At 40.7% G+C, this 140,186-nt stretch overlaps 3 protein-coding genes and 1 long non-coding RNA gene across 6 annotated transcripts; 2 read left to right on the forward strand and 2 right to left on the reverse strand.

Annotated features, from left to right (window-relative positions):
* Positions 1-1,643: 1,643 nt before the first annotated feature.
* Positions 1,644-102,394, reverse strand: LOC135434923 (uncharacterized). Its single transcript, XR_010437312.1, has 3 exons — positions 102,291-102,394; positions 57,360-57,463; positions 1,644-1,827 (listed from the first exon to the last, which is right to left on the reverse strand). It is a non-coding gene; the product is annotated as an uncharacterized LOC135434923 (long non-coding RNA).
* Positions 48,706-61,368, forward strand: dpr12 (defective proboscis extension response 12). 3 transcript variants are annotated; one of them, XM_064691735.1, is made up of 8 exons: positions 48,706-49,090; positions 55,803-55,927; positions 56,629-56,703; positions 57,973-58,140; positions 59,504-59,638; positions 60,354-60,567; positions 60,987-61,098; positions 61,190-61,368. In XM_064691735.1, exons 1-8 carry the CDS (start codon positions 48,973-48,975, stop codon positions 61,206-61,208), a joined length of 966 nt encoding a protein of 321 aa, XP_064547805.1. In that variant the 5' UTR covers positions 48,706-48,972; the 3' UTR covers positions 61,209-61,368. The 3 variants fall into 3 exon arrangements, with proteins under 3 accessions (XP_064547805.1, XP_064547804.1, XP_064547806.1); XM_064691734.1 differs by having other exon boundaries at positions 56,629-56,718; positions 61,190-61,366; XM_064691736.1 differs by lacking the exon at positions 56,629-56,703 and having other exon boundaries at positions 61,190-61,366.
* LOC135434924 (uncharacterized) lies at positions 85,956-86,183 on the reverse strand. Its single transcript, XM_064691737.1, is given in 3 exon segments — positions 85,956-86,012; positions 86,066-86,102; positions 86,104-86,183. Coding segments are annotated over 3 exon segments (174 nt in total).
* Positions 102,395-130,474: 28,080 nt separating the features above from the next.
* On the forward strand, positions 130,475-131,538 carry eIF3f2 (eukaryotic translation initiation factor 3 subunit f2). The gene has a single exon (XM_064691745.1). It carries the CDS (start codon positions 130,559-130,561, stop codon positions 131,429-131,431), a length of 873 nt encoding a protein of 290 aa, XP_064547815.1. The 5' UTR covers positions 130,475-130,558; the 3' UTR covers positions 131,432-131,538.
* Positions 131,539-140,186: the final 8,648 nt, after the last annotated feature.

Below are 140,186 nucleotides of genomic sequence, written 5' to 3' on the forward strand. Positions count from 1 at the left end.
TGAATATAGTCCTGGTAAACCTAAAGTTCAGAAAGCAGTGCTCCAAAAAATATGTATGCTTTTTTTTTGCAGCCCCTTCTTCTTTAATGGTTGCTAGTTGACCCATATATTCTTGGTTTTACCATACCATGGATATAGTCCTGGTGAACCTAAAGTTCAGAAAGAAATGGTCCAGAAACATGTATGCTTTTTCTTTCAGCCTGACCCTAGCTCCCCGCTTAAACGACCTATAAAAGCGACAATGAAAGTATGCAATAGAAATTAGGGAACATTGAGTTAACAGCCAACCTAACTAACAGTCCGTTTAGTTAACAGTGGCTGTCAAGTTGCTAACAGCGACAATGAAAGTATGCAATAGAAATTTGTCCTGTTAGTCAACAGGGGCTTAACATTTTTGCACCTTCCGCGTATTCTGTTCGCCTGGTATTTCAGCTGAACTTTTGTTGAAATGTCGTGACCAATTATCGAAAAACAAAACTAGGTAAATACAAGGCCGATTTTGATGTCCTTTGGTCAGTTGGTAGCCCTGGTCAAAACAAATTATTTGGCACAGGACTCGCCCGGATCCGCAAGGATACGGCTGAGCAATAGACTATTTTATGTGCTTGGCTCGTTGAAGGATTTTCGTCCTTTTCATTGCATATTCTGAATTTGCAGGACAAGGACTGTCTGTTGGCTAAAGGACATCAGGATTGTCCTTGAAATCAGCCAAGGAAAATTGTTTGTTTTACTTCTAACTGCACAACCACACGAATCTTTTTGGGAAACTTTAAATGGCCATATCTCGGCCAAATAAAGCCCGATATCGGGCAGATTGGCCGCGATAAACTCGTGGAGGCCCAAAGAACAGAATGGCATCAACGTTTTTTGATTTCAGAAAAATGTCATTTTTCGAAAAAAACGTGATGGTTACACTGTATTTTTGATGATTTTGGGTGATCTCTTGGAATGCGGATTTTTGGGTGGCAATCGATAGTCGGCAACCGTACGAGTAGAAAGAGGTGTACCACTTCGAAATCGGACTGTATTTAGCCGAGATATTTCCAAAAAACACTAAATAAAATGTTGGAGTGATGCGTATATTGTGAATGGTAATTTTTATGCGCCTACCAAAAGTATGCAATGCTTTGTTTGCTTTACTTCCAAGTGCACAACCACACGAATCTTTTTGGGAAACTTTAAATGGCCATATCTCGGCCAAATAAAGCCCGATATCGGGCAGATTGGCCGCGATAAACTCGTGGAGGCCCAAAGAATAGAATGGCATCAACGTTTTTTGATTTCAGAAAAATGTCATTTTTCGAAAAAAACGTGATGGTTACACTGTATTTTTGATGATTTTGGGTGATCTCTTGGAATGCGGATTTTTGGGTGGCAATCGATAGTCGGCAACCGTACGAGTAGAAAGAGGTGTACCACTTCGAAATCGGACTGTATTTAGCCGAGATATTTCAATATGAAATGTGGTCTATTGTGAATGCGTTGTTTTCATGCGCGGCCCAAAAGTATGCAGTAAGGTGCAAGCATATTATTTGAACAGGACAAAAGTATGCAATTGTTTTGTTTCCCAAATGATAAAAAAAATTCAGGAATTTTTTTTGTTTTTTTATTTTTTCAAAGCGATATTTTTTTTTACAGCTTGTTTTAGACACTAAACAGATTATTTTTACAAATCTACAGATACTTTGTAAGCCTATTTTGAATTTAAATGCTGATTTCATTATTCTAAAACTACTTTATCTAAACTGTTTTTCATCGCTTCCGCTACGGCCACAGGATGACCGAGATGTTCTTTGTGATCCAGTCGTACCAGGGTTCTCTGAAAATCTGCAAGATATAAAATTAGCTTTTAATATTAAGTGCGGCGCAAGAGTATGCAATAGTTAAATGAATAATCATTTGTCAAATGTTTTAAATTACAGCTGTAAGATTGGTTGGTTTTTTGGTTTTGGGAGCCGCGTAGAAGAAGGCAGCGTTATACATTATTGACAGTGAGAAGAAGAAGAGAATGAAATGCAATTTGGAATTTAAATGGGAACCGATTCTTTAAAGGCGTGCTGTCGACTTGGAGATGCCCTGTAGGCAGATGTAAAACTCTACAATATTTACCTTTGCTGCGCTGTGCAAAAGTTTGTTTCTTGAATAACTTTTGTGCTTACTTTTCGATCATTTCCGTTTCCTTTTACCTTTTACCTGTTACATGCGCATGCACAACCTGTCCGCCCAATTGCAGCCTAAGAACAGGCGGCACGTACTCTCTGGCAGCTGGACAAAGTTTTCGCTTTTCAAGCTGACATTTCAGCTGGCAAGGCCTGCATAGATTGATTCAATTCGAAAGCATTTTCGCAAACGCTTTGCCAGCTCGCTAAGGCGCAGCAACTGCGGGCAGGTGGCGCGCTCGTGTGTGTCTGACTGTGTGTGTGTGTTGGTGACAATCGAGCGACATAAGTAAGCCCCGCAGCCGGAGTCCTTTGCTCAGTTGTTCGTCCTTTGTCTGCTTAAAGGCATTTTGGCAGGGCCCAAAAACTTCTTTGCGCACAAAATGCAAATACGAAACTTAAATGAAATGCAGTTGCACATGCCACAAAATGTAAACTTTTTGATTATCAAGTTTTTCGGCGTGTGTATGTGTGTGTGTTTTAATGTGTCTATGTGTGTGTGCCAAATAAATTTCATGCACAATATTAAGTGCAAATTGTTTTGTCGCAATTGTTGTTGATATTCGTACAGCTCTCTATTACGCTCGCTTCCTCTTGCTCTTTCTGTCTCCCCCTCTGCCTCTATGTGTGTGCGCGTGTGCGTGTGTTCTGGCGTCTTTTATATATTTTATGCACGCCACGGCGACGACAACAGCTTAGTACTCGAGCCTGGCAGGCGCGGCAGCTGGGGCAGGCGTGCGGCAAGTGGCAAGCGGCAACACGAGCGTGCGACAACAACAACGACAACAACAATCAGCTGGGACGACAATTTTGGCAACCAAAGCGCTTTTCTATTAAAATTTTCATTAAATTGAAAGCAATTAGTATGAGACGCCGTGCTATGTGGGCGAGAACAAGCTGACAGGGCTTCCAGTTCCAGGCAACAGTTTTCACTTTGCCACGCTAGACCAGACCCTAGAAACCCCCTCCACGCCCTACACGCTCGAATGTCAAAGTTGTTGTTGCTTGCCGTTTGTATTTTGATTATTGTCAAAACCCGAGGCAGCAGCTGCAATTTGCGGACACATAAAGGAGCAGAAACAGGAGTGGGTGGTGCGGGGGGGCTGCTCGGGTGGCAGAGGCGAGTCGTGCGTTGCGTAGCTGCTGCCATTCAATTCCTATGAGGCGCAAATTGCGTTGGCGATAATACAAAAGTCCTGGCAGCCCATCAAGATCTTGGTCAGAGCTGGAGCCGGCGCCGGACCCGGAGGCGGAGGCGGAGCAACCAAAAATTAATTTGCTGCCTGCCTGCAGCAGAAATAAATTCGTTTCACCTTGATTTTTGGTCATTTTAAGTGGTGCCGCGTCTGGTTGCCGTTGGCCACACAGCTGCGCTTTATTTTCATATATAAAAAAGTATATATATATATATGTTTGGTCCATTTTCATTGTTGATGGCATTTGAGCACTTCGGCTGCTTAGATCACTCAACTAGAAATTGATAGCGCTCCATGAGAGTCGGACCATTACTTTTGATGGCCGCGATTTTGGTGGCCATTTTGCTTGTCGCTCACATTTTTTTTTTTTTTTGACAGCTGCGCTGCTTATTAAGCAATTTCCGCTGTGCCGTGGTTTTTTTTTTTTTTTATTATTTGGTTGCGTCGTATATACTTTTTTTTTACTGTTACAGGTTGCTGTCATTGCAGAAATAAAAGAAGAAGAAGACCAGCCGCACATCAAGTGTTATTTATTGATATTCCGCAACGAGATTTTATGCTCTGTGAGCATTAAATGTGAAAATGTCCTTTGATTTAATAGCAATTGTTGGGCATTTGAGTGCGTCCATTATATTGAATCCGATTTTAATTCTTAATGCAAGCGCACACATACAAACACACGCGCACACACACACACACACACATACACGCACTTAAATAACAGTTTGTGGTGTGCGCTGGAACAGCTCGTCCTTTGAAAGTCCTTTGGCACGGAAATATTCTCAACTTTCATTGCGAAATGTGCAATGCGTGGAATAAAAGCTTGCCGAGACCATAATATATACATTTATATTTTTAGTGATATATATATATAACTATATATATACAGTACGACCTCGCTCAACGTAACCCTCGTTACACGCAACTCCTCGATAATTGCAACACCCGATTTCTTAACATTGTAGAAACAGCTACAGACCACAATTTCTCAATTTTTCCAAAAATAAATCAAGTAAAATGAAATCCTTGCTTTGAACACAGAACTATTCGATTTACTTTAATTTTAATGGTTAGCAAGGCATCTCTTTTTGGAAATAGATCTCAATGGCCAACAGAAAGTTTTCCCTCGATTTTAGCAACCACCTCAGGTCGTACTGTATATACATATATATATATATCCCTGATCAGTACGAGTCGTCTGTATATTAGTTAGTCTTTTAGTATTCCAACTAGCTTCAGATGTTTGTAAGATTTTGGCAAAACTCTTTTTATATCAGACTAACGAGCCCTTGAATATATAATATAGGATATATTTTGATTTTATGGTTATTTAAATTCATGGTTAATAGTTAAAACCACATCGCAAAACCACTTTGCCCTAAGGCTGTCATAGAAATGTTTCTTTTTATATTCCATGCATTTGCCGATTTAGTTCAATCGGATTCAAGTTAAATTCAGCTAACTGTGCGGCCCACTCAGTCGCTTCTCAATTACTTTTGCACACGTATTTAATTTTCGTCTTGCCTGATGCGTCTCTCTGCCACCTTTTTGCTTATTTGCTTGCTTGACTTTGACAGCTAAAATATTGAAAATGTGCCAAGGCGAGCGTCTCAGATATTTCGCAAAAATATTTTCAGCTAAAATTGAATTCCAGGCGGCAGCAGCAGCTGCTTTGTTCTGCTTCTTCTTTATATAAAGTCTAAAAATTTTTCAATAAAATAAAAAATAGCCGCAGGCGCACATAAAGCACAAGAAGAAACAAGTAAAAGTGCTTCAGATGGGCGTTGCCAGACTAGGAGATACCCTGAGCTATGGCTTAAAACATTTCTGCTTTCCTTATACATAGATTAACTGAGCTTCTTGGTTCTTCTCTTAGCTCGACTCTCTAGATTGACTCAGCTCGACGTCCTGATCAAGAATATATATGTTTAATAGGAGTTGGAGATGCTTTCTTCTGTCTGTTACGTGCATTTCCACATAAGCATTATACCCGTTTGACCCAACGGCCTTAGGGTATAAAAAACTCTTTGCGGTTTCGCATGAAGCGAGCATTTTCTTTGAGTTTGCGCTACGTGTTTGTTTTGATTTGAAAATTTTGCTGAACTGGCTGGGAAATAATTTGTGTGGCATTGATTATGCGAGTGGCAGAGCCCAAGGCTGTGCTACCTATACATATACACCCCTATATATATATATATATAATGTATATGTACATTTATCGAACATGGCCGTCAGCATGGGGCAGGTGGCACGTGTGTGGCTGCGGCTGCCGCTGCGGCTGAGCAGAGAGTTTTAAAGTCAGCTTTAAGCTTTATTTCCGTCCAATACACAGCGGCCACAGCACAGCGGCCACAGGATAGCTGAGAGTATGCCACATGGTTGCTGCAGCAGCAAGCAGCAAGACGGCAGAGCCGTGCCCCGCATGCCACACGCATTCCTTTGATCAATTTCGGTGCGGCCCCGAGCCGGGGCAATGTGTCTGCGTAGGCACAGCCTGGTGCCGACTTATTTTCTTTACATATAAATTTATATATATATATATATTTCTGGAATTTTGGCACGCACACGCACCTTGCCGCCGCTAGATGGCGTGCGCGTGCTGCCGCTTGTCGCATGTCAACGTTTTTTTTTCGTTCGTTTCTGGTTTTGGTTGTGTGTTATTTTTATGATGCTTAATTTCTGTCACCAGCCCCTCCCCCCCCTGCCCTGTGCCATTTGCATATTTGATAAACTTCTCGTTTTTCTTTTATTTCTGTCTTTCCGTTTCCATTTTCTTTGTGCGGCATAAATAAATAAATTGGGCGTTTAGCAAGCGCAGAAATTCAAAGTTTTGTTTCGTCAAATGTTAACAACAAATATTTGTCTGGGGGCCGCTCACATGATTGTTGTCATTATATTTATTGTTTTGATGTGGCAGCAAGGACATGCCCACACATGCCCCATTTAAGCGCCAACTCCTGCTGCTACTCATTTGTTTGCGGCAGGCAATTATTTTGCTGCTTCTAGTTGCCTAGCTTATATTTGGGAAAAGCCAAAAAAATAAATAACTGAGGCACACACACGCACACACACACACACGGGTAGGGACACACAGCAGGTGTCGCTGACAAGGCAACTGCGCCGGCATGGGCCAAACTTTTGTAGCCTACGGCTAAGGCCTTCGGCTTGGCTAATGGCCTGCCTTGCAGCGCACTTAATTTATCAACATCTTTTGCGGTTGACACTGACATGCAACAACAACAACAAGAGGAGCAACAACAACAACAGCAGCTGGTACCGCAGCTTTAATTGAATTTGCGTTTTGCCATTTGCCAGTTGAAGCGGGTTAAACAGTGGGAAGCACACTTTCCGCAAATGATGCGATTAATGCCATGCAAATGGCAATAAGATACATCCGGCTGCCAGTGGCAAGCAGCGCCAGGAGACAAACTCCATGGGGAGGGGGAGGGGGAGGGGAGGTATCCTCATCTCTATTACGTGGCCCGGACGCATACATCAAGTGCAAAATAGACAGCAACTGCGCTGCGTAGTGAGCCTCGGTTCGGAGGCTTGAGTTTGACATTGGCATCAATTATGCTGTTCGCTGTTCGCGTCCCGCTGGCTCGCTTCTCGCTTCTCCCTTCACGCTTCACGCTGCTCGTTGCTCGCTGATGGCCCTGGCAACGTCGAGCATTTTGTTGCCACTCAAAATGATGGCGAACGACACTCAGGGCCAACGTGAAGACGTGCTGCAATAAATTAAAGCGCTGCGGCCGTTAAACTGCAAACAAAGTTGGCATCAAGCTTCAGAGGCACAGAGTCGCGCAGCGCATAAAATATGATAAATAAAATACTTAAAATACAAGCGACCATTTCGAGCATTTACTTATTGAAATTTATTCATGACTTTCTACACTTACATTTGGTCAAGCAGAGCAGTTAATATTATATGGCATTTGCCTTGAGTGCGCCATCTTGTACTTTGTTTCATTGCAAAATCCATGAGCATTAAAGCAAAGGTTGCCGCAAGAAGCACAACCAAGCGAGAAGCAAGAAGACTTAATATGCAGACGAGCAGCAAAGTGAAGCGAGCAGCTGACCAAAAAGCGAGAAGTTGAACGAACAAATTGAAAAGAAGATGAGTGAAAAGATAAGCTAGAGGATAAGCCCCTGACGATACTGAGTTAAGAGATAAGCAAATGTTATAGAGAACAGCAAAGGAAGAAACCTTTCGAAAAACTATGCGAGAAGTCGATTTTGAAGCTCACAGATGCTGAGGAAGAAGCTGACAGAGAAAAGTAGGAGAGAAACTTAAAGAGATTGAACTAAAGGCTTAGAATAGAAATCTCGTCGAAAAGCTGACTAAAAACTGGGAGAGTGAGAGGGAAGCTGGCTGTCGGCGAGAAGCGTGCCATTTAAGCTGCCATGAGAGAAGTCAGAACTAAGTCAGAAATCAAGCGGAGAGCGATTGCTTGTATTTGACTTTACTTTGCTACGCTTATCAGTCGCTTCTCGCTTCGCAATCCTTCAGACATACAAAGATTACAAGCACTTGCCGCCTAATGCTTTTCTAATTGCTGTTAGCTTTGCTTTCACTCAGACACAGAGAGAGGGAGAGGGAGGGAGAGGGAGAGAGAGAGGGAGAGAGATGTTGAGATTAACACAGTCTGCTGCTTCTCTAATTGTGTTCTCGCTTCGCTTTAACTGCGATTCGCTTCTGGTGGCCATATAAGTGAGAAGCGTACACACACACACACACACACACACACACGCACATATTTAAGTTATTTTGTTGCTGAGCTAAGTGCAAATTAATGAAGCAATCTCTGGCATAAACAATTTGCCATAAATTTGTGCGTTCTGCTGCTGCTGCTGGTTCGCTGGCGAGCCATAAAATTGCATTAGCGCCCGTTTGGGCCATCATAACAATAATGCAGAAGATTGCGAATACCGAACAAAATGCAGCGCAAATTGCAGCGCAACACTACACTACACTACACTACACTGCACAACATAGCACACCGCACACAACACTGTACAACGACAGAAACGGGGCCAAAGCGAAAGTTCAAAATGTCGACAAACGAACAAACAAAATTTCATTTGCAGCGCATCGTAAATTGAATGCACATATGAGCGCAAGAGTGTGTGTGTGCGAGTGTGTGCGTGTGTGTGTAAGTGCTCGGTGTGTGTGCGTTTGAGTGTAACACAAATGTTGGCATTTGTGTTTGTTTGTTTGTTTGTATGTGTGTCAATGCCGTTGACGTCGAGTGAGCGTGAAACAAATGCAAGCTATAAAATCTCAACAGCTACAAAGCGCACTGCCACAGGGCCAAAAGGAATGAAGTGAGTACGGCAGGGCGACGGCTCAGAGGGGCCTCGCAAGGAGTGGGGAGTGGGGGGGGGGGTGACAACTTGGCATTGGCAACGACTGCTGCGAGTGCTGCTTATTATACCCTGCAGCCATAAGAGCTGCATAACAAAGCAAGCCGGGTTTTAGATAGCCCGAAGCAGCTTTCTTGCGAGCCTATACTCAATTCTATATATCTATATATTCTTGATCAGATATGACAACATGTATCCAGATCCTTAATGAACTGGACTAACGGCAGCTCAGCTGCTGTCATAGGATATCTGCTCGTTGCGTCGTTTGCCGCATTCTCTGCTTATTTGTATTTGTAGCATAAGCAGCGAGCGCAATGGCTGCCAAGGCAAATGGCACAAACACTCTCACACACACACACACTCGCACACACAATGGCACACACGCATTTAAGCCGTGCAAACAATTTGATGGCGCAGGACGGAAACAGTTCTAAAAGCAGCGCTTGAAAGATTTTAAATTAGAAATTAGTAGTTGCTTCTAAAGGCAAAGGAAAACTTTGCTAAATCAATTGAATGTAATTAAAATGAGTGCTTAAAACAATAATAATAAAAATAATATTAATTATCACAATAATAACAACAACAATTACAATAATATAAATAATAATAGTAATATATTTGCTATTTAACAATAATAATAATTTAAATGCAAGAAAAATAGTAATAATAATAATATAATAATACTAATAATAATAACAATCACAATAATAATAATAATAATATCAATAATAATAATAATAATAATAATAATAATAATAATATTAATAATAATTAAAAAAATTACAATAATATAAATATCAATATTAATATATTTATTATTTAGCAATATTAAAATTTAAATGCTTTTAGTTGCCATTTTTGTGAAAGAGAATATTTTTAATTCCATCCCATTTCACATAAAGCAGAAGGATATCAAATTCAAGCCTAAAAATTGTGGGAATTACACATTATTCATATTTATAAGCTCCTTAAAAGGCGTGGTCAAAACTCTGACGTGATCTGTTGCAAGCATACGCGATATAAAACATTATAGTCAAGAATGAATTCTCTGATGATGTGTTTAGGGAGAGTCAAACTAACTTCTAACCCAAAACCAATATAGCCTTTTCCAGTTTGTGTACAGGGCATTAATAATAATAAACATAATATTAAAAAGCGTTTAAGAGAGTTTATTAAGTGTTAACCCTTTTGCAATTATATGAAAACTTCGTGGCGTAAACCCAACTTTAATTCTAACTTTTGTTCAGCCTTCAGGCTTAATTTTGTGACATTTCACAAATTTGTTCTCGTAGTTTGTCGTGTTTATAAGTTGGCTTTGTTTTGTTTGTCAGCCCAATCTGTAAACAGTTTGATAATTGCTTAGCAAGTCGGAACGCACAGCGCGCCATTTGATTTTATTTATATTCATTTTCCCACAGTTAATAAATAAGTGTATTTCAAATAACTTTGCGCTGGGCCGTTGCCCATCCAAAAATATATATCCAACATGTTGTTGTCCCAGTTGCTCTGTCGCTTATCTTGACGTCTCCTGTCAGGCAAGAGGCACCACAGCAACAGCAACAGCAACAACAACAACAACTATTGTGGAGCTATGGGGCAGCTCTCGAGTAGCTGTTCTTGGTATTCGTGGAGTAACTTTGCCTGCGGTCGTCCTGGCTACCCCAGGAGCTGAGCGGCAATCGTGTAATCACTTGTCAGCCAGCTAAGCTCTGACCAGCCGCTGTCTGCTAACCCCCGCCCCCGCCCCCCGCCTCCTCTGCGCACTCTTGTGCTCAGCGAGTTTTGCTTATTTGTAAACACTCGTCAGCTATTGCTTTGTGGCATAAACACACTCACACAGACACAGACATATGTGTGTGCGTCCTTTCCGCTCAAGTGCTTCAGCTTTTTGGGGCCAAGCTGACAGTTTTCGGCAAATATTTTGGAATCGCAAGTTGCGCAATTTATTGGAACTGATAAATTTTGTTTGCCACATCTCGAGCTGCTGCTTCTTCTTCAAGCTGCCTGTCGCTCAAGCAAACGAAATTTATATGAAAACTTATTTGCCTGCCGGAACAGGAACAGGAGCAGTTGGAGCAGGGGGAGGGGGGAGGCAGGATCAAAGTCGCAAAATAAATTAACTTGAAATGTTGCAAGCGATAAGCGCGGCCGCTTCTCGTGGGCAACTTACGTGCCGCTTATCGGGGCAACAGCTGCGGCAGCTTAAATGCGTGTCGTAGTTGCCACTGTTATTGCTCCTGTTGTTGTTGTTGTTGTTGTTGTTGCTGTTGTTGTTGCTGGTGTGTCGCATGTCCTTGGCGTGTTCTAATTGTGCAGCCTGGCAAATACTCGCACTGTTGGCCAGCCTGCAATTGAGTTATCGCATGCCTTTGGCCCGTCTGCAATTAGCGACGCGCTCATTAATTGAAGTGACTATCAGAGTAGTTACACACATAAACACACACACACACACACACACGTGTGTGTGCTACCAGCTACTTAATATTTAAATCAATGCGCGCACACGCTCTATATGCACGACAATTGGCTTTAATAAGGCTTAAATGGCTTTGAACAAAGCGTTGTGAAGCTAATTAAAGTGCTCGACTAGGAGATACCCTATAGCCAGCGACGAGCTGCCTTTTTAAATTTTTTAGCTTTCTTCTTCATTCTAGGTCTGTGTGTACAATACGAGAGTCTACATAATTTGGCGGGTCTAACTCTTATAATTCTCTAGATATGTTCAAAAACAAGATATCCATATAGTCTCTGAGATCGATGCATTCAAACACACGGACAGATAGCCAGACAGATGGAGGGACGAAGAGACAGAAGGCTTCTGCCTGTTGCGGACGCACATTATACCCTTTGGTTTTTAAACTTCAATGGGTATATGGCATTTATAGCAAACGTAGTTTTAATTGACTTATTAAGTGGGCTTTGACCATATGCAAACTATTGCCAAGCCATTACGATAAGTCAAAGCTAAAGGCAACATTTTGTCTGCAGTTCTTAATCGGGTTTTTGCTGCGAATTACTCAAATGTTTCGTTGGCTCCAGAAACTAAAGCGCTGTCAACATTTAAGAGTTCCCAGAATTGGCTTTGCCCTAAGAATCAATAAAACGAGCCCAATAATATTTGACGATTAAAAACAAAAAATAAAAGAGCTTTCCGTAATTCAATTTTACATAATATAAAAAGGGTCTCGAATAGTAATGCGTGGCAGATTATTATGCTCTTGGGATCAATTTAATAACTGGCTTAAGGCAAAGTTAACAATTGGCAACACTTAAAAAAATGCAGTGTGACCAATGCGCTGGTAGATGGGCTTAAGAATCCACTTCAAAGTACAATGTAGGCTTAACGTAAGCCCACGTACATATAATAAAGTAACATAGTTAAGGATTGCAATTGTCTTAAGTTTCCACAGTTGCATCCGCCTCTGTTCTTATTAAAGTGTGACCAGAGCAACAAAAGTCCATATGCAACACTGCAGATTACCGTTAGTTTATGATTTCGCCACCAATGTTAATTGACACTATTTGGCAACTGATTCAATAACTGAAAGGCAGCACATGCATGTAGTTCGGTTAATTAGAGTGAATTAATAGCGTTATGACGGTTCAGCGGATCGGACGGAAATTGTAATCCGCTTTTAGTGGATTTGTTGACCGTTAATTAGGGCTCGCACATTCGATTTGGCAGGGGGCGGGGTCAACTGGCTGGGTATGGGACGTCATTACAATTCTGTTTTGCTGTCGGGCTGCGTAATAAGCGCAAATATTTGCACGTAATCATAATCATAATGATCCCTTTTTTTTTTTTGCTAGATGTACGTATATTTGCTGTATGCCGAAAGGCGGCGCAGGAAAAGGTTTAAATATTTATGAAATTATGCCAAAGTTTCAACAAGTCATAAATCTCTGTTGATGTTTGACTTTTTATGCAAAATTTATTTCATTTGCATAAAAATGGCTGACAAAATATTTTGACAGGCGCGGCCGGCAGCAAATGATTGAGGATGCGGCCAGCGGGGCACATTGTGCGGGCGGGGGCGGCAGCCACAATAGCCGGCGCAGGCAAAAAAAAAATAAAGGAGAAAATAAAGGTAAAAATATAAAAGAGATACACGAAATTCAAACAATAAACGTTAACGAAAAAAAAAAACAGCCCACCTGGCGGCTGCCTAGAAATTGTATGCTGGCCAAGCTCTTTGGGGCCGTGTTGTTGCTGTCGCTGTCATAAACATGGCCTGGAATTTGCCCAGAAAACTTTGCCACGTAATCAATCACGCTTCATTTATTGACACGCACAAAGGATGATGGGCCTCTAGCCAAAGGACAATACACACACACACACATACGCACACACACAGAGATACACACTTTTGCTTCTGTCTCGCTTCATTTTTGGTCAAAATGGTTGCCAAAAGTTTTGCATGCGCATAAATCCGACACAGACACGACTGTTAGCACTGACAGCTCATTTGCGGTGCTGCCAGCCCTTCGCCCACTCCTCCCCCAGCTAGCTTACCTGCCCAGCCCTCTTACCTGCTGAGCCGCGCTCGGTGGCAGCCAAAAAGTGTGAAGGATTTATGACAAAAATTTATGAGCGCCTGGCGACGGGCAACACTCATACGCCATGTGAGCCGCCTAGGCGACGCGCGAATGAGCTTGACAAATATTTACGAGCTCAAGGACACACCTTATCAACGGACACACACAGAGACACACACACTCTCCGTTTCTTTAGCCGTGAAATTAATAGAGGTGTGCGCCGCAAACTTTGGCAATTTGGCAATAAATAGAGCATAAAGCTTATGCGCCCGGGCTGGCCCAGCTAATTTGTGGCCAGATCGAGCCAGCGAGCGAGAGAGAGAGTTGCTTAGTGGTTGGTTGCCCGGTTTATGATGTGCGGCTCATTGTTTACAACACTTTGCGGTTATCAATGTCTGCAGCAGATACTTGGAGCTCGTTTCAAGCATCCATTTGATTGGCATTGAAAGCCATGCTGCAAATGCAAGCGCAATAAATTTGCAGCAAGTGCGGATTTCGCCTAGGGGCGCGCTTGTCAGGGTCATGCATTCTTTCATTTTTTTAAATGTGAAATTACAAAGCTGCAATTTAAACTGGAGCAAAGGCAGCTGTCACAATGTCAGGCCAACGGGCTAGCTGTCAGCAGCGGCAAGCAACATTGCAACATTGTTGCGCAAAGGGCGCGCAATTAAATGCATACGCACACTGCTCCACGCATAGTTGCCATAGTAATCAAAATGTGCCCCCTACCTCTACCTCTCGCCCTCCCTATCCCCCTCTCTTGATAATAGAGCAGCAGATGTTTTAGCCAGTGTCTGGTTTGGAATGCTCATGCATTTGCTGTCAATTCCAAAACGAATTGTTGTTTAAACGGATTATGGAATGGCTGTATTCTAGCAGAGCGTTGCCTCGGCCCAGGTGTCACACGCACACACACACACACGCACGCACAGCAACTGTCACGCGTGACAGTTGACAGTTGGTCGGGTAGGGGGGCGGGGGCAGCCTCTGGCCCCTGCTGCTGGCATTCGAGAATTCGATTAATTTTTGATGAATCAATGTCAACTACTGCTGCAAATCTGTGAACTGTCAGCGCGCAGCGAGCTCGCGTCTCGCTTGTTGGCCAAACAAAAGCCACTGTCGCCGCCAGCTGACATTGATGTGATGCGGCCTGTGACTCTGCCTGTGCGTGTGCCTGTAAGTTCCAGTTGAGAGCGAACCCTTTATTTTGGGCATACATTGGGCGCACGTAATTTCACACACGCACACACCCGCACATATCGATGACATTTGTTAATACAAGGACAAAAGGTGTGTCCTGAAATATGACATAACACGACAACAGCAGCAGCAGCAGCGCAGCAGCAGCTCCTCTCTACTCTCTGGCTATACGTGACTGATGGCATCCTTTGGCTTTGCCGGCAGGCTTTGGCTTTGAGAGAAATTGCCATATCGCAGCGCGTTTTCTTTTACGCATCAAATGAAAATGTTGTGTGCGGAACAAAACAGTGAGCAAGTGGCGCAAAAGTATTTTCGATATTTTTCAATCAAATTTTCGTAAATGTCACGTATACGCAACGTTGTACTTATTAATAATGCCACCGACTCGTTGCCCGAAAGGAACAGCCCAAAAGGAACAGGCGTGTGGCACACTATGTGTGAGCGCCAAAAGATGAAGCCGCCAATGTGCGAGCACATGGCAGCTGTTCGGCTTACTACACTCAGAGAAATTGTGGGCGGGGTTCGATGACAGGTGTTGTTTTCTATCCTATTATTATGGCACCAGATCCTAGCCTAAGCCTTTGCTAAATGGCGTTACGTGAGCGCAAAGGATTCTCATGTCATGCCTGGCTGAAATTTCGTCTAGAATTTAGGCTGGTTGAAAGGAAATATCTAGCTGTCACAGGAGATTTATATGGGCTTTTATTGATTTTCCCATTTTGTTTTTTAGCAATGTATATTTTATATGCTTTTCCTTTGAAATAGATTTATATACATATTATATATATATATTTGTTTATTTAAATATTCCTTTAACTGCTTTCAACTGATCTAACTAGGATATATACTATACTATTTTATTGTATATTTAATTAAATATTTATTCAACTTTTAGCTGCTTGCAATAAATCTTAAAAAATCTTAGTCGATTATTCAAATCAGAATCGAGAGACAGATTTCTGTATTTTTCTCAAAGTGCACTAAGTTTCGGCAAACACGCACAGGTCCTTAGCGCACACATGTACTTAAATATGTGTGTGTGTGTGTGCGTGTGTGTGTGTGCGTGAGTGGTAAGGACCTCTCGCATGCTGTGCGCACACTTAACTTCATTCGGTTGTCGTTTGCCAGCGCCTGTTGCCACATTTATGCCCATTAACGGAATTCGGCGTACCGAAATTGTTGGCATCTTTTGGCGTTGCGTCTGACGCTAAATTTTTGATGAACTCAAAATTGCCGATGACATTGAACCGTGTGAATTTCAGAAGAGCCAGCCAAGCAGACGGCTGTCGCCTGTCTGTAGTTTCTTTCGTTCGGGCATAATGAAAATTAGGAGCACATATTTTGGACTTGTTACGCAACGGCCGCCTAAATATTTAACAGCTGCCAGCAATTTCATTAATAAATATTTCGACCAGCGTGAATGCATAATTCATGTTAAGACAGAAATATGTGTATATACATATATATGTGGGGATATATATTTGGCGGATTTAAGTTGGGCTTAGCTCGGCTGCATTATTTAAGCGGGCCACAAATTGTGCGCATTCGCAAATTAGTCTATATTTTATGCGTGTTGTTTTATTATGCATGCGCCCCCCAAGTATGCAACATATTTCAATTGCTGCTTTACGGGCATTAAAATGAGCCCCAAATAAATTGTACTGTGTGTGTGTATGTGCGGATGTGTGTGTGTGTTTGTTTGTGTGTGTGTGTGCGTAGATAAATAAAGCTTTGGCCGAAAAGGTGCCACAAAAAAATGCCAGTCCCTTCAGTTGGAGGCGTGTCAGCACCTTTGTCATTTATTTATAGTTGTGGGCGTGGCATTGGGAGTGTGTGTGTGTGTGTGTGCGGCATTTGTTTGCCATGCTGGCTCGTAAATAACAACTGCGAAGACACATGCCACTTTACGTCAATTATTTTGACAGCTAACAAGCACAAATATGCCGCCAGGTCGAAGTTATATCGCACTCAGTGCGCCCATTAGGGGCATGTGGCATGCCTCATGCGGCACCAGTGATGCGGCAAGACAATCTGCAACTGTTTTGGGGCATCTCAGCAATAGAACGAGCCAATTAATTTTCATTTTCTTTTGATCGATTCTCGGAATCAAAGCGCGAAAAATTAATGTTTGCTCAGGCAACTTCTGCGAAATGTAAATATTTGAATACTAGCGGGTATTACCCGGCGTTGAGTGGGTGAACCGTGTTTTCTATTTAAAATTAGACAACTCTTTTTAACTATTCTAAGCGGGTATATGAAATATATATTTAAGCACACGTTTGAGGCAGGCGAACTTAACATTTCGCCCATTTAACGTTTCAGCTCGAAGGGAAAGGTGGAAAAGATGCTTTCAATAAAAGTGTACAGAAATTCTAAAAAATATGTTCACAATGTATTGAATGGTAAACAAATAAAGGTACAACTCCATTTGGGGTTAGCGTTTATTACCAAACAGACAGTAAGTTAGTCAATCAGTAAGTCTGCCTTGTTGGTAGTCAGATAGACAGTCAGTCAATCAGTAAGTCAGTTGGTCAGTCATTCAGTCAGTCAGTCAGTCAGTCAGTCACTCAGTCAGTCAGTCACCCACCTAGTCAGTTAGTCAATCAATCAGTCAGTCAGTCAGTCAGTAAGTAAGTAAGTAAGTTAGTCAGTCAGTCAGTCAGTCAGTCAGTCAGTCAGTCAGTCAGTCATTTAATCAGTCAGTAATTAAATCAGACAGTAAGTCAATCAGTCAGTCAGTTAGTCAATCAATCAGTCAGTCAGTTAGTCCGTCAGTCAGTCAGTCATTTAATCAGTCAGTAATTCAATCAGTCAGTTAGTCAATCAGTCAGTCTGTCTTCTTGGTAGTCAGATAGACAGTCAGTCAATCAGTAAGTCAGTTGGTCAGTCATTCAGTTAATCAGTCAGTTAGATAGTCAGTAACTAAGTAAGTCAGTCAGTCAGTCACTCAGTCACCCACCTAGTCAGTTAGTCAATCAATCAGCCAGTCAGTCAGTCAGTAAGTAAGCAAGTCTGTCAGTCAGTCAGTCAGTCAGTCATTTAATCAGTCAGTAATTAAATCAGTCAGTTAGTCAATCAGTCAGTCAGTTAGTCAATCAATCAGTCAGTTAGTCAGTCGGTCAGTCAGTCAGTCAGTAAGCCAGTCAGTCAATCAGTCTGGATTGCCATTTCTATCTACAATATCTTTACATTTTTAAGGAAAATATTTAAGACATGCGATTTAATTTCGGCTTTCAAGGGCCACGCCCATTTTCAGCAATTAAGCCGCCTCATTAATAAAGATTTAAAGGCCAACAAAGAGCGCTCAATTGAGCAGAATTAATGTTGACCACAGGCCAAAAGCCGAAGTGGTTTTTAACCAAAGTAACTGCCATATATCTCCATGGCGGGCACACATGCGCGCATTTAACTACCCCACAAAAAAGGGGGTCAGAAAAAAAAACACACAGAGAGCGGCCCAAAATTGTAACGAAATTATGTCATGTCGCCCAGGGGGGGCGTGGTCCAGCCCAGAGGCCGACAACTGAACTGTGCTGTGCTGTGCTGGTCATATCAAAAGGCGATTTAATGAAATTACAGTCAATATTAATCACTGTCAAGGCTAATTGAGTATGAAAACAAGCAGAAGACTGCACAGCAGAGACGCCCCAGACAGATGTGGCGACACTTTTCTGTGTGTGTGCGTGCGTGTGTGTGTGTGTGGCTGCATGCAACTGCTCCAGTGTGAATCAGTGTCATCGTTCATTAGACGCGGCTGGTAACAAAAACGCCACTTGACAGCTTAAAAGGGTTTCTTTGCCTTTCACAAACCTGCCCCAATCCAGCCCCAATCTCCCGCCTCGTGTTCACGTGTGTCAAAGCGATTTACGTGTGGCATAGCTGCTGATGAATTGATGCACAAGTGTGTGTCTGTCTGTCTGCTTGGCATGAATTATGCAGCCCTTAACATCGGCGACCCTTCACCCGACTATGCTAGAGCCCCTCGGCCCACGCATTGAGTGCGTCTCCTGTTGCTGTGCGACACGCGCATAATTTGTATTATTTTTGATGGCCAACGACTGTTGCTGCCCCTGCTGCCCCCGCTGCTGCTGCTGCTGTTGCAGAGCCCGCGCTCATTTGTTATGTTCCAGCTGGCATTGAATTACAATTGTGAACATTGCTTCATTCCGCTAGGCTGCCGTGAGGGGAACTACAGAGGTAGGAGGGGTAGGGGGGTATGTCGCACATCGTTTGTCAATCGTAAATTGTGTGCTGACAAGGACAAATGGCATTTGAAGTCGATTTTATTTGCTGCCGCTTGTGGCAAATGAAGTGGAACCTGGGTTTCTTTTTACGACTGCGTCTACTACCAAGAAATTATTACCCAGTCAAGTTTGTCGGCAAGGAACTATGTAGTAGTTAACTGTAGCCACATTTTAATGCTTAATGTAATCAAAGCTGATGGCAGTCCACGAAAAAAAGAGAGAAGAGAAGAAGGTAGCAAAAGGCCAGCTGCCAGTTGCCACATGCCACCACATGCAAAATGAAATGAAGTGCAACTGACAAGTCGGACACGTCGCCCGGTCAGAGTCAGAGAGAGAGCTGCAGCCCTGTCAATCAACTCTCTCTCGAACACGAACGTGGCCGACATTAACTTATTGAATTTAAGCCAATTTATCCGTGGCACTTAGCTGATCACAGAGCGGGGGGCGTGACTACCAAATTGGCCGTAAGCTATGGATATGCTGCATGCTGCTGTTGCACTCCTGTCTGTGGCTCGGCCGCCGACATTTGTTGCGCTCCAATTTAATGTGGCAGGCGCCCGGCAGCTGCCCCATCTCCGAGCACAACTAAATCAAGCCGTGTTGCCGACCACCTGTCAAGTGCATGTAGATAAATTTCCAAGCTAATGGTGCCGAGCGTTCGGCTAGCCGCAAAAAACAAAAAAAAAACAAAAAAAGAACCAGCAGAAGAAATGTGGCTGCCACCGGACTTGAGCTTTGGCTGTGGCTGTGGCACGAACTCTGTGGCTTTGATTGGCTGCAACTGCAGCCGGCAGCTGTTTAAACTGTTACAAAAATACACTGAGCCTGACAGCGGCCAGCTCTCTAGCTGCCCTCCCTCTCTCTGCCTCCCCCTCCCTCTCTCTCTTACTCACTCTCTCGCTCGTCCAGTTAACTTAATTGAAAATCACAAAAATTGGTCATTCCGGCACAATGAGCAAAGCAACTTGGCAGCCGGCAACGATAAATGTTGCCAAAGTGCTTGGCCAGGAAGCAAAAAACAACTAAAACAAAACAAATTCCGCATGCCCAGAGTGAACGACTGCGTGTTATCCTGTAAACGGAACTAGCTAAAAGAAGTGGTTAATATTATAAAACTTATGCATAACATAAAGTTTTAGCTGAAGTCCTTACTAGTAGGACTTCAAACCCTCGGCCTTGTTGTTTAGTTGAATGGATTACTATTTATTTCTGTTTGGGCAATTTCTGCTCTTAGTTTCCATAAATCGTTTTGTATCTCAATTCTTATAAACAGTTTTTAAAAACTAAAAACTAATAGTTTTGATGGGTGGATTCTTCATAGCCTTCTTTTTACCCTAACATAATAACTAACACAACTCATTTACTGAAGTCTGTTTTGCTTTCATTCAAGCTTTGTCTCTAGCCTTATATATGGGTTTTTTAACTGAAGATCATATCTATATATATATATTTATCTATCTATCTATCTATCTATCCATCTATCTATCTATTTATCTATCTATTTATCTATCTATATATCTATCAATCTGTCTATCTATTCATCTATCTATATATCTATCTATATATCTATTCATCTATTTACCTATCTATTTATCTTTTACATATATATAAAAATCTTCATGGCAATATGATTTTTAAAGGCACCAACTCTCAGATTCACAAGTAGTTAGTTAGATACCATCGTTTAGATAGATAAATACCCTGCAAAGCCACATATACCTGCTGCTGTCTGTTACCTGCACAACTCAATTACACACACTTGTTTTTTCCAGCCACTTTTATGTCTACAGGGTATGAAAAAACTAAAACCCCGGCAAATTCAATTGCCCCAATCACTCGCTCGACCCTCGCTTTAAGAACTTGGCGCTGAAAGCCTTGCACTTTGCACACAGAATGCTGTGAAATAAAGTATATTGAAGTAAAGAACAGAAACACACACACAGACACACATACACACGCACACACACACTCGCACTCACACACTCTCGTTCACATTTACGCTTTTTACTTAACTCTAGCTTTGTTTTTTTCCGCTGCTGTCTGAATGTTTGGACAAAAAACTTTTTAAAACACAACTCAGAGACGCGGCTCCAATTGCGCCCAATGCCACGTTCCGCTGCTAGTTGCGCGCAAATGGGGCAGGAAGGGGGGCCGCCGCGGGGCATTGAGGCTCTATAAAGTAAAATAGAAGCAGAAAAAAAAGAGGCAGGTTCGCCTGAGAGCAACACACATTAATTCATTTAATGGCTGTAAAGTAAAGTAAATATGGCGCACAAAAAATTGCTCTAAAATAAACACAAATTAAAGCAAAACACACGCGCACACACAAACACAACACACACACACACATAGAAAATCGATGTTGAGCATACGCCGTGTGGTTGAGCTCGGGCTCTGGCCACAGGCAGCGAAGTGTTCATAATGCCATTACAAACAATTTTCAAAGCGAGCGAGACAAAAACGGAGCATAAAATGTGAACTTAACTTCACGCTGATTACATAACTATAAATAACGCACACACACATATACGGCGAGTGGGCGTGGCACGGTGCGCCCTAATTTTTAATTTTGCCTGGCATTTCAATAGCTCGACAGGTTTTAGCCGCTCATAATTTAGCAAAGGTACGCCAAGAGAGGGTGCACAAGCGAGAGAGGGAGAGAGAGAGCGACTGAGGGAGACAAGTGAAATCCTTAAAGTCCGGTCACGTACAATTTATAACCCAGTTCAGTGGCGCTCATTTTTGAGAAATCTGCAAGTATTGGTAAATTTATGAGGCCAAAAAAATGAAAACATAAACTTGTCAGTCACACGTCGGCCACATAAATTAGACAGACAAAATCCAACACCATGCCCTTCTAAGTCAGAGAGAGAGAGTCTGGGCTTTGTCTCCGTAATCCGAGCTCATAAAGTTCAATAAACTTGAGAACGGTCGAGAGACACATTGAGAGAGAGAGAGAGAGGGGGGGGGAGGGGGAGCGGCTTAGCGGCATTTAGTGTAGGACTAGCCCATAATAATTCGCCGCTGTCCAAAATTCATGCAGGAAGTGCACTAATTTATGGTCCAAATGCCAAAAACCTCACAGCACACACACAGAGTTATCCTTAGCTGACCTTTAACATGGGCTACGCTCTGGGCGTGGGCGTGGCTGGGCATAAATAAAATAGAACAGGCTGGGGGGGGCTTTCGGGGTGCGGCTTGTCGCAATTCAAATTAAATTGAGCATGCCGCTGATACGAATGGTCAAGGATCTGTTACGGGCTGCTCCTTTTTTAAATAACAGTATACTCAAAAGTGTGCTCATGCGTGAAAATTAGAAGCTGAAACCCCATGGAATGCCACGAGCACACACACACACACACACAGATACTTTGTTGGTCTGTGTGTGGTCAAAAGTTTGGCAAGGACAATGCGAGAGTGTGTCTGTGTGTGTGTGTGTTATTTTGAATAAATTAAATTTGTCTGCAGCAGGGCATAATAAGCACTTCGTGCTCTGGTGCTGCTCGCACGCTCCAATAATTTCATGACAATGACACTACAGCTAATTAGGCGTTTTAAATGACAAGCCAGCTAAAAAATCTTGGATCCCAACATATGCTGCAGTAGAGCCCCAAAAACAAAATTAAGGGACAACACCAACAATATGGTCAAGACAGCGCAATATGGTCAACAGGCAATTGAGGGAGGCGTTAATTATGCACATGTGTGTGTGTTAACATATGGACAGACACACACACACACGTGCACACACACAAGCAAGACAGTGAAAGTGGGCGGCAGCATTGCCCATTTAATGCGCTTAATTAAATAAACAAATGGCAGCGAGTTTTTGGCAAAGACGCATTAAAAGTTCATGAAAAAGGAAACAACTAATACAACAACTAACACACACACACACACACACACTCAGACACAGCCTGGACACACATGTGCTCAGTTCTGGGCTCTGCTAATCCGCAGCAGCAGCTAATTAGATCACAGGACATATAACAGAAACAGGCTTCTACTCCACCATTTTGTTGTCTTATGCATAATAAAAGGACAGACAAAATTCGTTGCGTTTTATTAATGGATTTGCGAATTTGTATGTCGCTTTCAAAGTCTGCGCTGCCTAATCGAATATTTAATTAATTTAATACGTTTGCAAATGAGCTTAAAGATTGCCAGCAAACAGTTTACAAAGGACCAAAGAATCCGAAAAAAAATACAAGCAAACAGCATAAATTGTGCAAAGAAGTAAAAGGTCAGGCGGCGGCAACAACATTTGAACGCAGCGCCTGAGCCCAGAAACGACCTCAAATACAAGATTGAGAACAAGAACTAAATTTCTTAAGTGTTTTCATGTGCCAAGTCAGTGCCCCCAGCCCCAGGGCGAACCCCAACCCAACCCAACCCAATCCAACGGAACAGACTCAGACTCAATTGGCTCTGGTTCTGACGAGCAGCAGGACCCTTCGTCCTTTGCTTTGCTTTATTACACTTGAATCATTTTCAAGAGTCAACTCGGCCGCTGTAGAGGCTCAACGGCAACAGAAATAAAAAAACAAAAACTGAAATGAAGGGGTTGCTAAAACAATTTGGAAAATTTATTTTCATTAATTTTAATACGCTGCAAAAGTTTGGCTTTCGCATGGCGCGGCAACTGGGAGGGGGGCTGGGAGGGGGGGGGGGGGGGGACTGGTGCAAATAATTACTTTTTCAGATTTGGCCGGCTCTCGTCCCTTTTTAATTATTTGCTAAAGGCTTGTCGCTCCAACTTCGCAGAGCGTGCCCAGCCGGGCGAGCATAATTAATTTATTTCCATTTTGTTTTTTACACACTTTGCTTTATATTTCTATTTATTTGCTCGGCAATTTTATTTTGCCAAGAACATTTGCCAATAATTAATTGAAACACTCGCTGAAAAGCGCTCATATTTAATTAAAGGCGCGTACGCTGCGCATTTTGCTCGGGCCAAAGGATTAACGCTTCAGTCGCAGACTCTCCACCATTGCGATGACAATGCGAAAAACTTCATTCAAATGCCTCCATCATCATGATGATAATGATGATGATGATGATGATGCTGAGCTAGCTGGGCGGTAGGGGGCGTGACGTTGATTTAGACGCCGACTTTGTCCGCATTGATTGCACTTAAGCCTCCGCAAAGGGCGTACAAAACAGATTCGGATTCAGATTCAGTTTTAGATTCAGATTCAGATTTCAGTCCGTAGTGTCAATAGCTAGCGTTCTGATGCTGATGCGGATGTGGATGATGCTGCTGTTGTTGTTCTTCTTCTTTTTGTTGTTGTTGCTGTTGTTGTTGTTGCTGCTGCTGCTGAGTCAGCAGGCGGCAATCAGCGAGCTGCTGTCTTGTCCTGCGCTTAGTTCAATGTCAATTGATGCGTGTCTACATGTGTGCGGGCATCTACAAGTGAGTGTGCGGGTGTGTGCCTGTGTGTGTGTATGTCTGTGTGTCTGTGTGTGTGTATTCCCCTTATTTGTCTTGCATGCAAAGGCGCAGCTCAGGCGCCAGGCGGCAGACAGAACAAACAGAAAACAGCAAAACAAAAATATTAACAGCAAGCGGCGCTTTTTTTCTATGCCCTATAAGCATATGATAAGGGGAGTATTAGGCCTATGCAGTGCCTATCTATATCTATCTATAGTATAATTTTGTGACAAATTTACTTTGCCACGCACCCTAAAGCCTGCGGAAGAGTATGTGGCTATAGCCATATAAAAGCTAGAGAGAGAGAGAAACTCAAGTTGATAAAGAATGAATAAGAATATACATATATATATATAGGTTGCCCCGCCTTTTTTTATCCTCTTTCTTTTTAGACAAATCAAAGGGAATACTATTTCTGCACTCAATTTCCGCCTCTAAATAAACCTTTTTATTGAATATTTTAGAATCTAAACTCGTTTAAGAAAGATTCCCCAGATTTAGAGGAATACGAACTCCTGAAGAGATAACATTTCACATATCTATCATTTATATATATTTGCACTATCTTATTCAGCTACTTTTACTCTAATTACAGAGTATCTTGTAGTCAGGCGCCCTTCTGCCAGCTGTTCCTATTTATTTAATCCGTTCAACTGTTACTAGAACTCAACTTTCTCTGCATGCTGAAGTTGCAAGTTTGCTTTGAAAACATACTAATTTTATTCTCTGCAATTCTTTTACTTGCAGCCATTTTTAGCCCGTGGCAGGCAGCCAGAGTCGCGAATGGGGTGAGTAAAATATGTGGCTTATCTGAACCATTTGGCATTGGCGAAAGCTAAGCCGAGCTGAAATTTAAGGCGTGTCGGAGCGAAACTGACGCTAAATCATGATTGACTATGCCAGATAGCTCTTAATTGTATCTGTTGGCGGTTTCACGACAAATCGTTTGCCACATTGCGCATACGCCAGGTGGTCGCTTGCGCGTGCTGTGCGCTCATTTGCAGCGCGCCCAAAACTAAGTGTTTGTGTGTGGGTGTGAGTGTGTGTATTTGCGTGTGTTTGCCTGTCATTAGCTCTGGCATTTAACAATTAATTGCAGTGCCTCTGGTTAATGAACTAGTTGAGCGAAAAACAGGTACAAGTGTTGCTGTCGGGTGCAAGCGACTGCGTAATTCACGCTCAAAGTAAAAAAACAGCTACAAGTTAACATTTTTTATGAGTTATCGAATTTACTGATCGATTTTTCTATCGATCTATAGATCAAGCACCCTAAAACAATTTAAGATATGACTTATTTAGGAGATAGTCATCAGTCTTCAAGTCTTCTTCTACATTTTCCCATACATGCCACGCCCACCGTAGTTACAGTCACATAATCTCAGCAACTTATCTGACGAGTGTATATAGTAGAAGAGTATATATTCAAAATTTCACGACTGCAGCTTAGTTAGCGCCGACAAGAGTCATACCAACAGCCAGGCCTTGCCAAGAAACCAATATACCCCTTCCTTCACATTTGTGAACGAGCATAAACAAGAACAACAACAACGACAACCGCGCGTTTATCAGTTCATGACTTGGCCCTGGCGTTGCTCTAAAAAACAATAACAAAAAGGACAATTTGCAAAAGTGACGTCAAAACAATTACGTGCAGAACTATGCTTGATAATAAAATGAAGTGAGCTGAGCCTCTGCCCAGGTGCTGCTGCTGACGCTGCTGCTGCTGCTGACTTGTCGGCTGCGGCTGCGGCGTCGGCGTTTGTACACTCGACTGCTGAAACGTGCTCAAGTGTTGACTTTTATAAATTGTGCAGTCGTTTTTCTTGCCAGGCCTCAGCCTCGCCTCAGCCTCAGTATCAGGCGGTGCCACGACTGACCCGCCCGCACACCTGCCAGCCAGAGCAGACACCTGGCCCAATGTGTTGCGCTGCTCAACTTGGTCAGCAATTAATTACACACACAACGACCGACGGGCGGGCTGTCAGCCGGCAGTTCATCAGTTGGCCGACAGCTTTAAAAGCGCATTTAAGGCGCAAGTTTTAGTTGGGCCAATCGCTCGCCTCCAGCCTGTAGCCTGATCTCTCAATAAGCCGCGTTCTCCTCGCCGCAGATTTATATTCGGTTGCCACGCTTCACTGGCCCCCGATGACACTTCAGTGGAGTATAGCCCCAGGGGCTGACCGAAAGGGCTGGCGATGCGGCTTGGGGGGAGGCTTAGCTTGGTTGGGTTAGTTTATCGCCCGCTCGCCGCGTTCAAATAATTTCAGGCTTTCTTTTCATTTGACGCGCAACGCTTTGCGGTTTTTCTGCAAGCCTTTCCAGCAATTAATGCCAACAGATTAATTATACGCATCGCTGCATAATTTGCTGTCTGCTTTTAAATTTATTTTCATTTCTATTTTTATTTTGATGTGCTTGTTGTGCCCACGCAAAACGTGCGGGAATGCAGCAGGCCGCAAAACAAAACAAAGTCAGCCCTACAACGTGGCTCGACATGCAGATATCCTGGGCAAACATGACTTTAACAATCGATATTTATCGATTTTCGGGAACGTGTTGTAAACAGATCTTAACAGAACTGCCTGATATACTGTTTATGATATATAAAACACCAATATTGACACCTCCAGCTAATTCAATTTTTCTAATAAACATCAAAAAACTGTCTGGCCGATCGATATTTATCGATATTTGAATAAAAAGATTTATATATGCACCGATTCGAAGTAAATTTGATCTGAGTCTCAATATATGTTATTTTTAAAATTCCCAAATTGACTTATCGATCGATATTTATCGATATACTTTTAGATACTGACATCGATTTTTATCGAGCTTATTTCTTCGAACTGCTGCACTCATTTGCTGCCACACCAATATACCTTTTTTAAACAACATTTTAATGTCTACAGGGTATAGCAAAAAAGGGACAATATCGCCTGGCTCTAATGAGTGCACATTAGCTTGAGTTTGGCATTAAGCAAAAGGCGGTCATAGAACCTCAATTTGTCGGGATAATCAAGCTGCCAACAGTCTCTAGACTTTTATAAATATATATAATATCTGTTTTTTTCTTTTTGTCCCCGGGTCTAATAACAAATTTAATAAGATTGGGGTGGCGGTGCGAACTGGGCGCATATATTTTAAGTGAGTGCAATTTGGTATTGATAGCCCGGCTGATAAAGCAATTGGGTCGGTGGTGCGGTCCCAGCAGGCGGCAGCTGTCGCTGGCCTATTATTTATATGACTTTGTTTAGTTTTGGGCAGCAACTTTTTGCTGTTGTTCATTTTGTTTTTTTTTTCGGGTTGCGCGCCATAAATCTTAAGGTCTTGCTTGTATTAATGTGTCAACTACAGGGCACAGGCCTGAAATACGCTGGACACAGAGCTTCAATCAAGTGCAAGCCAATGGCAAGGGGCACAGTTTGAGCACTTGAAGTCGCATATGGGCAGGCGTTCAGCCGTGTTAATGTGATAACTCATATATTGGACTCGGAAAAGGATGTGAAGTGTAGGGTATTCGGCGGCAGGGGTTAAGATTAGTTGTGACATTCATGTTGATTTATGTGTGGCGCACGGTGCGTATGATTTATGCGTATATTTATGAGAAGCAAATAAAGATACATATATGTATGTATATGCCAAGCGAACATGTCATTAAAGCGCACATTAATTGCATATTATAATATATTAAGGACACATTAGGCAGGACACTATCTGACGACAAGCGAAAAGTGCCACACAAAAATGCCATTAAACAGCTTCCTCTATTACAAAATGGCCCCGGGGCAAAGCATTCGCAGCAGCTGTGCCTGGGCCAAGGCGACAATTTGTGCTCAGAGTATTTGCTTAGCCGTATTAAGCAATAAAAGCATTGTAAAAAGCATAAAACAAAAGTACTGCAACTCTGAGAGTCTACAAACAGGAGCAGGAGCAGGAGCAGGATCAGGATGTTAGGGGTTTGCTATGGCGTATTAAGTATTATAAAAGGCAATTTGCAAATCTCATATAAAAGCCACACGGCATAGCACAAAATCTACATGCTAACTGCCACACACACACACACACGCACACACACACAGAGATTTAGCTAGCAGGCGGGGTCATGGGGCGGCAATCATTAGCAACAAAGGGAGCATAAACAAACAAAAGCACAAGTAAACACGGCCGACTTGCCGTGTGGCTGCCTGGCAACCGCAGCGCGCACATAAGGCGCCCCGAAAAATTGCCACGGCACAGCCTGTTGCCACGCCCCAAAAAGAAGCAAAAGTGAAAGTGAGAGGCGGACATTCAATTGCCATATGCCAGTCGGGGGGCGCGTTGATAATTGTGCCAGAATTAAAAAGATTTAACAGCAAAGCTGCTGCTTAAGCTGCCAGGTCTGGCTTCTCAGACAACATTCGAGTTGGTTTTTTATTTAATTTGTTTATTTTTTGTTGTTGTTTTTTTGCTGCTTCTCTAATTAAAGCAGCTGCGCGTTTGTTTACCGCTCACTTTGAGGAGTACAACAACTTGGAACTTAAGATCTCCCCTCTCTCTCTCTCCCTCACTCTCCCTCTCTCTCTCTGGCACACACTTGCCTCTTGTCTGCAGGTAATTAACATTTTTATGTACTTTTTCAGGAGAGCGCCCGGCTGCCCGCCTGCCTGCCCGGTTGCCACATAATTAAAACGTTGATTTATGCAACAGATAATAAATTCAACAATGCCAGTGCCACCCGTACCTGGCCCAACCACCTGAACAGTGCAGCGTGCCTCCATCATTTCATTCTCGTATTTATTTTTTTTTATTCACATTTTTATTTACGAGTGCCGGGGTATGTTCGCACTTTATGTTGTATTTATTTTATCGGCGTTTCGATAACGATGCTTAAAAGCATTTTTAATAAACCAATTTCTTGCGCTTCTGCACACACACACACACACTCGCACACTTGCACACCTTTTATTTGTTACGCTGATTAAATTTGTGCGGAAGGAAAAGCAAAATAATGAACATCGGATAAGCAACGACGACTTAATGTCCTTGCTGAAATATGCCAAGGCTGCCGTCTTTATATTATTTGTAGATAGCACATAACAAATGGGCCACAATTTAATTATTAATCGTTTTTTAAATTAATTGACAAACTTTGAACCTAAGATAACACACGCATAATAATTATAAGTTCATTTGTTTCTTTAAAGTATTTTATATTCAAATTGTGACAACTCTGGCCTGTTAAACAGCACTAAAGCAGTGTTGTAAAACCAAAAAAAGTCGCAAGCAGTAGATAATATCAATAGGCTATAAATATATTTTAATGTTAGAGATAATAAAGCTTTTTTATATTTGTAGCTGAACTGTGCACTAATAAGCCCTACAGTAGGGCAGTGTTGAGAAACCAACCAAAGTCGATAGCAGTTGACAATTTCGATAGTCCAAAACTGACAAAAAAATCTAGTTGAGATATACATAAGAAAACTTTTAATAAAGCCAAGCTGAAAACCAATAAGCTCTACTGTAGTTTCTCGCGCTGAACAATACTAAAGCAGTGTTGTAAAATGATGTAAAGTCAATAGATAAACTAAGCCCTAAGGTAAGGCATATGCAATGCAACCAGTTAGTCAGGATGAACAGCTTTAAAGCAGTGTTGTCAAACTAACTTAAGTCAAAAAACAGTGTTGTATAACTAAGTAATGTCGATAGCTAAGCTTTAAACCAATACGCCCTACTACAGGGCATAGGCAATGCAACCAGTTTGTCAGGTTTAACAGATCAAGCTAATTAAAGATGACACCAGTCTATTAATTCGATCTATATATTGCCAAGCTTAGCTGAGAACCAAAAGGCACTACTGTAGGGCATACTTGCGGGCCATTACAAATGCAATTACTAACTGCAAACGCAATGCACTTTGTCAAGTTTGACATAATCAAACACTCACACATATACGCACACGTTTAACCACACACGTGTGTGTGTGTGTGTGTATTAAATGTCACCTGCTTTTTTTTCGTGTGCGCTGCAATGGGGCATATCGGTTATTGATTGAGTTCACTTGAAGCAGCTCCATTAATTTTTAAACACTTCAAAAATTGCGTATTTTTTGGCATGTGCATTTTTGATTTATGGCAAACGAGCCGACGTTGACGTCAATCAATTTTGAGTTGTTTTTGTTGTTGTTTTTATTTTTTATATTGTATGCAGGAATATGAAGTTATCAGCTGTGGGACGTGGTGCAGCAGCAGCAGCGGCGGCGGCGGCCAATCAAACTTTTCCAATAAAGTCTTTAGCCTAAAGACAGCGGATAAATCAGGCAATCAGCTCGAAAAGGGCTGTGCCGACAGCAACGAACATAATTTATGGCAAGTGCTTTAAACTTGCCGCTTGCCACACAAAATGACTCTCGGGCGTAAGACAACACGCAGAGCGAGAGAAATGACCAAAAGCAGACGCGCTGTTAATATGCGGCTGGGCCAAATCAAAGTCAGAGGAGAAACACAAAAAAAAAGAAAAAACAAGAACAAAAAGTTGGCTGCAAAAGTGCGAAATTTAACTTTGTCGATTACACCGTCGAGACCAGAGCACATTGCGTATACGTAACGTATACGTATACGTAATAATGGCCGAAAAAAAGGCAGCCGCCACGTGCATAGTTTGATGCGCAGCTTTTCCGGGCTAGCCAACGAGCTTGTTAATAAAAAGGCCAGTCAGGCAAATGAAAAATACTTTTCGTGGTTGGGGCAAATTGACTTAATCTAAAATAAAAGTTTAGTGCGTTCGCCCGCACACAAATAGATTGGGGAACTTGTGGAGCAAGGGAGCAAGGAGAGAGAGAGACAGAGATGGCGAGGGCAAAGTTCACAAACGATATTTTGATAGCAGTGTGCGTGTGTGTGTGTGTGTGTGCTGACGATGAGGTAAACGAACCAAGGCAAAGACACACACACACACAGACACACTGAGAGGGGCTGCGCATATGGGCGGGCATGTTAATTTCCCAGGAAACGCACGATAAAGTTGAATGCTTTTTCGAAAAACTATTTGACTTTGAGCAAAGGGTAGACGCCTTACAAATACCAGCTCAAAGACTCGTTACATTTATCACAATTTGAGCGTCTGTGCGAGTGTGAGTGCGAGTGTGTGTGTGCATTTACCTAGCACATATGCAAAGCATCGCAATTGGAATCGAGAACGAGCTGAAGCTGAAGGTGGAGGCAGTGCACATGCGCTCGAATTAAATCAAATAAAAAAGTTTTAATAAGGAAATAAATTTTGTGCAAAATGCTGAAAAGGCAACAAGATTTACGATGCACAAAAAGATAAATTTACAAATACACACACACACACGCACACACACACAGAGAGACAGCACATATGCTAAATGGGCATTAGAAGGGCGCAACAAAGTTGAACTGCAAATGAAATGGCAATTCGTTTATTGCCCCCCACAGTATTTATGGCAAGCAAATAACTATATCTGCATATATTTAAATGTATCTGTGTGTGTGTGTGTGTGTGTGAGTGTGTGCATAATGTGACGCAATTACATTGAAAAGCTCATAAAACGAGCGAAGCATTTGAATTGGCAAATAAGCCGCAGCTTAAATGCGAAAGCAAGCAGAAAGCAATTGCCATTTAAATGCTGCCCAAAATCAGCACTCGCATTTGCCAATAAAAATAAAACAAAAATAAAAATCAAACTAAATACAACAAGCACACACACACACACACGCACGCGAATAAAAGAGCACATAAAATAGAAAACATATTTAATTTCCGCAATATAAACACAACTGACTTGTGATTATTTCCGTTTATGATAGTTGCGCAATTTTTGGCATTTTTGGCTGCATCATGCTGCGTAGCTGCGAGCTGAAAAGGATACTCGAAACACAAACAATACACTTACATACAATACACACACTCACACACACACACACACACACACACAACACTCGCTTAGCACAGCTTGTGCCAATTTTTGCTGCTCGTTTTTATCATGACAAGCAACAAATTTTTGTAGTGTGCATTTTTTTTTTGTTTGACTGGCGCACTCATGTTATTCATATACTCACACACTCATTCACACACTCATTCACACACTCATTCATTCACTCATTCATTCACTCGTTCATTTATCTAAGTAATTTGTTATTTTAATTTATGGCGCAGCCTGCATGCTTTTTTACACCAGTTTTTTAGCTGATTGTTTGCACTAAGTACATATATATATATATATATATAAATCCTTTTTTTTGCATATAGTGTATATATTTAAAATTTTTGCAATTCACTTTCGCCTTGCATTTGAATAATTACACTCGGCTTTTGCTTTTATTTTACACTCTTGCCAGCGTTGGCTCAGACGCTTCGCACTGCGGCCTCATAATTAATTAAAATATTCAAAGGTCAGCGGGGCGTATGCGTAACTTGGGCTTGTTTCTTTCTTTTCATTCTTAGTCTTTTTTTTGTTGTTGTTGTTGACGGTGGTCCTCCTGGTCCCGGGGGCAACTTTAAGGCCTGACCCTTGGAGTTTATCATGATGTGCGCCGCTTCAAAATGACTTCTGCAGACTGTTTGGCTCTGGCATAAAGGATTTTCGGCGGGCTCAAGTGCTCGCCCGTCAGGCTTTTGGTGCCTTTTGTGTGTGTCCCTTTCGGGCCGAGGGGCACCCACTACGACTCCGGCTCCGACTCCGACTACGTCCCTGGTTGTTGGTTGCTAAGCATGTTTGCGGGGACGGGAGCGGGTGCGGGGGGCGCCGTGTGAGCTCTGACAAGTGCCTGGCCTGCCTTTTGCTATAGTTAACTGCCAGCCCCTTAATCTTCCTGCTGCCCCCTCTCCTCCCCCCTCGCTCTTCCTCATCAGCAGCTAGCGTCGCATTCGCTTAGCGCACTCGCAATTTGCATGCGCTGCTCCCGAGCGTTTTGTCAGCTTTATAATTAAAGCAAAAGTTAATTTTTTTTCGACTGTGTCATAGTGCGACCCGCCTCTGCCGCCCCTCCCCATCCCCACACCCTGCTCAACTATGCTGCTGCTTGCCGGAAAACTCATTATTTTTTAAATGAAACTCTTGCTTTGTGCCTCTCGCCTCGCCCCGCCTCGACTTGCCGTTCCGCGCCTCGTGTGTTTGTCTCTGCCATTGTGCTCATGATGATCCCAGTCGCAATTAACTCAAGAAAATAATGTTGCGGCAATGACGAGCAGAAACGTAATATTTTTGCCCCTTTTTCTAGCCCCCCCCCCCCCCCCCCCCCACACACTCTTGCCAGCCAGTCCCCTCGCAGACAACCAATATGAGCATGTTGCATTTGTAATAAGCATGTAAATGAAAATGAAAATGGAGTTTAAGTTTTTCAGCAGCTGGCAACTGGCAACTGGCAACTGAAATTGGAAAATGGAGTTGTTCTACCCTGAGCGTCAATTCTCATTTATATGCCAATTGCATGCGCTGCTAATGTCAGCTGCCGGGGCGAAACTGGGTCCAACTATTTGCGAAATAGTTGAAAGCTGTTTTATTGTCATGCAATAATTATAAATTTGTGTTAAATGCGAATCCTTAAAGGACGCATTGACAGCGCGCGCATTCCAATGCAGACTAAAAGCAATTTGAAAGTTTGCATTGAGCGCGCGTGTGTGTGTGCGGGTGTGAAAGTGTGTGTGTGAAAGTGTGTGTGTGGCACTTGAGAAGCTGCCGGTGCTGCTCTGAAATCCTTGAGCTGAATTGCGCGCAGGTGAGGGTAATTGAAATGTATGTGAGGGCATGCGGGCGAACAGCAGCAGTTTAATGAACTTTGGCATGCATGCAGCAGGCAGACGAGCACACACACACCCACACACACACACACACACACCCTCGCTCACACACACACACACACACTCAACCCTACCCTTGTCTCATAAATGCTTGCATGCTTGTAAGAATTGCTTAGCTGGGATTTGCGTAATTTTAGCACCACATCGCAGCGTGCCAAGGCAACGCCACGGCCCGTTTCAAGCAGCTGCCCCGCCCACTTTTACGCCCTGCCCACTTGCTTATGGCTAGCTTGGGAATTGCGTCACACGCGTCGTATACGCAACGTTTCAACTCACTTTATTTTCATTTTATTTTCCGCTTCTTTTTTCTTTTTCTGGCTAGGCCCTTTTGAAGCATTTGCTTTTCATTTCGCCTGAACTTGTTACGCATGCAAATGGCTGAGTCTGCGTTTGTGTCTGTGGCCGTGTGTGGCCACTTGTCAGTCAATCAATCGAATGCAAATATTTGCCAGTTGGTTTTCGCATTGTTTTGCGCATTTGCCACACATGTGTCGGCGGGCGGGCGGCTTTTCGCTGAAGAGCAGCCGCCAACGCTGCCGCATTTGAACTTCAAAGTTCTGCATAAACACTTCACACAAAATTCAATGACAACTCCAATAAACTGGCAGGCGGCGGCGCAACATCTGTGCCCTGGTAGGCGTGGCACAGCCACATAGTCAACACACACACACACACACACACACAAGCACAGCTGTGTTTGATGTGTGCGCCACAAATTGCTTTGATGGTCACCAGCGAGAACTTTGTGTGTTTGCTGCGACTGAAAGCCATTCGCAATGTTGGCAAATGTAACCTCTTGAATCTGATTAATCTCTCAGAGGCAACCAAATGTAATGCTACTTATTGCTTTGGCTGGAATTGATCGGAATTTAGCATGTGTTGCCTTGAAATACATACTGAATACTGAAAGGCTCGGCTCTCAAAGTGAAATACCTATTTGTGCTGAATCTGGGGCGAAAACTGTGCTGTGGTAAGACTTGTTTAAGCAGCTCTAGTTCTCACCTATCGACACTATACCCCATATTAAAGAGACAGAAGGAAGCATCTCAGTTCTCATGATGAGCTGAGTCCATCTAGGCATGCCCTATCCGAATGATGATAAGAGATCAAGCTTGAACGTTTGTTACACTGAGTATCTCCTAGTCGAGCATTTCTGCCTACAGCAACTGTGGCAAACTTTAATTATACATATATAGCGCATGCCGGATAAGAATTTGCAAGGATATTTAGGCAACGGCAACCCGACGATAAATGTTTGATATAGCTTTGACATTTATTTTATATTATTCGGCCGTTTTCCTACCTCTGCCAATGACTTTCAGATTTGCTAGCAACAATTAGCCTGCCCTTACACAGGCTGTGGCCACGTGTAGAGCTGCCAGGCCTAATTCTGCTCCACATTCCAACGTCGTTCTTTGCTACGGCCACGCCCCGAAGGCCTAAGGCACACACACACATAGAGAGAGAGAGAGAGAGAGAGAGAGAAAGCCGGGCATAGATAAAGCCCATCATAAAATGCACAAATTTGTGTCGCTTGGGGAGCACTTTACATGCGCCGGCTATTGGCAAAGCTAAATCCGACTCCAAATCGAATCCTCAAGCTACACATGTGTCCTCCAATATTAGTTCAATAGACCGCAATACAACGTTCGCCTGTTAGCCTGGCTCGGTCGGTCGGTCGACTCTTCCGCAAATCCTTTGAGGTCAGCCAAAATGCTGGGCAAAACTTTTGCAGCCGCACAAATGTGCACACACACACACACACACACACACAGATATCTATGCATAAACTACAGCACTTCGATTTCTATTATTTTGGGTGGCGCAGTTGAGGCTACAGCTTCAGCTTCAGTTCAGTTCAGCCGCATTGCATATGGAGGCCACTTTATTGGTCTTCCACTGATTTTGGCCGCCATCTCGAAACGGTTTTTGGTTTTGGCGAATTCGCAGCACACAAAAATGTATGAAAATCGTTAGCTGCCCTTGTTGTTGTACTTGTTGTTTGGCCGGCACGGAAATCGCCTTAGAGAAAATATTGATGCCGCGGGGCGCTAAAACCCCAAACTCAAACAGAAACGCAGGCAGAGCCAACAAAAAAACCAAGCTAGCCAAAAGAGGACTCGTCTCTGGGCCATGTTTTACTGCAGTTTTTGTTTGGAGTTTTATGTGGCACATCTATGGGCCTGTATTGCGCTTGTCTGTGTGTAAGCTGCCACCAGCAACAACAACAACAATAACAATAACAATAGCCTCGGGGCATATTTCAGAGTGCGCGCTGTAAAAATCATTTTATGAGTTTGCATAAAATTTTGTGGTTTTCACGCCCATGTTTATTGCAAGCGGCCGCATATGTTGCCCCATTGTTGGCAACCGCCTTCTCTATTGATTTTATATTTTTTTTTTCGCTCGTTCGAGCTAAGCTGAAACCAAACCAAACCAAACCAAACCAAACCAGACCAAAGCCAAAGCCCAAGCACACGACTCGCACGAAACGACGCGCTCGCTGGCCAATTTTTTTAAACAACAATCATTTTGTTCTGCTGCTGCTGCATTTTTTTTTCTTTTACCATACACTTGCATAGGATATTATGAATTTGGCTTGAGATGTTTTGGCTACTGAGGGGGCAGAGTGTGGGAGAATTTCGCGTGTATTCATTTTATGCTCGTTGAATAGGAAAAATAAATTTGTTATATAATTGTATGATAACTAGTTCTCCCTATACAACTTTTAGTAAGGAATGATTCACAGTTGACAAAATCTTTTTACTATATTATATAGCTGCTCTAGGAACTGTTAAAATAAATATGAGCTGCTCGCAGTTATCAGAACCAAGTTAATTAAATTCAGTTATATGCCCTTTAAATAAGGGTATTTATATTTTGCCATGAAGTGTCTGCCGAACCTTTTCAATGCGGAGCATTATATTATATGGCTTAAATAGAAAAGGTCGATGGGAACTAAAGCTTTTGTAGAACTGCAATGCAAGCTGTATATACTCTACAAGAGCCTGCCTACATATAAAGTTAGGTATATCTTGTTTTTATAATTCTCAAGTTAAATGTGAAAGATATCGAACAAAATGATATATTCTTATATTTTAAATTAAAGCCTCGACACAGACGGATAATTAGACAGCGCATAGCTAGCTCGACTCAGCTCATTTTCCTGATCAAGATAATATATATGATCTCCATGTCTCCTTCTGTTAGTTACATGCATATGCACAAAACCATTACACCCCTTATCCAATTTCAATTATTTCAAGGCATAAAAACTCGCATCATCCGTTTTCAGTACTTTGAGTGCATTTCAGTTAATTTAAATGCAATTTTATGCTCGAATTGACATCAACTGTGGCTTATTTGACACTTGGCACTTGGCTTTAACGCGTTCAAACAGTTAAAAGCGAGCGAATTGTTGGCGTTGGCTTTTTTACTTTCGGCCATTTATTGATTTCGCAGCAGCGCCAAATGGCCGGCGGCTTATTAAATGATTTGCTCATGTCAAATGGCCATCAAATTTAATTTGCCAAAGGCTAAGGCACGGCCGAGGCGTGCAATTAAATGTCCCAAACGGCTCAACACCTGCACGCAACAAGGTGGCCAGCTCCTGCCCCCGCGACCCGCGACCCGGCCCCGCTGCCCGCTTTTAGCCAATTTCCGGCCATTCTAATGACAGCAAAAATTTTAATAAGCATGCATTAGGCCAATGCCAAAGCCGCAGCCGCAACATTCGACCCAAAAGTTGTTGTTCTTTTTTTATTTTGTTTTTTGCTCTTCGGGTAATTACCTAAAAAGGAGAGCGCGGCCGGAAGCCGTCTTTAGTTAAGTTTATCTAAACGAGCGGGCTTTTGGCGAAGATTTTGTTTCTCTTACTTTTTGACTGGGTTTATGGGCGGGCAGCCGGCTCTTGGCAAATCCCGGCACGTATTTGGCAGCTCTGCGGCTATAAAAATGCCACTTAAGGCCAGACAACGACGACGCTGTCCGGCGGCCAAAAGAAAAACAATTAATAATGCCGTATGCAACAATAACCTTTTGTTTTCAGGCCATATAGAGGGGGAGGGGGGGCTGTGTGTGGAGCACTCCAAATCCGCATGCATGCAAGTGGCAAGCGGCAAGCGGGAAGCGGTTTCTTGGCACTGGCCTGCAGGTGAAATAAATTATTATTTATTACGGTCATTAGGGCTTAATGGCGGCAATGATGTCCACCACGCACAGCGTTTGGGTCGGCAGCGACGGCCACGGACACCGACACGGCCACGGACACGGCCACAGTCAACTGCCACGGACTTCCGGCGCTTAATCGAAAACGAAAGAGAAACATTTGCGGGCCGGATCAACCTTTGTTGCGGCAGCTTTAGCGGCAGCTGCGGGGCAACAACAGGGGTCGCCAGGCTGGACCCTTTTTAATGGCAACCGGTTCACATTATGCGCTGTCCTTGAAAATAAGCCAACAACAAAAAAAAGAAAGGAGAGAGAAAGAAATCCGGCGGGCGTTTATCGTAAATTCGGAGCATTATTATCTCGAAGCTTGGGCGTGTGAAAATATATTTATGCATTGGCAAACTTTTGGCCCCAGTTGTCATAAATACAAGCGCCGAAAGGCCAAAGACCGTAGCATAATTTAGGCGCTTCACACACGCACACACGCACACACACGCACGCACACACGCACACACACTGGCTGGCATATTAATGGTGCTGCCAGGCCTGACACATTGTAAATTCAAATGCATTTCTCTGGCAGCTGTGACTCAGCTCGCTGTGCGAGCGCCCCGAAAACTTGGCCCAAAGCTTTTACCGCAAAGTGAAAACAATCAATCAAAATATGCACATGGGCGGGACGGGCTCAGACGCTGCGGAGCGGGCTAAAGGAAATGAAAATGGAAATTAATTTCATGCATTTATGAGACGCATATACGCCGTGGCGACAATTTCCATAAACCATGCCGCAACACACACACACACACACAAACAAACACGCATACACACTGACAGCCAGAGATTATTTCGTGCAAATGCTAAGAAACAAAAAAGAAGGGAAATCAGAAATATCAAGTATACGCGACGGTGACTCGCAACAATTGTGCAATGTGCAGCGGCTGATTTATTTACCACGCGAGAATTACGCGGCTGCTTCTTCTTATTACTCAGCTCGGGACTCGACAGTTGCAACTTCAGCGCCAGCGCCAGGCTCTTTATGTATACACACACACACACACACACACATATATACGTAGGCATGTAACTGCGTGTGTGTGAAGTTTGCAATTTCTGACACAAAATTACATGCACTTTCCTGTGTGTATGTGTGCATGTAATTGCGCTTGTAGTGCAGTGTGTGCCGTTTACTTGCACCAGTTTCTCTTGTCGCATTCCCCCTTGCCACACACACACACACACACACCCACACACCCACCCCTAACACACTACCCTTTCCGCCGACACACCCAGCGTGCTGCTGCTTTGATAAATGCGCATAATTTCAGTAGTTTTTCTTGAAGTAGTGCAGCAAAAAGTGTACCGCGCGATTGTGTTACGCGTGTGTGTGTGTGTCTCTGTAGGTGTGTACATGTGTGTGTGTGTGTGTGTGTGTGTGTGTGTGTAATATGCACTCGCTGCTGTGCTTTATTGTTCACAGCGTCGTGTTAAATATTATGCCAGCTGGATGGTTTGTCTTGGCGGAATTATGAAGACGATTACATGACTTTATAGGTGAATATACGTGAGGCACGCTTGTGCGTGTGCGTGGGTGTGTGTCTCTGCGTGTGTGGGTGTGCCTGCGTGTGTGTGGGCGTGTATATTTATGAGCAGCGATGCGCGGCGACAACACCTGACGCTAGTTTAATGAAATACCTGCCACGATTTATGTGCTAGTTGACTAAAGCGACAAAAAATGTGCGAGTAGCAAAAAGCGAAATTAATTTTCCATAAGTAACAGTGCCGTCGCATTATATTAGGCACGGTGGACAGTAGAATGGAAATAAGTTGCCTTTTTAAAATATGCTTTAAAGAATGAGACACTGGCGTCGCGCAATATTAGTCAGGCTGTGCATAATCATTTTAATAAGAGTCGAAGTTTGAGGACATTAATTTGAATAACAAGTGTTTCCCATAGTTGCGAAGATAAGTGATAACAATTAAATTTGTTGTGATGTGCTTTTAGCAATTAAACACTGGCGTCGCTCAATATTAGTCAAGCTAGCGCAACTAACTTAGTTATGAGCCACAAGTTAAGGCTTTTAGGTGCAACAGAATATCCTTTAAAATGCGCCTTAAGCCTGCTTTAGTTTTAAGCCCAACTCAGCTTTTATATCGCTCGGTTTTTTATGGTTTTTTTCAAATGTTGCACAAACATCAACAGCTGCAAATATTGTTTTGTTTACCTGTAATCCAGGTGACATATTTTTATTATATTTCTACTTTTAGAGTTTTAGTTTTATTTTTATTTTATTTTTTGTAAACCTTGCACTGTGCCGCACTGCTGTGGCAACGCATAAATGTGCTGCCATTTAGCAAACATTTTTCATGTTGCAGTTGCAAGTTTTGGACGAAAAATTTGTTGTTGGGCTTGTGCGAATTTTCAGTGGCACAACTGGCGCAACGGCAAACTGTTATCCTGCGTTTTCCTCCTGTAAATAATTCAACTGAAAAATTCATAAAGCTACACCACTTTCTATGTGCCACATTCACGTATCTCGCCCCCCTCCCCACTCTCCCCGCTCTCCCTCTCCCACGTCGTTGTGGGTAGCGCACGCTGTTGTCCGCTGTTTTGTTTTTCTTTAATTGTTTAGAAAATAAATCACCGAATCTTGAAATAAGTTGACAACACCACATGAAATAAAAACGAGACCCAACTAGCTAAATGGAACAGCGAGCGCCCGTTGCACGTAGCTGTGGGCGGGGGCGTGGCCGTGGGCGCGGGTGGTGCGAGCGGAAACGGAACTAACAAAGCACAAAACGAGCAGAAACAACAAAAAAGAATACACACACACACACACAAAAAAACAACTAGCTGAAAAATAGAAAAGAAAAATTGGGGAAAAAAAGAAAAATATCAAACGAAACGAACGGAAAAGCAAAATTGCCAAACTAAAACTTTGCTGCAGTCACGAAAAACAAAAAAAAAACACCCCGGAGGGGAGGGGAGAGAGCTCAGTTGTGGGGGTAAATATTGTACACACACACACCGACGGGCACACACGCACACCCGCACACCCACACACTGATGTACCTGAGAATGTGTGTAAAACTTTCATTGTGGCTGTAACAAACGTGGCCCGGCACAAAACAATTTACGAAAATTTGTACAATTTGGAAACTTAAATAAACACCGAAAATGCTTTTTATTTTTATTATAACTGCCACAATTTCACTTAACACACACACACACACACACACAGGCAGGGAGACACTGGCAATAACGGCAGCTGAGCTGTGCCAAATGACGTCTGAAATATTTGGCAAAATAGTTTTGGCCAAAGCTGCAAACTAAATGAGCTGTTGACACTTGGGACCATACCAATTAAGGCCCCGACTACAAGGTGCTTACACATATCTAGGAGCTGAAATTAAACCGAGCACGACACACTTTTTTATTGCGCCAACACTTGGGCCAAGTTCAACGTAACGTAAGCGTCGCGCCGGCAGGCAATGACACGAAATAATTCAAATGCCAGACCCAAAACTTGCCATTGTGCTTTTTAGTAGTAAATTAACAAGAGACGCACACACACACACACACACACACACACACTGGCAGCATGCAACACGAGCCGAGCTCGTGTCTGCGGGGCGCCTGGCACTGGCTTAAATTGAAAAACTTTTGCAACTTGCAAGTTTCTTGAATCACTTTTTTCTCTGCTGCTGTTGCTGCTGTTCCTGCTGCTGCTGCTGCTCTTTGTGCGTTGCTAACAACGTGGCTGGGATTCATTGCAGCCCGCCAGCCAGACAGGCAAACAGGTCACGCACACACACACACACACGCAAACTAGATGTGCGTGTAAGCAGACCATTTTAAGCAGCTTAAGCCGCATACGCTGCGTATACTTAACACGGCTCAAAGGCCGACAAATTGTGTACTGCTAATGAAATTAAGCTAAAAAAAAAAAGCTGCATGCAGCTACAAGCTTCAATTTTAACATCTTATTTTAAGCAAGTATTTATGCTTGACTAGACAGCTTAGCTGGGTTAAAACGGCAACAATTTTCAAAAACTATAACATGTTGGTCAAGAAAGATGTACAAATAGGCTGCAAGCCCAAATGAAAACTGTTCTTGATGCGGTGCACGGATCGAACCAGCAACCTGCCTCAAATCCTTAGCAAATACATTCAAAGTGGTTAATACAATCAAAAATAGTTTTATTTTGTTTGCAATTGTCCGTTCCCTTTCATATTTTCTTGTCTCAGATGCCGAATAAATTTAAAGTCTGCCCAAATTTGATGTCTACCAAATAAATGCTATGGTTTGGGCCACAGTTATTTGTACTTTGCTTAAAGAGGCTTGGTCATAAGTTTTGCAAGCCAAACTATTTAGAAAAGAACCCAAATCCAAATGAAAGCGTACTTGTTTTAAAAGTGGTTTGCCTCAAGTTTCGATTATGCCGACTGTTAAGGGACAGCTGTTTGTCCATCATCGAATACGAACAGCTCAAGCCAAGCCAGTTCGTGTCTGGCCTGCCATGGTACATCACATCGAACGCGATCAAAGGTTGAAGATAAGATAAACTTCTTCAACAGCCGCTACTTCGACAATCACTGTCCCCATTACAGGGAAGCGCTTCCAAAGGCTACACCCCGCCGACCTACGAACGAGGCGAATCATATATATGACATTCATATGTCCTCCAATACCCTTCATTGTGAATATTCCATTATTGAAATACTCCTCAATGTAAATGCCAAACAAGCTTTACAAAGGTAACTATGCCCTTCTATCACAATCTTTCGCTTGGTAGAGATCGGAAGGTACTTCAGCGAATAATACAACAAAGTGAATCTTTAAAAAAAAGTTAAAGTTTGTAGTGTAGTAGCCGTTATAATTCGAAAGTCATTAATTTCTGTAGGTCAAGACCACGTCCTCTTTATTTGCTTCTCTGCTAAAGTCTAACTCTAAGATGATTGTCTCTTCTATGATTGTCTAACACTTCTTAGTTATCGAACAATGCTTAACACAAGTTATCGAACAATGCTTAACACTAGCTATGGATAGGATGTGCAGCTTCACTGTTGTGTCGCTAGCTGCCTGCTACAGTAGGTTCGATAGTAAAACATTTTGCAGCCTTTGAAATATATTTTATACAATTTTTGTCGTTTTTCCCCATACCTCTTTGAGCGCTCTCATTAAATAATGAACCGTAAACACATAAATATCACACGTTTTTTAAATAGAAAATCCATTTAATATCTTACTTTGCTCAATGCAAAATGCATGGCAATTTGTTGGGGCTGGCCAACACAATTGCTCAATTATTCAGCTTGGAGGGCCGAGAGGCCACAAGACTGTAAATAAAAATAGCGTAAATTAAAGTCATTCAAGTGAAATGCAGCGGAAACGGAAATGTGCGCAAAACAATTACGTGCGTGCGAGCGGGCAGGCGAGAGGCAAATCCGCACACACACACACACCCACACACACTCGCACACACACGTATGTAGATACATGCCCATTACAACTACAACAACAACAACAACAAAAACTGGCCAGCACTTTAAGGGCGAATTTATATAATGCGCATTTTTATGCTGGCACTCAAGTGCAATCAAAATGCGTTACGCGCAATTTCCATTTACAGCTGCAGTGCTGCGGGTTCCGAAGAGGAGGGAGGGGAAAGGGGAGGGGAGGCGTGGCTTGTTTGTTGCATCCACAATACAGGCCACAAAATGGACATTGTTATATGCGCGTGCATATTTATGGGCTATGGCCAATTGTTTCGCTGCATTTTGCATTTTGCCTGCAATTGAAATGCATTCAACTTGCAGCTAACGACAGTCAGACCCCGCGCTCCTCCCCCTCCCAAACGCAAATCCACTCGTGCTTTTTATGCATAATGCTCCATAGTTATCTAATATTTTGACCGACATATGTAATTGCTCGAATTAGCCACGCTAATTAAAAGGCCAACGCCTGCGGGTCTCAATTAGATAAACTACAAAAAAGGACCACAAAAAAAAAGAGGTTTAAACACGTTTTAACAAATGTTAAACTTATTGCGGCCACGCCCACAAATGTGTCGCAATTATTTGCAGCCGAGAGCAGCGGCATTTGCGGGTGTAATAAATATAAACAAGGCAAAAGCGATTTGTTTGGCTTTAGCTAACGACTCCCCAATGCAATCGGGCATCCATCATACGCACTGTGGTCCAGCTACAGTTGCCCGTCGCCAGTATTACGTTTTCTTATATATATATGTGAGTGTGTGTGTGTGTGTGTTTGTGTGCGCTTTAGCTGCAAATCCCCAAATAAACATTTAAATAATTTACTACGGCCTCTCTCTCAATTACTGTCAACAATAATACGGCACAGCAGTTGCATATGAAATATTTATGACTGTCTTAGTGTGTGCGAGCGAGTGTGTCAGGGGTGTGTGTGTGTGTGCCTCTGTGTGTGTGCGTCATGTGGCATGCCGTTACATTTCCGACAGCGACAACGACAACGGGGCCCAGGCTCAGTGCATTATGCAACAACAATAATAATAACAACAACATGCCATGACAAACAAAAGCTACAAAATGAAGTATGAGGTCAACATACAACAACAACAACGAGAGCAACAAGAGCAACAAGAAGAAGCAGCACTAAACGAAAAACAACAATAACAAGTATACAAAAGAAAAGCACATGATTGTCGCTTGAAACTTGAGCCAGAGCAACTAACCTCATGACATCAGCTTTTTGGTTTTCAACTTATTACAATTTCCATATAACCTCCAACGCGCCCCGAGGCGCCTGCAGCAGGACATGAACGAACCAACACACCCCCCTCCCTCCATCCCTGTTGCCTGCCTGTAAAATCCAAACAAATGTGCATATGCGAGTGCGACTGCTATGAAAAGAAAGCACAAGCAGCAGCAGCAGAAACGGAGACTGGGCTGAAGATTGGGGCAGGGACAGGGGCAGGGGGGGACTGCAGCTGGTGGGCGGCAAATGGCATGTCCTCCATAGCACTGTGACCGGCCCCAGTTCCCCCTGCTGCCCGCTCTTCAGTCAGCGTGGCGAGCATTTGCCCTTGTTGGCCTGAGCGAAGGGAGCAGGGCGTGCGGGCGGAGGGGCGGGCGGGCGGCAGCAACTGCTGTGGGGGTCTTTAAGTTTTATGGCACCATTGTGTCAAGATAATAATATGTACGTTTGCTCTCTCTCTCTCTCTCTCTCTCTCTCTCTCTCTGTGTGAGTGTGTGTACGTGACTGCATTTAAGTGCATATTTGTGTTGCACACACACACACACACAAAGAGAGAGGGAGAGGGAGAGAGCGCGTGGCAGACATTGGCACATAAAATAGCATTCCACTTGCATGACATTTGCCAGCGAATTACTCTAAACTGCTGCATTTGATACAAAAAGTAGCAAAAGTAACAACAGCTAGCCCCCCCCTTCCCCCTCGCACACACACACACACTTGAAGGGCAGGCAAACATCAGCTGCTTTTATCAATTTAAATGAATTGCACACGAGTGTGTCATAAATTCATGCCACATGACATTTGCTAATGTTTGTTGCAAATAAGTTGCCATGGACGCAGCTTAATTAAATATACCAGCATACTTTAACGCACGCACACACACACACACACACACACACGTACACACACATAGTCACATTGTATTGTAATTAAAATGAGTAGCGGCCGCTTTGGCAATTTTGCGGCTAAATTTCAATTTTAATTTACGCACTTGCAAATTCATTAGCTTTAAATGCCTTAGCCCGGCCCTATATGTATATATACATCTATATCTATATACATATATATATTCCAGCTCACATATATATATATAACATTAAAACACGACCGCGTTCGGGGATATGTGTTAGATAAAAATACATATATAAAAAAAAGCCGCATAAAAAGCAGCTAAAAATTATGAGTTGCTTCAAACTTTCTGACCAAATTGCCAAATTTTATTTTTATGCCTTTTAACATAAAAATACAAATACCAAAAAAAAAAAAGAAAAAATTACTAAAGTCAGCCGTGCGTGCAAACAAATAAACAAACAAAAAGTAACTTGAAAGATTCACCGGAGATTAAATACTCTTCTAGAGAATGATAAAGCACGAATGTTCAGACATCTAGACAAACATTGCTTCAATGGGAGCTATAGGCTATAGAGCGCTGATCCGACTCATTCCGATAAAGCCTTGGATAGATAGGATAGATCAGGAATACATATATATATACTTTGTTGATACAAAGAAGCCATCTTCTATGCTTTGAAGATTTCACATCATTAAATTCAAATACTCTCTTAAAGGGCATATGAATTATAACAGAGATAGAGACAGAGACTGGGAGAGAGGGGGTGAGAAAAAAAGTGAACTAGCTTCGCGGCGACATCGAGAATCTCTTGCAGCATCTCAAGGAGGAGCAGCAACTCGCGGTGCCCGAACACAATCTTGTGGCCATTCATTACTCGTGGCTGTGGCCAGTTTTGCATAAACTGTGGCAAGTAGCGGGACGAGTCCTGTTCTCCTCCTGTTGACCTATAAATAATGTGGCAAATTTGCTGGCACAATAAATAAATTTCATTCTGCATGCAAATTAGCGGGCGCAGTCGAGTTTTTTATTTTTCTTTTTCTTATTTGTATACTCACAATTAAGGCAATTGTAAGGCACAGCGGAAGCGGGCAAATTACAATACGAAATGCTCAATCCCCATTTAATGCAACTGAAACAAATCCGCTTCAATAAGTACAAAAAATACAAAATACAAAAACAAGCAAACAATCGGAAACTGGCGCAGTCGCATTTCTGTTGTCGCATTCTAATTGGATTAATTGGCAGCTTACACTGAATCCAAATTATGCGATTTTAAAAATGTACATTGATTTTAAGCTGAAGGGGAGAAAAAAACGAACAGAAAAACCCGCAACAGCCTTGCTGGTCAGTTCCGACAATTTTATTTATTCAAGCCGAGCTCAAACTTTTATAACTTGGTCAAACAAAAATAAAACCGATTTTGATACCGACTCGGTTTTAATTGACAATTGTTTCTGTTGATTCATTCTGCTTTTACAATAAGGAAATCTATGTACTATAATTTTTTTAAAATAAAAAATAAAATTCAACAACATTCTTCATATTTGCCTCATGAATTTGTTATTATTCACAAAGAAAAGGACAAATATATTAAGTTTAAGTAATAATATCAGAAGTAAGATTAAATGGGTTTCAATTATAATATTTAAAAATGTTCCTTCTTTTTATACCCTGAACCCATTGAAAATGGGTAAAAAGGGTATTATGTATTTGTGCAAATGTATGTAACAGGCAGAAGGAAGCATCTCCGACCCCATAAAGTATATAAATTCTTGATCAGCATCAACAGCCAAGTGGATCTAACCATGTCCGTCTGTCTGTCCGTCCGTCCGTCCGTTTTAGCTGTAGGTCCTCTTAGTCCCCGCGCAGATCGAGTTTGTTTCCGATATTCGACAACTTGCCCAGTTTCCAAGTAATCGATAAAAATCGATATCGAAATCCTGTTTTTTCAGCAATTTCGGTAAATAATATGAGCTAGAGTCACCAAACATGACATGTAGCTTCTAGAATAGTATATATATATCAAGTATCTTTCATTTTATACCTATCGCCTGTTGGAAGAAGACGGTTCGGGGTATCCCTTAGTCGGGAGCTCCCGACTAGAACCTCTTACTTATTTTTTATGTCTTCCGAGCAGTCACATGTATTCTCTGCCAGGCCTAAATACTTAAGGTTTCTCTTTCTATATTACAACTACATTTATGATTTACTTATTTGAACTTCTTTTTCTATATTTCTGATTTGCAGAATGCGTCGACTAACTACATGATTCAAGCAGAACTTATTAAGAGAGCAGTGCGAACAACTGACAATTCCCCAGGGGAAGAACGAAGAAAAAGTTGCCAGTGGCAAAAGATATTACATTAAAAGCGATTCATCATCAGCTTGACGCGTGATTGTTGTTGTTATTGTTGCCGGGAAAAGCACGAGGAAGAGCAAAAAGGCAAACACAAACGAAAAAACAACACAACAACAGTAGCTACAGCAAATTGAATGTAATTTCATAAAAAGCGAGTGTTAATTTTTTTTCGCTGTGCAACACAATAGCAGCAGCAGCAGGAACAACAGCAGCAACAACAATACATGCTCGTGGCTTAATGTGCTAATGCGCAGTGACATGAAAAATGATGGAGAACATGCAAGTTTTGCCCGAACGTCGCAGCCCCAGCAAAGGAGCAAACTAGCCAACTTATAGTAAAGAAAGGAGCCAAACAACAAGCTGCAAATTTGATACATACAAACAACAACAAGCGAGGCAAAAACTGTATAGTAGGGGTTAGGTGTTGCGCGTTGTCACTGTGGGTGGCATTCGAACAACAACTGGCAACAACAACTGGCAACAGGACAGCACGGGCAGCGCATTGACAAGCGACAACAAAGCGGCGCAAGGCAATAGAAAATAGTAAAAAAGAAAGAAACGAGCAGGAAGTAGCAAAAGGACTGCATCGAAGTAGCAGCAGCAGCATCATTTATCAGCGCATCAGCTCAGACAAGAGACATATGTGTGTAAGTTTGTGTTGCCAGTGCTGAAAGGAAACAGCGCGTTCATTCAAAAAGCCATTAACCCTAATAAGGGAGCAACAACTACAACTACAACAACAAGAACAACAACAGCTACGCATGGCATCGATGTGCCATTGTGCGGTGTAGTCACAGTTAAAGACGCCAGCCGCCAGCCGCTAGCCAAGTTGCCGCAGCTGTGCTGTAGCTGCCACACGCCGACAATAGGACGTTAAGCGAAGCGCGTGCGTTTTGTTGAGCAGAAGTCTCGCGTCTTGCCACAAATGTTGCCACCACGGCTGCTGAGTTTGCGGCTGCTGCGTTTGCCGCTGCATTTAATGGAACTGCGCATACTATTGCTCTGCCTGCCCACGCTGCTGCTGGCCACCACGCTGGAGCCAGGTAAGTTGCCACAAAACAAAACAAAACAGAAAAAACAACAATACAGAGTATTATAGTCAGACACGGTTGTTAACGACTCACAGTTCAGCTTACTGCAGCTTAAAATTTATTCTGATTTCAGAAATCGAGTTGATCTTTGGAGAAGATCTTAACTTGTTGCTAGGCTCAGCTAGCTCCAAAGTTCTTCTACAGTTTTCCAATCTTAACCCCATTTGCCACGCCCCCCCTCCTTTATCTGACGCAGTTATGCATGAGCATATATTCCGAATATCAAGTCTGATAAAAGTTGCCTACACATTTTGAAGGACTTCGAGATGGACCTGGCGCAGAACCAATATACTCTTTATACACTTTTTAATAGGGTATTTAAATTCGCTGTTTAATTAATGCAACAGCAATTTGCGCCAAACAGTTAAAAGCGAGTCCGGTTTTAGTGGCCTGACAATTGAATTTAAATGAAATTTTCTCGCCGCGCCTCAAAGTATGCAGCAGTTTATTTTAGTATTTATTTTACTATTTGCATAAAGCCCACTCTGCTTACAGAGCTAAATGTACTGTTTTCAAGGGCCACGCCCCACGCCCCACGCAATTAAACGCCTAATCCTAGACGGCTAGGCAAACTTTGCCAATTTACGGATTTATTATGCTAGCAAATTTTATTAGGCCGTGAGAGACTGAAGCGCATTAAATTCCAGCACTAAGTATGCACCTGCGGCTAGAAACTTTTTGGCCAAATATTTTCATTAATGGGCCAAAAGCGACGATGAGCTGAGTTGAGCTGAGAAAAATACGCGCTTGAATGCGACGAGTTGAATGTTTGTCATTCAATTTGGTAAATGTAGCGAATGGCTGGCCCGCCCATCGTGGAGGCGTGGCCTAGAGCAGCTCGAGTGGAGGCGCAGTTTCAGTTTTCAGTTTGCCTAAACTTACGGCCTGGCCTGGCCACACGGCGAGTGCACAGGTAAACAACATTTTAAAGCCGTCGTCGGCAATTGCTTGGCAAACAATTATTAATTTTTCATCAAGCTCACAGCTCAGCGAACGACGACGCGCAGCTCGCGGCACTTTTTGACCTTTTGCTAATTTGGTTTAAATGGACGCGGCCTAAAAGCATGCCACACCCCGGCCCCAGTCTATGCGTGTGCGTGCGTGTGTGTGTGTGTGTTCGAGTGTGTGTGCGCGGCATCACGTATACGCATCGTTAGCCGCTCTAAGTTATGGCCGACACGTAACATTCACAAATAATAAGGATAATGAAAAATACACAGGGGAGAGATTAGCGTTAAGGGCGCCTCGCCATTTGTCGTTGTTGTTGTTGCCGCTTTCACTTCTTGTTGCTGTTACTGTAACTGTTACTGTTGCCCTTGTGGCTTTGGTTTTGACCTAAAAGCCTGCCCCCATGCGGCATGCGCCTTGCGCTTTGTTTGCTTTTTTTTAAAGGCCTTTTTGAGTCGCTTTTTTAGTCTCTATATTTTTGTCTTCTTTTTTTTTTGGTTTGGCCAAACGCGTTACGCATAAATTATGAAGCGTAACAAAAGCAATGGCGACACCTTATCGGCTCGCGGTGCGCTCATTATGCCGCCTCCGGCCGTGGGGGGCGGGGCGGGGCGGGGCGTGGCTAGCTCGTGTGACAGCCCAAAAATTGAAAATTTATTGCCACGCCTTGTGGCTTAGAAATCTATGCAAAAAGCCCAAACACAGCAAAAGCAAATGACAAGAGAGGGTTTTTTTTTTGTTTTTTTTTTTAAATAGACTTTTTAAAGTGGCCCGAAAAACAAATGAAAATGGAAAATGGAAAATATGCAAATAATTCACCAGCCCGAGCAGCGGAAAATGCGCTACACAACTGGCAACTGTCAGGATTTCTTATATATTTTTTTTTCATTCGTATTTCAAAAGAAAAGCCAAAGAACTCCTCAGCAACTGCTCGGCAAATATTGAAGCCGGCTTTCTGCGAAGCCCTACAGTTCGCTCTGCACACATTGCAGATATATGTATATATATATAAATAAATATAAATAAATATGTATACATAAGTTATATATGCTTGCTGCCAAACGCAGGAAAAGTCAGCTTAGCACTTTCAGCTGACAGGCAGGCAACAGCAGCAGAAATACACGTGTCAACTTCTGTCTTCCACAAACACACTTTCTTTCTCTTCTGTCTGTCTGCTTGTCTCTGGCATATTTGCCTGCGTCAAGGTCGCCGGGGCAGCTTCACACGCACACTTCACACTCCACACACACACACGCACACCTACTCAGCTTACTTTTGCAATGTTTTCCTTTTTTTTTTTTTGTGTTGCTGTCGCTCCATCCGCCCTTTGCCATTTGTTTACACTCGCGCTCATGTTTCAAGTGCAAATGAGTTTTGCCTTTGGATGCTCTTCTAATGCGCTGCACAATTTCAGCTATTTTGCAAATTTTCTTAGTGGTTTTCATATTAAGCTGAAGGCATTTGTAACGCTAGACGCGCGATCTTTGGCTTAGAGGGGTTACAGAGCTCAGGTTTAGGCAGCCACAGCAGGTGGCAGGCAGGCAGGCAGGCAGGCAGCAGGCAGGCAGGTGGCAGGAGGGAGGCGGGAGGCGGGAGGCTGTCAGGCAGCTTAAAAACTGCTAAGCACTTTGGCCAAGGAGCGTTGAGTTAAGCAGCTTTCGGGCTTAACTGGCGGCAGACAGCGCCAACATATTGGCAGCGCATTAAAATATTACGCATACGCCACGCTGCTTGCCTGGCTGTGTGTCTCTGTGTGTGTGTGTGTGTGTGTGTGTTGGAGCCAAGTAAAAGACAGATAAATAATCATTTTAGAAACATGACAAGTGCGCACAACAACAACAACAACAAGAACAACAAGAACCATGTGTCGTGCTTCGGTGCCATAGAAAACTTAAACGCTCGCAGGATTGACAAGAAATATTTATTATTAATAATAAACATGCAAGCCACGCCAGTCGCACTTGCTGACTTCATTATTTATCGCTTTTCAGTTGCCCCCACCCACCCAAAAAAAAAAAGAAAAAAGAACGAACAGGAAATGGTATGAAAAAGCTAAAAGCGACTTTTACATATTCTTTGGTTCACCCTGCAAAAGTCGAAGAGATCAGTAAAGGGTTGCATAAATAGATTAGAACTGCATGCAAAAAACAACTGCGACAAAATATACCGAAAATATTCATTTAATTTATTATTGTTAGAAAAGCACAGAAATTGCATAATTTGTATACACTGCAAAAATGTCAAGGGTTTATTAAATAGTCAGATAACAGACAAGATATATGCCATGAAATATAATCAAAAGATATATTTAAGAAAAACAGGAAATGCAAAAAAGAAAGATTTATATAAAAAGGTAGATTTAGGTTTAAGATATGACAACTAACTAACCAACTTAACTTAGTTACAGGGCATTTGCCAGTCGTTCAATTGGACTTTATTCACAAAAGTTTTTCTGCTGCTTGTGCTATATTTTTGCAGGACATCCGGTTTGTGGGTGGCCATTGGACGCCATTTCTATTTTGCTTTTTGCTCCAAGTTTTATTACAGTTGCCTATTTTCAGGCATAATATAATTCACACGCCTAAGCCGCAGGCGGCTGACATGCGCACGTATCGGGCGGAGAAAGCGGAGAAAGCCAAAGAAAGCAGTGAAGCGCTGAAATACGCGAATTTTAGCCATTTTATTAGCAGTGCGTGTTTTTTTACTATTATAGCGCGCACACACACACCAGCACGCACACACACACACACGCACACACTAGACTCGTAGTGTGGCTGGCACTTGACCTTAGACGCTGCTGGAGACTGGGCGTGCGTTGGCTTTTGCCGCTTGTGTTTGTATTTGTATTTGTGTCTGAGCATTTACATTCCTCTTAACATGCGCAATATATTTCGGCTTGTCAGTGTGCATGTGTGTGCCTGTGTGCCTGTGCGTGTGTGTTTGTGCTGTCATGCATACAAATGCAAAGATAAAGAATTTTGCAGACTTATATTCCTTTGGCTCTTCAGCTGAATATATGTTGACTTGAGCCAAGTGTTTTTGCTGTTGACCACAAAAATCGACCTGACCCGTCATAAAGCCCTCGTCCTCGTCGTTGCCGTTCCCGTCCCCGTCCCCCCGCCTCTGGCATATTTGTTGTTATTAATGGCGCATTGCCATTGTCTGTCGACTTTTAATGTGCTCAACGCCAAATAAATATGGTATATGCGAAAAATTTAAACTCAATGCAGCGAGACCAAAAAATATATACATATACAATACTTTGACGTCATTGGCAGCAAAACGGGCGCATAAATTACAGCACGGACAATGCGCATGTACTCGACAAATGCGACTACGAAACGAATACAAATTCAATAACAAATACCAGTGCAGAGCATAAGACGCACACACACAGATACACAGAGATACACAGATATGTGTAGCTGGTTTTTGGGGTTTGGGTGCATACGCATGCCTAAAGTATGAACTATAAAAATTTACGAGGCAATAAAAGTGCGAGCTGGCTACGCTGTGTTTTATGGCTTACAGCGGGGCAGACAGTAGGTAAATATGAGGGGGGGAATGAAGGGTGTGACAGAGGGGAAGTGAGAGACACTGCGCATTGCTTCGATTTCACGCACAACCAATTGCAGATTGGGTTGGGCCAAGGCCAAATGTTCACGTGTGCGGCGCCTGCTTAAAAGTTTTGCCTGCACTACGCACCGCTGATTGATTGATTAAATTCCCTTTCACAGCGCCGAGTTTATATTGAGGCCGCGCCTATCAACAACCAACCCCCAGCCCCCACCTGCCGCTGGTTAGTCATATTCCAGCTGCTTGAGCACGCAAGCCCATTAAAAAATGCTACATCAAGAAGTAAAAGGGACTCGACTACGGCTACGGTTCAGCGTGGCGGAAATTTAATTTGGCTACGGGTCCGGGCTTGTCCACTCACAGTCCGGGTTGCCCGGGCAATCAAAGTTTCCTAATTAAAGTAAACACCAAAACTTGAGAAAATTATAGTTGCACTTGCTCAGATTCAAATTAGCATGGGGCGTATACTTAATAAATTGCACTCTAATAATTGCCTGTGTCTGGGAGCAGCAGCAGCATTGTATTACGTGCTGGCCTATAAATAGACACGGGTACTTATCGGCAATTTTGTTTCCTTAAAATTGTCCAGTGTTCCCATCGATGGCTACAACTACAACTTATAAACTAATTATATTCGTATTAGGGTCATAACAAAAAACTCGCCTTAAGGTTCCTACATTTGATAACCTATTCGGTTATGTAAGCCCGGATGTTTGGGGCATATTGCCCTCACTTATGCGGCTCATCCAAAGGTCAGCTAGGCAACCAAACTGTTGACAAAGTTATTTTCTACTCTTTCTGCTACGCATTTCTTCGAATCTAGAATTTCTTATTTACATAAATAGCTAATTATTAGCTGCAAGAAGCCCGCTTTATGAAATATAGTTAGCAAATATTAGAAGTAGTTCTACGTAGATTTCGGTTTGGGTTGAAGTGACGTCTTTTTTGTATATTAATTGCCGCAGTTTGGGTCAACAGCCTGGGCAGACTTTGCGTCTTTGTTTAAAGTAACTTTGTTTGTGCAGACTAATTGGATTAATCGGTATTTGCTTTCATTTTAATCGATTTTATTTATCATAAAGTGCCGCGTAGTATGACGCGCTAAATATTAGGGCGTGTGGCAAGGTTCGGCAGCTATTTAACTGATTGAATCAATACGAAAAAAAATCTGCAGGTCATCGTCTTGTGCTGTAAAAAGAAATTCAACAAAAATTCTGCGAAATAGCAAGTTTTAAGAAAAACAAAAGGAACCTTTAGTCAAAGAAGACGTTAATAGAGAAATTTATAGCTGTTTAAGCTAATAAAAATCCGGTTTTACAAATATGCGCCTTTCTATGCGATTTTCATAAAGTTGATGTAATAGCAGAAAGACTTTAATATTCCTATTGGCAATTGAAATTTATTTATCAGAGATACATTAAGAATCTCCTTCACTCTCTTCTTCTCTATTAAAAATTCGCCGTGCCTTTCTATGCACTTCTCACGAGTTGCAGTTCATAAGTACTCGATTTTTCTAGTTTCCAAGTAAAATGTTATTATAGAGTCGCCCATTTTCTTTTCTAACTACAAACATAATAATCATTTTAAACAAAAACTTAGAGTGCATTTCTTTTGTTAACTTAATAACTTCCAGCTAATAATCAATTTTTCAAGCTGCCCTCAAACTAGATGTAATTACATTTAGATATAGCAACATTTCGTGCTACAAAAATAAACAAAAAATTAAACAAGGACAATGGGAAGCCATTTGTACCCCCTTCCTGGTGTGAGCATGTGTGTGCGTGTGACAAAAACAGGGAGAAGCGTCGAGGGCAATCAATAAATGCCATGTAGAGGCAATAATCGTAAATAACACGCTGAGTTTTTGTATGTCAATCAAATGCTTTATTATTTCAACAGTTGTAACTGATTTTTCAAGAGGAGCAGCAAGAGCAGGTGGTGAAAGGGATCAGAGTAGATTTTCGCTGGCAATTGCAGTGCGCAATAAAAAAAGTTATATGTATATAAATATATTTTCGCTGATTGCCAAACTCGAAGTTAGGTTTTGAAGACGCCCCTTAACGCAATTTGTGATTGCACTTTGGACTTGGCGTATTTGTTAGTCTCTTGTCTAACGCTTTGTTTCCCATTTTGATTGCAGACCAAAAGTCAATACTCACAGATAACGACTGGAAGAAGCTATGGACGCGCAATGGCATAAATGCCGACTCAAAATTGGATAATAATCTCGACTCCAGCGACAGTCCAATGTTCGAGGACAGCGAGGTAAGTCGAAAATTGAATGAATTGGACAGAGCGACAGACAGACAGACTGACCGACTGCTCAAACAGTTAGCCCCCAATTGCAAGGACATCGGACATCGATGAAGTGCAACGAAGTGTGTTTTAAATTCAAATTGAATTGACTTCAAAGCTGACGCTAGCTCGTGCTGCAAGTGGCACTTGTCCGTCTGCAAGTCGAGTGCACGTACACAGCAAGGACAATTGCCAGCTGGCCGGCCAGCCAGTGTTGATCAATATGTTAATTTGATGGCAACGAAAAACGACAAGGCACGAAGGACATGCAAATAGTTTTGGCCCAGGATAATGCTAATTACCATACAACATGAAGACCAAGCCAAGTCTAATTAATCTTTAGTGCTTATTTATATTACATTCGCGCGCCCGCGCTACGTCTATCTAATTATCCAAAAAGGCCACGCCACTCAACCCATATAATTAGACAGCGCTCAGATCGAGCATATCCCCATATATATATATATATATATCTATATATACTTATATATATGTAGTTTATGTGTTCTGCTGACTAATTGTGCGACGTGGCTCGGTTTTTTTTTTAATGGCATTCTTTGTAATGGGCCGCACTCTGTCTGGCTATCCATCTACCTTTTCTTTTACAGGCAACACATAAAAAATGAACTTTTAACTTTTTGTCTTGTATTTTCTTTCTCTCCCCCCCACAGCTGATGGCGCATAATACGACCGTCCAGCTGGGCGGCACCGCCTTTCTCGTCTGCAAGGTCACCGGCGTGGATCGAGTGGGTGTAAATTGGGTTTGTTTTTGTCTTTCTAATTGTGCCGTGGTTCATCCAATCCTAGCACGCCTAGCCTAATACTACACAAAAGCCAAAGTCATTTTATGCATGCCAACAAAAACAAATTATAAATTTAAGTTTCGCTTGCAAATAGCGCTGCAGTATTTTTTTGGGTTTTAATTATATGGCTTTCAGTTCTTTTTTTTCTCTCTTTATTTTTTGTGTTTTACTATTTGGCCTGCTTATTTGTATTTTATGTCGTCGTGAAATCGGGCACGCAAATGTCCAATTTGTTTGGCAGTCGAGCACGAAATACAAATACGAGTTTAATTTGCAGCTGAAAGCCAGAAAACGTTTGCCATGACATTGTGTACACTTTGTTTGCCATTCAGCGTTTGCTAACAAGCAATTAAACGGCCAAATGTGACACGCAACACAAAGCAATGGAACGCAATGCCACAGACTAGCCCATAATTGGAACGAGCATGTGCTAAAATATCAATTAATCAAAGACCAAGACACAAGCTTGAAAACGAATTATAAAGCTATAAAAATATATAAAATAAAGAACTGTCTGACAGTCAGTCAATGCCTGATATCTTGACTACACAATTCCGGACAATAGCAATAAGTTTTGAGTAGAGCTGAGTTGAGCTTACCTAAGCTGTCGTTGGCTGCATTGGCTGTCAGCTTTTTTTTTTGGCCAAGCAACCCGAGCCCGATACAAAAATGGCATTTGAAATGCATTTGGCTTTTGGCTTATCTGAAATAAAAATGAAGGTGCTATTAAAACTTTTATTTGGCCAGTTACTTTTTAAGTATTTCCTCTTGCAAATGATGTAGACATAAATATACTTAATGTGTTGTGGCTGTAAATAATCTTAAATATGCTTTTATTTATTTCCTTTATATATTTTATCTGCCTGCATTTAAATCGTATTAAAATGCAATTAAAAAAACAACCTGTTGTTGCTCTCAAGCCATTATTATTATATTTTTTTTTATAAATATACCAGAGCTGCGGCTCACACACACACACACACACAGACAGAGCTATTTATAGTGCTTTTTATAAACACTTATAAAATGGCGACAATATGTATACACTAATTGCATGCGCTTGTAGCGTGGTCGGAATTTTAATTTTCTGTTGCCTACTTTCGAGCGCTTGTCCAATTAACATGGCATTCGATAATGTGCATGTGTGTGTGTGTGTGTGTTTGTGTTTGCTTTATATTTACTTTAATTTTGCTTTGGTTTTTTTGTGAACAGAATCAAATTTCTTGGATACGGCGCCGAGACTGGCACATATTATCCTCGGGCGCCCAGCTCTATACAAATGATGAACGCTTCGCGATACTCCACACGCCCGGCTCCAACATGTGGACGCTGCAGATAAAGTTTGTGCAGCGCCGGGATCACGGCATGTACGAGTGCCAGGTGAGTGGTGGGCAAATGCTGGAATTTCATATATTTTATGCATGCAATGCAGTTGAAATGAACTAAAGTGCATTTGCATATGCTCCACTTCGGTTACACGGGCGGGGGGAGGGATGGTGGGGTTGGGGTGGCGTATACGCAATATTGAGGTTTTCGGGCTTTTGCTACATACAATTTTTACTCCACATCACTGTCGATTTGTACACGGCGCCTGATTTAATTGTAATATGCAAATGCAGTATTTTTTTTAACAGCCTCGATTTAAGGCAACCTGCTGGGCGTCTGCGCATCCGCATCCGCATTCGCATTCGTATTCGCATGTAGATGACGTTGACAGGCTTTTGGCCGGGCACAGCCGAAACCATGTGGCTGTCAAGCGCAGACGCTGCGGCTGCCAGATAAACTGGACATTGACAAATTTAGCCAGTGACTTGCACACACGCACACGCACACACCCAATGTGTGTATGCATTCAAAGTAATGCAAAAGTAAGCCAGCAGACAAAGCCGAAAGTCATGCGGATATGGCAAGAGGCGTGTTTTGTCAGAGCCACAAAAAAAAGGATAGGGAAAACATTGTAAGAGAGTCGAGTCGAGTCGAGTCGAGTAGAGAGACAACTAACCGAAAAGCAACAAAGTTTTTGGGGAAACGCCTGAAATGGACACTTGACAGTAAGTCTGTTTGTGCAGCAGCCGCACAAGTGCTGCTGCTTGGAGACGGCAAGCGTATGGACGGGCAGCGGGCAGTGCCCGAAACGTAGCTTCAATTTCAAAAATTGTTTGCGTGCGAGAGAGAGTGAGTGTGTGTGAGACGCAGGAACGGAGATAGAGTCCACATGCCACAACTCTCCAGTCTGGCAGTCTGTCAGAGACGGGGCAGCCGGTTCAGTTTTTGGGGCGCTCAACGAGCGCTGCATGCAAATATGCCGAAATGATTATTTTTCCTTTTGCATTGCAGTGCAATTGGTGTCCCGGCCCGGCTGCCCCGTCTCTTTTTCGTATGCAGCGTGTGTTTGCAGGATAGCGCCAGCACTTTTCCACTTATATAGAAAATGCTCGTTTTTGTTTCATTTTGCGTGCCAAATTGAAATTGTTTGATTTGCATTTCAATGAGTGCAACATTTCTTGCACTCAAAACGTTTCACTGGGCCAGTTTCGGGCAGAGCAGGAAGAGGTTAAGGAAACTTGTGTCGCAATATAAACCTAATGCGCACACCGACTGACTGACTGACTGATTGACTGATGCCGTGGCTCAGTGTCTACTGATGCATTAACATTCGAGTTGATTACATCGAATGCTTAAGCGTATGCGAATCAAATTCAAACTTGTAGCTCAAAACTCGCACACTTTATTCGTCGTATAGGTATCCACACCGACTGGCATCATTTCGCACTTTGTGAATCTTCAAGTGGTTGTGCCCGAGGCATTTATACTTGGCTCCGGTGAACTGCATGTCGATATGGGCTCAACAATCAATTTGGTTTGCATTATTGAGAAGGTAAGTACGAAAAGTCACAAAAATATACCAACCAAAATCGGAAATACATTGAGAAATACCAACAACAAAATACTCAAGAGCAATTGTGCGATAAATCAATTCAGACTCAAAACTATTTTGAGAGCTTTCGATAGCCTTTTTGTTAGTATCGATAACTAACAGTGCTGCAAAACGTTCGCTAACTTTCTTGTTGGTATCGCTAACTATTGACGATTTAGCTTGAGTATATTTAATATAAATATAGTAATATAAAAAAAAAAAATATTCAAACCAAACGTAAACTGCGATGAATAACATTAGTCTTCATACAATTTAGAGAGTGTTAAGTAACAGTGTAGTAAAGCGTTAGATACATTTTTTGTAAGCAACGATAACTGTTGATGATTTAATTCATTGAGTATGTTTTTTAAAAATATCGTTAGTTATCGATACTTTAAACCGAATAACTCTTCTATCAATCGCTTACGCATTGCACGTGGCGTATACGTAATTTTGCATTCGTGCGTATACTTAACATTTACAATTCATTTATTTATACTCATGCTCTGCTCTCTTTAATAGCTTAAGTCAATCAAATCACCGATTGAATCACATATTGATTATTTTTGCCACACACATGGCGTATGCGTAATATGTACGAATGTTACGCGTGCGTATACTTAATATTTATATATATTCTCATGCATATGGTTTGTATTTTCTGTCTGCCGCACAGAGTCCAACACCACCGCAGTACGTGTACTGGCAGAAAAACGATCGTCTCATCAACTACTATGACTCCAGGCGGGACATATCCATTGAGACGACACCGGGTCCCCGCACCCAGAGCCGTCTTATCATACGCGAGCCCCAAATCACCGATTCCGGCAACTACACCTGCTCCGCCAGCAACACCGAGCCAGCTAGCATTTATGTCTTTGTATCAAAAGGTGAGAATCACAGATGAGCGCGCCAGCTAAGCAGAAAACTGAGCACAGATTTAACAACAGCTGCTACCTCTGATGCTACAGGGCCAAGCAGCTTCTCAGCTGAGAGAGGGACAGCTGAGAAGGGGGGAATATGCACAGATTGTTGCACGTAACAGTTGCATGCAATTTGCATGACTGCCTCGCGGCCAAATTGAATTTCTTGTGATTTTAGCATTTAAATAGCCATCGCGAAAGCGCAGCGCCCCGCTGCGCCGCGCTCCACGATAAGAAGTGTAAATGAAAATATGCAAATTGTGTGCATCGCCTGCAGCTTATTAAAATGTTAATGAAAATGCAGCGTATCTGTCGCCCAGTAATTCTATATATATGTATATATAAATATATCTAATACGAATTTATATAAACCCTGTCACTTGCAGGCGACAACATGGCGGCCATCTCGAGGCGCAAGACCTCCTCGGCCGATCGCATCACGCACATATTTAGGTCGATGCTGGCGCCCTGTCTGCTGCTAAACACGGTCGTTGTAAGGTGAGTATTAGCCACGCCCCCCCCGCCAAATGCCCCTAGTATGCAACGCAAACTCATTGCGCATATTGTTTTTCTTAATTTCCTGCTGCAGACGCATTTTCTTGACCTAAGCAACTACAATAGCATACAGAATAACAGCGCGAAAACACAAAATGGAATATATAAATATAAATAATATATATATATACATAGTAAAGTATGAGAATCCTATTTAAGCTATTTCAATGTTAGAACTTAACAGCAACAAATATATAAATAAATACTTATAAATAACAAATATACAAAAAGAAAATAAATACAAAAAAAAAATACTAGCGTAAATCATAAGCTAAGTCTCATTGAAAAAAAAAAAGCGAAAGAAATCTTAAATGTGTAAAAATCATGTTAAATAACAAACACACACACAAATACACAAGCGCCGTGTGTGTAACTCTGTGTGTGTGTGTGTGTGTTTGTGTCTGCAAGGCATTTATAAAAACAAGAAGAACATCAAGCAAATTTATCTACGCGTAAGTTAAGTTGGCAAAATCATTTTACATAATTGTGTACAGTATGTTAAACAAGTTTTTTATCACTTATATATTTATGTGTATGTATGTGTATGCGTCATGTAAAATGCATTAGTTAAAGTAATTGTTAAAGTTTTTCAAATGTGTATTCAATTGTTTGCATTTATCTTTTGGTTATTTTTATTTAGTTTTGCCAAAAGCAATCAGCGGCTAATTGCAATTTGATTTAATTTTGATATTTCTGGTCTTCAGCAGTTGAAAACTGCATGAATCCCACTTTAGAACTATATATATAGCTCTATGCATATGCAAATGACATACATATTTATATCGTAAAGAAAAACCAAAAAAAAAAAACAAATAAGAAAACCATTTTGCATAAGTAGCCAATTTCAGTCCATAAAATATATATATATATATATAAAAAAAAATACACTCACACATACCAAGCGTTATTATTATTATTACTGTTACTAATTACTAACTGAAAACCAAGGCATAGACATAAAAAATTAAAAAAACAAAAAAAAAACATAAATAATACAAATAAAAACAACAATAATTAATTGCATTATTAAGTTTGTAAATAAAATAAATTGTATTGCAAATGGCAAGGCAGAAAAAAACAGAACACAGGAAAAACAAACGCAAATATATTATATTTATTTTATTTCTCGTGTAAATAAAAGTGGAAAATACATAAATTACAGCAGCAACAACAACAAGAACAACACACATAATGACTGAACAAACAAAAATAAAATCCGGCATTGTTGTAAACTTGAAAGCAGCACGAGGAAAAGAGAGAGAGGGAGAGGGAGGGTAGGGGCAGGTAGGGGCAGAGCTAGGCACAGCTGTCAGAGTCAAAATTGTAATTAATCGCACAGCCAAAAAAGAATTGCAACAATTGAAAATGTCAAAACCAGAAACGATTTGCACAACAGACAAACTAACTACAGCTCGGATATAGTATACATATATAACATAATGAACAGCAATCAGAAGCACGAAGAGGCTAACCTTAGATGTTGCTGCTTCAACTAAATAGTAATAAAAAAAAAGTAAATTAAATCGAAAACAGAAAAATTCATTAACAAAAGAAATCCCTAGTAAAATCAGAAAGTCAACAAAATTGATAGTTAAGCCATAGTACAGCTAGTATAGAGTATTCAACATTTCAGAATTACTTTCTACGCTTTCTCATTAAAAATCAATTTACATAAATGAAAGTGGAAAAAAAAAAAAAGAAAACACCTGAAGATTAAAACCAACATCTACGTAATCAAATATGTACAATTCTCTCGGACTGTTTTTTTGCGCAGCATACAAAAAAACAAAAACTAGAAAAAACCGAATCACATTTAAAAAATATATGAAAACATATTTGAGTGTTGTACGATTTAAGCAAAAAATAAATAAAATACAAATCAAATAAAGAAGCATTACATTGAACGGAAAAAAGAAAAACAAACACATTCATTGCCACATAAAGCATAACAAATATACTAATAACATAATAAACAAATGTTAAAAATTTCATGAGATTTGAATAGATTCATTAGTGTGTGCAAAAAAAGCAAGCGAAATGCGCGAAAATTAATATAATAATATTTGAAAAAAACAAAAACAATAAAAGCAAAGCGAGAACAAAAACCGAAATCATGGCATATTACGAAAATCCCATTTTAATACCAAATGTCAGTTTGGTCGATGTGTGTGCGTGTGTGTATCTGTGTATGCCTAAAGCCCCACATTTAAAGCCAGCACACTTTGATTAAATGAAAAGAAAAGAACATTAAATATAATATCGTTTGGTTTCCATTGTTATGCATTTTCCCCACTGTAAATATTTTAATTAAAGCCATTAACTAATTAATGGGCGAGCGCATGCAAGACAACATTAAATCAGAAATTATTCTATAAGTGTGTACTGTATTCGGTAACAAAAAAAGAAAAAAACATAAATTAAAGCAAAACTTAAAAAAAAAAAGAGACAAAATAGAAATCATGCAAGAAAATCATTTAAAAAGTTTTCAATGTAAAATTTCAACTTTACAACAAACTTTGATGAATATGAATTTAAAGAAATAAAAACGAAAAAAAAAAATACGATTAAAACTTTAAACTTGCCCCTGGCTCAGACAACAACAACAACTGGAAAACCAGCATAAAAATTAAACAAAGAGAAAAATAGCCATACAATTGTTTGCATTGATAAACAATAAACGAAATGCATTCAAATAAAATATAAAAGTAAAAACAAAAACACAAGTGATTATCATGAGAAAATAAATGTAATTTAAATAATAACTACAAATATGCAAGTGTTTCGCTTGGTTGGGAAATGAGGAGGGGGGGGGGGGGGGGGGGCGGGGATGGGGGTCTAGTAGGGGCGTCGCCTTAAAGTAGGCAACAACTTTTGGCCAAAGCCAATCAATCGGCCAAAGGCGCTCGCAGCACTTCAAATAACATCAAATCGTTGGCCATTGTGGCACGTCTCGCGCTATAATTGGACGCCATTGTTGGCACAACACAACCACACACACACACCCGCGCACACACATACTTATAGCGAGCATTTTTCAACTGCGCGCCAATTATATTTCGACATTCTTTGTAAGCCTTGGCACTTGGCAGTTTTGCAGTTTGCTTTCTGTCAACATTTTATTCAACGCGCCGCCGTTCATTTCGGCAGCAAACATGTTGCACTCAAGCACACACACACACACAGTCACACACCAACACACACACACACACACACACTAACAAACATTCAATTCGCAATTCTTTAAGGCAAAAACTTTGGCAGTGCGCACAAAATCAAATGCATTGAACGCCGGCACTGCCAAGAACCGAGAGCCCAAACTTTTGTGGCCACCAAAGTTTTCGGGCAAATCAAATGAACCCCGAGTAAATTTTCCATGTGGCAAGTGGGGCGCGGCGCCACCACCCGCAGCAGCAGCAGCAGCAGCAGCAGCGGGCTGCAAGGAGCGTAAAAGTAAAACATTGAACTGCAAAAGTAATGGAGAAATTTCAACAGGAATTACTCACACAAACACACACACACAAGGGTCTGGAACCTGGACATGCAGCGGCCGCTGCTGGGGCGAAAAACTTTCCATTTATACGCTACCAAAAAGGCATTTTAATTGCAAAATGCAGTCTGTGACCTCTCGAAGTGGAGACCTGTAGGTTCAACAAGTACTAGAAATGTTCGAGAAGAGGCTCGAGCAGCTCTTTTGTTATGGGGAAGCCCAGTTAAACTGGGCTCTCGATGGATATATAATACTAAAACTTGACACAGCTGCTGTAGAAAGCCAAAAATCACAAGATAAAGCTTTCATAGGAAAAGATATACAATTTGCAGGCAGCTTGATAAGTTTTGCTCGTAAGTATAACAGCCAAAGGTAGTGTATAAATCCATCGGCAATTCATACAAAGCTATAATTCCACTCACAATCGCCCTCACTCACCCTCTTTTTCCCCCTCTCTCTCCCCGCATCTCCTCCACGCAGCTAGAAATGTGCAAAATTGGCTGTTGACAGCCCCCAGTCGAGTGTGTCGAAAAATACTTCGACATTTGAGAGAGATTGAAAACTTTGGCCCGTTTTCTATTTTCGATTTTCCATTTTTCATTTTCCATTTTCGTTTTGCTGTTTTGATTAAAAACTTTTGTGCACGTTAACTACAGCATATGAGCACACGCCAATAACTGACAAATAAACGCGCCTACTAATTTTGAGCCCACACTTAAGCTCAATATTTTCACATAAATCAACACTGGTGTGCACATGGTTGTTAAAAACCCGAAACGTTCGACTGCAATTTTATGCGCTGTGCTAAAATTGTAAATAATCGAATTTTCTAGAGCATTAACTTTAATGATATTGCATAGAGGAGCGAGAGCCTGCACGCGCGCGTCAAAAATCATTATGAAACTTATTATGTAAAAAAAACAAGGGGATAAATAATTTTATTTTCGAATTTTCGATTTTGTTTAAAGCAGCGCTGAAAATTTGTTCAAATTTAACGCAAATTAAGAAATTGTTTTTGGCAAATTTGTACACTTTAGTGAATTTTGGACAATATTCGTTTATTAGATGAGAAATTGTGCAAATATTTTCAGACAACTAACAGCAATGCTTTTAGTTAAACGTGTGAAATATCTAATATATTGTATTTTGATGTTCAAGCCGAAGAACGCAATAAATTATAATAATGCAGAAGGGAGTCCAACAAAAGCGAGGCGGGTGGGGCATATTCTACTGTGCCTGAGAGTTGCCTGAGAGTTGCCCTACTCTGGCTGAAGAAGTCCTGATTTGAGCTGAGAAGACAAACTCTTTGCGTAGCTGCTGGTATAGAAAATTATTTACAAAGCATATGCATATTTGTTTTGTCTTCCTCCGAGCAGAGTCTTCCTCCTCTCCATCTTTCAGCGACCCTAACTGTTATAAATTCAACAATTTTTGCACTTAATAATGATTTAATATTTTTGTTTTTATTTTAAGTGCATTCTTAAGAGCTTTGGCATATATTTTGCGAAATTTATAGTAAAATTGTTGTACATTAAGATTACATGACAGGCTGAAATTATAGGCAAAGCTAATGCCCGGACAAAAAGACAGTGCTCTGGGCAGTGGGAACTATGACCTTAGAGTAGAGGCAACAAATATATATACTAAATTTTGCAGTGAAAGCTGAAAGCTTGTTAAGCTTTGCAAAGACTTGACACTTATCAAAAGAATAGCCCAATAAGTTATATTACTGAACATACTTTACAAAATGTATCCACAATATCTTTCCTTAACCAATCTTCCACTTTATCTAAATATTTCCAACTACAATTTACACAATATACTAACTTCCAAAGTTCGCTCTAAAATCTAAAATATAATAAATAAACATGTTCTCACAAATTACATTTAAGTCCTACACAAAGCCGAAGGCCTGAGCAGACAGCGCTTTATTTTTCTCAAGTTAGTTTTATTTTAACTGTCCTAATTGTAAATAAATAAATAAAATATTTTTCCATATTTGACAAATTTTCTTAAACATGACATATTTTATTTAAAGTCACTTATGTTTAATTATATGTCCACTAATGTCTTAGAAGTGTGCTTAGACTAAAAAAGGCCAAGAACTGCGGGCACTTCTGAGCGAAAGCAGGCGCTTCCCTGTTGGTTTGAGTCCATAAAGACCTGGATAATTGGCCGCTGGTGGACCCTTTGAATTGGGAATAAGCAAGTCCCAACTTCTCGAGGCTACTTATTAAGTATCTGACCAAGCAAGAACGACCCTCAGCTCAAGAATCTACTGGCAACAAGCAGGAAGGACAAGCCAAGCTACTTGGCTTACTTGGACAGTCGAGCTGCCTGGAAGTCAGCTTCGGCTTCAATTTTGGCTGCAATGGCAATCAATGTGAAAACCTACATTATTCTTGCATGTGTCTGCCAAATCGCAACATTCGAATTCAATTGCCATTTTGTTTGGGCCGCATCAATCAAAGTTCAAATGCCAAAAGTGCATACAATAAATTGCAAATAACTTGCAATAACTGTAATCAACACACAGCGTGGCAAAGGGGCAAGTTGCGGGTGCTGCGAGGTTAAAGCAAACACACTATGCAAAACAATCATTCAAATGGCGGGCATTGCGCATACGCTCCGTGGACAGACAAACAGTGGCTGTCAACAGTATACGCTCAAGTGCGCTGTAGATGGCATTAAGCTGTCGCTGTCGCTGTCGCTGTCATGTACTCTGGCCTGCCAGAAATTATTGTGCATTTGTGGAAATCTATGCCATGCCATGCCGTGGGCGTGGCCCGAACCGAGCCGGGCTGCACATTTGCGGTAATTGATTGGAAAACATTACACACCTGCCCCTTCCACTGCTGAGGCGGCAGCGGCAATTGTTTAAAAGCTTTGTTTTTTTGTATATACTCTTGCTGAGGGTTTGTTAATCCCGTCGAGGAATGGGTAACATTTAGAAGGACATCCCATAAAGTACAAATATATAAATCTTCTTCATTAGAGAAGACCATCTATCCGTCTCTCAGCTTCTATGCAAAGTAGGCTCTCAATTCTTAGGCAATCGCAATCATAAAGCTTTATAATTGTCCGACTTACTATATCTATCTATGGACAGGTTCGGTCGAACATAAAGTTCCCTTATAAATAACATTTATTTTCGGAATATCTTGATCAAGCTCGCCATTAACGAGTTCACACATTTTAGCCAAATCTTTTGAGCATCAGAGAACTATATCATATAGGCTCTATAGGAAGAATAGAAGCTTTAAAGGAGCTTCTGTATGGACAATTTGTCTGTCTTTCAAAATATCTTTACCCATACTCAGCAATTGCGAGCTTCCCTCCGACAAGCCCATAACTCACTTATTACAAGGGTATTAAATCTTCGACGTGCTGCAAATAGTCGATACTTCTTGTTGTTGTGTTTTAATATATTTTAACTGCAATATGCTACAATGTTGAGCGCAGTGTGTGTGTGTGGCAAAAGTTTTGCGGCAGAAAAATGCGCGTATCTCGTGTTTAGCACTTCATATTTATTACCTGTCGAGTGCACTCAAATCAGTTGCACTCGCTGCCCCCAGTCGTTGCCCATTGGCGGTTCAAGGTGGGGCGGATCGGATCGGGGCGGCCTTGTTGGTCAGCAGCGGCAAAAGTTTTAGCCTTCCCCCCCCCAACACACAGCGCTTTGATAAGCATAATTGATGATGCAACCGTGCAGAGCATTGGCAAAAGGCAAAACAATAACAATAACAGCGAGGGAAAGGGCCAACAACAGCAACAGCAACTACAGCTGCACGCCATAAAATAAAGCCAAAAGCCATTTACGTGGTTGGCCCCCGCCGAACCGCTGAAGAAATATTTTTGCACATATTTTATAGCACATTTGTGTATTGAGCGCAAGTGCTGAAAAAAGTTATCATCAATGGCTCGTGGGGTAACTGAAAAGCGGCGAGTGCATCAGCACGTCCCTGTAATTCACTCTAACGAAATGCGCACACACTGCAACTAAAACACAAGCAAACACACACACATACACACACAGGCACACTCGGACACAACAAGTAGCACTTGAAGGCACGCTGAAGGTCGAAAAAAATGTGTGCAAAAGTACAAGTATAATTTTTATTTTCCGAGCATAATTAAAAAAGTTTGCCACATGTGCAGCCGTCGCTTTCGCTGCTGCTGCTAAAAGTGAAAGCTAAAAGTGTTCTTTAATTCGATAAAAACAACTTTTAAACAGAAAAACAAATGCAACAACAACAACAAAATGTAAATTATATATATAATCATTTTAGCCTCAGCAGAGCTGAAGGACTTAATTAATCTTTACGAGCTGAGCTAAATACGTTGCGTTTTGCTTGGCTGCAGGCGGAGCGAGAAAGAAAGAGAGCGAGAGCGAGAGAGAGAGAGAGAGAGAGAGAGAAAGGAAGAGAATTTGTCTGCTTCAGTCTGTTCTAGACGGTCGAATCAAAGCTGCAAACCGGATTTAAGCTCGAATCGCCGCGCACTCGAATCCTCGAACCTATAAAATGAAATCTGAACCGAAACAGTTTGCCAAAGAACCGCGAACCGAACCATATAAAGGTGACGACCCTGGTTCGAAACGAAATCTGAGCATGTGGAGGGAGGTCAGGTTCAGGAACCTACATCAAAGGCAGAAAATTGCTATGGAACGTAAATTATGTTGGGCTCAACTTAGAACTACCAAAATCTGGATATACTTCAAATCGGTTTGAACCGAACCGATTCGAGCTTAGAATTCCCTATATTTATTTGCTCTGAACCAAACATTAAATCGGATTAATTGGATAAAGAGGACAACTGAACCTTAGCATGAACTGCATGATATTGGTTTCTACAAAACTTTTGAGTGCCTCGGTTCATGGTTCAGAGCTAAAGGTTCAGTTCACTTGGTACATCTCAAGCTTGCGCATAGTTTATAGCTGGAGCATTCGTTCGTCCAATGTTAATTTAGTTATTTTTATAAATGGGGTATTTTTGTAAATTGAAAATAGTGAAAAGTGCTCTTGAAAATCGAAATTAAAATTCAACGAACGAATTTTGCAGCTAAAATCCAGGCACAAGGTTGCGATGAACCAAGTGAACCGAACCGTAAGCTCTGAACCTTGAACCTAATCACACCAAGGTTTTGTAGGGCTTTGGCAGCCAAGCTGCCGCTGCTAATTGTTCAATCGAAAAATTGACCTTAAATCATATATATCGAATGCATAAATATCTGGCTCGATTAGGCATTAGTATAAAAAATTAAGCTAAAAGCATTGGCAAAGGCAATTTCAAATAGCTTTGCATACTTCGAGGCGCTCCCCGTAGACGGTAATGCGATCTATTTGAGTGCAACGGATGCATTTATGCATATATCTGTTACCTAATATCCAATTCTCATTAGAGTTAAGTTCAGAGCAGCAGCCTTGAATGTGTGTGTGTGTGCGTGACATATGCATATATAAATATATGTGTGTATACATATGGCTGGATATATTTGCATGCGTGCAGGTTAAATCGAAGTCATTAATTTTAATGAACAGGATATTGTAGGTGCATCACATTGGGAATATGCTGCGGAAAACCGAGTCGCACACACACACACGACATGTCGCCAACTAATGAGCGTCTCCAGGGTTTGTGTGTGTGTGTGTGTGTGTGTGTGCTGCATATACATTTGCAGATTGCATGTCGTCGTGGCACATAATTGACGCGCTCAACATCAATGTCAGAGAGCAGCGCTTAGCATTCAGGTCTTTAGTTTGACATTTGTAATGACCTTGCCGAGCCCTGAAAGCCAGCCACAGCTTAGGCTCTATGCAAAACGGCCAATAAAGGCTGCTGGCCTGGCCGTAGCCATAAAAGGGCTGAATCGCACGCTTCCCGTCTGGCGCTGACCAATTTGCAGTCATTGAACCGACACACGGCTGCCCGGAGTGCCAAGTTGTGCTCATTATATAAAACAAACAGGCTTTTCTTATTTTCCAGTTATTTTTCCAGTGTATTTTTTGTTGTTGCTGACGAGTTTTCCGGCTCGGCACACGTGTTTGTTATGCAAACAAGCTGCCAGCCAGCATTTGAGCCAGCTGCCCGCACACGGCAGGAAGGCTTCGACATGCGGCACTTATAATTTGTTACAGTACGTGCAAATAAACAACAATAACACCGATTGTGTGTGTGTGTTGTGTGTGCAAGTGGCTAGCTTGGCAGCTGAGAGGTGGACGCAGTCCAAGCAGCCCGCGGCGATTGCATGCAACTTTTATCAAATGCTTTGTGACATGCAAGGGGCTCAGCTCTTGCTCTCTCTCCCTCTCTCACTCTCTCGCTCACAAAATCAAATATGCAAAAACACACACACACGCATATACACACGCCGGCATGCTCGCACACACATGCATTGGCGTTTCGTATTTCCGCTTCCGGCTATTTTAATATTATAAGCAAAGGCATTTTATGCTGAGCGCAGCAGCAGCTGACGGCAAACTTGGAGTCGGAGTTGGAGTCGAAATCGGAGTCTGTCATTTGCCAAGATAAGGTTTGGCTCTTATATATACACACTTAAATATATATACACATATGCACATATATATATATATGAACGCGCATAAGTATAGGTAGGGAATATGCTTGAGCAAGCAAAACATTGAAGAATTATGAAACATATAAAAAACGAAGCAATGACAGTCTAAAGCAGCTGAGTTCTAGATACTCTATTTCCAGTGTTGGCAACCGCTGGTATATTATGGAAGCACGCTTATGGACCCATATCATACAACATTCAACAAAGATCTCATTATGGAGAGAAACTTATGAGATATATACGAATTTAAACAACATTTGTGGGCGTGGCAACATATGTGGATGGTTTTTGGGATTGATCGGCAATATGAGCTAAGAACCAGGCCAGAGCTGTCATAAAGATCAAAGTAAAGAGAGCAACAAGAATTAACATTTAGAAAGGGATCGTTTCTATGGCAGCTATATGATATAGTCGCCCGATCCGGTCGGTTCAGTTATGCATAGTTTCTAGGCGATAACTTAAAGACTGACAGACAAGTTAATATAGAAACAAACAGATGGACAAACAGAGAGACGGACAAATGGACAGATAGAGGGACAGAAAGACAGACCTATATCAAGTCGGCTTAAAGGTTCAGAGATTTCTCCTTCTATGCGCTACACATTTCATGACAAAATTATGATATATATAAGATGATATATTATATCCTCATCAAGGGAATTATATGCTAGATCTTAATTTATCATTAACATTTCTAGGCATAAAAGTCACGTAAACTTAACTAGAAATTAGTGTGCGCTTTTGGAGATTTCTAAAAGCGTTGAGAAAAACTGGACCTGAAATATTTTCTCAAATCTAGCACAAAAAATATTGATTAAGCCAAATTGTCCTACAGCAATGTGCGCATATATTTATCTTGCACATAATTGCAGTTATGCCCCACCTGCCGCTGGCAAACAGGGTATTCAAATATTTTGTGTGTTGCCCTGCGTTTGAGCCACGGCTGCCAAAGTTGTTGTTGCTGCTTGTGTTTTTTTTTTTGCGCATTTTTGCGTTTTCGCATTTAAATTAATAGGCCGCTGGGCATTTGTGTTTCATTTGCGCATAAAATACTGCACTTGCCACGCCCCAGCCAGCCAGCACCTTAATTACAAATGTGAACTTTGCTTTTATGTTTGACGGAAAAATCCACTTTGCCGTGATATCCGGACTTCAGGGCGACGTTAAATTAAACAGCAGCACTTAAAATGGAAAAACAAAAAAAATAGAAGAAATTCGCGAACGCCAAAGTAGTTGGAAATTCATTGCAGCGGCTTTTGCCGGTCGCTGCAGTCGAAGATTTATGGCCGCCAAGTGCTCCGGCGGGAGGGGGAGAGGGGGAGGGGGGGGGGCAAGCCTGCATGTGGCAGCCACTCGCTCGTATGTGGCACGTAGTTGAGGTGTTAAATTTGCCATTTGCATAATTGATAAAGTTGATGGCAGAGTACGCGGCGGGGTGGGGTTGGGGGACAAGGTTTAAACTGTCCAAACGGTTAGTTGCCAACGGACGCCGCTAGATGGCGCCACAGTGCTTAGCATGCTGATTTCTGACCTATGTCGGATGTCCGCATGTCATTTCCATTGCTTGCCCGACCAAACGAATGACTCCTGCCTGCCAACTGCCAACTGCTGACTGTGCCCCGCCGCATTGTCCTTTGGACTTTGCTAGTTTTCTTTGCATTTTGCCGCATAATTCAGATTTGAGCCATTATGGGCCACGAACTTCCGCTGTTACCTGTGTGTGTTTTTCTCTCTCCCTCTCTCTCTGTCTGTGTGTCTGTGTGCGTTGGCATGCGGCGAGTGCATAAATTCTTGGTAGCACTTTCTCACGTACCGACTGCAGCAATTGCTGAGCGAGGCAACTGGCCCTGGACATTGAGCTGCTTTCTTTAAGTTTTGATTTAGTGTCGAGTTGGAGTTTAAGTTGCACTTAAAACTACCCTATAGCCAGGCAAGAAAGTACTTGCTTTTATGCACCTCTGTGTGTTTGTGTGTGTGTGTGGCTGCAAACAAAGTTTTATTAGTTTTCTGCATTGTTCCAGCTGCCATATAGACCCCAACTGGGGCTCTGTGGCGAATGTTCAAGTATTTCCAAAGAAATCAGTTGCCGACTTTTATATGTCTCATAAAGATCAGAGCGCAATTTGCAACAGTTCTCGCTGTTGATTAAACTCCAAATGTCAAAGGTTAGACCCTTGAAATCGCATTATATTCAGTACAAATCTATACACAAATAGAGGCTGGGAAGGGTTTTGTTTTTTCACTTAAAAACAGCTGCGGAAAAAAACAAAAAAGCACTTGTACAAAGTTTAATTAGCGGAGTGCGTAACATGAGTTTAGGTTCATTTTGAAGCCTTTGAAAGACTTCGCGTTAATTAGACTAATTACCCAATAAACGGAACTGGGCGCCGGCTGACAGCTGAAAACCAAAAAAAACAAAAAAGAACCCAAACGCAGAACATAAAATAAAATACAAAACAGAAACGCATATCAAAAAGAAAAGGCAACTAAATGAAGGCAACTGCAAAAAGAAAAGCAAAAAGTATGCTCCCAAATGAGTCGTCAGCACAATTCATCATCTCTCTGACTTGTCTCTGAGGTGGTTTTGAGAGTCCACAAACGCCAGTTTATTTATGTGCGTGTGGGCTTGTCCACAGAAAGCATTAAAATAAACTGTTTATGCTAGAATATTAAGCGCTTAGCAGCAGCAGGAGCAGCAGCAGCAGAGGCAGCAGCAGGAGCAGCAGGAGCAGCAGCTTCTCAGGAGCCGACAGCACACAGCAAATCACATAAAACCCCCGAAAATTGTGACCGAGCTTGTGGTTCAAATTGGCCAAGAGACAGCTCAGAGGAAACAGTGGAATGTTTTACAAATTATGTTCAAATCTAGTTAACCTAAGTCTGTTTCTGGCAAGCAGAACAAAATTACGTTGACTTTTTAATATACTTGTGGGATTAAGCTCAAAATGGTAAGGAAAGGGTATCAGATCAAATTAAAAGAGTGAAGAGCGCATGAATTTTAACATGAATGATAATTTTGAGAAGGTAATATAAGAGCACAATATAACACAGTATAACTCCATGTAGCACAACAATGTGACACAGTATAACAAGACTATATAATACTGTTTAACACAGTATAACACTACAAGCCACAGTCTAACACAATATAACCCTTATGTAGAACACAGTATAACAATACTCAATAACACTGTATAACACAATAGAACACTACTATAGTATAACACACATTGTAACACACTATAATACCTATCAATTTTACAGTTTAACACAATATAACACAAGTATATAGCTCACTATATAACACCACTATATAAAACATTGTAGCACAATATAACACAGTATAACACGACCAAACACCAGCATTAGCATTATATCATACTATTTAACTCAATATAAAAACTCCACTTTAAACCACAGTATAACACACTATAGAACACAATATAGCACCACTGTAAATTACAGTATAAAACAATATAACACCACCATATAAAACAGTATAATACAATAGAACCCCTCTATAAATCAAAGAATAACACAATATAATGCCACTTCATAGCACAGCTTAGAACACAATATAACAGTTCTGGCTTACATTTAACTTGTAAATTTGATTTAATTTAGAAAATTTTCCTAACATTAAATTTAAAGCCCGTAACTTCAAAGTGGTCAAGCATCTAAAGAGCTCACGCAAACTTTTAATTAAAATCTATTTATGGAAAATTCTTCCCAAATATTGCCAGACTCAAAATTGGAATTTCGGGCAAAGACTTGGCGGCCGAGACGTTTGTTTTGGTAACCTTTTGGATATTAAATTGACATGCCAGTTGGCACACAAAAATAGCCTACATCAATGGGCACATGTCGCATGAAATTTATCAAAATTGAGTTACACGCTGCCAGTGTTGACTAAGGACATTATTTTTCTTTTCTTTTTTTTGCTTTTTTTTTGGTTGGTTTGGTGCGTGCCGACGCCTAATAAACTTCACGCAAAAGTGAGAAATTATGCTGACTGCTCAAATGTATGCAATAAAAATTTTTCAGCTCACGCACACACTTGAGCGCGCGCCTCAGAGCCGCAGACCCGAATGATGATGGCCGCCATGGCGACGTCTATGTGAACTCTGAGAAATGGCTGTCAGTGTTGGGTAGGGGAGTGTGCGAGGGGGGGAGGGGGGAGGGGATGGTGTGAGGCACGTTTGGCTAAAGTTATTAATTTCCAAGCTGAATTTAGATGCGCTAAATGAAGCGAGCTGCTCTACGGCATTTGGATGTACGCAACGCACAAATAGAGCGCTAGATAACAATTGTATATGACACACACACACACAAACTCACAGACACACACACACACACACAGAGAGGGAGAGCTAGCTGCAGCCCCAGTTGAGTGCACTGCGGCGCACAATTTCATACTTAATCTGGCTCGACCGGGCGCTTGGAAATTTAATTTGCTGCTGATTGATTACAAGCGATTTTGTGTGTAATGTCCCCAAAGGACATGGCATTGGCGAGTACCGAAGAATGGAAGGGGATTCGTTCGCTTTTTGGCCAGCAGCTGCTCATTGTTATGGCTCGTGTGCGCCATTTGACTTTTAACTGCTCACTCTTGACACCCTCCCACACATATATATGTATATGTACATATTTCGGCCCCAACTGTTGGCTGAGCGAGCTGATTGAATGCTTTTTCGTTAGCAACAACGAAATTTATTTGCTTGTTCAACTCCATTGAATATGTGTGCGAAATCTTTGTTAGCTGTTAAGTGCAGCATACAAGTTTTCAGCTGGAGCAAGTCGCGGGCTGGCACGAAACTAACTTTTGCCAACATGCACGGTTAAAATACTTATAACAAGGCACGAGTGGATAATAACTTTCTTTGTTTTTCAAGCATTTTCTATAAGCAAACATCAGGCTAAAGTTAACAGCAGCTATGAATTATTCGCTTCTATCAAAAATTCGGGAATGGAATAAATGGTATGTCCTGACTTGTGTTTTAAATGGTATGAAAAAATCAACAACAACAGCTACAAAAACAAGGTATAAACTCGAAAAGTGAGCAGGTTCTTTGTTTAGCTATTTCAAGAACCTCCAGGTTCTATTATCAGCTAACTTTGCTACCGAATCTAGATTTGCAAGGCCTTACCCTCAACTCGAACCTATAACTACTTGAGAATTACAAACCATTGAAAGACGACAGAGCTAGCACAACCAAAGCTTTGCTACCGACTCTGGATTTGCAAGGCCTTACCCTCAACTCGAACCTATAACTACTTGAGAATTATAAACAATGAAAAGGCGACAGAGCTAGTACAACCAAAACCTACTCTTGTATGCTTATTTATTTTATTTTCAATGAATTACTATTTCACCCGTACGATCTTATTTTAATATATATTTCGATTATTTTGCGTCATAATAATTGAAAAAGTCATATATAAGATTTTTAGTTGAAGCATGCGAACTATGAACTGGGTTTAAGTCGAAAGTTAAAACTAAATAGATTTTTTTTAGCCTGGTTTTAAAGAACGTGCCATAAAGAAAAGCACGAAGCGTGCTCATCTCTGCTTCCAACTTCCTCTCTATATCTCCCTCCTCTCTCTCTCTCTCTACCAGCCTCTCGCTCGCACTCTATATCTCCCTCTCTCACACTCTGTCTCTTTTGCCCTCTCTTTCCGCCTGCACTTGCTCCGTGCTTTGTTGTTCCCTTTCGTTTCGTTTGTGCATTTCCTTTAATGACAACGCTCGAAATTAAATTCCTTGCTGCGCTTTTGCCAGGCTTCGCTGCTCTACAATAACTCTGCTCTGCTCTGCCCATCTTTCGTCTCTTTCTGGTGGCCCTTTTTTGCAATGCCCCTATTAATTTATTGTCTTGAAATCTAAGGGCATTTATACTTATCTTAAAGTTTGCCAAGTTCTTGTCATTCAATGCCTTTTATTGAGTTATTTCTTGGCAAAAGAATGAATTTATCGACGCCAGCTGCATTCAGCACCGCCCCTCCCCCCCCTCTCTCTCACTCACCCGGCTCTCTACATCGCTTTCTCTTTTAATTCGATTTTATAAATTAGCTGACAAATGCGCCAGCTTATGCACAGAAATAAAAGTTTAACTTTAAACTATTCGCATAATTTCAACAATTCTTGCTGCCAAATTTCTGTCCAAATGAGTTGTTACACATTTATCAATTCAGAATTTGATTAATGCTTCGACTTTTATTTATTTCCCCTTCTTTTTTTAGCTGGCCATTTCCTTGATTAAGCGCATTTTAATACCCAAGGCCCCAAGTCATAAAGCTCTCAAATTAGAATAGACATAAAATACGGAGTCATCAAAAAAGTGCCGCTTTATATCCATTGAAATTCCCATGTTAACCATATTTTACGATTCTGTTGTTGTCGCTGGATAACAATCTGAAATAAGTTGGACTTGACATACAACAAAGAACATTTTTAATTGCCAGCTGCCAACGACTTGCGAGGCGGCTTTGAGGTGTGTCCCCCCGCCCCCCCCCCCCCTTGCCACATGAAACGCGCCTCATATCCTTTGAGCACATATATGTATTTATTGCTATATGTATTGGTATTATCGGCTGCCGACATTGTGCATTGCAAAGACACAAAGAAAACAGTTGCTTTCCCTCAGTTGTAAATGGAAATTAAAATGCGTAATTGCGGCATCAATATGCCGTGTTTAAATTACGGCAAGCAAAACCCAGACAGGCAATTCCCTCTGCCCTGCCGCGCCCCCCGTTGTGCAGTTGCATATTAAGTGCACGCGTACATATAATGCACATCCATCAACCTGACCTGTGCAGCCTTTGATCGCATACAATACTTGCTGGCCACTTAATGGGATCAGAATCTACTTGCAAGCACTCTGTTTGAAGCCCATTTAAGACCAACCAGAGTCACATTCAATATGGCCCAGAGAAACGCATGGCATGTGCTCCAACAACAACTCTTAGCTAACAAAGCACTCACATGCGTTATATGGAATCATTGAGTGGCTAATTGAAATCTATTTCAAATACTCTCAGGTACTTGAAAACAAGCCTAGATAGCTAAAATTAAAGACTGTTGCATATGAATCATTGAAAGTAATTCAAAGTACTTTAAGGCAGTCAAAGAATGGGGGAAATTGAAGAATTGTCAGTTTTTATTAATAAAATAAATTAGTTATCAGGAAAATTAATTCCTATCACTATCGCTCTATATTATATACTAGCGTGTATATGACTAAAAATAATGTTGCCACATTTAAATGCCAAATTGATCTAGAGCTCGAACCATGGTCAGAAAGCCAAACCTTATGAAAATCAGATAAGATTTGACCGAGGTATGGGGTGGGAAAATTTCACATAAGTCTATATTGGATATTTGAGGGTACTATTTTCACATGAATTTTGACTAAAAATAATGTTGCCAGATTTAGATGCCAAATTGATAGAGAGGTCAAATCAATAACAAAAAGCCAAACTTCCTGAAAATCAGATGCGATTTGACCGAGTTATGGGGGTGGGAAATTTTGACCTGTCTATGTAGGATATTTGAGGGTACCATTTTCACTTGAATTTTGACTAAAAATTATGTTGCCAGATTTAGATGCCAAATTGATCAAGAAGTCAAACCATGAACAAAAAGCCAAACCTTATGAAAATCGGTTGAGTTTTGAAGGAGTTATGGATGTGGGAAATTTCGACCTACATATGTCTATATTGGATATTTGAAGGTACCATTTTCACATGAATTTTGACTAAAAATTGTGTTGCCAGATTTAAATGCCAAACTGATTTAGAGGTCGAACCATGAACAAATAGCCAAACCTTATGAAAATCGGTTGAGTTTTGACCGAGTTATGGAAGTGGGAAATTTCGACCTATGTCTATATTGGATGGTACCATTTGAGGGTACCACATTCACATGAATTTTGACTAAAAATAGTGTTCCCAGATTTAGATGCCAAATTGATCTAGAGGTCAAACCATGAATAAAAAGCCAAAGCTTATGGAAATCGGTTGAGTTTTGACCGAGTTATGGGTGTGGGAAATTTAGACCTATGTCTATATTGGATATTTGAGGGTACCATTTTCACATGAATTTTGACTAAAAATAGTGTTCCCAGATTTAGATGCCAAATTGATCTAGAGGTCAAACCATGAATAAAAAGCCAAAGCTTATGGAAATCGGTTGAGTTTTTGACCGAGTTATGGATGTGGGAAATTTCGACCTATGTCTATATTGGATATTTGAGGGTACCACATTCACATGAATTTTGACTAAAAATAGTGTTCCCAGATTTAGATGCCAAATTGATCTAGAGGTCAAACCATGAATAAAAAGCCAAACCTTATGAAAATCGGTTGAGTTTTGACCGAGTTATGGATGTGGGAAATTTCGACCTATGTCTACATGAGATATTTGAGGTTACCATTTTCACTTGAATTTTGACTAAAAATTATGTTGCCAGATTTAGATGCCAAATTGATTTAGAGGTCGAACCATGAACAAAAAGCCAAACCTTATGAAAATCGGTTGAGTTTTGACCGAGTTATGGAAGTGGGAAATTTCGACCTATGTCTATATTGGATATTTGAGGGTACCATTTTCACTTGAATTTTGACTAAAAATTGTGTTGCCAGATTTAGATGCCAAATTGATCTAGAGGTCGAACCATGAATAAAAAGCCAAACCTTATGAAAATCGGTTGAGTTTTGACCGAGTTATGGAAGTGGGAAATTTCGACCTATGTCTATATTGGATATTTGAGGGTACCATTTTCACTTGAATTTTGACTAAAAATAACGTTCCCAGGTTTAGATGCCAAATTGATTTAGAGGTCAAACCATGAATAAAAAGCCAAACCTTATGAAAATCGGTTGAGTTTTGACCGAGTTATGGGTGAGGGAAATTTCGTCCTATGTCTATATTGATAATAGTGGGTATTTCCGGGCCTTGCTCGTGGCACGTTTAAAATAATTTCTCTCAAAGATCTTTGAAAATGAGTTTTAAGCCGATCGAACGGTATATCATCACACATTTAAATTTGTATATGCCGACTAAGACTCGAACCTGCAGGCTTGTTGTTCAGCAACTTCTCATTGGAGCTAGCTAATACTCAATTCTCTCAAGCAATAGCTTAAAAATATATGAAAATATAAGAAACTGCTAGAAACTATTGAAATAGTAAAATATTAAAAAGCACAGATACAATACATACCCATTAAGGGAGTATACAGTTCCCAGGCAGTACCCTACTAAAATCCTGGCTAATGTGAAGTTCTCTTGCCTTTGCCAAGCTCTTTATAACTTTAACTTTCTCACTCTTCAATCTGATATTCAGTTAAAACCTGCCGCAACTTTGCTGTTCAAATGGAGCACTCATTCGAGCAAGAAAACTCAAAAGTGCAGCTGCCAAAATCGGACTGTAAAGAAGCTTAATAGCCAAGGTCTTCGGGCAATGCATTAAACACAATGTTTAGATGCCGCCTAAAACTCGAATCGGTAGTTAGACTTGACGACTGCTTTATGCTCCCAAAAAAACTGGCTGCAAAGTGGCTAAATTGGCAGCACGGCTCGGAATTTTATGCCCAGATACATTTCACATATCAGTGAGCAGAACGTTTATGTCTCAAAGCTCGCTTTTGGCTTTTATATCAGCTGGAACAGATGAAAGATATGATTGTGAACTGCGAGTCTAGTGAACTGCTGAGAAATGCAACGAATGTTAAATAAAAATGCACTGGCCTGCCGGCACTGACACAAAAGCAGGCATCTTATTATCGTGCCCAGAGCTCGCTCCCTCACTCTCCCTGCTCTCCCCTCTCGCTCTCTGTGTGGGTGGATAAAGCGAAACTGTGCGAGAAATGTTCGCTTTGTGAATCATTTTGTCCCTGGGGATGCGCTGGAAATGTGCATTCGATGCACAGCCAAAGACTGATGATGATGATGATGCTGTTGATGATGATGACGATGAGCTGTAGAAATAAAGCCAAGATTGAGCAAACGGAGGTAGTTGCACACGCAAATGGCTTGCTTGTAACTGAGCAAATCGCTAGCAGGATAAAGAACAAGGATACAAATCGATTGCCAGTGAAAGCTGCAATAGACAGTTGCCAGTTGCCGGCAGGCTTAATTGACAGTCGCCTGTGTATTGCCTGCTGTATATTGCGTATACGCAGCGTATTCAAAATACCTGCCTAACTGCTTCTGCGTCTGCCTCTGTCGATATTTGCATGCGGTCTGGTCACATAACTAAATAAAAAAAGAGGCCTCTCAAGTAACTTGGCATCAATCTGAGCCAGCATGCATGCACACGTTAGTGTGTGTGTGTGTGTGTGTGTGTGTGAAAGGCATATAGCATGCACTAATTACGTGCCATTGAGGTCGCACGTCCGGCAGCCAATCAAGTCTGTTTGCCCAAGCAAAGGTACATTTCAAGGCAGCTGCAGCTCTGCGGCTTTGTGGTCAGCAAAACTCTTTCGGGGGGGAGGCGTACAAAAAAGGGGCAAAAGGGGGACTATAAATGGGGGAGAGAAATAAAAGAAAAATCAAAGAAAAAATGCAGCGCAAGAAAAAAAAAATAAAATCAAAAAATTAAGCAAGCGCCTGGCTTTTGAATTGCGTCGAGTGTGGCTGCCTTTTTTCTCTATATACATATTTACATAGCATAAATATATACATATATATAGCACAGTATTTGTGCGATCAAAGTGGGCAGGCGTTTATTTGCCAGCATGCAAAATGCAATAAACATGAATTTCAGCCCCGTTGCCATTAAACGAACCATGCATTTTTGTGCAGCAGCGACAACAGGCGGCACGGGTGAGGCGGTTGCCCAGTGGGTGGGCGTGGTGGGCAGGGCAGGACCCTTGCAAGGGGGGGAGGGGCAGAAGACAAAGGCAAAAAGATTAACTGCGGCACGCCGAAGTTGAAATACCCTTGCAAACATGAGCTGCATGTTTTTGCTTTGAGCTAAAAGTGAACAGAATAAAAAAATTACTATTCAACCGATTCTGAATAATGCCAAGTTTTTCTAAGATATTTTGAAAAGTTAGAGTTTTCATGGCAGCCTATGATATGGTGGTCCGATTCAAAAGATTCTGATATATGTATCTGCCTGCAAATTTTCATGACGAAGCTTTTAACTGACTTTAACCTGAGAAAGAATCTCTTAGACTGGAGTCTCTCTTGGACAGAAGGACATATCTATATCGACATAAACTGCGACTCAAACTGATTCACCTTATGCGATTGCCAATTTCGACCTCTTTAGGTTACAAAACACATGACAAAATAAGCAGACCCACGGCAAAGGTTATAAAAAAAAGATAGAAAAAAAAAACGCAGCTGAGTGCCGGGCTTTGTTGTCCATTTACGTCAACAATTTCATTGAAGCTGCACACAGTTGCAGTTACAGCTAACAGCTACAGATACAGATACAGCTGCAGATACAGCTACAGCTAACAGCTACAGATACAAATACAAACAGTGCAACGCGCCAGAGGCAGGACCGCAACTAGCTGAAGCTATTTGCCAAGTAGTTTCAGATAGATACATAGATAAAATTGAACTGGGATTTGGGGATTGCACAAAAGTAACTGAGCAAATTTCCGCAGCTAGTTGAGCTTTGTGCTGCCGTTGCTAAAAACCAAGCAAATTGAATGCTGATACAACAGCAACAACAACAGCAACAACAACAACAACTGTGGAGTGTGTGTGCTAAGTGTGTTCAAATTTAAAGCGTGGCCCGCCATAAAACAGCGCCATGGTGCGGCAATTAAAGACAGCACAAGAAACGCAGCTACTGCTGCTGCTGCTGCTGCTGCTGCTGCTGCTGCAATTTACAACAACAGGAAATTGCATGTGGCACTCGACGCTAATTCACACCGGAAAAGCAACGACGCACAAGCTGATGTCCGCGCGCACACACACACACACACACATAGACAGATGGAGAGACAACAAAGGACATCTTATTCAAGCTGGCATTGTCCATGAACTGCACGTTCAGTGGGGCACACACACACTCGCACACTCGCACACACACTCATGCATGCATAAATTGCAATCTACACGCGCAGCGTTTTCATTTATTAATAATGCATTTGCCACGGGCGCTGTTTGCCTTTGTGCGCTGCCTCCTTGGACGCCGTTTCTGTTGCGTTTTGTTTTCATTTGAGATTTGCAGCTGAGCCGCAGCAGCAGCCACCGCCGCTCCTCTCCCCCTCAACCCCCCTCAACCCAACCCAGACACATTCGTTTGCCGCAGCTGCAGCTGCTTAAATCTTCATTAGTTGTGATTTCAAGTTTCAAATTAGCGCAGATTTTTCTGCTTTTCTTTTTGGTTCTTTTCTTATCGCGTTCATTTTTCACACCGCACACGTTCGCGTGCGGTTTTTCCAGTGTTGACTAACGGCTAATTAGCCAGGCAAAGGTAGTAAATGCTGGTTAAGCACAAAACAACAAAATAAATACATATATAAATGTTTATAATAAATTTATAAATAAATAAGTGTATTTATTTATTTCGTTTTTTTTTTTATCAATTTGACTGCATTTTGCGGGCGCACATTTTTTGCCAAATATATTTTCCACATTTTCATTTGACATTAAATATTTATTTATATTGGCAAAAACGACATTCAAAATTCATTAGACATTTCCACCTGTTATAAAATTCACAAATGCACAATGAAATATGCGTAATAAAATATTAAAAACTTTAACAATCTATGCAAATGAATTTCTTTTTAAATGTGATCATTAATAACGATGCCAAATACAGTTAAATGGCCAAAAATAATATAATGTCCTGGGATAAATAAGTTAGCATACCCTAACTGGGAAAAAGGCTAAGAAGGATTGCCCAGCTTAAATGCAGCTAAGATAGATAATATGACAAATGTTAAGCTTGATCTGCTTTGAGGATTGATAAGAGTTCTAAGAGGATTCTGCTGCTATTACAGCTCAAAGTCGGTTCTAGTCGGTGGCGCCCGACTAGGGGATACCCTGTACCTTCTTTTATTAACACAAAATAAAGTTCGCGCTAGGGAAGGCTTTGGTAGCTATAAAATGAAAGATACTTGATCAGGATTTCGATATCGATTTGTATCGCTTTCTTGAAAGAGGATTTAGAGGACGAAAAGACAGACAGATGGACAGACAGAGGCAGAGGCAGAGACGTGGAAACATAGACAGACACGTCTAGATCGACTAGGCTATTCATAAATATATTCTTTATCGGATCAGAGATGCTTTCTTCAGCCTGTCACATACCCATTTTTACCCATTTGGGTCAGGGTATAACTATGCTATCTATCGATTTCAGGCAAGCCAAAAGGAGTCGCAGCTGTCTGATTTAAATTATGTTTCTCTTATTTCACAGCCTCTCTTCCTGTTGTTGTTTTTTATATTTTGTCTTATTTTCACTGAACAGGCTCGCAGAACGCGGCTAGACTTGCCGCTAAAGGGTTTTGGTGTGTGTTTTAGTTAGTCGAGCATCGAGTATCTATGCGCAGCGTATTGCATATATCAAGTGCAGTCGGGATTTTGCAGTCAAATGAATTATTATGGTTCTTGCATTTGACATTTATGTGCTATGTGCTGCGAGCTGGGACGCGGCAGCACGCGCTGGCCACGCCCACAAAATGGACCATCGAGTGTCAGCAAATATGTGGGCGTGGGCAGCCACAGACTTGACACACAGACACACACACACAGAAACAGAGTCTCGTGTAATTGGACGTAGGCCACACAACAACAACAACACCAAAAAAAAGCCAAACAAACAAAAACCGCCCTCAAGGTGAGGCAGCTGAAAAGATTTATGTGCGCTGCGGCTTATCAATTTAAACAAACGGCAAACAATTTTGACAGCTCTCTAAATTACAATAGTTATCTTTTGGTAAATATGTATATACACTATCAACGGGTATTATCCGGCTTTGTCCGGGTACATTCATTTTTTTTCCCAGATCTGTACCCAAAAAGTCCAAAACTTGCTATCAAAGTTTTTCTTCTACTTTTTCTGGACTGAAAACATACAACACTTGACTTCCAAAGTTTTCGGATGGTGAAATTTCATAAAACTGTTTTTCGCTTATATTCCACGCAAACAGATGGAATTCTTACAAAACCTCTGTAAATGTATTTGAAGCGGAAAATTATAGTTTCAACTATACAACATTTGACTCTCAATTACCGCCCGGGACAGTGGAACTTGCGATAAGTGTGAAACATGCGTTAAATGATTTTTTATATTCATATTTTATATTTACTTTGAAGCTAATCGGATGTAAACGAAAATGATTCATAAAATTATTTCCCGCTTATGTTCCACACATTCGTGTGAAACTTTTCCAAAAGCCCTGAACTTAGATCACAAAGGGAAATTATAATACAAAATGCAATGTTTCCTAGACCTTTGTTGGTCTGTGCGTTGATCTTCAATCAGTCAATCAATCAATCACTCAATCTGGCCTGAGGGCACACAGTTTCTAACAGTTTTGTTATATAACAGTTCTTTTTGTATTAATTTAATCTGCTTGCGGCAGCCTATGCTGATTTTCACTTTTCGCCCTGATGAACATATCAAAATATATAGAAAAAACCCCATTGCCGACTATTTAATACACTGCCAAATGAAGCAGAGCCGCAACTAATCCCATTTAAGTATTGAATGCTTTGGCCTGAATAAAATGCGTGTAGATATTCTTTTTCCGCGATGCGTTTCAATTTCATGTCAAATAATGCCGCATCACAAATTGTTTATTTTGGTGTTTAAGTTTTAGTGTGTTGGTGTGTGTATGAGTGTGTGCACGTGTGTGTGTGTGTGTGTGTGCGACTTTTTTAATACTTTGCATTTCACTTTTATTTCAGTTTGTGCCAATCGATGGCATTAGTGGAAAATCAATTGAGCGATGGCAGCAATCAAAACCGTAAGCCATGAAACCAAAACCGCACATCAGTTGTTATACCTCTTGTTGTTGTGCGTGTGTGTGTGGGTGTGCGTGTGTGTGTGTGTGGGGGCTGGTTTGGGGGGCGTTATGTATGTGTGTCTGTTTGCTTTTCAGCTTAAATTGCCTTTGACAGCTTGAAATATACGATTTTTATTCAATCTAACACTTGTGCTAGCGTATTTTTAGCCACACACACAGCCACACACACACGCGCATAAATCACGCATACGCCCCGACTGACCGACCGACCGACCGACCGACCGACCAGCACACTTTGTCCAAGTGTTTTCTCATATTAAACACAATTTAAATGACGCTTAAAAACGTGAGCTGGGCGCATATTTAGCATTTTTTATGAGTCAAGCGAAATTATCTAAAATTACAATTAATTAATTATGCACTTTCAGTTTCTTTCCCATCAAGGCGCAGCAGCAGCGCATTTGCATTAAGTATTATTTGTAATTTTTGTTTTGTTTTTTTCACTTTTCTTTTTATTAGCTGGTCGCATTTGCCTTTCAGGTAGCAGTTGCTGCCTTTGTTGTCGCGTACTAAATTACGTGCAACTATTTTTTAATGCGCAGCTCGCTCGTTTTTTTTTTAATTTATGTTTCACTGTGTTTTGGTTTTTTTTAGTTTATGGTGAAAATTCTCACTGCGTAGCACACAAAATTTATCACTTTCATTTGACTGGGTTCCAAAACAAAAAAAAAAAATTGGGCAATAAATTGACCAAGGCGACATATAGAAAAGGAAAGCTCTATGCAATTGCAGACTTTGGCATGAAACTGACCACAGCAGCGACAGCAGCAGCTGAGGGTTAATGAACTGTAACTGTTTGGGGTTACATACACACACATTCATGCAGTTCGGGTTTATCCAAAGTTATGCGCATTTTAGAGGTAAAGTCAGCAGCGGTAGGCAGCCAGCTGTTGGGTTTTATATGGAGTATAGAATATTTGTCTAGAATGTGTGCCGACAAGCTGCTGCGTCATCCGAATCCGGTATATAAAATGAAAGATAAATGATCTGTATATACTATTCAAGAGATTTGCTTAAAAAACAGGATTTCTGTATCGATTTGTATCGATTGCTTGGAAGCAGGGGAAGCTATTATCAGCACTAGGAAGAGCTACGTCCAAGTCTGTAGCTCTTATAGGTTCTGAGATCGACGCGGTCATACCTATGGACGGAAAGACAGACAGACAGATAGATGGACAGACAGATGGAGAGACAGATCGACAGATAGATCGACAGATAGATGGACAAACAGACAGACATGGGTAGATCTTGAATATATTTACTTTATGGAGTCGGGGATGCTTTCTCTGCCGGTTACATACGCTTGCACAAAACCAATATACCCTTTTACCCGTTTTCAATAGGTTCAGGTCATAGTACAAAAAAATATGTGCTGTAGTTTATTTTGCTCACTTCACAAGGCAAGAACTGAGGCAGCAATGCGCTTTTAAATCAATATTAAGGTGATAGTTAGATTAGAACTAAAAAAATAAAAAAAAATCTTAAATACCTAATAGAAAATATATAAAAATATACAACATATTATATATAAAATTGATAAAAATATATATATAATATATAACTTTCATTTTATGAATATTACAAATTGGCTTGCCCCAATTCTCAAGTAGCTTAACCAAAAGTTTAGCTAGTTTTATCTAGAGTCTAGTTTTCACAGCAGGCTGTTAATTTGTATTTGAATAAAAATGCAAAACACGTTGCCAAAAGCATTTGCAGAACCAACCAAAAGCGTCGGCAAAAGAAATATGATATATATATATAATATTTATGTATATACATATATGGACAAAGCCCTGACAAAACTGAACATGTTATACGCGCACTTAACATTAATTTCACTTTCTTTTACGCACACAGAGGGAGAGACAAGCAGCAAAGAAAGAAATAAGATGTGTGTGTGTGTGTGTGTATAAACATGCTTGATATCAACATAATTAGTCACGTAGTTGTTATGTTTGTTTTAATGTGACGACAAAGGCGTTCATAATGCGGCATTAACATTATGTGAGCCACAGCAGCAGCAGCAGCAGTTGCAGATGCGTGAAGCTGGCATCCAGCTAAGCCCAAAATTGTTATAAAACAAATAAATTAGCCATAAAGATGTGCGGCAGCAATAAATAGACAAGAGATACACACACGAGCTGGCAAAAATATATTTTTCGATTTTACTTTCAACAGTTCGTAAGTGGCCAAAAGAATGCTGACCGCCAGCAACTAAATGCATTTTAATAATGCACAATTAGTTTTATGACTCGACAAAAATAAACGATTTTATTTTTTTTTGCGCCTGTGAAAGTAGTTTGCAAAACGCGTCACAGCTTTTGAGTGTTGTTAATCGTTGCGAGAACTCTTTGCATTATTATTAAAATGTATTTCATTGCGTTGATTATGATCATAATTATGCGAGACATTTTCAGAACAATGCGCGAGCTGTGGGAAAATTGCCAACAGCGGTCGCTAACTAGTCAAAAAATAAAAAATATAAATAAATAAATAAAAATAAAGTAACAAAATTATATGTGTATACAGCTAGATTGTATCTACGCGACAGACAATGCCAAGAAAAATGTGGAAGATTTATGCAGTCACAGCCACAGAACTTTCACAGAAAGTTAACAGCAGCAGGCTGAGCGAGGGAGAGAGGGGGGAGAGGGGGGGACGGCTACGTGAGACGCATGCGCATGCGTCTGATGCTAACAATTGTTGGCCGAGTCTTTAGACACAGAAAATCTGTGGCTTGGGGCCAATTGTTGCTGCTGTTGCCGAAAAGTAAAATGAGCTGCAACAGCGGCAGAGGCGTGAAAATTTGTGGCAACCGGTGCAAAGGAGGCGGCGCGGACGGGTGGGCGTGGCACTTGGCAGAATAATGAACGTCGAGTGACTAACAACTTCAGCTTTTGCATGCGGCAAGTTGAAACGGGCATGACAAGCGCGTCGGGCACGTAATTTGTGTCGCTGAGGCAAAGCAACTGCCACACACACACAAACACACACAGAGAGAGACAACGGAACTGAGCTTCCCAAAAGCGAACGTTAGTTATGAATATGAGTGTGCGTGTGTTAGTGTGTGTGCGTGTGTGTGTGCGAGAACAACTGCTGTGCAGCTGACCTTGCGCTAGAAAAGTGTTTTGTGGCTTCAAGCCCAAAGGTACTGCGACTCATCGCTTCTTCACAAGTCAACACACACACACACACACACACACACAGACTCTACATTTGGCTTTTGTGCGGTGGATTTTAACTGAAATGGGCGAAAGCTGAATGCCATTTTTGGTGGTTTTCACCCACGGTCGTCAAATGTACTGTGGCTTAAGCGATGAAAGCGCTGACGTTCAGTTGCTGGCCATTTATCAAAAGCTGCAATTGAAATGCCCAACGCATTTGACTTAGAAAACAAGCGCATACAATACCAAAGCGAAATATGTTGCAGGCCAATTTTTCGCTTGACTATGAGATACCCAGTTAAAGTTGTCAGAAGAACCAAAATGAATTGAGCTGGGCAGCCTTGCTAACAGTTTATTCAAAGACAAGTGCATATATTTCTTAAAAAAGGCAGCGAATAAAACGTTCAAGGGAAAAGAGAGAGCGAGAGATCGAAAGAGAGAGAGGAGAGGAAAGAAGGATCTTACAAATTTTAACTAGAACTCTTATTCAGAAAAAAAATCTATTGCTCTTTAAAAAGCAGCCAGTAAAATGTTTAAGGGCAATCGGCGAATGAGAGAGAAAAGAGAAAAAGAGGGAACGAGACAGAGGAAGAGAGAGAGAGAGAGAGACAGAAAGGAAGAAAGAGAAAAAGAGAGACAGAAAAGATCTCGCGACGTTTTCCTAGAGCTCTAATTCAGAAGAGAATCTCCTTATCAAAAGGAGGCAGTAAAACGTTTAAGGGCCGTAAATGAAAGAACAGAGAAAGATATAGAGAGAAATAAAAGAAAAGAAGAGAGAAAGATCTAAGAACTTAGAACTCTTTTTCAGTAAGCAAATCCTCTATCAAAAGCAGGCAGTAAAACGTTGCGTCTGCTGCCTGTAAAAAAGCTAAGGAATGCGACACAAAACGGAATCGGAATTCGAAATACTTTCTATCGGGAGAGCAAGCCAGAAGAGTCAAGTGAATAAGCCAGTGTTGGTAAGCACACAAAACGAGCTGATTGCGCAGAACAGACTTTCAAGTCGATAGTAAAACCCTGAATATACATATATAAATTTAGAGAATATCTTATAATACAATTTGAAGCTCTCCTGTCACAAGTTTATTAACCTTAAAGAACTAGCAATAAATAAGAATAAAATCAGTGCCATTTGTTAAGGTACTGGCTGCATAAAAAACTAAACAAGCTAAACCATTGAGGGAGAGCTGTGTCATAAAAAAAAGGAAAATAAGCCAATATAAAAAGGAAATCCCAATTATTGCAGGCCCTGGGCAAACACACACACACACATAAGCACACACACACACACACTGAGACACTAATGTAGTGAAATAATTTTCGTTAATCGAAAGTTGCGGCGCACGTTTAACAACTGGCTGTGAGGGCCAGGCCAGCGACACGCTGCGCTCATAAAAAGACAATAAAAAAGTGACATTTTGGCCAAAAATACAGTTTGGCCATAAAGAAAAGCAGGCAGAGGCGGCGGCCAAGCCGAAGGCGACGTCGACGTCGAAGGCGCAGGCGTTGCTGGGAAAAAGTCAACGGTCAGACAGAAATCAAATCAGTGCCAAAGTGGAAAGCAACAGCAGCAAGAAGAAGAAAAAGAACTACAACAACAACAACAAAAACAACAACAGGGGCAAATGGCAAACGGCAAATGGCAATATTGACAATTTATGGGGCTGCCAACTTGAATTGGAATCTTTATTTGGTGTCTTGTGCCCACACGCAACGTGCAAAATAAATGCCTGCCTGCCTATCTGTGTGCGTGTGTGTGTGTGTGTGTGTGTGTTTAAGAAAAGTGCTTTATAAGTGCTGCTCCATCAAAATCAAACTTCAACAAAACGAAAGTAGTTCTATGCCAGCCTATTAAGTTGGAGTTTTGCCGCTCAAATGAAAACATAATTACATGGCCAACATGCCGCCGCACATTCACTCGCAGCAACATTTTCATAATGCCAAAATTGAATGGAAAAAAAAAAAACGCGCGCGCCATGTCAACAGCCGGCGGCAAAGTCAGTCGTCGCCCCGTCCACCCGTCCATCCGTCCATCCGTCCACCTGTCCACATGTCCGATTTGTCCAGTTTGTCCAACTTGGCCAGCTTGGAGAACGGCAGCGGCCGCAACACCACAAGACACGACGCGGCGCCGCGCGGCACGACGCTGGCTTCATTAAAGCCGCATGAAGACATAAAACTTAACTGAAGAAGATTTATTTAACAGTAACAAAATTCGCAGGCCGGCGACAAAACTTCGCTAGAACAGCTAACAGCTAAGCGTCCGACTGCAAGATACTCTATGCCTTAGGATCGAAACGATCTTAATCTTTTCTCTGACTTTAAATGGGTAAGAAATGGGCTGGGCTGTTAGAAGAATTGGTCTTGAAACTTGAAACATATCAACTAATTAATTGAAATAAAGTCTTCGGTAGTTTAGCTGTGCAGTTTTGGCAAAAGAAGGACGCTGGTTCGAATCCAAAGCTTGTCTATAGCATTGTCTTGGCCCGTTGAAGTGGAGAGCGCTATTTAAAAAGTTAAATGAATAGTTTGTAAATATAGCCTTTAGTCTAAAAATAGTTAATTATAATAAAAGCAATCATCATCAATCATCAATAACACGATTTCAGTTTAATAAGAACGTGTGCCTATTTATACGACCACCACTGTACATGCCTATTAATTTTGGCGTTTCAATCTGTTCAATCTTTCTTAATACATAGTCTTTCTAGCAGGCGTGGCAATGGGCGTGGCACTCTTAAGTCACTCCGCCAAATTGACTTTGGCGTGCGTTTCATATTAAACATATATACCCTGTCTATCCAAGCAGAACAGGGCATTCAAACTAGCCTGCGCTCTTGGCCGCCAGCTTTCGTGCGGTTTAGATTCTTTTGCGTTGTTTTTGTTTCTGTTGTTGTTGTTGTTGTCTTTCATTTTGGGCCGCACATTTTGTAGCTACTTCTTTTTTTTTCCACATTTCTTTAACAATTTTTTTCTTTATTGCTATTTAATTTCCGTGTCGCTCTGCGGCAAAGCGTATTAAAGAATGAGTCTTAAATACCTGTAGCCCAACATTTTCTTTAGCAATTCCAAATGCTTGAAAGACCTAACATTACATTTGATTGACAATTAATTATATACGCATTTTGGAGTAAGCAAAGCGATTTTTAGGGAGCTAAATTAATAGTGAAATTTTTGAATAATTAAAAAAATATTTATCTATATTATGAGCAGGGCAGAAATTCCATTTTTTGATTAACCTTGAACTGAACCTTAAATCGGTTCAACTGGAAGAGGAACACATGAGCCTACAACCAAAACAAACTATATTTTCAAAATGTAAGTTTCATAAATTAAAAGACATATGAAGAGCCTAGGCCCAAAGCCGAGCCCGAGTCCATAGTCTCAGACATTGCATTGAACCGTCAACCAAAACCTAAGGCTCACTTTGGTTTGAGCCGCAAACCAAACCTCAAAAAAAGATGTATTTGGCCCTGCAGACTTGCCTTTAAGTACCAGGATTTGAAAGTTCTTAGAGCATTCGCACTTCGTGGTTGGCTTTGTGCTTTAATTCTGATTACTTTGTTATTGCTCGCTGACACTTTAAGCTCCGTTACCGTCGACGTCGACGGCGCCGTCGCTGTCGACGCTGCCTGCTGTGCATGGATTCGGTTTATTTGTTGTTTTGTGCGATTTTTTTATTAATTTTGTCTTTTCTAGGTCAATTCCGCAGACGGAAGCAGTTTGACCAGAATAAACTTTTTCCACTTTTGGCTTTTTGTATGCACATGGCTCTAGCAGCGACTGGCAGTCCCAGTGGCAGCACACACACACGCACACACACACACACACACACACACACACACAAACAAACACGCAGACACACACACAAACATACACACAAACAAACACACAGACAGACACATGGAGCGCATTTTTCTAGGCGCTTTTGTTAGCGGCTTTTCTTAGCACATTATTTATGATGTTTTTTTTTCGCGCACTTTCTTTGTCAAACTATTTTTCGGTGGCAAAAAAAAAAAGAAAACAAACAAAAAACACGGCATGAAAATAAAAGAAAAGCAAGCATAAAAGAGCCCAAAAGCCTGGCCAAGAAATGAATTATATGTGCCTGAACAATAATTAACCTCACATGTGTGTGTGTGTGTGTCTTTTATTGAAAAGAATTGCAAAAAAAAATGAAGGTAAATAAAAGCACGATATCTATTCAAGAGGTGGCAGATTTGGCAGCGATTAAAGCCAAAGTATCGTAAATTAATAAAATAGAAAATAGCAGAAATAAACAGACCAGAGCAAATCGAATTGAGACGCAACATTGTTGGGCATAAAATCAATAGGAATAAAAGAGGAGAAGCGAAAAACAAATGCATAAAAAAAAAGTAGTAAAAATAAAAACGAGCACAATATAAGTGCCATGCCTGTATAAGCCAAGAGCCCAAGAGCTCCGACTGCAGTTGTTCTTCTCTTTTTGAGGTCGAACAAAAACAAAAAAAAAACATACAGAGAGAGCGCAAAAAAATATACAAAAAAACAAAAAAAAAAAAAAGTACACATTGACAAAATAATTAAATAATAGCCCTGGGGCGCAGTCAAGCGTTGCAGTCGCCGCGGCGCACAGAGGAAAAACTAATAGAAGCATATTTTCCCTCTTGGAAAAGGCAAACAGCAACAGCAACAGCAACGGCAACGGAAAATGTCCAAGCGAACGGCAGCGACAGCAAAGCCGCTTGGCTTTTAAGAACGCAAAAAAATACATTTATATATATATATATATATATACTCTATAGCATAGAGAAAGAAACATGAATAAATAAAATTAAATGCAGCATGCCCACTTAAGAGATGAGCATGCAATTTTAAATAAGAATTAAAAGCACAAAACTGTTGACGAGACGAGGGCCTGGCCAGGGAAAGCGAACGGCCCAAGCACAGCAACAACAAGAACAGGACAAGCTTCGACACACCGACTATTTGATACCCTCCCAAAAACTTGGCTTAAGGCTGTGCGGATATCTGAGGAGAAAAGTGTAGCACGTTATTACAGAGTTTGGTCGACGCATGCTCGAAATCATGAACAAAGTTTTTACAAGAACTTCATTTCTAGGAGATTATTCCTATGGCAACTATTTGATATAGTGGACCGATCTTAAAGGGACTTCGTTTATATATAGTTAACATAGTTAACCGAAAAAAAGTTGGCTTTGATCAAGTTATTTTAGTAAACGCAAACTTTTTCAATAAAGAACTTAATTTCGAACGATAATTCTTTTGGCACCATAAATAGTAGATATAGTAGACCGATATTAATGATAATTATTATAGTTATTTATTAACATTTTTTATATTTAACAATTAAATGCTGTGTTGGATCAAGATATTTTGATAAACAGCAAACTTTTACTATCAAGAAATTCATTTAAACTGATTATGCCCATGACAGTTTAAAGATATAGTGGTACGATCCGAACGATTCCGATATATGTACTGACTGCTATAGAAAGACGAACATATGTTCATGAGGAAGCGAAGGCTTAAGAGGAGCGACAGACAGACAGCCAGAGAGACGGACAAATAGACAAGGCTCTATCGGGATAGCTTTCTGATTGAGAGACAGAGAGATAGACTATATCGTCTCGGCTGCTCAAACTGATCACGAATATATACACCTTATCCAATTAACAAAGTCTTCGGCCATGCGTTACACATTCCACGACAATATTATAGCAACCTGCTAAAGAGTATAACGTCAACGATAAGAGAATATGCTGAGCACTCAGTATGTTCGTTGGTCCAGTGCTGAGTATTCAGTGCACAGAATACAGTATACAGTATACAGTATACAGTATACAGTATACAGTATACAGTATACAGTATTCAGTATTTAGTGTATTCACTGTACTGTCTGCCATTTGGCCATTGAATGAAGTTCTGATACGGCCACTCGAGGGACAATTGTCGTAAACGTGCAGCCTCCAGCTCGGCAGCTGGAAAAGCTATGGCAAACCTCTAACCGAATCTTCAATTACAAAATTGATTACCATTGAAAATTGAAAATTAAGTACAGTTTTGAGTTTTCAGCATAATTGCAGTTGATTTGAGTCTCACTGTGTGTTTATATATGTGTGTGTGTGTACCAGGAAAAGAGGCGGGGAGGGCGTTGCGGCTTTTATAGAACTTGCAGTGTCATTAGAAGCAGCTTGATTAGGGGGCTGCCTTGCTCTATGTGTGCGTGCGTGTGTGTGCGTGTGTGTGTGTGTGTGTGTTTGTTTGTATTCGATTTTCAGTTGGTACTATAAATGATTAAGTGAAAAAGACAAAGTCAATTGTGAACCGACATTGCTTGGCCTCTAGAGAACCAATCAAGCTGAACGTCAGCTTAATTTCATTTAACGTTCAAGTAGCATAATACACAACAACAACAACAACTACAACAATTGGTTACTTGGATGCTGGCCAAGTTAAGAGGCAATAGCAGCTAATAAACAAAAGATGCCAGAGTCTTAAATACCCTCTAGCGGCAACTTGAAAGCAATTAACAGCTGTCGATATTAGGCTGTCAATTCTAATTTAATCGATTTTTCAGATTAATTTTAAGTCTATATTTGCAATTGATTCTATATAGAAAATAAATTGACTATGATAAGCAATTAAAACGACTTTTATTATTTATTGAAGATCTTTACCAGCAATCGATTATATAGAGATGACGATAAGCAATTAAGGGGATTTTATCGATATTTTTTTAATCGATTTTATTAATTTTATATTGACTACAATAAGTAATTACAACGATTTTTATTATTTATTTAAAGTCTTCAACAGCAACGAGAAAATATATTGATTACGAAAAGCAATTATAATGATTTTATCGATTCAATCTATCGATTTTTTAAATATTTTATTATCATTTATCATTATAATATTATTCGATAATCGTTCAACTCGTTTTTTTGTTTTGGAATTAGTTACGATTTAAACTCTTACTCAAATTGTGTTGCAAAGTTTATCGATCAAGTTCGATACCTATTGCAATCGATACCTTTTATTGTTTTTAAAATATTTAAATTTTATTACAGGCCGCCCAGTCATGAATTAAATATAATATTTATTCATAGATACAAGTTTCTTTAAGAATTTTAAAAGCTTTACAATCGCCATCGATAGGAACTGCAAACAATCGATAACAACAACCTCCAAACGCACGCCCAGTATTATCGATAAGCACAATCAAATGTTGAACCAGAATACCCCTAACCTAATGAAGCAGTAAAAAGAGACAAAAAGGGAACACAAAAGAGAGCATAATAATCGTAACTTCCATCACTTTTTAGTTATTTTTTAATTTACTCAGATATGCCTTTGTTAAAAAATATTAAATATGCCAAGCTTAAGCCCTCATTACAGGGTATTAGCCAGAATTACAGCCTAAGAGACGACAGCGGGCAGGAAAAATATATAAAAAAAAAGGAGAAGAAGTAGAGGCAAAACGCAAATTCGTTTTGCATTATTTCGATTCGTTTTGGTTTTGGGTTTGAGTGAGATTCGATTCTATTCGGCGCGCTGTGCTTTTCTATTTGGGTTCGATTTGCTGTTCTGTTGATTTGGTTTATCATCAATTTTATTGTCACTAGGCATTTACGAGCGATTATTTTAGTTGTTGGTTTTTATGGCCGCCGTTGTTGTCGTTCTCGTTGTTGTCGTTGTTATTGGCTATGATTATCTCGAAAAGCTGGCTACAGAAACAGGGCCTAAAGCAGCACTCGTTGACTCGCTGGTATTTAATTTATAGTTAAACGAACATTTGATTTATTGGTCAAAAGGTTATTGACCATTATGTTTCGCATATAACTCAGCTCTATTATTTGTTTAGATTTCGCTGTTATAGTTGTTGCCGCCGCTGTTGCCGCTGTTGTTATTTCAGTTGTTGATCAATACAATTATTGGCATAACGTTGACAATTGCATGGCTGCAGCCTGTCATTGATGTTGTTGCCGTTGTTGTTGTCGTTGTTGTTGCTGCCAATAAATTTTCAGCGCTAAATGCATTAAATGTTTACAAAGCCAACAAGCCGGGTGATAAATCAAATTATTGCACTGACAATGGCATGTAGAAATATGTATGTGCCAGTCAATAGTCGAGATGAGTTGAACCAACTGCCATGCAAATACTCTACTCTACTCTACATACATGAATATATATTTTAAATGGTTTGTTTTGGACGTGATTAAGCAAAAGCTAAGCTTGACACGGCTTAAAATGCGATTAGTGAAAATATTAAATAGATTTATTGGCATATATAATCTGACGCATTTGGATGTAGTTTGAAATGTTCAAAGATATATATGAACAAATAAAATAACTAAATAGGAAATGAAATGAGGAAAAGTACTTCATTTAAATTAATAACTATCTAGAAAATGAAATAAACAAGAGAACTGCATTTAACCTCAAAATGATAAAACAATTTGAAGAACTACAACAAAGGCTAATCCTTAGCGTAAAACTACACGAATGCATGTTAAGTCTTTGAAGACGTATTTGCATAAAGTTTGAAATGTTTTAAAATATATATGAACAAATCAAAAAACTATTTAGAAATTTAAATATAGGAACGAACAGCATCCAAGCTGTTTGTCAAGATAATAAATTAATTTTAATAACTAAAACAAAGGTTGATTCTCTTAACAACGTGATGAATGAAACGTTTATCTTTAATACTTATTTATATAATTATTTATTTATTTATTTAATTATCTATTTATTTGTGTATTTATTTATTATATTAATTTCATTATATTTAGACAACCATATTATTCACATATATATATATCTATTTATTTATTTACTTTTAATATATTTTTTATTTTTGCTCATTTATTTACTTATGTATTTATTAGTTGCCTGTTGGAAACAAAATAAAAAATAATCCCAACTAATTATATTAATTTCGCATATTTCATAATTAGAAAACCAACGGAATAAAAGAGTTATTGGGAAGGGTAAAGAAATGTATTATAGAATAGCCAGCCAGCTGGGCATACACAATAATAATTTCAAGTTATGTATAATAATATTCTTCAACTACCCGACTCTCAAGTTCTTATATACCCAACAATTTAACAAGAGAATATTAGTTCTTGCGCTTGAGAGCATCAGCTTAATCAGAAGTGTTAAATGCCTCATGAGCTGGCAAATGTTGCCTTCTCATGACACACTTTTGCGTGCCATCTCGCTGAGAGTGTCGTACAACAACAACAACACGACAGCAACATCAACAACAACAACAACACGACAGCAACATCAACAACAGCAACAGCAACAACATCACAGCCGACAATTGTTGCGCATTTGTGCTTATGATACGTTAGCATATTTCTTTCTGTTCTGCTGCACTCACAGATTGCGGTTAAGCATGCGGCAACAACAGCAACAGCAACAACAGCAACAGCAACAAGAGCCAGTTGCAAGAACAACAGGCTGCAGACAGGCCCATGTGAGAATGTTTAAGGCCCGACCCAAACACGCACAGTTGCATGAGCTCTGCTCAAACGGTAAAATGCGTGCTCGCATCTGGCCAACTCGGGTGTTGGGAGTCTTTGGGCCTTTGGGAATTGGCTGCTGCAAGTGTTGTTGTTGCCGTTGTCTGTTCTCGTTGTTGTTGCTGTTGTTGCTGTTGTTGCTGCTGTTGTCTGCAGGCATCCCGAAGAAATCGAGTCACATGCACACAAAGCGGGACAGTTGGAAACTTTTGCTTATTTAACTGTAACTGTCTTTCTTTGTGCAGACAACAACAACAGCAGCAGCAGCAACTGCAGCCACTTAGAACGGTCTGCCGCTGCGCAGGCGCAACATCATTTCATTTTTCAACTGTCAATGGCAAGTGGCGGTCGTTGTCTCAGTAGTTTACTGTAACAACAGCGGCGCAAGTGCAACAACAACAACAACAGCAGCAGCAACAGCAGCAACTGTTGCCCGCTTGAGCAGCTGCCTCGGGCGGAGATTGTTAACCAGATTGCCAGACTTCAACTTGTGTGTCTCTCTGGCTATCCCTCCCCTCCTCTCCCTCACTCGATTTTTTACTGTGATTGATACAAGTGCATTTCACCTTCTACTTCAACGCGTATTCTTGCAGCAAATTAAATCCATTCAACGGGCATCGATCATGTTGCTGCCGCTGCTGCTGCTTTGTCTGTTTAACCAGCATTTAACTTAAGCCGATTTATGTGTGAGTCAAGCAAGTGAGGCATAACTGACCGACGACCAGGCCTAAACCTTTTGTGCCCGCTCTCACCCCGCCCTTCTCTCCCACTCTCTCTCTGCATGTGCGTCTCATTAGCATGTGGGTGCTGTGCGGCCCGATAATGATGGCCAGCAGATGTGAGCTGCTGCTGCTGCTGCTGGCACAGCTACGGCTGATAATGCTGACCAGGCTGTTTTGCGTTTCCTTAGAAGTTGCCGTTGTATAATAAACTGAAGCTGCACCGTCAGCAGTCAGCAGTCAACAGTGAGCAGTCAGCAGTCAACTGTTTGCCGTCAGCAGTTGCATTGTCTATCTATAACGGTGTCTGCAACGGTGCGTAATTGAAATGTCACTGCCTGGCCAGGCAGTGGGCGTGGGCGTGGCAGTGGGCGTGTGCGTGGGCATGCCACACATTATCTAAAGCCAAACTCAGTTGTTGCAACAACAACAACGAGCATCAGCTCACATATTAAACGCACATGCATTACGTGCCACTGCACTTTTGGCCAAAAGTCCAATTATCGGGCCACATTGTCGGCAACATTGGCAACAACGCATCAGACGAATGAACAGATATTGGGCAAGCAGCGGCGGGTCAACAAGTTATTATTGACAAATGGAAATGTCAAAATGAAAAATTAACTGCAAAATCAACAGTCAAAAAGCCAGCAAACAGCCAAATGACAATTGAAAATGTCAAAATTCGCGCGGCAGAAGGCAGCAGCAGCAGCAACAACAATTGCTCGAGGTAATGGGCAACAACGAGCAGCGCATTGCTGCCAATTGCTGGCCAGCAATATGGGCGTAATGGGTCTGTTCATCTGTCCATCTGTCCATCCCACCTACCACCCCCCTCACCCCCTCCCTGGCACCCAGTAGCTCGCCTTAAAAATGCATGTTACAAAAGTTGCGCGAGAATAACAGGCAGCCAAATTGACAACGACCAGCAGCAAAGGCGCCGCAGCAACAACAGCAACATCGACAGCAGCAACAGCAACAGTTGCAACAACAACAGCAACAGTTGCTGGCATTGCCTGTCGTCGCTGACCGTTGTGGACACTCGACGCGGCATTTGAATGGCAACTGTGCCGCCTGCCGCCTGCCACTGTCAAAGTTGTTGTTGTTGTTGCTGCTGTTGCTGCTGCATTCAACTTGTTGTTGTTGTCGTTTTGGCAATAACCACTTGATAAATGATAAATTAATTGAGTAATATTGCCAAATGGCACAGTTTGTTTTTTTATTTGTGCCCTATGCAAATCAGTTAGTTCTGTTAACTGCATTAATATGATTTATGGATATAGTATTTTGGACAGAACAAATGCGTGTTTGTTAATTAAATGAAGCTAGAAAGTTGACAAGTCTATCAACTTAAGCAGAAAAACATCTAAATTAAATATTGATTAAATTTTAAAACAAAAAATGAGTCTTAGTTAAATATTTGTACTATTTTTAATACTGCTTTTGGCGACCTTTCTATATTTCAATCTTAGTTTATTAAAATCAATATTGAAAAACAATTTTGTTTTAATATATTTCTCTGATATATCTACCGAAAATCGATATATATTATTTATTAAGTTTTCAAACTTTTGCTGATTTTGAAGAACTTCAACTGCTGAAGATAAGTATCATAATCAGGTCTAAGAACTGTTTTAAGCCCAGCTGGATTAGAGACTGACACAACTTTTTGAAACTTTTAGGCAAGTTTGGGCGTTTAAAATCTTTTAAGCAATATTCCAATATCTTCATTGACATACAAAAGGTTAATTTAACTAGATTTTGCAAACTTCACAGATCAAATATTGTAGGAAATATATCACCCAAAAGAAGTCTATTGTTGCTGCCTTAAAAATGCAGCACATATTTTTTCTAAAATACAGTCCATTTATTTATTTAATATTAACAATAACCTATCCAACCTCTCTATAAACCTCTCTAACTGAATTCAAAGGCAGCGAAAACTTTGTTGAGATTTGCAGCCACGATCTTAATTCATATTATATTAAAATTTCCCATAGAGTATACCCAGTTCGTATGTAACTTTTATTGAGCTTAAAGCCCAGTTCATAGGTCAATTTATATTTATATATATAAGTAATTTTCTATTTATATTTTCTATAGAGTATTAATAGTTCTTATGCACAAAAATGTTTTCTTCATTTCGTAAGTTTCATTTTATGTTCGTCATATTTTATTTATTTGTTTTCAATAGGGTATTCGTAGTTCGTATGTATTCATGTATTTTCTATAGGGTATTCATAGTTCGTATGTATTCATGTATTTTCTATACGGTATTCATACTTCGTGTGCACAGGTTTTTCCCTTTTGGCAATTCATTTAATTTTGGTGTTTGGGTGGCAACCGAAATTTGCTTTAAATTTGCTTTCGCAAGTTTTATCTGTTGCGACTTATTTTGACAGTGGGTCACAAGGACGTTGCATGTAAACACAATCTAAATCTGTTGCTGCTGTTGCTGCCACACTTTGCGGCAACACGTTTGTCAACTGTAATTAGTGAGCATGCATTTTGCAGTCATGTGCGGACTTAAAGAGCAGAAGACGAGAGCGAAACGTGCAGAATTTTGAACAGCAGAAGTGCAGAGTCTTATATTAAATGTGAATATATAACTATCTATATTTATTTATACAAAAAGGTAAATAATTAGCTATTTACCTGAGCAGTTTTTCCATTCGCAAGCATTTTCCTTTAAGATTTATCCATTTAATTAAGAGCAGCTGTGCAAAAAGTATTTTGGCAAAGAAATTGCGTGCAGCTGTTGGGCCAGGAATTGTCTAAATAAAAAGATTTGGCATTAGATAAACGATAAATTAAAATATTTATTTGCTGGCAACTTAAACGAAAAGTCGACAATGTAAAAATGATGTGTAAAATATCCAAGCCCAGGCAATCCCAAATTAAAACAAAGTCAAATAAAAACAAGGATATTCATATAAAAAAAACGTGATATACAAATATTTGCATAACACTTCATGTTTAGCAAATGCCAAAGCAAAACACACACACACAGTCGCACACACACACACAGACGCACAGCAAAAGTTGCAGCCATCTGCTAAATGTTGCTTATTTTCATCAGCTGCAGACGGTAATGGGGAGAGGGGGGAGGGCGGGTAGGGAGGCGTGGTCGTGCGGAACGTCTGCTGTCTGGAGCTGGGTAACAAAATCAACAGCATGGGTAAATTGTTTAATTGAATTTACCGCAGATGCGCTTAAGTTGGCAGTAATTTAGCCAAAGCCATGTAGTATTTTCTAAATGTATCTCACAGATATTTGTATCTGTATCTGCATCCTTGTTGCCATTGCCAGAGACAGGAACGTGCCAGCAGCTCAAGCACATGGGCTCGATTGTCGTCGCAAATACAAATACAACAAATACACACACACACACACACACATGCACACACAAGCCGCAAAGAACAAGCAGCATTTGCAGTGCAATGAAATGAAATGTATCTATAAGCTACACGACAATGTCCGTCTGTGTGGAGTGTGTTGTGTGTGTGTGGAGTGTGTGTGTGTTGTGTGTGTGTGTGGCTGTGCATTGGCAAGTGTTTTCTTCCTGTAACTATGCATTAAATTGAAAATGGCAAAGAAAGTGCTACAGAGCGCTGTTTGAATTGCTTTACCGATTGCTGCCGCCGCCGCCGCCGGGTTCTAGATTTCTCCCGGGCCCAATTATGTGTGTGTGTGTGTGTGTGTGTGTGTGTGTGTGTGTAGCCACAGCATGTGCTTTCTCAATTTCTCAATTGGCCAGTGCTCGCCAGTTTGCCAATTGCTCAATGTGTGCTGTTAATGCTGTTGATATTTAAGCTACAGTTTTTTCCTTTCTTCTTCTTCTTTTTTGTTGTATGTCAAAGTTCGTCGCGTTGCAAGTTGCAACATGCCTTATGGCCCGCTGCTAATTAATTTGTTTTCAGTCTCCGACTCGCGTTTAGTTCATTAGTTGCTGTTTATTCTGTGGCATCAGGCGTCATTAGTTAACATTGACAATGCAATTGAGCAACTTCGCCTGCACACTTTTTATACAGGGTATTGTGATATTGTCACAGGGCATGTTCCTCGACTCTATGTAAGAACTAACTCTCTCTAAGATTAAACTTGAGTTCCATGTTTACCTTTCTTGTCCAAGAAATATCTACAACTATTTACTATTACATGACAGTTATTCCATGAAGCTCTTGTCTAAAAAGCTCGTGTGGTTCCTGAGATATCTGCAACAGCTCCAAGCTTTTCTATGAGCCTTATGTCTGAGCCAAGAAATATGTTTAATTGTTTACCATACGAGGCCAGCAAAGAGTAATTGGCTCAGATCAGAATGGTTTATAGAACATTCACTGAATGTTTGTTAGGGTATTCAATCGACGGCATCTGTTTGTGACCTGTTCTTGCGTTTGGTTCCAGCTATATCTGCAGCAAGTACAAACTTTTCTATGGTTAACTAGCTGAGATCAGAGTGTTATACAGAACACTCTTAGAATGTATGTTAGGGTATTCAAGCTGCGGCTTTTCAAATGCCAACTGTTCGTTCGTTTGGTTCTTTGCAACACTGCAGCGCATCTGCCTGGCCCAAAAGAACTAGCCAAAGCTGCGTCTTCCAACACCTGAGCTCTTAGCTAAGAGAGCGCGTCGAACAGCTTGTGCGCATGCGCAGCCGGCTAACAAGCTCTTAAGAGTCGCACGCTCTCTCTCTCTCCCTCTCTGTGTCACGCTCTTCGAGGTCTGCCGGTTACACGGCGTCGTCACGATCATCATCATTATCAACATTATCATCATGATGATCATCTTGACCATTTGTGTGATCGCGCGCGTGTGTGTGTGTGTTGCGTCTCTTTCGACTCGTGGAGCTTCCAACTTTTCTTTCTTGGCCTGAACTTCTTGGACTTTCTTGCCAGCATGCTTAAAAGTCTTTTGGAAGCGCCAAGACCGCATTCAGTACGCTTTGTGCGCTGCAAGCGTTTGGTACGTTGTAACGGAACTTTGTTTTTTAAAGAAACGATCACAAAAACTAAACAAATCGAAAACAAGACGTAAACAATATTTGGCCCAAACAAGCTAAAAAGGATGCAAGCAAAAAGTGCGTGAATGTTAAACGATTTTCTTAATTAAAAAAAAAACACAAAAAGGCAAATTGAATAAATATATAAACAATTAATAAATAAAAAAGGAAAAACAAGCTGCAACAAAAATAAACAGCAAACAGTTTAAACGCAAATAAAAAGAAAAATAAATTTAAAGAAAAAAAACAGAAGCTGCTGATTGCAGCTCGCGCGAGTTGCTTTAACAACTTGTTGTTGTTGTTGTCGCTCAGTTTGATTGTTGTTTATGGATTTGCTCGCTTTTTTATTTAATGCATTTCCGCTCTAACACGTTGCTGTAACTGCCACTGCCACTGCCGCAGCAACTGCTGCTGGCCACGAAGCGCGCCGCGTCAACAGGTAAGCCTCGCATTTAGCCAGGATTAACTTTGCTTCAACTGCGGCAACAAGCGGTCGACAGTCAGCTGAGCGGCCAAATCTAGACCACAAGCCCCGAGCCAAAGTCCGGCGCAATGCCAGGGCCACACAAATGCAAGTCAAGCCTTGGCCCCCGATCCGAGTACGAGTTCGAGTCCGACTCCGACTCGGAGTCCGAGTGTCGACAAAGCGGATTACTAAACAAATATTTACAAGCCTTCAATTGTTGTGTGTGTGTGTGTGTGTGTGTGTGTGCACGTGATATCCTTTTTTATATGCGCATATTTCATACATGTTTGCTGCTGCTGCATCTGTTGCTGTTGGCATATTTATTTCCAAATAAACTGCAGCAGCAACAGTTGCCGCATCAGTTTTGTTTTGGGCAACAATGTGGGCTTAAATAGTTAAAGGCCCAAAAACAGAGCGCGGCGCACAGGTGAAAAGAATGAAATGAAAACTTGTCTTTAATTAAAGAAAAGGAGCAAAACAAAGAGCAGGCAGCCAAAGCAGCAGCAGCAGCATTAAAAACAAGTGCAGCAGCAGCAGCAGCAGAAACAAGTAACACGCACACACACACACACACTCGCGCGCACACATAGAGCGGCACACATGTAACATGAAAACAAGTTAAAATGCCTCAGCTACATTTGGTCAAGTTTACAGAGCCAAACATAAGCAAACAGTCAAGCAGAGCCAAGAACTGTAGAGTAGATAGAGAGAGGGGAGAGAAGTGGAGGTAGGGGCAAGCCAGAGGTAGAGCGAGGTGTGCTTGGGCTGAGAGCTGTTGCAGGTTCCTAAAACGGCTTTTGTATGATTTTTAATGAACCTACTAAGAACTTGGCCAACTAACTAGCCAAAGCCCAAAGCCCAAATCCCAAGCAGCCAGTCAGACATAAACTAGCTTGGCTTTGGCCATAATATTCCATTATGTTGTTGTTCTTTTGGCCAAAAAATAGACGTTATTATAAAAGCAGAAAACAATGCGCAATATTTATGCAAGCATTAACAGGCAAATCCTCTACCAACTGTCCGTCCGTCCGTCCGTCTGTCTGTCCGTCCGTCCGTCTTTCTGTCTGTCTGCTGGGGTATTATGCTTAGCTTGGGTAACAAACTTAAGCTGACAGCGCCTGCTGGCAAATGTATCTACAGAGTTTGAGTTACTTTCTAAATAGCATTTTACGTTTTGCCTGCCACTGAGATTAGTGCAGTTGCAGTTGCAGTTGCCAGTTGCCAGTTGCTGCTGTTGCCAGTTGCTGCCGTTGTTCTTATTGCGGTTGTTGTTGCGGTTAAATAAATAAGGCAACGACGTGCTCATAGTTCTGCCGCAGCTCAGCAAATAAGAAGAAATTGCAATGCTGCCACAAATGTTGCTGCTGCTGCTGCTGCTGTGATATTATAGATGCGTTCTGCTTGCCTTGCCAGCCCACTTCCTTTTTAGCTGGCTGCTTCGACTAAATGTTGTAGCTGCCGCTGTTGCAGTTAATAATTGCCAGACAGATAGTCAGTCAATTTGCAGCGCCTTAATCAAGTCAAACTGCAATCACACACACACTCGCACACACACACACACACTCGCACACACCCGTAAAGACCGCAACATAGCGGCTCATCTGTAATTTGAGCACTCGCACGAGTATCTTTTTATTTTTACCTCAAGCTGTGTTTGATTATGGCCAAAACGTGCCAGTTATCACAGCTGTTGTTTCGAGGCTTGGCCAGGCGAATGCATTTTTTCAGCCAAATGCCATTTGACCACGCTGCAAAATCTTTGTGCATGACATAATAACCAGTTGGGAATAGGTCAAAGTTAACATTGCAGCCAACTCGACAGGGAATTCAGTTGTTGTCCTATCACCTGCACAAATCAGCCAAGAGTATTGTATGCTTATATATATCTTTTAGCCAATAATATTGTATCTTTTATTTTCCTTCTTTTAATTTATGGAAATATGCTGAGCTTAAGAAATTTACAGAATTGTTGGATAATATTCCATGTGAGCCAATTATCTGAAGACTATGCCATAATAACTGTGAGAGCCAGGCAAAGAGCCAGGGCGGAAGCACAATTGTGCCTGTTTGTGGAATGCTTGAATAGAAGCAACAGATACCCTGTAATGAGCTTCAAATTGCCTTAATCACAATCTCACACGCCGCAAGCAAGCTTCTATTCACATTTTTCTACAATTTCCATTCTCCAATAACTTTTATTATTAGAGTCCAATATTTTTATAATTTTAGGCACATAAAGCTAACATTTAGGAATCAAAATTGAGAATAAGTTCTTTATACTTTATGTAAAGTGTTGGAATTGATATGAAAAGTAAAATTTGTAAAATTTATAAAATATTTATAAAATGGAAAGGTTGTCAAAGCCAGCATTAAAATGAAAATTCTTTATAAAGTCTAGTCATATTGGCAGTCCGTAAAATCCAGCGAGAACTCTGATCTCCCATCAAACCCGGCGCAACAAATCGATATATATCGATATAGGGAAAGTGATTTATCGGCACGCACAAAATACTTCCAGAACCTTATAGTATTTACTTGCCCCTTCTTGCAGCTAGAAGATCAAAGCTTTATATAGACACAGCTCAGTCTTGCGTATCTATCTTTCACCTGGCTGTAATTTTCCTCCTCATCCATATACCCGCTTTAACTGATTGCAGGGTATACCAACTAAGCTGCTCTATTGAGCAAAGCCAATATACTAGAATAATAGCACATATGAAAAATTGATATACAAACTTCCACTCAAGCGCATTTTCTGGTACTCTTTTATGCATTCAGCATAACTGTCAAAAAGTAGTTTTCGCAAAAATAATCAGAAATTTTTGCGTATAATTCATAAACAAATGAAATGAATATAGATTGCATTTTGCCGCAAACGAGAGAATGACAGTCTCTGTGGATATGAAGCTAGGCCCAGTTTTAATAATATGAACGTTTTCTGCTGTTTTCTTTGTGTTGCCAACTTCCATTATCTGAGCCAAGTTAAATATTGTGCTGCAGCTTGCAGCAAGTTGTTGTTATACCCTGCAAGTGGGCAACATAAGTGGGTAGCTTGGTTTTATGCGAATGTTTGTAAGAGGCAGAGGTTTAGGGTTTTGATCAGGCCTCGCATCACCCAATTTAGAATGAAGGTTGGTTCTCTTAAAACTCAGACAGATCCGAAATCTTTTACTTTTGAGCATAGTTTCCTTTTCTGAATCTGATTCTTAACTAAAATAAACTCATATTTGCAGTTATAACCTTGGGCTTTGATATATATATATACACTTTTCCATGCCATTTTTAAGCCCTGGCAATTTCGAAAAGATCGGACAATAGACACCGAAGTTATTATAGAACACATATTCCTAAGTGTGGGGCGGAAGCAGAAGAAAAAGCACAGCTGCTGCATAAGGAAGAAGGAAGCGAAAACTTCTTATAGAGGGTATCCGCACGTCGGTCACACCCGTCTAGAGCACTCTTGTTGTTGTTGCTGCTGCTGCTGTCTCTGTGCAGGCAAATGGAGCAAGTTTTGCAACAACTTCGACAGGCAGGCAACAATTTTCTTTTTGTTAATTAAACGCAATTCTATTTATTAGTGTTGCCCACACACACACACAAACAAACACACACACACACACACACACAAACACACACACACACTTGGATAGAGCTACAGATACAGATAGAGATTGAGATAAAGACCGTGGCAGAGCGCGTAAGCCCGGCCCATTTAGATAGCTATGTAGCTCTGGCTATATAATTGGCGAAAATTATTTAATTATTATAAAGTGCAGCCTGCTTCCCAGCTCGAAGATTCCAGCTCCCATCTTCCAGCTCCCATCTTCCATCTTCCAGCTCCAAAGCAGAGCAGAATGCAACGCTGAGGCGTCTCTGGCGCGTGTTGCAGCAACTTTTAACTTGGCTCCGATGCGGCAAGTTCTGTTTTTGTTATTGTTTTTGCTTTTTAGCTGGCAAAAGTTTTGCTCCGCCAGTTTATGGCTGTCGCTTTAGCTGTTTATTTGGCTGTTTATTTGCTGTCTTCGCGCTGGCAATTTCTTCAAGTATTGTTGCATTTCCAATGCCATAATTAGGCAAAATCTAATTTAGCAATCGCACGCCTCGCATATGCAAACCAAGCCGCCCAGCCACTCGAATTGAACAATGCTCAATGCCCAGTGGCAGCCTTTTTGGGGTGTACGTCTGGTCTGGTCTGGGGTTTTGGGGTTTATGGTTTTGGATTTTGGCTTTTTGGGTTTACCACCCGCTGCCCGCTGAGTGCCATGTAATTAATTTGTGGCGCGCATTGTTGTTGACAGATGAACGTGGCAGTTGCTGCCGCTGCTGTTGCTGCTGCTGCTGCTGCTGTTTGTTAACTTGATTAATTAAAATGCAGCAGCTTTTAATGGCAAGCGGCTGCATAGCGTGCACATTTGCCATAAGTTTGTTATGTGCCAGTTTATCAGCTGCTTATGCAATGAACAATGTCTTAGCTCATCGTCTCAGCCCCAGAGATTCACTGAGATTCGAAAGTCTGTAGCTAAAATAAATGCAATCTGGCAAGTAAGAGATATCCAGGAAGAACAAAATCTAAAACTAAAACAATGTTCTATTTCAATTTGCTTGGTAATAAACAGTAGCTCAAAAGAATAGTCGCTGGTTCAAATCACCCAACTACTGGCCTTAGGCAAAAGCCTTACAAGCTGGCAAGTAAAATACAAACTTCCATTTCAGTTTGTATAAAAAGAATAACAGTTGATCAAAACAATAGTCGCTGGTTCAAATCCCCCAATGGCAGGCCTAAGAAAAGCCCCCGCTCCTTAATTAAAAAAAAAATACAAGCTGACATGTAATATGCAAATTTCTATTTTAATTTGCTTCAAAAACAGCAGCTCCCAAAAATAGTCGCTGGTTCAAATCTCCCAACTACTTCCTGTAACCAAAGGCCATACAAGCTAAGGGGCTACAAATAAAACACAAAGTCTATTTCAATTTGCCTTAAAATAAAAACAGCAGCTACAAAAATAGTCGCTGGTTCAAATCCTCCAAATAATGCGCTTAGCCAAAGGCCAGAAAACAGCTCCCAGAAACCACCAATTTTTAAACGCCTAAAATAAATACAAGCTGACAGTAAAATACAAATTTCGATTTGAAAGAGTAACTCAAATAATAGTCGCTGGTTCAAATCCCCCAACTATTGGCTTAGATCCTTAAACGTCTTAAGTCAATACAGGCTGACATGTCAAATACAAAGTTCTATTTCAATTTGCCTAAAAAACAGCAGCTTCCAAAAATATTCGCTGGTTCAAATCTCCAGGCTCCAAACAGCAAACAGTTACCCATAGCTTATTAAGAGGCTAAAACAAATACAGCCGGGCAAGTAAATAAAGGCAGATTTCACTCTTACTTTGAATTTGAACCAGTCTGCTGGTTCAAATCCCCGACCAGTGGCTATAATCAATCAATTTTTTAATTTTTTGCAGCTAGAGTTTTTCAAAACACAAACTTTTTCAAATGTGAAAAACTCCCGGTTTGCATAATTCAATCAAAAATCTAGTTGGCCATCAAAAACGGGCAGCCGCTGCCGCTGCGAGCAGATTGCGAGCACAACATTTTTGCCGTGCTGCACGTCAGTGGCAGCAATGAAAGTATGTTGGTTGCACAGTTTTTGGGGCACACAGGTTAATTTGAAAGCATCTAAGTTTTTGATGTGCTCGGCTACATAGTTTTCGAGAGGGGAGGCGGGAGGTAGGTAGGTGGGTGAAGACGCCAAGCAGAAGACTCAAAACAACCAAAGCCAAAGCCGGCTCAGCAACTGCAGCCTGACGTTGACTTGTGGCCATGTTGGCTGGCAGCTGGCAAACATGACACACGAACACACACACACACACACACACACACACACACACACACACACACTAACACGCACACACAACAAGTCAGCCAACGTGCCACATGTCATGGGAACTTTTAGACGACGCGAAAAGCTCAAATAGTTTGCAGCCAAAATGCAAAAAAAAACAAAAACAAAAACAAATACGTTGTGAAATCATGGGAGTGAAATATTTTACTTTGTTCATTGCACATTTATTAATAAAGATTTTTTCTTTGTTTTATTTTTGATTTTTTTCTATTTTTTTCTATTTTTTTCTGTTTGTTGCCCTTTTTTATGCGTCCAGCTAAAAATTTTTGCATGCAGCTGCAGCCGGTTTGCTTCTGTGGAATTTTTAATTTAATTTATATATTGCATTTGGCTTCGCAAGACACGAAACTGAGACGCCGTTCTTTTAGCTCAAATTTTCTATTCGCGTGCCTGGCCAGCAATGCTTTTGGCCCAAAGACGAGAAGAGTCGCAGATTGTGCTGCTCTACAGGGCGTATATGCAATAAAAATACGTATACGAGCTTTGAGTATATATATGTAAATATATACAAGAAACTAGAATGTTGTAAATGCAAGTTGTACAATTTTAGTCACATAAAAAGACGCTCAAATCGCTCAAAGAATATTTTTTTTCTCTATGTGACTATTAACTAATTGAATAAACAATGCAAAACTTTAAAATTTTCTATGAATTTGAACCGCTAACCTCTCGCTTATAGAAGAAACTAGAATGATGTAATTGCAAATGGTTCAATTTTAGTCACATGAAAAGACGCTCAAGTCGCTTAAAGAATATATTTTTTTAAGTATTTATAAACAATATAAAAATTGCAAATGTTCTATGAATTTGAACCGCTAACCTCTCGCTTATAGAAGAAACTAGAATGATGTAAATGCATTTGGTTCAACTTTAAACACATAAAAAAACCGCTCAAATAATTATTTTTTTATGTCTTCATCCACAAATTGAATAAAAAATACAATAATTGCAAATTTTCTATAAATTTGAACCGCTAACCTCTTGCTTATTAGTTCAACGCTCAGAAAACTAAAGCTACACAGTTTAATATCTTTCACAAAGTTATTGTTAATGTGTTTAATGCCCACGTTGAGCGCCATTTTTCGCACTAGTCAGTCGAATTTGGCAAATATTAATTTATATATACATTAATAATTCATATTATTATGCTGTTGCTGCTGTCAAATACATGAGACTTAACCCTTATTTGAGCCCAACAAATGCGTGGCAGAATACATGAACACATCGAGACAAGGGGTCAGTTGTCGTTTATTGTGACTTTGAACTCTTGACACATTTGCCAGTCGGCTGTCAGAGTTGCCCCAAAAAGGGGTAATAGGTCATTGGGGAATTTTATGCTAAGCCAGAGCGAAAAACATGTGCCCCATGCTCAGCACATCACAAGTTGTAAGCCAGCCGCAGCTGCTGCTTTTGTTGTTTAACATTTGGGGACCTTGTCTTAGCTTTGCTCGGCCTATGACCTTCAATTGAACAAAACAACAACAACAACAATTATGGCACACTAAATAATGTTATTAAGCCGCATTTGAGCGCATTATACTGGCACTGGCAGCTGATAGGCTTGCATTTGCTTCTTTCTTTTCAAATTTTATATTTCTCATTCGCCACAATTGATTTTTAATTTTTAATTTAACAATTGGATTGTTGCTGGACATCGCATATTGATATTTATTTTGTGGCACATGTGCAAAATACGCCGCGTAAAATAATACAATAATAATAACAACTTTAACAATATGCTGCCGCCAGACAGACATTTTATAGATATATCAACTCTTTTTTATATACAATATTTTTCTGGAATTTTATGCAATCACTTTCACAATCCATCAAAGGGTCAGCAGCACAATAAACAAATTGAATTTCCAGCGCTAATAACAATTAATCATTGTAATTGATTTGCCACATTGTTGTTGTTGTTGCTGTTGTTAAATATATTGACTCGCCAAAAAGATACTCATTTAATAAGTGGTAATAATAATCAACATTTTTTTGCACATTAATTAACAATTTCAGAGGCTGCAAGTCAGAGATAACATAAATGCTGTCTGATTAATTTGCAGCTGCCACAAAATGTGCATTTAATCGTGGTCTGCGTGTGTTTGTGCTTAAACATATTCAAAATGCTTTCAACAAAATGCATCAACATCATCATCATCATCGTCATCATCATCTTCGTCATCATCATCTTCGTCGTCAACATCTTCAAGAAGAGCATCATGAAATTCATGGCCCAATCGGCAGTTGAGAGCACTTTGCCGTACATGTCCGGCGGCAACAATATGCCAAGCTAAACGCCGAGTGCTGTCCATAATCCATTAGAAAAAGTAGCAAATTATGATTTATTGCAGCTTAAAAGGGGCGGCAACGGTTGTAGGGGGCGTGCCCTGAAAGCCGCAAAGTGTGCGCTGCAAAGTATGCAGCAGCAGCAGCAAAAGTCGTTGTACAACAAAAACCACACACAAACATACAAACAAACCTTTTCTATGCGAGCTCTAAAAATTAATAAAAACAAACAAAAAGCAAATAAGAAACTTGCAGGCGAGTGTAATGCACAGCACAATGCTCTATTTGCAGTTCAATTATGGACTTAATCAAGGGAGAAGAGTAGAGTCTTCTTGCTTAAATTCTTGATGACTCTCAGACTGTAAGCCAAATGTGCAGTGACTCTTAGACTGTAAAAAGAATGAAACTGTGAATTTGGGCATATATTCTCAAATCAAGCTTTAGAGAAGGGCTACTTGCTTAAAGGTTTGCTGACTCCCAAACTGTTAACTAAATGCAATGACTCTCAGACTGTAAAAGGAATACAGTTACATTAAAAGTGTGACTTTAGATATATTAAAAACTTTGGCTAGAAGGCTGTCTCTTTAAAAACTTGGTGACTCCTAAACTGTAAACCAGTGTCTCTCAGACTGTAAAAAGAATGCAATTAGCTTCAAACTGTGGCTTTGGGGCACATATTTTGAACTCAAGTTTCAGAGAAGGGCACAATATATAGATATACCGCGATATTGGATGAATATAGCTTCCAAACTGTGACTATATTGTGCCTCTCAAACTGTAAACTAAATGCACAGACTCTCAGACGGAAAAAAGAACGCAGTTAGCTTCTTTTTGGAGCTTATATTCTGAGCTTGAGCTTCAGAGAAGGGCACACTACATATGCTTACAGCGATATTTGTTGAATCTAGCTCTCAAACTGTGAGTTATATAGATATACTTTGTAGATTTGACCCGAAAATCATAACAGAATCTCAGAATCAGAATCTCTCTCACATATGGATTCAACTTCAAATCTCAAATTTAAATAGTATTGCAGAATTCGCATAGATATAGAAATCACACCCAACAAATACACCCTTTTGCACCTTTTTGAACAGTGCATTAAAAACTTTGGCTCATAAAAAGAAAGAGTATAAATCCTAAATGTAAAACTCTTGTAACATATTTATGGCCGGTCAAAGTTTTGTGTAAATGCGTTGCGGCACATTGGCTCTTAAATTAAGTGGACGCCGTTGGCCATATTCGATGCACATGGCCCAATTAATGCTCTATTTATGACAGAGCCAAAAAAAAAAAAAGAAGAAGAAGGAGGCATTAGCCACAAAGGTCGCACGGTGATGGCTCAATTATACGCATGAGTAATGTGCGTATTGCGTTACTGCGGCTGCCGCTGCCACTGCCGCTGCTGCTGCTGCTGCTTCTTCTTCTGTAACTTTTGGCCATGATTGCTGTGCATTAAGTTTTCCGCCTAATGAGCAACAAATTGGGCCAAGTTTCTGGTCAAACCCAATTGCGTTATGCATGCCAGCAGGCGGCCCAAACAAGAGCTGCAGCATTCATTCAGTCAGTTAGTCAATCATTCACTCATTCATTCGTTCATTCACATGCTCATTGGCTTATTTACAGTTCTGGCAGAGCCAGAGCCAAATGCCACTTTAGTTAATAACTTTGACCGCAATACCAAAGAGCAACGGCCATTAGCATATGCTTAGCACCAGAAAGTACAACAAAAACTACAAATATACATATTAAGAAAACTGAAAATCAAAAAGTCAAAAGCAAACCAGTTCTGTTCAAATTTGACAATAGGTATATAAGAATGTAGCGCTAACTCGCCCCACCCATTAAATGGGTCAAATGGGTTTAATTTGACAATAGGAGCAAGAATTTGGCGCTAACTCGCTGCGCTTAAATGGGCCACAAAAGTTTTCCCATTGATGGGTTTTCATTCAATCTATTTCTTTCTTCTTTTTTTTTCGCGTACTTTTCACTACTCATAAAAATAGGGTTATGAGTAGTTTGAGTAGTTTTGTGAATTTCACACGCTTTTAACGGGGGAAAATAATAATAAAAAAAAAAAACAAGAACCAAACTAATTAAAGCCAGACAAAAGGTGTGAGGAATGCAGCTGAGAAATGAGCACGCAACGGGCCAGTTATAGCTACACATATGCCAGCTGTAGCTGTATCTTGTATCTGTATCTATAGCTGTGTATCTGTATCTGTGAAATTGAATGACTCGACAGCGAAAGGCGCATAATCAACCATAATGACAAAATTACTATATTTAGTATGCTAAAAATCGGTCAAAGTGTCAGTGGGTTGTCAGCGGCTGCCTTCATTAGCACCACACACACACACACACAAACACACACGTGCACACACACACACACACACACACACACACATACAGATCTGTCGCCAGACTGAGCATCATTTTGCTCTCACTTTAGCCAAATAACGCCTGCGACAATCGCATGATATTGCAAATTTTTTTTAATTTTTTATTTTTTATATCTTCTTTTTTTTGGCATTAACTTCTTTTCACCTGAAGATGACCGAGTGGAAACAGCCTCCGGCTAGTGTCTGCGGCTACTGCGTGACCAATCCATGAAAATCTCTTCAACACGATTTATGAGTTTATTCAGACTGAACTCTTCTTCTGCTTCTTCCTCTTCTTCGTCTTGTTATTTATTTCCAGCCAAGCAACTTTCATTTTTGCTGCCGTAGAATATCAATAGAAATATGTTCGACAAGAAAAAAAGCGTATCAATAGTTTATTGGCATATTTGTGTGTGTGCGTGTGTGTGTGTGTGCGTGTGTGTGCTTGTGTGTTTGTTTTTATAGCACTTTATTTAGTCCGCTTTGCGCACTTGACTCGCACTCGCACCGCACCGCACCGCCCCGCAGCTCCCGCGCGACAGCTCAAGTGTGCTTGTGCTTGTTGTGTTGTCTAGTGTATTTTGAAGCGCTTACAAGTGTGCGTGTATGCGTGTGTGTGTGTGTGTGTGCGTGCTTGAGAGTGTCTGAAGTGCGGCAATTACTAGGCGCGATACACAATGATGCAAGCCTGCCAGTTGCAGTAACTGGCTTTTACTGCCGCTGCGACTGCTGCTGATTAGCTTTTATCACTCAATAAATTTTGTATAGCAGCGATTTCTTAAGCACAAAGCTGATCTTCAGCCAAATCAACGCAGTGTAAATTAAGAGAGCCAACAACAAGAACAGCTTTAATGCTGTTGATTCTGTTCTTTACGTTTTTTTTTCTCGTGTTCTTTCGTTAACGTTATAAAAATTGAAAGCTACGCATTCAGGTGACCCACATTCGCTCAGCCGCAGCAGCAGCAGCAGCAGCTGCTTGTTTGGCGTGTTTGGTGTTTGCCGTGCGGACCATGTTCTTAGCCCCAAAAATCTGTCGATGTTCGGTTAAAACAACAACAGCAACAACTTTAACAGCGACAGCAACAACTTTAACAGCAACAGCAACAACTTTAACAGCAACAACAACAACAAGAACAGCTACTGCTACCAACTGCCAGTTAGTTTTTGTTGCTCTTCTCTCCGCAATCTTCTTTTGCATACCCTTGCAGCGGGTATTTCAATTTTTGTCACGATATGTGTAACGCATAAAAGCGTACATTTTGGAGATAAGCAAGTATAGGCATATACATATATATATACACGATCAGTAACGACAAACGAGTCGACCTTGCTGTGGACGTCATTTAAAATAACCTCTCGCCAATAAAATGTTCGCATAAAAACGCTTTCAACCTTGCAAGGGTATTTAATCATCAGCCTGGCAAAGTTAACTGTTCTTCTTTCTGACATGAAATCAATCTCTTACTCTCTCTACACTTCCCTCTCCCCCCTCCCCCCACCCCTCTCGCCGTCACGAATCACGCAACGCGCACAATTTGCGCATTTCAATTCTTGTACTCCGTCTCTTTTTTTTATATTTCGTGTTTTTTTTTTCGTGTACTTTTTGGCTTTTAATTCGCTTCTTTTTTTTTGCACGCTCACCCGGCTGGAATTTTAAATAATACATTTGACGCTTTCATTTTAGCTAAATTGCTGCCGGCAACCGCCTACCTCTTATAATTTTTTTTCCTTCCTATTTCGTCTGATACGTTTTTTGTTGGGTTTTTTTTTGATTTGCTGCTGTTGTCCAACTTCTTTTGGCCAGTTGAAATGTCATCATTAGCTTTTGGTCATTTTTTTCTTTCGATTGAACTTCAATTAGCCGCGGCTGACACTCGCATTTTCACAAGACACTTTTCACTTTTCTATTGATTAAATTTTACGATTTTGCGAAAGTGTCGCGCAATTCACAGTTAATTGCCTTTAAATTTATTGAGGGGGCCGCGGTCAGCCGTTTGACACGTGCTGCAATTCATTTTCTGTTGCTTGTCGTAAATTCGCCACGCTTTAATAACTCACACTACACAATTTACGTTTCGTACTTATGGAAATTACATTTCTCTTTTATTTTGCAGATGCACGATTTAACATTGAAATGTTTGCCCTGCTAATTAATTAGCTGCACACGGTAAGTAGAAACTGAATGCTTTTCGAACGTAAGAGCGGTTGGGTGGGGGGGGGGGGGGATGTGTGACAAAAGTATGGCATCCCTTTTGCGTGCCGGTCACACTGATCCCGCGCTATCGATAACACTCGCCTGAACGAGCGAAAGCAATAAGTGACGTCACGTTCACTGAGAAACCTTGATTGCTATTAAATTCTATTGTGACCCAGCGATAACGATAACACTCGCCTAAGGAAGTTTGTGCATGTGAAAGAGCTAAAGCACAAAAGTGAAGTCATTTGACTTGAAATTAATTACTATTAAAATCTTTTGTAGCCCATTAACTAAATTAATATTTTATAAAATGCGCACATATATATTTCTGCATTTTAAAGAGCAAGCTCTCATTTCAGGCATGCTTCGATATATAAAATATTTACGCTAGCCTAACACACTGAAAGAAAAGCCATACTAGCTTTTAATTATTGACTGGTTGATTATTATTTTGGCCCATCCTCACATTGATTGTAATTATTTTTGGCATTTTAGGCTTTAGTCAAGCTCAAATGTTTGCCAAATGTGAGAAAAATATGCCAAAATTGCATTTGAATAGACAATTATATCAAATGGTTCTTTCCATGACGAATAGTAAATGCTCTTTAGCCTTTGTCTTCCTGCCACGCGACCTACTCAATTCATAGTTTTTAGTTGCAGTCGGTTTTTCTTCAAAGCATAGTCAAGCGATTTTCAGACAATTGGCTCTACATATCGATATATATATACATATATGGGCCTACGGCTTTGCCAATATTCTATTTCCAATAGACAGCATGTTGCCAAAATCCATTTTTATTGAAAAGAAACGAGCAGCATTTTGGCCAGCAAAATTATTTGCAAAAAAGTGTGCCACGCCCCGTGCACGAAATGCATATCAAATACAACAAGAGAACAAAAATACAACTACATATATATGGAACAAAAAACTCTATATTACAACAACACGAACAATGCCAAACGAAATGTTGAACAAAATCAAACAATATTCGCTCATTGAGCTCTTAAGCCGATGAGAACACAGAGTACCGAGTACTGTGAATACTGAGTACCAAATATTGAGTACTAAATACTGAGTACTCAATGCGACAGCGAGCACATGTCATTTCGTATACCCTGTAAAAGCCGTCTAACGCAACCTTCTAATTTGACAGACTCTTCGATCTGGTTAACTATTAAAGCTGCATATCATATACCCTATATACCCTACGCAGTTAAATGTCATTCGATTTATTTATCGATAAGCATTAAAACCGATAAGCGATAACACAAACTTTAAGTAACTTTGCAGTTTTGCCTTGGTTCAAACTCAATATATAATACGTTTTATTTAGAGTCAATTTTGCAGGGCATCTGTTAGTCGTTCATTCCCGTCAGCCAAGTTCTTAGTTGGGTTTTTAGTTGCCATTACTTTGATGTGGAAGCCAGGCAGTAAGAGCCAAAAAAAAAGAAATACAGCAAAAATTGTTGCCTGTCATTCGTCCATTTATGGATGTGATTTTGATATTGGAAATTGGGCACAGAGCTCTTTAATATAGGAGTACAAACAAACTGGACCAATGAATGTTGTTGTTTTTTTTTGCAGCTCAACAAAGAGACTGCGTAAATGAAACGCGAACAGCAACAATTTGCAGTGTTGGAAAATACGCACGAGTGGGGGCCAATTAGATGGATCGATTTGTACTAGCCAGAATCAACACCAAATTTTGCATATCGATATACGATTATGGCATAGTTGAGTACTCATCATAACGGTACTTATATATGCCGCAAGTACTCATTGGTAAATGGGAAAGAATTCATGGAGTTCATGAAATGTTTTTCGATTTGTAATCAAATTTGCATTCACCCGAAAATATTTCGTTGCATATTGCGTGGGTTTGTTGCATGCAACAGCTAATTCAACAAATCAGCGGAATTTTGTATGCATATTTAAGCATTTGCGGTTGCAATCGGGCATATTGACATTTGAGTACAAAAACCGAGTACAAAAAAAAAAACAGAAGGGATGTTCCCATAAATGGGAAATTTACTAACGAACTGTTAGATTTACATTTGCTGATGGACAAACAAGATAAATAAAAATGTGCAAGTAAGCAAGCAGAAAAAATAGTTGGAAACAGGCTAGCTCGACTGCAAGATGCCCTGCAGGCAGAGAAAAGCAGAGAAAATAGTTTTCAGGTTAGAAAAAACTTGCAATTATAAAAGCCGAAACAAAACAGCAGCAATTGCTTGATGGACTAGAAAATACCCTGTAGCCGATATAAATGGAGTCTTTAGAACTTTCCGAGCTTTTGTTGATAGATTTTGGGAATCTATCCTAGATCTTGACTGGAAAATACCCTGTAAGCGCTATTAATGGATTCCTTGTAACTTTATGAGTTTTTGTTAAAAGATTTTTTGGATGTAAATTCGATCTGGACTATAAAATACCCTGTAGCTGCTATAAATAAGCGTCCTTATAACTTTCTAAGCAGTTGTTGATAGATTTTCAAGAGCTTAGCTGGATTTTGACTAGAAAATACCCTGTAGGCAACATAAATGAGATTCCTTACAACTTTTCAAGCTTTTTCTAATAGATTTTGGTATTAAACTAGATCCTGACCATATAAAAATTCCCTGTAGCCGCTAAGAGTGACCTAACTAATTACTTTTTCAGCATTTTGTGATATAAACTAGAACTTGACTAGAAAATACCCTCTAGGCACTTTAAGTGAAAGACATAATCTTTGAAAATACCCTGTATGCGCTATAAACTTACCTTAATAACTTTCTGAGCTTCTGTTATTTGTTTTTTTGTACCTAAGCTAGATATTGACTAAAGAATACCCTGCATTCCTTATAATTCTTTGATTTTGAGAAGAAAATACCCTGTAAATGTTCTTGCTTATCACTTTCTGAGCTGTTGTTTATTGTTTTTGTAAGCTAAGGAGCTTAGCCTTAACTTCCTCATAGAAGGATAGCATATTTTCTATTAAATTGTAACTAAAAGACAATAGTATAAATATGAAATGAGCATAAGTCCTGTTACACACACACTTAGACAACTCAAATACACTTTTGTACCCTTTTGTACAGGGTATTAAAAACACATAGTTAACCATGCTTGATGTGTGCGTGTGTTTTAGGCTAATGAAGCTATTAGTGTTGGCCTTGTTATTGACCATTCATCGCTCAGGCTGTATAAATGTATTCTATATTTTTTTCATCCTCTGTGCTGGGGGGAACCTCAACCATTTGACGGGAAATGTCCATTTTCCGCAGTCGCCGCAACAACAAAACGGAGCATTTTTTTCCTTGATTTGGCAGGCAACAATACAAAGAGTCGTAGCAAATGCCGAAAGTTGTATTTATTTTTATGTTTTTCTCTCGTTGTTGTTGTTGTTGTTGGAAAAGTTGATGCCAGTTGGGTGATTTCTGTAGCATTTCCGTTGTGTTTCATTTTAATTTTCATAGTCGGAAAAGTGCTTTGACCATTTGCGCTGGGTATGTAAAGCGAATTCGAATGGAATGAAATGAAATAAAATGTTTGACTATTGGCGGAAGTGTGCCATAAGTTTATTTCTTGTGCGGCCATTTTGTTTGCCTATATATATATATATGTGTGTGTGTGTGTGTGTGTTGTGCTTGGCATTTAGTTTTGCTGAGTTTTGCTTATTGGCTTTTATGCGCCATAATGTTACGGAAATTGTTTAACTTTTTTAAAGATATATAAATATTTAATTCAAATGTCGCATAGACCATGCCCACAGTTCGAGCAGGGGGCGTTAACTGTTGCTGCTGCTGCTGCTGCTGCTGCTGCTGCTGCTGCTGCTGTGTTCAATTTACAGTTTGAACTTTGCACAAGGACCTCGTCCTCGTCGAGGTCCTCGTCCTTTCGGCTGGGCCTCACACGCCGGCAGCTGCCGGGCGGCCATTAATATTTTTCAACTATTTACATAAATTAATGTGCGCCCAAAATGTTGCCAAAAATATGCTTGCAGCAACTTGCAAGGGCTCGGTAAGGGAGAGAGAGAGAGAGGGGAAGGGGGCACACACACACACACACACACACACAGAGAGAGAGTCCGGTGCGCGTTTTAATAGCGTTTTAAAACGCCTCTCTTTGAATTTCGAGCCAGAAACTTTAGCCCGCATGAATTTCGTATTGCAATCGCACATTCGCCTTGGGCGCATATTACTTCCGAAAAGTTTATCCAACATATATTTTAATACCACATGCACATTATTTTCCAGTGGGCGTGTGGGCGTGGCTGGGCGTCGCTAATTTGCAATTAGTTACAGGCAGCGCACGCTAAAGGTGAAATTGTGTCAGCTGCTGCTGCTGCTGCAGCTACCTTTACCTGCTACCCCCCATCCTTCCCCCTCCCTCCCCCGCCAAGTTCTGTATGTCCTGCACATTCATTATACGTTCGGGCTGCAAAGTTTTTAGCCACTGACTGGGCCTGAGTGGGGCGTAGTTTAACACAAATATATTTCCAAAATTAAGATTTTATGCAAAATATGTTGAGCTTACAAATCTTGTAAACATCATCTTTAGCTTTTAAGATTATAGATTATAATTGATAGATGTCTATCAATTTGTGTTAATAAAATATATGTAAGCTTGTTTATAATTAAGATGAATTCAATTTCATATATTTTTTTAATTTTATATTTAAATGAAAACGAAGATGAATGAAAACGTAAGGATATGTTAAATGCCCTTCTAGACATTTCTCTTTTGCAGATATGTGAGAATAGTGCAGCTCAAAAATTCGGACTTTGCGGAAATGTCTTTGAAAACAGAATATTTTGCCTTGAAGGATCGTACTTTTCCATCGATCTATAACCGATCTAAACTTCATGATAAAGCGGCCCGATGTTGATAAGATTTTGCCATTAGTTTGGTTAAGATATTTTAATAAACAAAAGGTTTTATCATACAATAAAGTACTTTTGGACCGATCGTTCCTATGGCAGCTTTATGATATATTGGTGCGATCTATCCTGTCCGACAGAAAGACGTACCTTTGCAAAGTCTCACGACGAAAGCTTTTAAGCTATGAGATTAGTTCGAATTAGTTAGAAACAGACAGATGGACAGCTAAACGGACGGAGAGACAAACGGGCGGACAGATGGAAAGGCGGACATGTCTATATGAGCTCGTCTGTTGATGCTGATCAAGAATATATATACTTTAAGGGTTAGGTTATGTCTTCCTCCATGCGTGACACATTTTATGACAAGGAGATAACATGGCTATAAAAATTAAACTTTTAAAAAGTATATATATATAAATTCATATTCCAAATGCAATTGCTTGCATTGACTAAATAAATCAGTTTTCAAGCAGAGAAACTAACTGTACTTAATAGTACTTAAATACTTTAGATTTGTCAGGCAAGAATTCAATTTACACTCAGTGCACAGCTACACGCTACAGTGTGTGTGTGTGTGTGTGGTAAATTGTGTATGCGGGTGTGTGTGTGTGTGTGTGTGTGTGCTGGAAAATGAGTTGACTGGTAATTGAGTTTTTAGTAGCTGTTAGCGGTGCCACACCAGCTCTTTGCGCCACTTAGTGGCAAAGATGCGCATACACACTGCCACACACACACACACACACATGTACACTCTCTATTACATGTGTGTTCGTGTGTGTGTGTCAGTTTTTAGACCAGCAGCAGCAGCAGAGGCAGCAGCACGGCCCAAACAGCAGCAAAGGTGCATTGTAGCGCAAATTAACTACATATGTACGCACACACACACACACACACACAGAAACACCCGCACACACACACACAGACACATGGCCAAAAAAGTGGCAGGCAGCAGCCTGAAAATGCAAGTTAAAGTTTCCTCAGAGGCGCAACCAAATCAAATTTGCACCAAAAACCAAAGGTAAACTTTGAACGCAGCTCGGGCGGACATTTGCCAGGCGCACACACATGAGTATCCATGTGTGTGTGTAAGTGAGTGTGTGCATTCACACACGCACACACGCACACTCGTGCAAATTCGCACGTCGCTTATTTGGTAATTTACGCGAGTGCGAAAATGCGCTGCGTGTGTGTCTAACAGCGCGTGTGTCTCTATATAACTGTGCATGTGTGTGTGCGTGTGTGAGTGTGTGAACTTCATCAACTAGCACACACGCACACATACACAGAAAAGGAGAGACAGACACACGCACAGCTGCCTTAATTAAGTTATCAAGACATTTTGGCTCAAGCGCAAAACTGCATTTTGTCAGCCGCAATAAATTCGCATAATAAATGGCCAGAGTTTAACTGTGTCAACAGCAGCCATCACAAAGTGCATCTGTGTGCGTGCGTCTGTGTGTGTGTGTGTGTGCTGCCATTTTCTATTCACGAATTTGGCATGCAAAACTGCAAATGCAAAAAAAAAAAGATGAAGAAGAAGCAGAGAAAAAAAGGCGCTTCACCTGCACGTAAAATGTTAAACAGCGGGCTAATGTCCAAAGAGCTGCACAAAAGTGGCCAAAATTGTGCCGCAGGCTAAAGGACACGAGCAGCTGTTGCTGACGTCCAATGTTGCAGCAGCAGCAGCAGAGGCAGCAGCAGCAGCAGCAGCAGCAGAGGCAGCAGCAGCAGCAGCAGCAGCAGAGGCAGCGGCAGCGGCAGCGGCAACCGTCAGCAACAGCAACTGAATATAACAGAAATTATGCTAAATAGGTAAAGCAGCTTTCACGAAACTGAAACTCAACAGCGAGCACTAAATTATGAGTGGGTGGGCCGTGTGGGCGTGGCCCAACTTGGCCAACTAAACGGCAATGTCAATGCGGGTCAACAGCAGCAGCAGCAGCAGAGCAGCAGCACAGCACAGACGAGTCAGCAGCAGCTCCTGCTGCCAAAACGGTTCATGAACTAGTTGAAAAAACAAACCACAACAGAGTGCGCCAAAGTGCACGACTTGTATATACCCTGTCATTCATATTTCCAATTTCAAATCTGCCGCTCTTATACATGCGTACAAATAGACAAACGGACTTGGCCAGACCGATTCAGCTGCAGATGCTTATCAAGATATACATATATATACATACATATATAAAATGGTTCTTCTTTCCGCGTGTTACATACATTTGCACCAATATCCATTATACCCCTTCATACACATTTTCTATGAAAACTTTAAATGATCTGGCAACGCTTGCAGTGCAGGCAAAGTTAATCGATCAAAAACAGCACAAAATCGAAAACTTTGTTCAGCTAATTAAAAGACAACAAGACAAATTGCGGGGCTACTCAATTTACATACAAACATATATACTATTTAAAAGCTGCAATGTATTAGGATACATACATACATACAAGCATACATGCATATATACATACATGCATACATACATACAGTAAATCAATAAAGTGTCAAAGTTCTTTTAAGCACTGGTATTAACTAGTTTCGTACATTATATATGTACATACACATTAAATCGCCTTTTCGCTGAATCTGCCTTTAATATTAAATCAAAAACAAATTAATTTCTTATTTGATTTAGTTTTAATGGAGATAAGGAATTTTCAATGTTGTTGGCTGTGCGTAGACTTTCATGGCGCATATACATACAAACATATATACTCACATCCATATATATTGTTACATACCTAAATACATACCTACAGGCAAGCCTGCAAACATATGTACATACATATGCACCGACCTACATGCACATATATTTCTGTGCATACAATACATACATACACACACATTCGCAAGTGCTCTGCATTTTTTTCTGCTCCTTCTCTTTAATTCCTGCAAGCAGAGCTTATCAAGTGCTGCAACTGCTTGTCTCGCTCACACACATCCCGGCAAGCGCATTATCACTTTTGCTTTTAGTTCTTCTTTACATCAAATATTACAAGCTTAGCTTAGCAAGTTCTTCCTCGCTCGCACTCATACATATATTCTAAGGTACTTTTACTCTTGTACTTGGCTCCAATTCTTGCAAGCAGAGCTTGACAAGTGCATATACTGCTTGTCTCGCTCACACATACATACAATTATAGGAGTACGCTGCAACTTTTGCTTAGACCTGATCGAGCTGCAGAACAAAGCAGAAGACGTAGCTGACCTTTGTCCCCGACAATTTAAGGCTGCTTTTAAAGCCATCATTAGGCCATGGTTCAAATCTACATAAATGTTCGCACATTTTGGCTGCGTTTCTCTGGCGCTTATCTGTGTGGCTCAAATGATATGCGTAGTAGTGATGGGTGGGGGTGTGGCAAATTTCCCCCCTGGGTATTTGTCAACAGTAGTTGGCCAACGACAATTGTGACAGCAAATAGAAACTTATCTGGCCGGCACGCGTTTAACGGGCAACCATTTGGCCGGAGCGCCAACTTGGCCAAAATGCTAAGCCCAGGCGACGATAGTCGCCGCAGATTCAGATGAAAAATGTTCGCACATACCTTTTTCGCCTTTGGCTCAAAAGCTGCTGACTGTTAACACGCTCGCTTTGGCTTGGCCGGAACGTAGCTGGGCTGGGTCTTGGCCAGAATGCGATGATTCTGCCTGGCTGCCCCTCTGCCTGTGCTGCCTTGTGTTATGCTCTCCTCTGCATTGGTTTTGTTTGCTGTCTTGATAGCGCTCTGCGAACAGCAGCCTCCAGCAGCTAGCTGCCTTCATGTAAGTGAAAATAAAAAATATAGCATTGAGAGAGCTGCTTTGAACGCCGAAGACTGTATACCCTTATGTGGCTAAGATATGCTTCTATACAGAAACTTCATTTCCGACCGTTTTGTTTCCTTAGAAGATTGCTTTGAGACGGGTTTGCAGATGTGAAATTTTTTATTTTCCGAATTTGGTGATAATATTTTGATAAAGTGAAAATTTACCCCACAAAAATTTAATACGCGACCGATTCTTCTTATAGAGTTATAGCTTATGTGTAAAAAAGCGAAGTTTGGTTAAGATTTTTTGTAAAACAAACAAGTTATTCATGCAAAAAATAAATTTTCAAATTTTCCGGAACAACTTTATTATATAGAAGTTAGTTGTTAATAAGATATTGATCAAAATAAATCAAAATAAACAATAAATTTCGATTTTGCTCAAGATTTTTGGAAAAACAACCAAGTTTGCCATATAAAAACTTAAATTTTGAAATATCTTTCCTTTTCACATTTTAATTAAAAACTAAAAATAAAAAACGTTCTTTCCGGGAAATGCTTTATGATAAAGTCCGATTTTATTAAGATTTTGCTCACATATTTGGAGCTTATATTATATTCCCAGTTTGGTCAAGATATTAAAAAAAAAGAAGTAAAGTTGTTCATACAGCTTACTTTTAACCGACTTTTCCTACGACAGTTATAGTGGGCTGATCTGTAAAGTTTGAACATATTTCGACATATTTGGCAAAAGAAAGTTGGAAGTGCGCAAAGTTTGAGGACGTTAGCTTTAATACGTAGCGATCAGTTTGCAGACATACAGACCTGACTTTAAGCTGATCGAGAATATATATGCCCTATGGAACTTCTGAGACTTCTTCCACAGTTCGTTACATATTCCATGACCAAATTCAAAGAGCCTTGAGAAGAGTATATAAAAGGAAGCAGCGCCCGCATCCGCACCTGCCTTTCACTTTATCTAGAATTGTGTGCGCCAGTGTGTGAGTGTGAGTGTGTGTATGTGTGAGTGTGTGTATGTGTGAGTGTGTGCTCATGTTTAATAGACGCCACTTGCACAAACTGCTGCTGCTGCTGCTGTTGCCGTTCGCTCTGTGGCAGCGTGTACTGTACAATTACACAAAACTGCCGCTGGGCCAAGTGTAGCATATTTTTTTACGGCCAAATGATGATGCTCTCAGAGCAGCTTGTTGTCGTTGTTGTAGTTGTTGTTGCTGCTGTTGCATTGCAGAAATGTACGTTAAAAAAAATTTAAAATGCAATTTAATGTAGATTTGAGGACAAGTTGTGCGTCTCTAATGTACCTAATTACACACATTATGATAAGCGTCCGCCATACGCCTAATTAACATGACTAATGCACTAGCTGAGTCACGGCCAAAAAACAGCAACAAAAAAAAGGCTAAACTAACCGCTAAATAATGAGCTAGTGGCTAATCAGCGAGCATGTCTCTAGCAGGAGGACGCTTAGTGGAATCTAATTTAGAGAACACAAGGCACACACCCACACACACACACACATACCCACACACACTCGCACACACACACTCGCACTCAGCTGATAAAGCTGAAGAGAAATTGTGCCAGTCATAACTCAAAGGATGTTGTTGGGTCGCGCGCGTGTCTGCATTATGGCCATCATTCAGAGGCGTCAGCGCAGAGCCCAGCTAAGAGGATGAGTATAATCATAAAAATCCTGGCATACCTAATCCTTTCACACACACACACACACTCGCCCACATTTGGCCACTAACTCTAACCAAAGAAACGCATTTAACCATGAAAGGACACGACGTCGCCGCTGTTTGCTGAATACGTAAAAAGGATTTTGCGCACCTTTCAAAATCCCCCATTTTTTTTTTAACAGTTTTTTATATATATTCCCTTTTTTTTACTAGCTTCGGCTAGCTGGAGTGAATGCATGAATGCATGATGATTGAATGAATGAACACATGCCCTTGGCCAAGGCCCAAGCCGAGCGACAACAACAAGAATCGAAGCAAAAGGCATTTGCAGTCGGGTCGCAACGACTGCACAATACTCTGGCACAGTTCGATTGGAGCTTCAATTTGATCGAGTGTTATCGATTCTTATGATCGATTTGGGGCTTGAACTTTAGAGCAGATCAGCGACTGTTCTTATATCAATTTAGATTGATTTAGCTCTAGAATTGTAGAGGATTTACATATTATCGATTTAAAGAAGGCGTGACTGGGCGTGGCACACAAATACTTGGTTCGATCTTTGGGAAAACTCAGCATTAGTCCTTATGCCACACTTGATCCCTCTAGCACAGCCCAATTTGAGGAGGCAAGAGTGGGCGTGGTCAAAATAAGTTTTCAGTCAATTTATAGATGAGGTATTATATGATCTATCCCCAGAATTTGCTTACTCTAGTTGCAACTCTATAGAAAATCAAGATTTCTCTACATTGAGGAAGCACAAGTAGGCGTGGTCATAAAAAGGTTTTAAGTCAACTTATAGAGGAGTTCATATACTAAAAAAACCCCCATAATAATTATCTTACTCTACCTTTAATACTGTAGAAAATATAGATATAGATATTCCCGAATAGAAGAAGGTTTTGATTGAATTTTTAACAGACTTCATATATGGGAATATGATCATATTTCCATAGAATTTCCCTAACCTACCCCCAAAACTGTACTATATATAGATTTTCCCGAGCTGGGCAGTCACGAGTAGTCCTGGTCCTAAAATGTTCCAAAGTCAACTTATAGAGGAGTTCATATATGATCATATTTCCGCAGAATTTGTTAACTCTGCCTCCGAAACTTAAGAAAATAAAGATTATCCCGAATCGAGGAGGCAAAAATAGGCGAGTACATAATAATTTACAAGCCGTCTTTTAGAAGAGTTCATATTTGATCTATCCGCAGAATTTGCCTTCCCAGCTCCCATAGAGGAACAGTTTTAAGTCAACTTACAGAGGAGTTCATATTTGATCTATTTTACCAATTATACTCTAAAAGTACTACAACAAATATGCCCGAATTTTCAATCGGCAAAACTTTTTGTTAGGGTCAGCGTACTAATCAGCTAGTCCTGGACACATTCGCCATGTGTCTCACTTGTTTTGATTATAAATTGAAAACTTTGCTGTTGTGCAAATTTTTGCCAAGGCAAAATCAAAGTGTTTGCCAGGAATTTCCTAATTTTTTTCCCCACACTATTTGCCTATATATATATATGTATATGTGTGTATATGTATTTCTTTTCTATGGCATTTCCATATGTCGCAACCCGGACGGGGGCGGTCAAGCGCAAAAGGCCGTTCGTTCAAGTGGAAGTGGAAGTGGAAGTCGGGTCGACGGGCCGTGCATGAGACATAAAGGATATGCTTGTTAGTAACCAAATTTGCAACAATGACACAGAGAGAGGTGGAGAGGGGCAGAGAAATGTTTTTGACACTTTCAAGCGTTTTGTGAGGTGCTCGTAGATAGCCATGCCATCTGGGTAATCGATTTTTATCGATGTCGAGCACTGTAAATGGTTTTGTTTTGTTTGGAAATTTCAATAAACTTTACAAAGTTGAGAATTTAAAGACAATTTAAGCTGGCTAGGCTAGGAATAGACTATTACACTTGTAGAAATGATCGTATATAAGTGAAACTTTATATTTTTGAGGAATAATAAGAGGTATATTCCATATATAACCCACGCATTGAGCAGCTTATGTAGCTTGTTTTAGCGGGAACTTTACTTTTTCTTATATAAAGGATTTGAGAGAACAAGTTCCAGGTACTTTTACGCTGGAACTAGTTCGCAGGCCAGCTTTTAGCTAAGACTAAATTCTATGCTTAAGATCGAAATGTTATAAAACATTTAACCAAGTTAACTTTTTAGCTAAATTTCTTAACTAAATGTGCTTCTCTCTAACTAATTGACTGCGCTGAGCAAAGCTTTTACAGCACTGCCCCACACAACGCATTACACAACACTGGCCCTGTTTCAATTGAATTGCAGCCAACTTCACGCAGCTGTTTTGGAACTTTCAATTCTCAGTTTTGCATTTCTCACACACATTTCACGCTCCAAACATGTCGATCTCGAACTATAGACTGCAGACCAAGGTGCGTCTGCAGCCGTTGGTGCTGTTCCAGATTATTGCCGCCTATGAGCGTCGCCCCAAAACGGCCAAAATGGCTGTGGGCACACTTTTGGGTCGCCGCGACAGATGCAACGACATTATCGAAATAACGAACAGCTACACGGTGCAGCACAAGGAGCAGCAGATCGGCGAAATGGAGCAATTCAAGCTGGACACACAGTACGCCAGCGAGATGTTCGAACTGAATCAGATCACCTATCCGCAGGAGAAGATTATCGGCTGGTATAGCACAGGCAAATCCCTGTCGCGCTCGGCGGCCGCCCTGCATGCGTATTATTCGCGCGAATGCGGCGATTTGCAGCCGCTGCATTTGCTGGTTGATACGACGCTGCGCGGCGGACATCTGAGCACACGGCTCTATTGCGGCGTCACGATGGGCGTGCCGGGCGGTACGCGGGGGCTGCTGTTCACGCTGCTGCCGCTGCTCAAGCTGAACACGGAGGGGGATGAGTCGGTGGCGCTCCGACTGATGCAGAAGCAGGCGCTGCATCCGACCAAGCAGCTGGGCCGCATGCTGCCGGAGCTGGTGCACGTGATGGAGGCGACACGTGAGCTGGAGCAAAAGCTGGAGCTGGTGATGCGCTACATCAACGATGTCCTGGCACGCAAACGTCGGCCGGACAACAACATTGGACGTGCTCTGCACGATGCTCTGACTTCGGTGCCGCTTCTGGATGCGGAGAGTTTTCGTCTCATGTTCAATGCGAATGTCCGCAACATGCTCATGAGCATTACACTGTCCACCATGATCAAGACCCAGATGGAGCTCAGCGAAAAGTTGTCCTATCTGCCCGACCACTAAACATCGCACACTGATTGTCCCTCGATTATCCCACAAATACGATTCTTAATAAACAATTGACAACGGGCTGGCAAATAAAACCCCACAGGCACGCATTATAAAATCGATCAGCTTATAATATCCATCCTTATATATACGCCGGCCTTGCCTGTGGAACCTATAAAATAAATATACAAGTAGCCAAACCTCGTGGAAATCCGACTAGATTTAAACGAGTTATGGGTGTGGGAAATTTCATGAACAAAAAGCCAAACCTTATGAAAATCGGTTGAGTTTTGACTAAGTTATGGGTGTGAGAAATTTCAACCTATATCTATATAGGATATTTCAGGGTACCATTTTCACTTGAATTTTGACAAAAAATAGTGTTCCCAGCTTTTGATGCCAATTTGATCTAGAGGTCAATCTCTGAACAAAAAGCCAAACCTTATGAAAATCGGTTGAGTTTTGACCGAGTTATGGATGTGGGAAATTTCGACATATGTCTATATGGCATATTTGAGGTATTTTCACATGTATTTCGACCAAAGATAATGTTGCAAGATATATATGCCAAATTGATCTAGAGGTCAAACCATGAACTAAAAGCCAAATTTCGTGAAAATCAGATGAGATTTGACCGAGTTATGGGTGTGGGAAATTTTGATCCATGTCTATATGGGATATTTAGGGGTTCCATTTTCACTTGAATTTTGACTAAAAATAGTGTTCCCATATTTAGATGCCAAATTGATCTAGAGGTCAAACCATGAACAAAGAGCCAAACCTTATGAAAATCGGTTGAGTTTTGACCGAGTTATGGATGTGGGAAATTTCGACCTACATATGGGATATATGAGGCATTTTCACATGAATTTTGACCAAAAATAGTGTTGCCAGATTTAGATGGCAAATTGATTTAGAGGTCAAACCATGAACTAAAAGCCAAGCTTCCTGAAAATCAGATGAGATTTGACCGAGTTATGGGTGTGGGAAATTTCGACCTACATATGTATGTCTATATAGGATATTTAAGGGTACCATTTATACTTAAATTTTGACCAGAAAACATGTTGCCAGATTTTGATGCCAAATCTTTCTAGAGGCCAAACCATGAACAAAAAGTTAAACTTTTTGAAAATCGGTTGGTTTTTGACCGAGTTATGGGTGTGGGAAAATTTGACCCATGTCTATATAGAATATTTTAGGGTACCATTTATACTTAAATTTTGACCAGAAAACATGTTGCCAGATTTTGATGCCAAATCGATCTAGAGGTCAAACCATGAGTTACGAGCCAAACCTTATGAAAATTGGTTGAGTTTTGACTGAGTTATGGATGTGGGAAATTTCGACCTATGTCTATAATAGCGCTCTCTCTCTCTCTCGCCATCTCTCTCTTTCTGTTAATACTTTGTATATATATCTATTTTATCTGAGCGTTAAGCAGCATTGTAGTTGTCAACGCTGCAATTGTTGCCCTTTTTTTTTTAATATTTTTACGACTACAATAAATATATTACAGAAGTGATAATGGCAGCGATTGCATAATGGATTAAGTGCAAGGCCTCCGGCTGCGCGATGCCCGTGGCACGTTGCAGTTGCCGTTGCAGTTGCAGTTGCCGCTTTCCGTTGACATTTGCTGTTTGTCGTTATATTTAAGCCATTATCAATGCGAGGCGCGCGAATGCCACATGACGCAACTGTCGCTGGCCGGGCTCGGCTCTCTGTTTACATTTTTACTTAATTTGAAGCGATTTATTAATTTATTATTTCTGTTTTTTTTTTTGCCGCTGCGACCCTGATTGCACATGCTGCTGTAATTAATTAAAGCTGCGTTAATATTGAATGCGGCGCGAATGTGTGCCAAATCAAAATGCAGGGCAACAGGCGGCAGGCGGGCGGGCGGGGTTCAAAGGCCAAAGGGCAATGGGTTTGCGTTTGCATTTGCGAAATGCAAATGAGCAGCGCACGCGCCATTTTGACAAATGATGGCAATCAAAAAGTTGCATGCAGCAGCTTAATGCGCTTGCACTTGCCGCACAAATCACGTATACGGCGCATTGGCGCTCGAAGACATTGCAACATTTTGCTAATTAATGTCAAAAGATGTTATATACAATATATATAATATATATATGTGCAGAGTTCTTGCCACGTGTTTTAATCCCCTGCACGCGCTGTGCTCATAACTTTCAACAGTTGGACTTGGGCCACGCCCCCCCCCCCTCCCCCACCCCCTCGTGACCGCCCTGCTGCCCTTTCTGGCTCAGCTCAAAACGTGTTTGGATCAATGCGACAATATGGGAGCTGTGCGGCCAGCAGCTTTCAACATGCCACACAGACTTTTGGGCCAAACAAACTTGAAGAAACTAAGCATAAAGTCCGTGAGAATTTGTGTGTGTGTGTGTGTGCGGTGAATTTTGTGGCCACAGTTTCAGGTGTCAGTTGCAGGCCAAGCGGCAGTTCATACAAAATTATGAGTCCGACCGAAGCCAAACGAGAAGCAGAATCAGAGCCTGCCAACTTGGCCTGAGCTGGCTTGGCAAGGACGCCTACAACATTTCCCCACACACACAGACACACACACAGACAGACACATATACACATAAAATATATTCGCGCATATGCCAAGAAAAAAGAAACACATAAAAGCCAGAAAAAGTGATAGATATTATAATAGACATGCTTCACGTGCGCCGTGTTGACGCGCAAAACAATAATATGGCTTCACAGACAACAACAAATAAAAAAGGAACAAAAATAAGGAAGCACAATATGAAATATACCAGCACATGCTGTATATGGTATAAATGGCAGATCCACAGGGAAATTTTAGACAGCGCCTAACCGCAGCTTGAATACTCTAGCATATCATGTTTGATAGTGTATAGTATGCAGCACATAAAGTTTGAACTATTTCTTCTATATGATATAGTTATTAAATCATGAAAAAATGTAGGAAATAAATATAGGCTTATTTTCTTAAAGGAATCTATTTAATCCAAAAGGTTTTTGAAGCAAAAATTGAATAAAATACAACTTTTTTCTATGACAACTATATGATATAATAAAGCTATACCTTTGGTTCCTTAAATATATCTTCCTGCAGATAAAACTAACTTCTATACCAAGTTTTATCAGTATAGCTCCCAAGCGAGCTTAGTTTCGATAGAACACTTAGTAGTAGGGATAGTTTTACAGGACTATATCGCATTTATATATATATATCGTTTATAATTTATATCGTCTAAGCAGAGAAGATCTATATATTTTGTAATTATACTATTCTTGGCAAGAAATCTACAAAAATAATAAGTTTTTTCCAACTTGAACTCAATTTGGAACCATCTATTATATGATATAATAAACCTATCCATTTGGTTCTTTGTATATATTCTCCTGTAGCTAAAACTAACTTATATACCAAGTATTATCTGTATAACTACCAAGAGAGCCGAGTTACGATAGAACATTAAGCAGTAGGGATCGATTTACAGGGCCATATCTTATCAACTATTCGTCCGAGTAAGAAAAATGAACATATAATTTCAACTAATACTATTCTTTGCAAGAAATTGGCAAAATAATAGGGGTTTTCCAACTAAATAGCAAAATCGAGCCATCTATTCCTATGACAATGTTATAATAAGCCTTATATATGTCTTTCTTTATATTATAAGTTTCATCTGTATAGCTCCCAAGCGAGCACAGTTTCAATAGAACATTATTCCAAACAGACAGAGAAACGAGCCAATATCAACTACACGCATAATCCATAGATTCAAGGATCTTTTCCTGCACGTCGCACGTTTCATGAGCAAATTATAAGACCCTCCCTAAGCGCTTAAATATGATGTGAAAAGAAAAGGGCAAACACCCACAACAATCGTATAGAGCATGTGCGTCTATATAGAAATAATAGACAAGCAACAAGGGCTGTGGGCGTGTAAACGGGAAACGAGCTTAAAAGTTGCAGAAGCAAAATAAAGATTGGCATAGATATGCACGTGATTGGAATGTAAGTTGGAAATTAAGTGGCTCCTGAGGCGCCAAGGAAACCAAAAGGAACCGAAAAGGAAAAACGAACGAAAGAAATCTTTGCAAAACAATATATGTCATATACAGCACAGAAGAGCACTGTTGACTGGGCCAAGACAAGACCAGAAATGGCCAACGAATTGAGTGTGGCAGAACGGCAAAACGGAAAATGAAATGCACATTAGCACAAGGCGTGGGGCACGGGGCACGGGGCATGGGGCACGGGGCATGTGGCAAAGGCAAGGGCAGGCACACAGACGCCCGAGGGCCGATAGGAAGGAAATTGTTACGTAGGCCAAAACGCAGCAGGAGCAGCTAAAACAACAACAACAAGTTGGCCAAAAGAAAAGCGCACAAATCGAAATAAATAAATAAAATCAAATGTTCTGTGGAAAAACTTTGGCTTCGTCGAGCTAACTTAGGTAAAACTGTGCACAGAACCCGCAGTCGCAGACGTCCCGCACAAAGCGCTGAAATTACATCTTATGAGCGTCTGGAGGTTACGCTTTAGGGAGCTAGCCAGAACGGCAGCCCGCCAGGCACACGGCGTATACGTAACGTAACGGCAGCGTAACGGAAACGGAAACAAAGCGATAAACTTTTGTTAGTGTAGCGAGCGCCAATCCACACTCGAGGCCCACGAGAGCGTAAAACTGCGAAAGTGCGCGCACCACTGCGACCCACAGGCAGCAGCCGTAGCAGCATCAGCAGCAGCAGCAGTAGCAGTAGCAGTAGCAGCAGTTCTAGAAGCCATTGGTTTTCAAGTTCTGTTGCCTTTGGCTTCGCCTTCTAAGACACACGCTGGGAAAAACCAGCTCCAAACGGAAGCAGCGCAGCAGCAGCAGTAACAACAACAACAGCAGCAGCAGCAGCGTGTAAATGTCGGCTAACACTTGGCTGCGTTTCCTGACTGTAGCAAAGAAAATAACGAGAATGAGTTAGTTGTGCGCGTGCACGACCAGCAGATGCCCTGTAACTGTGGAGTCAGCGAGTATAATTATGAATAGTACTCGAAAGTATTCATTTCAAATCTCTCTACATAAGTAAAGAGCCTAAATGAGAGTTGCCGTTACGAATTAGTCAGCGTGAACGTGTTTAAGTAGGAGCAGTACTCAAAAGTACTCATTGCAAATCTTTTAATATTAGTAAAGAGTACTTTCAATACTGGCTAGCCAGCGAGTATAAGTATGAGTAGTACTCAAAAGTACTCATTGCAACTTTCTTTACACTAGTAAAGTGCCCAAAGGAGTAATTACGAAACTGAGTAGTCAGAGTGTACGTGTACAAGTATGAGTAGTACTCAAATGTACTCTTTGCAAATTAGTTTACATAAGTAAAGAGCCGAAAAGAGTGATTCCGTTAGTGAGTAGTCAGCGAGTATAGTTTTGAGTAGTACTCAAAAGTATTCATTGCAAGTCGCTTGAGCCAAAATGAGTACTTTCGATACTGACTAGCCAGCGTGTATAAGTAGGAATAGTACTCAAAAGTATTCAACGCAAATCTCTTTACACAAGTAAACACCCGAAACGAGTACTTTTGATACTGAGTAGTCAGCGAGTATAAGTATGAGCAGTACTCAAAAGTACTCATTCAAAATTTACTTAACTTTAGCAAGCCTCTCTTCGCACACTGCTTGAGCACAGGGTATTACAGAAAGCAAAAGAGAAAAAATATGCCAAGAAACAAACTCAACAGCTTGCTTATGTGTTACTGAGACTCAATTGCATTGGGCGCGGCGCGCATTGGTGAGGGGGGAGGGGGGAGGATGGCAGCGCTTACAGAGTCGACTGGCTGCCAATGTGTGAATTACGAGTGTATTTTGTGCCGTCTGTGATTTTTGGCCCTTAAAGCTGAGCAGCGGAGCGGCAAAGCGATTTGTGAGAAACTTCATTTTTTTTGTCCAAAATAAAAGTCTAATGTAATTTACTTTAGTTTTGCAGCCGCAAACGAAGACTGATTCAAGTACACGAAGTTCAGGAAACAAATCCAATAAACTCGCTTAAAAAAATCAATGTCTAACAAGCCAAAAACAAACCCCAAAAAAAAGTTAATGTGCGGGGGAAGAAAATAATCTTAATTTTCCACAAAAGAAACGTGACACATTTTCGCTGGTCAAAAGCAGTCAACGCATCGCAAAACTGTTTCAAACTTTGCAGAGCACACACACACTCTCTCAAGTGTTGTGTGTGTGTGTGTGTGTGGTGTGTTTGGTGTGTGTAAGTGGCCCAATTGATTGTTGCTTGTTTTGCCTTTGTTTAGTTTTGGGTTAGCACCAAAAAAAAAAACCAATTTCTTTTGTATTGCGAGCACACGCAACATGAAAATTGTTTGGTTTGTTCTTTGTTTTCAGGTAACTCAAGTGGACTCTTGGCCAAATGTCTTAAGCAGCCAATGAACACACCTGTTAGTGTATTCATTTTAGACATAGCTCCTTTAATTGGCATTTGTACAACACATATTAGAGTGGCTTTTTCATTTGGCTAGTTTTATTTGGAGCATGGCTCTCAGAAATATTTGCAAAGGAAAGGGCGGGTTTGAACTATTTCTTTAGAAATACACAGCTCAATCAGTTGACAATCGTGAAATAAAGGCAGGTAGATTGAGGTTTGATTTAGAAAAGAAGAGAAGCTTTGCATTCGAACTTTGATACCTTAATTCTAATTTAAGGCTGGAACTTTTTGAGCTTAGGATCAGCACAGATAAGAATAGTTTCCTGTAGCATATAGAAACTTGCTAGAATTTCTATAAATATGGCAGCTGATTACTCTGCATACATATTATATTATATTATTACGGCCTGGGCTTGGTCTGGGTTAGGCCTGGGTAAGGCCTGGGTTAGGCCTGGGTTAGGGCTGGGTTTGGCCTGGGCTTGACCTTGGTCTATTGTGCCTCCCATGGATAAACAGAATGTGAGTTACCCTAGCTTCATTTCTCAAAGGTCCAACCCAGAAAGCTAAGAAAATCTTAGCCTGCCTAAAGCTGTATAATTCTCTAATATAAACTCTAGAGTTGCTCGGCTCTGCAGTGAATATCCTCCACAAATTCGAGCTATCTTTTGTGCCTTGCAGATCAGACTTATCAACTTTTGTTTCCAGTTCACTTCTAGCTTATAATAATAGAAAATAATATAAGAAAGGTTCCTTATCATTTACTCTAAACACAAAAAGAAAATCCTCTCCTTCAAGCCAATTTTCCTACACCTTAGCCAGTTTCGTGGTTAACTGTTCGATCTACCCGTGCGGCATCAAAACATGGCCTCAAGTGCTTAACAAAATCTGTCAGACACATGGCCAAAACTGTCATTTCGTCTAAATACACCTTTTTGCATTGTGCTTCTGTCGGTTTCTCGGTTTGATTTATTGTATGCCCAAAAGTATTTGCGGCATGTGTGTGTGTCGGCCAAGTGCATATATCTATATATATAAAGTATGTAAATGTCTGGCTGATTTGTTTAAACAAACGAGCACAGAGTGTGCTTGTGTGTGTGTGTGTACGGCTTGTCCCTACAGCTGTCAGCTTCAATCTTGTGCTCTCGTTTGTGCCCTTAAACCAAACCCTGAACGACCGCACTTTCTTCTAGTGTTTGCTCCGGTTTTGTTACATTCGGATCTCTGTCTGTGTCTGTGTGACGTCTGTGTGTCGTCCACTTGTCATGTCACTCAGCGTCATTGTCATGCAGACAATGCCGGGCTGAGTCGCTCCTCAATGCTGCTGCCCCACAGCTAACTAACCCTCGGAACGGACGACTGCCCGCCCTCAGCTCTCGGCACGGAGCCAGCAGCTATTTTTCGGTTCTTGCATTTCATTTACATTTTCAATGTCAGGTTCGAGTTTCGAGTTGTAAGCTTCAGAATGCTGACATTTCGTAATTTACCGTTACAAATCAATTGTCAAGTTATAGTCAAAACCTCCCCCAACAGCCACGCCCACAGCCCCCGTTGATGTCCTGTGTAAATGCCCGAGGAAAAGGAGCAGCAGCAGCAGCAGCTGCCCAAAGGCATTTCTCACAAATGTGTTGAAATATTTTACGCACAATTTATGTTAATTTGCCCACAGTTTAGCCATAAACACACACCAATACACACACACACACACACACACACACACACACACACATACACAACATATTTTTATGGCCCGCCTCGATATTTATGCGCGATTTTTTTCGCATTGAACAAAAATTGTTTAGCCGCTTATAGTATGCTATATAAGGCTATATACACCCACATATATGGCTGTACGTGCTTTGGCAAAAGTTTTGGGGTTCATTGCACACACACACACACACACAGCTCACACACACACAGCACACACACATGTGTGTGTCCTGGCTTTCTGTTAACATTTTGACAGCAAAGGCTTTAAGTTGTCAGCGCGTTCTTTAGCCATATTATTGCTATTGTCATTGTTGTTGCTAGAGTTGTTATTGCAGTTGTTGTTGGTGTTGCTTTTGTTGTTGTTGTTGTTTTTGTTGTTGTTGCTGCTGTTGTTAGCATTGGCGCTTATTAACATATTGTTGTTTTGCGCTTGTCGCGCCATTGACAATTCATTTTGTTATCACCAACCCACGAAAGCTTTCCGACAAAACCTAAAAACGAAACCCAAAAACTTTTACCCCAAAAAACAATATCCAAAATATACGACTCTCCGATAACCTGTAAAAGTTTGCCATGCATGAGGGGTATGACTGCATTTTTGATCGAAAAGCAATAGTAGCAATAATAGTTATCGATAT

The sequence above is a fragment of the Drosophila montana genome, unplaced genomic scaffold (assembly GCF_035044405.1).
Source record: "Drosophila montana isolate Dmon_TW-CO22-7 unplaced genomic scaffold, ASM3504440v1 contig_3468_1, whole genome shotgun sequence".
NCBI classification, from domain to species: domain Eukaryota; kingdom Metazoa; phylum Arthropoda; class Insecta; order Diptera; family Drosophilidae; genus Drosophila; species Drosophila montana.

Bases quoted from the DNA above. Each gene is read 5' to 3' on its own strand.
- dpr12 (XM_064691734.1), top strand. From the start codon at position 48,973: ATGTTGCCACCACGGCTGCTGAGTTTGCGGCTGCTGCGTTTGCCGCTG. The intron at 55,928-56,628 runs GTAAGTCGAAAA...TCCCCCCCACAG, and splicing joins CAATGTTCGAGGACAGCGAG to CTGATGGCGCATAATACGAC. The intron at 60,568-60,986 runs GTGAGAATCACA...TGTCACTTGCAG, and splicing joins TTATGTCTTTGTATCAAAAG to GCGACAACATGGCGGCCATC.
- eIF3f2 (XM_064691745.1), top strand. From the start codon at position 130,559: ATGTCGATCTCGAACTATAGACTGCAGACCAAGGTGCGTCTGCAGCCG.